This window comes from Magnolia sinica, chromosome 11 (assembly GCF_029962835.1).
Source record: "Magnolia sinica isolate HGM2019 chromosome 11, MsV1, whole genome shotgun sequence".
Lineage (NCBI taxonomy): Eukaryota > Viridiplantae > Streptophyta > Magnoliopsida > Magnoliales > Magnoliaceae > Magnolia > Magnolia sinica.
This window is the reverse complement of record NC_080583.1, coordinates 56566-177439: the sequence shown is the minus strand read 5'-3', so window position 1 is coordinate 177439 and position 120874 is coordinate 56566. Positions and strand designations below refer to the sequence as shown.

The 120874-nt window shown below is 39.5% G+C and overlaps 2 protein-coding genes across 4 annotated transcripts; both read right to left on the bottom strand.

Annotated features, from left to right (window-relative positions):
* Nucleotides 1–1466: 1466 nt before the first annotated feature.
* On the bottom strand, nt 1467–49347 carry LOC131218487 (uncharacterized). Of its 2 annotated transcripts, none has more exons than XM_058213040.1 (18): nt 49191–49347; nt 48858–49085; nt 42324–42462; nt 41934–42085; nt 33449–33532; nt 33274–33336; nt 21331–21462; nt 21021–21227; nt 16057–16176; nt 14927–14976; nt 9600–9762; nt 9332–9469; nt 5642–5764; nt 5419–5517; nt 4402–4491; nt 4124–4208; nt 2131–2261; nt 1467–1934 (listed from the first exon to the last, which is right to left on the bottom strand). In XM_058213040.1, the coding sequence occupies exons 2-18, from the start codon at nt 48981–48983 to the stop codon at nt 1782–1784; spliced, it is 2055 nt and encodes a 684-aa protein (XP_058069023.1). In that variant the 5' UTR covers nt 48984–49085; nt 49191–49347; the 3' UTR covers nt 1467–1781. The 2 variants fall into 2 exon arrangements, with proteins under 2 accessions (XP_058069023.1, XP_058069024.1); XM_058213041.1 differs by having other exon boundaries at nt 48858–48983; nt 49191–49328.
* An 11020-nt stretch (nt 49348–60367) lies between these two features.
* Nucleotides 60368–107506, bottom strand: LOC131218486 (probable LRR receptor-like serine/threonine-protein kinase At2g16250). Of its 2 annotated transcripts, XM_058213038.1 has the most exons (4): nt 104873–107505; nt 76984–77112; nt 71300–71322; nt 60368–61459 (listed from the first exon to the last, which is right to left on the bottom strand). In XM_058213038.1, exons 1-4 carry the CDS (start codon nt 106855–106857, stop codon nt 60858–60860), a joined length of 2739 nt encoding a protein of 912 aa, XP_058069021.1. In that variant the 5' UTR covers nt 106858–107505; the 3' UTR covers nt 60368–60857. The 2 variants fall into 2 exon arrangements, with proteins under 2 accessions (XP_058069021.1, XP_058069022.1); XM_058213039.1 differs by lacking the exon at nt 76984–77112 and having other exon boundaries at nt 104873–107506.
* Nucleotides 107507–120874: the final 13368 nt, after the last annotated feature.

The following is a 120874-nucleotide window of genomic DNA, read 5'->3' as shown; positions in this document are numbered from 1 at the left end:
TTATTCCTCATCCAAAGCAATAGGTCAGTAGATGACGAAAAACAAGATTTCTAAAATTAGCCAATCTTGGGTCACTTCCCATTTATCTTTTTTTATTGAGAACCAACCAATCAATTTAGGATCAAAATATTCCCTCTGAATCACAGGTTCTCTACCAATTACACGGCTAAATTCCTAATAAGCACTTCATACAACCCTGTCCAATAACCAATTAATTCCTTTAAAAAAATAAAAATAAAAATAAAAATTCATTAATGCCGCAGCTATCCAAGGTAAAACCTAGCGAGCAAGTGGGACTTCTTGAGTGGTGTACCAGTTGCGTCTCACTGTGATCCCGTGTGGTGACAGGGCACGCATAATTCAATGGCATTCATTGTGCACGACCCACCCTATAGATTCCATGGCACAGAAATTGCACGACCCACCCTATAGATTCTATATGTAAGAATATTGCGATATCAAATGTGAAATGCAGCCACCAGCTCGTCACACCCACCTGATGATTTGAAGACGATGAAACCAACATGATGAGCTGGTTGGATCTCATAGAGGACTGCTGCCGCAGGGCACACCTGATAAACAGTCCAGATCTTGCACACAAGCAGGGAAATAAGCTTGGTGTGGCACTACACTTGGGGCCAGGTAAGTCCCTCCTTTAAACATAGACGGGGAAATTGATTGGTTTGCCATGACACTAAGAAATTACGCACACTAGCGTATATGGCACAAGTAATGCACATCAAGAGCGTTTTGCAGTTTCGTTCTTGCCAGACGGGAGGGATGACAAGATGTACTTGATACTCTGGCAATGTGATGGTTGATATTGAAGCACTTAAAATTGCACACATGTAATACACTAGCTCAATCAAACCATACCCACGTTAGGTAGGCAGGCTTCCAGAACTCAGATTGATTTAGCTCAATCAAACCATCCGATTTGCCTAAACTGACATTAGATAGGCTAGCTTCCAAAATTCAGATCGATCTGGCATTTGTAACTGATTAATAAGCATTTATTTTGGCCCATTGAATTTCACTAGGTGTCCATTAAATATCCAACAATCGACCAGCTAGAAAATGAAATCTATATATTTCCGTTCAAGATCCATCTTAATCTAAGGCCACAGTTTGTATGGGTTAATTTGTACTCGTCAAATATCTACCATGCATAAAATTTCCATGCCTGTGCATAAACCATCTTCTCTGTTAGCAAAGAGCACATTGCTTTAGGTAAGTGATCCAACATGTGACTCACTAATAAAGGTGGGGCTTAAGCTGGCTCATATCAGATGGGGCCTTGCCCTGCACCAACGAGCTCGCAAGCACACTGGGAAATGGAACACACTCCACCCCAATGGAAGAAAAAGAAGGCACAGTAGTTGTTTGAGTCCAATGCAGGCATTCCAAAGCCTCCATTCTTCTGAAGCAACATTAGATGAAAGGAAAATGCGAGCACCCAAAAAACGAAAAGAAAAAGGAAATACTCATCTTTTTTCTGGAAAATACTAATTTACATAGCAATATTGGGAAAGATACATGGCCAGTGTCTAGAAGATGATTCGTACCGAGTTGCACCATCAATACAGCACGAGAACGACTCCATGCATAAAGAGGGCATCACCTGTACTACTAGTTACATGATATATTTCTCGGCAACGTGTTCACCTACTGATAGCAGTGACGCCAGCTATATTGAAATCAGCTGAGGAATAAGTTATGCTCTTTTGTGTGCTTTTTTCTGGTGCTGGTTCCTCACAAGCTCCTCCAGACACTGTAGAAAATCACTTTCGGCGCCCTGAAATTGGATGCTGTTGTTTCATGTGGGCTTTGCTATCATTTCGGATCCTATCAGCATACATGGGCAGGGACACAATTTCGTGAATTTCATTCAGCAAAATGTCCCCTGTGATGTTGTCCTTGATGCTTCGCATTACCTGTTCTCGAGAAGCAGCTTCATCAATGTAGAATCTTTTCTTCCCATTTTTCATGCTATTTATTTAATGTCGATAACTATCAATTTTTATTTTTTATTTCTTTTGAATGGTAACTCAGTGTCAGCATATAAACAAACTATACATGCCTGTGTTCCTGTCATGGGAGAACAAAAACCTCACGAAGAGAAGACATTACCTTCAGGTAGGTGTTGAATTCATTGGGGGTTGCTTTATCCGTCCTGACTCGCATGCATATCCAGTACTGCTGTTCTTGATCCCAAGAGCACTCAATGATCTTCCCTGAATATACTGAGTAGTCTGATACATCTGCAAGTTTAGGCCCATAATTTTTTGAAAGGATGAGATCTTGGGTTACCATAATAATGGCAACGATAGCAATGATGCTGCAAGAGATGGAAGAATGTAGTTTTCACCAGAGGTTTAAAGAACGAACTCTCTTTAATGACATTTCATATAAAACAATGGCCATGAAGATGGAACCAGAAGCCGACTATCATATGAGATCTTGATCTTTTCAGTTTTGCAACATTTACAATTTTTGGCTGCCGGCAAAGTACCAAGATATTACTTGTCCTTCCACCGAAATAAACACCCAAAGCCAATCATTTATTCCAAATAATTCAAATTTAGAGAAGAGTGGATGTCACAGGGTTTATGTACTTAACAGTGCATTCATTTATCATATATAATCACACGATATAATGCTTTCTGCCCACAGAAACTCCAAGCAAGAAAAATGAGCTAGGATTAGGGTAAACGAACATCAAGTTTCCACATCCATACTCTATCAATCTTCTAACGATAAATGTGAATATCCAAACAAATATTTGGGCACATCAGTGACAATTCCAACAGGGCAGTAATTGCTGCTCTAGCAGCATACTGATCAGTGATTCCAAAACAACATCATAACCAAACTTACGAAAAAATAATAATAATAATAATAATTTAAGCACAATACAAGCTTGCATTTATGGACCACATGCAATGAAGAAGAAGAAAAATGCAGATAAGGGAAATAAAAAATAAAATGAATGCATCACAGAAATGAAAGATAAGGGAACAAGACCAGAGGAGTTGTTCACTATTGTCCTTTGCTATCGGCAACATGCCATTGTATAGGCCATCTCATGTTTGGAAATCGGTGGCTTCATTAAAGAGAAATGTGTGGGAAGGGGTGCACTTCCTTTTGGGTAATGGTTCGAAGATAAGGTCTTGGGAGGATATTCGAGTAGGCGAGCTAAACTTGTGTGAGGCACTTCCCCGTCTAGCAAGGCTTTTGATAGAGGGGAATATCTTGGTTGCGAGTCGCTTCAGTATACAAGGGGAGGAGATTATTTGGGCCCCGCTGTGTAGAAGAAATTTAGATGATGCCATGGTCGAGGATATGGTCTCCTTGTTGAAGCTTCTATACAAAGTGCATCCTGTGCTATCAGAGTTGGATTTGTTGTTCTAGCCCTCAGAGAATTCCAGTAAATTCTCAGTTAAATAATTAAATCCTTCTTCAAGATGCTTAGTGGCGAAGGATCTAATGCCAGGGTCATTCAGTCTACTCATGTCTGGTGTTATGGTGCTCCTCTGAAAGTTGCTGCTTTTGCTTGGCTTATGGGTTGCAACAAGGTGTTAACGGTCAATAATCTTCGCAAGCGGAAGATGATCCTTCCAAACATTTGATTAATGTGTTAGTGTTATCACAATGAGGAATCGGTGGACCATCTATTTATTCATTGCTCATTCGTGACAAGGACGTGGGAATGTTTCTTCACTATTCGGAGTGGCATGCGTTTGGCTGAGGTCCATTGGTCAATTCTTCTTGATGCGGCATGGAGGAGGCTCAGGAAAAATAGGGAAAAAAGTTTGGCAATTATCTTTAGTGGCGGGAATCTAGTTCCTATGTCTAGAAAGGAACAATCATTGCTTCAGAAATCGAGAGGAGCAGGTATTGGAGGTTTTTGATAGGGCTAAAAGGCATGTAATGGACTGAGCGGTTGCGTCAAAAGTGCTTGCCCATTTTCCTCTCAGTCGGCATCAGTTATAAATTTCCTTTTTGTGTTTCTTTTGTTTTTTCTTGTATTCATTGGCTGCGGCCTGCTGCAACAAAATTTCACCATTCAAAAACAAAAAATTTAATGTCAGCCAAGATACGAAAAACAAAACAGTTTATCCACCTTTAAAGAAAACTCGGTTCCCCTCCATTAGCCTCCTTTTTCCTCTTTCAAAAAGATAGAGCAACTGACAATTATCATCTCCCACCTGCCAACAAGTGGATCTCTTATATTAGTTGCATGAATAGTTGTCTGGAATATCGAGTCTAGAAACCCAAAAAGTCAACAAGTGAACATGTTTATAGAAAACCCCCAGTCAGTAATATACGGACATTTTTATAGAGAACATAAAATAACAAAAACAACATCGATGAACAACTATAGAAAGTCAATAGAAAAACCTCAAACAGGAAATCAACTGAGTTCATTTCTGGATATTTCCACTTCAGAAGGCCTTCATGGGTGCGGGGAACATATGGATCATCCCAGCCCTGGAAGAAGAGAACTATCAATACAATCTAATGATAGTACACTGTTATTGATCTTCATCCTAAAATCTAATAATGCATTAACTGTACGTTGTTACCTGGTAAGAAGATAGGATCTATGTGATGCATATTCATGTTTTAAGCTTACAGGACTACAAATTTTTTTTTTTTTTTTTAAATAATAATAATAATAAAATTTGTTCAAGAAGGAGATGGATATACAAAGATCCATGAAGGCAATGGATAGGGGTCATTGACACAAACGAGAATCCATGAAACCCGCTTAGCAAGAGAGTCGGTCATACAATTAGCCTCACTAGGAACATGACAAAAACATATTTATGAAGAAAGCACAGTCTAAGGTCATTTACAATAAAGCTGAGACCCCAAGAAACTGTACATTTTCCAAAGGCCAAAAGCTATAGCATTACACAGGTTCCCCTCAACCAAGAAACACCCATCCAACTGATCAGAAAATTCCACACCAGTCTTAATCACCAAAAGTTCCATTCAATTAGAATTTTCCAAACCAACTGGGCCAGAAAATGAGTATTTAAACAAACCATATGGCACCGGGATTGCCCTTGGAACTACCATCAACATTGAGCTTTAACCATCCTGTAGGAGGCATGCAATCTACAGTCTTTTGGAGGGCATTCAAAATTCATCAACAACTGCGGTCTTTATTGACAAAGGAGATCAGCCATGGAGATCCCCTTGAGCACTCCACTGGAGATTATTTATAAACTACAATAGTAAAACATCAAAGGACTGTGTGTACCGTGCACATATTCATTCCCATCTACTTGAAGCAGGGAGATGTAAATGGATTTGTTAACCACCAAAATGGCTTGCCAAAAAAAAATAGGAGCTCATTGTTTCAAAAGGAAGAAATTAAGATGTTCATGGTTTCTTTTAAAACAATAATACCTGAAAAATAAGACCATCTGCTTCATGTGGAAGTTTTGGAATGAATTCCTTTAGAAGCTTCGTAACAGTAGATAGCAACCAGAAATCCTTCCTCCTAACCTGATCAACTCTAAGAAATTAATTTAAAAAACACAATTCTCAAGAAGAAAAAAAGAATCTGATTCCAGTTGGCAACAGATAGGCTAGCACAGCAGAACACATCTATGATTCTCATTCTACCTACCCGGAAAGGTTCCATGTCATATCTGTAATGTGGATTTTTACTTTGAAAAATATTTGAACGTTCATAATTTCGAGGTTCGATCACTTCTTTCTCAAGTAGTTTCCATCTTTCGTAGAAGGGAAGCTGCATCAATATTCAATCATCAAACCTCATGATCTGTATGTAATACACAACATAACATTAAGGTAATAAATAATCAAGACAAACATCTCCTAGAAGGTCACCTTCAAAATGCATGTGAGTTTGGCATAAAAGGAACATTTTATCATCCAACTGGAGCTGGGGCTCAATATTAGAGAAAAAAAGAATGAGAAACAGAAAAAGCATGCTATCGAACAGGGGAATGACAAATAAATGCATCTTTGGCAAGATAAAAGATGCAGAGGAACTCCCAAAGATATCCACTTGTAGCTCTATACATTACCCTGGGCACGCCAAGTTTGCAATATTGCTTTTACTTAAATTTATTTGCTCTGATAATCCTAGGGTCAATTCTTTGCTTGAGCTATGTAACAAGTGCTCGAACAATTAAGGATACAGGATCTAAAAAACTGCAATAATGATCGATTTTCTCTGCCACCACTAGAATCTGAATCAGCGATAAGAATTAGAAAGAAAAAGCTCATGAAGAAATCTTCGCTGTACAGTTCCATTGCCAAGAGAAGTTATTATCTGCAGAGTGTTTCCGAGATAGAGATGCCCTAAAACGGGAATATAAATCATTCTTAAATCTTGATGTCCTAGCAACATCATTTAGATTGCTGCCTTCTAAAACTCCTAAACCAAAATCTGGCCAAAGTTTACCTGCTGCCTTGTAATTATTCAACATTTGCAAGTGCAAAAAGTCAAACTGGTAGTGGTGGGGAAGAAAGCTAGAACCATCATTTAGATTTCTACCTTACTAAAACTCCTAAACCAAAGTCTAGCAAAAGTTTTCCTGCTGCATAGCAATTACTCAACATTTGCAAGTGCAAAAAGTCAAAACTCATATTGGTGGGGAAAGTATTTGATCTGAAACTAGCTTTCGAATCTCGACTGGCACAGCTGCTGGTCGAATGTCGAATGTCAAACAGGAACCATGGTATTTTACTAAGATAAGGAGTTTCACAGTCAGGGAACAACAAAATATTGACAACAAACAAAAGTTGAATAACCCTTGTACCCAACCTTTTCACTCTAAAATATTTAGACACCACTGTTGCAGACATGAATGAAAAACAGCACATGCTGTGGAAGAAATCCAAATAAGAGAATGAAAAAGGAAATATAATGAGGCCTTCAACTGGATAAATAAATAAACCACCTCATGTATCAACTTCAAAAAGACGAGAATTACATTGAAAATGATCTCTTCTTCCTACAACTTATAGGCAAAAGTCAAAAGTAACCATAATCTCTAATTTAGGATCTCAACTGTTGAATGATAGATTCAGGCCATTGATATTAAAACAGTAGAGGGAACTAATGGAGGATGAGAAAGAAATGAGGGTGAAATCATCTCTTGAGCACAAGAACCGCCTCAAGGAAAAAGAAATTAAATGGAGACCACATTCAAGAACACATGACTTAAGGAGGGCAACAAAAGCGTGAATTTTTTTCATAGCATTGTTAGCACCTGAGCTAGGAATAATATAAATTACAATGTCTTAGTACAGATGGTAAAAGGATAAGAGGATAAAAGCCAAGTATGCAACTCAATTGTTCAGTTTTACAAAAATCTGCTAACCGGGCAAAAGGTGGTAGGGGCCGCGGCTGGACAACCTGGTGTTTAGTCAAATTTCTGATGAGGAAGCCGAATTGCTTGAGACTTGAGAGGCTGTTTAGCAGGAGGAAGTTAAAGCAATGGTGGAGTCTTTGGGGAAGGTAAGGCCCGGGATGGCTTCCCTATGGTTTTTTTTTTCAGGTTTTTTGGTAAGTAGATTGTTGTGGGTAGAAGATTTTGGATAGTGCACTTATAGCCCATGAATGCATCGATTCTTGGCACAAGGAAAAGAAGGGTATGTTTGCAAGTTGGATATTGAGAAGACTTATGGCCATGCTGATTGGGACTTCTTGCATACTAGGGCAGTTGGGTTGTGGGCAAAAGTGGACATGATGGATCTAAGAGTACATTCGATTGGTTAAATTCTCCATTTCGGTCAATGGGTCTCCTAAAGGCTTCTTCAAGGAATCAAGAGACATTCGACAGGGAGACCCTCTCTCCTCATTGTTGTTCGTGGTGGTTGTGGAAGCACTCAATAAAAGCTGGGCCTTATTCATGGGTTTAGGGGTGGAGAACGCAGCTCTTCAGATTTCTCATATTCAGTTCGCCAAGGACAACATCCCTTTTTGCAATGTAGATGTAGATATAATGGATAATTTGAGAGAAACTGTGATGTTTTGAAGTAGTTTCGGGATTGAAGGTTAATATTATTTAGAGCAAACTTATTAGGTGTTCGCGTGTCCAAGGAAAAGGTGTTGTGATTGGCGGAGGTTTTTAGGTGTGGCATGGGGTCTTTACCCTCATCATAACTCAGTCTCCCTCTTTGCATTGGTAAACCAACAAAGCACTTGTGGGATAAGGTAATTGAAAGGGTAGAAAGGAAGTTGACAAGATGGCGGAGTCGGTATCTTCGTTGGGTGGCCGACTAACACTAATAAAAGCAGCTCAGTAAAATTCGTCATTGTACTTCATGTCCCATTTTAGGTGTCCAAATCTCTTTTGGATCAGGTTGGAGAGGTTGAGATGGTATTTCTTGGGACAAAGCATTGAAGAGAAGCAAAAATATCACTCATTGAAATGGGAAGAGGTTTTCAAACCATATGGAAGATAACGGATTTGGAAAAGATGATCCTTGCATTGTTGGGAAAATGCTTGTGGATGCTCGAATCAGAAGAGGGGAGCTTGTGGAGAGAGTTTATTGTAAGCAAGTACGGGTGTCAGGAAGGAAGATGGTGGGTAAAGAAATCTTTATTATACTGGGCTTTAGGGGGTAGAAGGCAGTTTCTTGCTTGGCAATTAAGTTTAGGGAGGGGATTTGTTTTCCTCTTGGTGATGGGAAGAGGACGTGTGGCCTGGTGGTGGGAAGAGGTATGCCTCCTCCAACTGGAAACCTTTCTTTTAATTCTCTCAACACATCCTATTTCCAGGGAATCAGTTTCATTTTTTAAACAGCTCAGGAAACAAGTTTGTTCAATCTAAGAAACAATTTTCTTGTTTCTACTAAATGTATTCTAGAATCTTTTCTAGTCACTGTTGCATGTTCTAGGAAGCATGCTTCCCATACAAGTTTTCCCCATAACTATGGTTCCACATTAATTGTTTTGCCCTGTGTGAGTTTCCGCGTGTGCATTAAAGGACCCTGAATTCATCATGTAGACTAGCTAGCAACAACATGAAAAAGCCTGAGTGCTACAAGATGCCCCACGGGAACAAAATCCCTTGACAATCTATTAAATTTGTAGATCTTTAAGAGAAACGCATTTCAACAAGGTTATCTTTGCAAAATTCTTATCTTCTATATGTTAAACAACTAAAAGTCTATCCTAGTTCTAGGAACATAGAACAGAAGAGCCAAAGATCCTTTTCTGCTCATAACTACAAGGATACATCTTTCATTTTGAAAAAAATAAACCCCATGTCAGAAAAATGTAGATTAACTGTAACAAAAGCAACATATAACTTCAATTTACATTTTTTGTATATCTAACCTCTATGATAGACTGCGCATTAAGTGCCATTAGATCATAAATCAGGTATCTTCTCTCCTGCTTCTGTGTAGTAGGTAGGGTGTCGATTACCATCTCACCATCAAGTAATGTTAAATTATGTGTCCTCTCATTTAGACCCTTAAAAACAAAAACACTAGGTCAGCTTATGAGTAGCGCTTGAAGAAAACAAGTCTCAATTTACGACGCTAGGAGGAGGAGGAGGAGGAGATAAGTAACTACCAAAATTCCGCCATGGATGCATACAAACCTCACTTGAATGCTTCATAGGAAACCGCAATTGAACCCTTCGAAAACAAAAATTTCTGTCAATAAGATAACACCCATCCCATGTGATAAGCATCATGTATCGTGTTCCATCAGCTTTCCATGTAGCATAGTAATACCGCTGTCTCAGGAGTTGCAGATTTTCCCTGCATTATGCATTATTACAAAGAAACATGAGAACCAAATTCGAAGTAGATTATTCATCCCGCAATGCCAATTCCACCTTTAATGAGGCAAAAATATGATGAATTACTACTGAAAAAAAAAACACAAATCAATTTTTTTTTATCAACACAGAGACACGGAATCATGCACCAATGTAATACAATATCATAACAAGTCATCATCAGTCACAGACTCACAATGCTAGGCCAAATTGAAATCTTTGTAATAAACAAAAAAGCTTGGTTCCTGATTGAAGATACACTTATAAAAGCTTAGGGACTCCCAAAAAAATTGTCTATTTTTTTCTAATCAAATTAAATAATTTTTTTAAAAAGGAAACCAGATTATACAATGACTAATAATAAAATGCAAAATCCAAATTCTGGAATTTCGGTTGTTAGGCCAAAAGAAAAACATTTCAGTAGCAATTCCATGTGGCACATCACAAAGTGCATTTAAGATCAGGGTGTCAACTAGTTTTCTTTTCTTTTCTTTGTTGAATGATCGAAGTTTATTTAAAAGCAAAGAAACTAGAGAGAGAAATAAAGTCTCAACAGACGAAAGACAAAGGGAGATGAGGAGGAGTCAGCAGCCATTGTTGTCACCCATTGAAACCCTACAAATCCTTGATTCCACATAAATACAAATTGCCAGGGTGTAGACCCCTTTGGCCCAGGCTGTTGCATTCCTAGGAAAATAAAGCAAGACCTTTTCTACCTGTTTAGAAATGTAATAGGAAGTCCTTTTATTATGATCCTTCCATCCTACCCACAGATTCACTAGCTGCCCTTATTTCCATAACGGACTCTTCCTCCTACCCCTGAACTCTGTGTCCCGCGCATCATGAAAACCCCAATAAAACCTGGCATCACTCCAGACGAAAAAGGTAAAAAATCTCTGCCAGAGGGACAAATGTATCAGAAAATCAGTTTGCTTTCATGACTGGGAGGTCTACTGCTGAAGCTATTTTGCTACATAGACAATTGATGGAGAAACATAGGAGAGGAGGATCTTCGCATGGTCTTTATTGACTTAAAGAAAGCATCATGAAAACCCCAATAAAACCTGGCATCACTGCAGACGAAAAAGGTTAAAAATCTCTGCCAGTGAGACAAATGTATTAGAAAATCAGTTTGCTTTCATGACTGGGAGGTCTACTGCTGACGCTATTTTGATACATAGACAATTGATGGAGAAATATAGGAGAGGAGGATCTCCACATGGTCTTTATTGACTTAAAGAAAGCATAGATAGGGTCCCTAGATGACAGTTTTGATTGATGAGAGGGAGGGTGTAAACATAGAGAGATTTATGGAGGGATGCTTTAGAATCTAAATGATTCGAAATTGGTCGGACTAAAACAAAGCATATGGCATGCAATTTTAGTAATAATAAGAGTGAAAATGAGGAATCAGCGCATCTTTCAGTGACCCAAATAATTGATATGATGTGCCCCACTGTCAATGGCCAATGCACAAAAAAAAATTCCTTGATGGAAAAATCCGAACAATTCGAAAGGTGGTATAACCATGGTGTATCGTAAAGGCAGTTACGTAAAGGTAACGGTGACAACTGTTAACATTACGGGGTCGTAAAGGTTGTAACGGCCGTTACAGATAAAATGACCCCTAAAGGCCGTTACAAACCCCGTAACAGCCCGTTACACCCCCCGTAAAGATTGTAATGGCCCCATAACAGCTCATTATGGGGCCGATACAAGTTTTTCAGGATTTTTTTAATAGAGAGAGAGAGAGAGAGAGACCGTAACAACCGTTACAGGGGGCCGTAATGACCATTACAATCTGTATCGTGAAGGTAATGATGGTTACGGCCACCATTACCATTACAGAATACCTTGGGTGTAATTGATAGATGAAAAGACGGCGAAAATAAAAATAAAAATACAACAATGGCTGACACTCAACAAAAAAGTCTGACCAATCCATAGCTAGGATTTCCCAACCTGGGGATTTTTTGTGCATGAGCCATCCAAGTTAAGGCCAATCATTGAAACATGAGACCCACTTTTACAAACTGAAAACCTGAGTGTACTGTATAAATTATCAGCCAGAGCGTTATATAATTTATTATTATTTTTTTGAAAAGTGACGAAGGTATATTAGAAAAATGATCGAAGTACAAAAAAAAGAGGGAAGCTCCCGCTGAGGTAGCGGGAGAAACAACCTCCAAAACAAAACACAAAACAAGCTAAGAAATAGGATAAAACAGGCCCCAGTCGGCTAGGAAATACTGGACTCTCAAAATGATAGAATTCGGGGATTTAGAGGATCCTAGAAAACATCTCCCATTTCTTTCTTCCCATATTGACCACCAAACAGCCAACAGACCCATCCTCCAAGAAATCATGTTCTGTTTTCCCAATTTTGGGCCTAGCCAAGCTTTGATTACGCTGTCGGTAGAGGAAGGGAAGCACCACGCAATGTTGAAGGAGCTGAAAAGAGCGGACCACACTTGACCAAAGAACAGGCAGTGAACGAATAGATGATCTACCGATTCCTCATCAGCCATGCAGCAAAGGCAAATGTTTGTTATATACATGCCCCTCTTCCTTAAATTCTCAACGGTTAAGACTTTCTTCTTTCCGACTAACCAGTCGAAGACCGATATCTTTGGAGGCACTTTGAACTTCCAGATTTTACCGAATATGTGGTTGTCCTTCTCTGGAGAGGATGCGGCTATGGATTGATAGAGAGATTTGACTGTGAATGATTTAGAACTGTCGTGTCTCCATAAGATCTTATCTTTTTGAGTTTTGTCAAGATGGAGGCTGGAAATACAATTGAGGAGACCCGCAAATTCTTCAATCTCCCAATCTTGTAAATTTCTTCTGCAGTTGATGTTCAAAGAACCATTATCCCCATGACTATAATAACAATCAGCCATCATGATAGATCGATTTGGCACAAGATGGAAAATATTAGGGAACTCATCCATCAGGGTGGAGTCCCCCAACCAAATGTCTTCCCAAAAACGAGTTTTGTTTCCATTACCAATGGCGATGCTGATCCCTTTGAGAACCTCCCTTTTGGAGGACAGGATGCCCCTCCAAATGACCGAGGCTTTGTAAACCGAAGATTCTTTGGTCCACCATCCACCCTCTAATTTCCTGTATTTGCTTTTAATAAGGGAGTTCCATAACGAATCATCTTCCGTACCCAACCTCCAAGTCCATTTTCCAAGAAGAGCCGAATTCATGATTTTTAAATCTTTCACCCCTGCGCCCCCTTCATCGATGTGCTTATAGACTTCCTTCCATTCGATCAAATGGATTTTCTTTTCCTCTTTACCATGCCACAGGAAATTTCTTCCAAGTCTTTCCAAAGTTTTCAAAACTGATGCTGGGCATTTATAAACATATATGAAGTATAGCGGAAGGCTAGATAGGGCTGAGTTTATCAACGTGAGCCGACCTCCCAAAGATTCTTCAGTTTACAAGGCCTTGGTAGCGAGATACTTCCCGAACCTTTCTATCACCTTGTCCTAAGAACTTTTTGGAATCTTTCCGATACATAAAGGGAGGCCAACGAAAGTAGAGGGCAGCTTACCTTTAGGGCATTGAAACAATTCAGCAAAACTGTCTATTTCTGCTTCTTCCATATTTGATCCCCAAGATCTTTGACTTAGCTAGGTTGACTTTTAGGCCCGAGACTGCCTCAAAACAAAGGATGATTGAGCAGCTACTATTAAGAATAGGAAAGGAGATAACGGATCGCCTTGTCGTAAACCTCTAGAACCTCTGAAAAAGCCTTTGGGGGGAGCCGTTGAGGAGGACTGAGTAGTGCGCTGACCGAACACATTCCCCTAGACAACTAATCCACTTGATACCAAGGCCCATGCACCCCAACATGTAATTGAGGAAAGACCAGCTGACGTGATCATAAGCTTTTTCGATATCGAGTTTGAACAGGAGACCCTTTGTGCCAAATCTGTGATGCGAATCCAAGCACTCAGCTGCGATAAGGGCGCTGTTAATAATCTGTCTACCAGGGATGAAAGCGCTTTGATTGTCGGATATTATCTTGCCTAAAACTCCTTTTAGCCGATTAGCAAGAACTTTCACTAAAATTTTGTAACGGGGCGCCTATGAGACTAATTGTTCTGAAATCAAATAAGGAGTTCACTCCTGGGGATTTGGGGATGAGAGCTATAAAAGAAGCCCCCAAATCACTAGAAATACAGCCACTATTTTGAAATTCAGTGATAAAATCCATCACATTCAGAGCATTGTATAAATTATAATGGCTCTTTCAAAATTGATTGATTTTAGAATATAAATACTCAAATGCTAGGGTTTAAGGTTTTCAAATCTAATCATATAACAAAGCAACATGGGAAATTTTCTTTAACCAGACTTTCGATCCATCTATGTCGAAGTGCGTGAACATATGAAAGGATTATAACATACTCAATAGCTTATATCAGACATAGTGATTTTCTCTCCGTATATCTCAACCATGACAAATTCAAAATAGAATGACATTTAAAAGAGGAATGTATTCAATGGAACAAGCTTCATATATTGATGTTTTTTTTTTTTTGGTCCCCACCTCTTATTAAGGCAAGACTATTCACTGCGGATGCACATAATCACCCGCAAACCATGTGCATTGAGTAAATCACGGGGAGGGGAATCGAACTCGTGTCTGTGGGGAGCAAACTTATTGCGTTAGCCATTTGCCCAAACCCCAGCCGGGTACATAGATTGATGATGTTTATCATCCAGCTTGAATCACATGTTTCACAGTTGTGCTATTATGTCATAATTTTATCCTTGTATACCAAATGTATTAGTAATATTTGTCAAGTCAGATATTCTGTAGGCTATTCCAAGTTTTAACATCAAATCCAGACATGTATAGAAATTCAAACACAAGCGGCAACAGCATATCTCAAAAGGCATGTCTAACTTCTTTTTTTTCTTTCTTTCTTTTTTTGGATAAATCTCAAAAGATGTGTATCATTGAACTCCTCGTAACCGCTTGATGTAATTGAACAATGTGAGAGGCAATCCCAATGAAGCAGAGATGGAACAGATCTTCTGTTCACGCACTTTTTTGTTTTATTAATAGGTAAAAAATATCTCCCTATGCTCATTGGTGAATGAGGGATGCGAGTAGTATAGACCTGTTTAGAGAAACTGGGTGTGATCCTGGAAAGACTGAGTATCCTTTCGCCTGTAAACCAAGGGATAAAAAATTACAAGTTAGATCTAATGAACATAGAATGTAATATCACATAGTATTTAAACAATAAGCATTTGTCCCACAAAAGAGTAAAACAAATAATCAAGAATCGTCTATTTAGAAATTAGAATGCACCAAGTCTAAAATGATTTGGATATAGCAACGATGACGCAATGAGACAATGACACTAAAGTTAGAAGTCAAGTCAAAGTTTCGTAATAACATGAAACTTAATAAAGAATCACAGGATTCTTTCTAATAGGAAAATCCATGAAGTATAGAGTTGCTACTGCACATTATATTTAAATGAATCATCATCATCTGAGCCTTGTCCAACTAATTGGGGTGGGCTACATGAACTCTGTTCCACCAATCCACTCTATCAAGGACCATATCCTCAGTCAAACCTAGGTCACTAAATCTTTTCTTACTACCTCCATCCATGTCCTTTTGGGCCTTCCACTTTTTCCCTTTTAGAGCCTTCAACTTGAATCAACTCCCTCCCAAACGTGCAGTTCTTAGTCTCCATTTCACATGGCCAAACTATCCAAGCCTACTTTCCCTCATCTTATTACCTATTAGTGCGACTCCAAAGTTTTATCGAACACATTCATCTCTAACTCCTCATCTTGCCACTCATCCATCTCAACATCCTCATGCTAGCTACACTCACCCTGTGAATATGTTGTTCCTTGTCTTCCAACATTGTCCCATAAAGCATGGCTGGTCATATAGGTATCCTATAAAATCTACCCTTCAGTTTGATTGGTATATGGGGATAACATAAAACTCCAAAGGCACATCTCCAATTCATCCACCCAGCTAATTCTATGAGCAACATACTTTTCAATCCCTCTGTTGATGATTATTGAACCAAGATATTCAAAATGGTCATTTTGGGGTACTTCTACATCAGCAATCTTAACTAATTCCCTGTTCTCATTCCTATTGTTACTTAAAATTGCATTCCACATACCCTAGTTTAGTCCAACTAATTTAAACGAATAACAAATTTGGAAAAGAGCACAATTCACTTCTCAAAGAAAAATTCTAAGTTGTCGAAGGGCGCACTCCTATTGGCATTTTAAGTGAATGATAGCAGAATTTTCGCATGGCATCTTGCTGATCATAAGGTATTGCATCACCCAAAACATCGTCGTTCGTCATCGCCTCATTTTCCATTTGCTCCTCCTGTCAACATCAAATACTTAGATAAGCTCCCAAAAGAATAAATTATCATACTTTATCAATGGCCTAACGAATAGCCAAGTTCTAAAGTCAACAGTTGATAAAGGCAGACAGTGATATTAATAAGCAATTAGGACGAAACAAGAATGTCAACAATGAGCATTCAAGACAAAAGAAGAATCTCAATACAGAGCATTGATCCTAAAAATTTTACAAGTATCATTCAGAAAGAAAGACCAAGATACAAGCGGCTGTAATTTCTGCAACATGGGTCCGGCTCCATGGCTCACTAATAGACACTCTGTTTCAACATTGAGATTGAGGGATCAAATGCCCATGTCATGTGTTTTTGTCTTCCTTTTCTTTTCTTTTTTTTTGAGGAGGGGGGGCTTCAACAACATGGAAGTAGGACCACAGCCAGAATTATCATTATCTAACACACAAAGATATCCAATCCAACTGGGAAGGTGAAATTTTCATCCTTGGACTTTTACATGTGGCAGTGTATAATGATCCGAGCCATTCATTCATTGAGGAAAACCATGAATAGGTTTAGAAAGTTTAACAGGTAAACCCTAACCATACAAAAATCGCAATCAGTTAGAAGTCCTATGTGACAATTTTTCGCATAGTGAGGATTGTCCGATCTTTGTGATTTTGGTCTACAGGCAAGGTATTCAATAAAAATTATGGGCTGTAATGGTCGATTTTTTTTGAGAAAAAAAATGTGAAAAAATACAAGAAAAATCAGCAAAATGAGAGACTCCAAATATGTATTCTTTTATGGTTTTGAACAAGTTCAAGATGGTGTAATGAGCCATTTTTTGGTAAGAATTTTATCCTGGACTGCCTGATAATATTAACCTGAGAGGCCTAACTTCAAAACTCAAGTATTTAATATTCTAAATTCAAATTAGATTTGAGGAAAAAATAGAAGTTAAATTCGGATGAATAGTGTTGGCACAATTAGAGCAAACGAATGCCCCGAAAATGCCCTGAAATTCATACAATATGTGGAACTCATCCCACCATTCATATCCCTATCCATTTGACATCATTTCCCTCGAGTCTGAAGAAAAGTTAAAATTAAATTCAGGTGAATAGTGTTAAGCCAATTTGGAACCATTACAATGCCCGCAAAACAGGCTGAAATTCATTGAATCCATGGATTCATACCACTAATGTATACCCCTAAGCATTTGACATCCTTGAAGAAATTTGACATTTTTTTAACATCATTATTCATCCCAAAAGTAGCTCGAAATTACCAACAATACCAAAAAACAAAAAAACAAAAAAAACAAAAAAGAAAAGAAAAAAAAGAGAGAGATGAAAAAAACTGATTTAATCCATGCATGTATAGATCTACACTCCATACATGTACTTTAACAATTTACACTCAAAATATTTACAAAAAAAAATAATAATAATTGGAAAAAAAAAAATTAAAAAGACAAATTTGAAAAATTATACAAACACAGCCAAATCAAATACAAATCTAGCAAGATTTGGTCCATTTCATAATATAATGTTGAATTAATACATTTGTAGCAAGGAAATTTTTTTAAACCTATTTTTCCAACTTTCTCCAAATTTGGCCTTGATCTTCTATTCGTTAAAGATGGTTGAAATCTCTCTTTTTTTTCAAAGGTACTGATATTTTCATTGAAAGAAAAGGCACCAAGATGGCAGTAAGAACAAAGAAAAGATACGAAACAAAAATTACACCCCCATCATAGAGGAAATATCACAATTTGTTGAGTCTTTTACATAAGAAGCTCATTCTGCAAACAAGATCTTAGCCTTTTTTGTCGTTTCAATTGTCGGGGATTTTGAGTTTTGAAAGCATCTGTTGCATCTATTGTTTATCTCTTTAAGTGTCTGAAGTCTATCTTGGAAAGGTTGGAGAGACTGAGATGAGACTTTCTATGGTAAGGAGCTGAGGTAAAACAAAAGTTTCATTTCCTCAACTAGGAAGAGATGTGTGTAAATCATATGAGGAATGGGGTGCAGGTGTGAGGAAGTTGGAGCACATGAATTTTGTATTGCTAGGCAAGTAGTTATGGAGGTTCAACACAAAAGAGAGTAGATGACTCATCCATGCAGGGCGTCAATGTTGTGAAAGGAGGTTGCTAGATAGTATTGGGTTCGATTTGGAGGGGGATCAGGTTTTGGGACTACAAATGGATCAGAGATAGAGCGCTAGGTGCCGAGTTCCTGACGCTAGCTAGATTTTGTTTGGAGGTCAATCTCCCCATTTTTCGTTGCTACTCGCATTCCAGTGATAAAGTGGTTTGGTCTCCCCCATGTTGGAGGAACTCGTCAAATGAGGAAGCCAACAAGTATATTTGGCTTTTGGCATTGCTTCATCATCATCGCCCTCCTTTGGAAGAGAGACGGGTTGGTGTGGAAAAAAGTGTTGGGTCAGTTTTCAGTTTTGTCCTACTATTGGTTAATTCAAGAGTTTCGTTTTAGGGAGCGTTGTAGTCACACCTCTCAAGTTTGGTATTATGGTGAAACCCCTAAGGTACCTTTGCTTGCTTGGTGGGTAGGAACAGGGTGCTCACTATTGATAATCTTCAAAAGAAGATGATGATCCCCAATATTTACATGACGTGTATGCAAGATGCGGAGTCAATTGACCATATTTTTATCCATTGCTCTTTTCCTAACAAGATGTGGGTGAAGTTCCTTGAAGCTTTTGTAACATCGTGGATGATGTTGGGGTCTATTGAAGGTTTTCTTCTAGCATGGCATGGAGGCGAGGTCCGGAAAAAGGGGAGGGCGACTTGGAGGGTAGCCCTTCAGGCAAGAATTTGAGCTTCGTGGGAGAGGAATCAATGGTGCTTCCGAAATAGGAGCAAGTCAGTAGAGGATGTCTTTAGAAGGACTAAGTTTTATGCATTGGGTTGGGCTTTCTATATTAAGACCCTTGACGAGCTTACTTTTTCTTCTTTGGTTTACTCCTTGCAATTGTATTATTCTTTAGAGCTCCTCTTTGGCTTTTTATTCTAATAAAATTTCATTATCTTTCTTTATTTTAAAATAAAATAAAATAAAATAAAATAAAAATCATCATCTAAGCCTTATCCCAACTAATTAGGTTCAACTACAAGAATCTTGTTTCGCCATTCCACTCTATCGAGGACCATATCCTCAATCAAACCATAGGTCATCAAGTCTTTTCTTACTACCTTCCCCACATCCTTTCAGGCCTTCCCCTTGCCCTTTTATAGCCTTCAATTTGCACCAACTCACTCCTAACCAATGTAGTTCTTGGTCTCCGTTGCATATGCCCCAAACCATCCAAGCCTCATTAATATTCTATTAAATGGTAGGATTATATTAGGTTTTTTTGCTTAGGCAACAGTTTTTTTTAAAAAGACAATTAGGTAATATTATTTATATACATGTATAGGAAATGATTCAACAGTAACGTTACCATCATAACTGCGGGGGTGATTTTTTTTTTTGGGGGTCCCCACTATGATTTATGTATAACATCCACTCCAACCATCAGATGTGCCCTCCCTTATTTGGCTATGGCCCAAAAATCAGAACCATTCATGACTCAGGTGGGCCACACACGACAAGGACTAATTGATGGAGGCGGCCCACCTTTGATTTTGTGGAGGATCCCCCATGTTGTGTTTATACCATTCAATCTGCTCACCTGAAACATCTACCCAGAAGAGGGTATCCTGCAAAAATCAGTTAGTTTTGACATTCCAGTAGGCCCTTGTCATGTGGCCCACCCGACTTTTGGATTGGACTGATTTTTGGGCCTATGACTAAACAAGGGAGGGCACATCTGGTGGATAGGTTGGATTTCATCAACACATCACAGTGGGGCAGATAAAGGTCGTTACCAGTGTGATTATATAGTTATAATGTTATCATGGAATCATTTCTGCAAACGCACAAATGTTAAGATTCCGTTATGAATGATTGGCAGATAGTGGATAAAAAGTCTTTGTTTTACCTAACCTTATGCTGGATTCGTTTTGAGGGTGCAATGCTCACAATGTTGGCGTAATTCAACCAAAAGTTCCAGATTTTACTGTAAACTTGAAACTAGTGTTCGAAATATCGGTATCCCGTTACGTATAGCATCCTTGGGATACATATATTATCGGTTATCGCACGGGATATATCGTTTGTATCAGGTAATTTATCGCACTTTTTCGGAAACATGGAGAAACATTAGGAAAATGGTTGAATTTTTCAATGAAACTTAAGGGCTTGTTAAAAAGGACCTTAATACACACTTTTAACTCATACCATATCAAAAAAGAAGTGCACATAATAGGTTCCTTTTGTATAGGGTCCCAAGTTGTGTGTTGTTTCACTGAACTAATGCAACTATATTCAAATTGAACGCATAACATTTAGAGTATATGTAATGATCATTACATCAAACACTCCTAAATACCTTCAGGTGGGCCAAAACAGTGTGTTGAATCACAATCATCATCTTGTTTATGAAGGAACAGTACTTACACAACTTCTGCCAACAGTCTTATCATGCACTCCATAGAATCTAAACAGACCCTAAGGTGTTCATTTGAATAATTTCTGATGATTAATTTGCATACAAGGTATGATCAAGCACACCTTTCATCAGCACCTATCCTTGGATAACAGTGAAATAACCACCACTATATATTTGGTGAATGAGGCTTGTATTTATCTAAGCATAACCTATTCGTTTGTGCCTAATAAGCAACAAGACTCTTGAAATCTAACCTCAAAAAGCATATCAAGTATCTTGAAGCCAAGACTTGTAAAATTAGGAACCAGAGACAAAATGTTATAAAAGAAGTGATTTTACACTAGATAATACCTACATGCAAAGGAGCTGCCATGCCACCATCATCATCATCATCTTGCCCAGCTTCACCATTGAGATCAAGATCAGAAGACCTTTTCCACTCTGGAGTTGAAGGGCAAGTGATTGTTTCGGGCCTTTTTTCATGATAGAACCTGTACAATGCATCAATGTAATCCTCTTTGTATATTCCTGGAGGCCGTGCATTAGCAAACACTTGCAATGCCTACAATACAGACAACCAGATGCAGAGTTTCAACATTTTCAGAGTTGGTGAATTTAGACAAAGAAGTTACTTAAGGCTAGGATAGAGAAAGCACAATGCATACCTCAGTGACAGAAAAGGGTTGCGAACGCATAAGATAATGAATTATCATAAAACCTGTACGGTTATGCCCATGTGTACAATGCACAAGGACGTGCTTCTTTGACTGCTTATGGCGGGAGAAGAATTGCAAGAGCTGAAATGAAAATGGTAAATGTAACACATGTTGGATAAAAGTAGGCACCTTCAGCAACAAGAATCAGATTCTCGCATAGTGTACATAACAAGGCTTCCCAAAAAAAAATAAAAATGAATGATTGGATTGAATGTATTAAACTAAAATTCTTTCAAAAGAACATATTGCCAAAAGGATGAAATTCAATAAAGATTCAGATCAAAACAATAACAGAAAATTGACCAAAATATTTGACAAAAGATTCAAGGAAACTTTAACCTGAATTTGCAGCTCCATTATTACAAAGATATTGTCTAATCAACTGTCAGCTAAAACATCATCATCATCACAGCCTTGTCCCAGCTATTTGCCATGGGCAATTTAAAACCAAGTGACAAATCCAAAAGCATAACAAGTGATTCACCAGCAATTACAAATTAGGTATATAGAAGAATTTAAGTAGAAAGGACGAAATGGCTATTTTCAGCCTGATTGGGTTGTTCTCTATGCATATGGTAAATTGTTATAAGTTAGAACCATGCATGAGGAAGAGTTTGTTGTCTCTAGATATTTAGGAAGAGACCAAACCACCGAAGAAGAGCAACACGAGGACTGTTTGGAATGCAGAATTAGGTGGGATTAGGTGGTATGGAATTGCATTGGTCCAATGTAAATTCCATCCAGCATTTCGAAATGATAGGAAGGATTGGAATAATCGGGTGTCATATCATTCATTCCCAGGAGAAGCTACAGCATACATTCCGGTGGATTTCAAAATCCACTACATCTGTAGGCCCCACGTTGATGCATGCGTTTTATCCACTCTGTCCATCCAGTTGCACCATTTACACATGACAGTCAAGTTGTGACCGGCATCGGTTGTGAAATCTGATTCGTCAATTACAATTCCATGGTCCCCCAAACGCAGGGTTCACTTAATATAGTGTTATTTCCATGGGAAGAGTTTGATCCCAAACGTGGGATTGGACAATCAAAATACCATGGTATTTCCAGACATATAATCATTGTGTAATGATGGTGTTAATTCCACCTAATGCAATTCAATCATTTAACCCCACATTCCAACCAGGCCCTTAGCTGTTCAATTGCATTCACCGAATACACAATTTCAATATGGGTACTCAAGACATTTTTCATTAGCTTCGCAATGAACCATAGCACCCAATCCATTTTTTGTTACTAAGCATTCACATCTCAACATTGTGAAGCTCCTACTTCCTGATCCACAGGATGATAGGAATATTTCACAAGCTCATGGATAGCAATTAACGGCCAATGAAACAAATAGCATCCTATTCACCACACAAGAGAAAGTAGATGAATAGAAGAGAAAATATAGACAGTAATTACATGGTAAGACCTTCATAGTAGCAGAAAGTCTTCAACAGGGGTTATTAAAGGAAGCCAAATCACACTTACACAAAGCTCAGAGCAGATGAAGAAGGGCCAGCCATCTGGTGGCCAAAGACCCAACAATTACAGAGGAAAGAAGGTCCTCAGATTCCACCAATGAGCAAACAGCAGTTTGACTTTGCAAACAACAGTAGAGATCTAGGCGGAAATACTATTAAAAACACCCATTTCTTTCCTTCCGAAAGACCCCTAAAATCGCCATGAGGCATGATGTCCAGGCCCGACCTCTTTATTAATCAGGATTCAAATTCAGGCCCATACCCAACCCACGGGTCTCTATACAAGCCTTAGCCCATCCCATGTCAGGCAGAGACCTCAAACCCGACAGATCACCCTGGCCTATTGCCAACCGTATGCCTTGGAGTGTGTCATTTGCTTTTGACAAAGTGATCTTGATTGATGAGATAGAGAGTCAAGCAGTGATTTATTGGACATCTAGCACAACCAAGAATGGTATATGGAGTGCAACTTCAGTAGAAATACTCATAAATGGGGGGCTTTCATTATATTGGTTTTATCATTCAAAACATGAAGAGATTCAAGATGTTTCCAATAGATTTGGAGGTGGGTGGATGAATTGAAGGTGTAACTCTAGAGTTTTGGCAATCATCATATAGTTGCGAGAAGCATGAAGTGAAGCGGCAACAAATTTGGGTGCGGGACCGGAGAAGCTTCTCTTTCAAAATGTAAACAAGTATAAATAGGTAGGAAGAGGATGCGGGAGCGAGATCCTGAAGCGGGGATTTGAAGAGGGAGCGGCAGCTAAGGATCGTCACATGTTGATAATACTCGTGGAAAATAAAATTTGAAGACAACTACTACACTAGCAATGTTAAATGGGACCAAGTGTTGGGTAATTAAAAGGAAACACAAAGTAGAGATGAAAATTGTTATGAGGATATTGAGATGGATGTATGGGAAAGAAAGATATGAATTAGGAATAAGTTCATTTGAAGCAATCTAAGAATACTCCTAACAGGAGATATAAACGACTGAGAGCTGATCTAGATGGTTAGACCATTTGCTACAAAGCATGGAGATGGCCCTAGCGGGGAAGGGAACATTGATTAAGGTTGAAGGGCCTGAAAGGAGGATAAGGCAAAGACCTAATGGATGTGGATGAAGTTAGTGAAACAAGATACAAAGGCTTCTCACATACAGAAGGTAGGGCCCAGTGTTTTAAATAGCGATAGCGTGATGCGTAGCGCTCAGCCCTCTATAGCGTATAGCGTAAATACGTAGCATGTAACGTAAGCTACATGATACTTCTATTTTTTTAATTTCAAAATAGGACAAATATAATAAATAGTGAATATATATATATATACACACACACACGGAAACGCTCACCTGCGAACCAGTTCGTACGTACTACATACGAACTTTTTTGAGAACCCATCATACGTGATGTGGATTTAAAATCTGAACCGTTCATGTGAAGCAGCACCTCGTGAAACCCTCCGGAACTAAGTCTTACCTTGATCTAAAACTTTGATGGGCCATGAAAAATGAAAACAGTTTCCTCCCTTGATTTTCATTTCTCTTTTCTATGGCCCACCAGAATTTTATATCAGGGTGAAAATTCATCACATGAGGTTTCATGGGATTCCGCATCACATGGACCGTTCAGATTAGACACCCATGACACGTGTGCAAAGGTGCGCACGTGCGTAGGGGAGCATGACTCTATATATATATATATATATATATATGCCTAAAAGATGATTCATTTTATCAATTATAAGCATGTTCAAAAAAGTTATTAGTTATCATTTATCAAAAGTCAATCCACATATATAAGCCAAATAAAATAATTATCACATCAACAACTTTCTACGCAAACCACTTTAATTAATAATGTCTAATTGAAACCACAAGTAACAATTATGAAAAGAAATAAAAATCCCATAGGTTAAAAGTATCAAGTACAATACAAGTGTCACATTCCTTAACATTAGAAATAAAGAAAACGTGAAAAAAATAATTAAAAATAAAATAAAATAGTAAAAAAATACATTGTACCTTACGCTATAGCCGCTACGCGGGATTTACGCTATTTGAGACGCTACGTAGTGCTACGGCCACGCTACGCTACGGGCGCTATTTTAAACACTCGTAGGGCCTTAGGAAATTTGGCAGAATGGGATTTGTAAAGCCAACCACCAATAGTTGGGAGAAATGTATATGACAAATTGATGATGACAATGGTGATTTATATGGTAGAACCCCAAGTTACCATGACTATGAGAAAATTTATTGGTTGTGACAACAAATGGTCCATATACTAAAACATCTCGAAGAAAAGGATATACCCAAACAACTCCAACAACTGACTACAAATGGTCCATATACTAAAACACTTCAAACATGTGGTCTACCTGAAAATTGGACCAACATGATTTTTAATATGGTCATCATTACGGTGGGAGCCACGTTTTACACCATTGGCACATGCTCTGATTATAAAGGTGTGTGTGAAGCGTGGGGATCAAGCGAAACTTTAGGCAAATGGATAAAGCTGAAGAAATGTGGAATTCACTCTTATACCTTCCAGCTATACACTAGTTCTTTTTGTGTTAGTTAGTCATGATGCTCATCTGACATGCGTCTCCTGTGGGGCACACTTGTATGGCTGGTCATATAACTTCAACCATGTATCCTGTGACTCCTAATGTGGAAGGGGCAGTTGAAATATCTTGCTGAACTGATGATATCTGAACATCAGCATGCTTACTTAAATGCAAAAGCATTGAAAATAAAAGTTAACCGTTCCTTTTTTTTGAAGGATTAACTGTGCCTGTTAAACTAATACACACACACACACACACACACACACACACACACACACACACACACACACCCATGGTCACATCAGCATCGTAATTATTGACTCGTGGCCATCCACAAGAGTAGTCCTAGAAATGAATGATTCTAATCGTCCAACCATCTGTGCATGTCAGACCCATCCAAACATAACAGTGACCTTGGCTACAACTTGGGCATTGCACATTAAAAGAGGACGTATTATCTACAAGGTGTGCAAGCCCTATACACACCCCTCACTGAATACAATTAATTGCATGCTGTAAAGGCGTCAACTGACAAGTGCCAGGAACATCTGAACAGTTCATAAAGTGGGACCATCATGAAGATTACTATATAAAAAGACCAGGTTGGTGCAATGATCAGGAGGGACATGTACATTGACAATTCAACTCAAACTGTATAGAGAGGTCCACTTGATGAGTGGCCTGCCTAAACTTTTTCCTACATATCATCCTTGGCCAACACATGCACCGTTTAGATGTCCCACGTGCTTGACAGGAATGTAAAGGTGTCTGGGGAAAACCTCACCTCACAATGCTCCAACCAAGAGTTCTTTTTTTTATCTTCTTTTTTTTCTTTTGACAATGCCACATACATGAGTTGGTACACTGCTCCGGTTTTAAATTTCTACATGTGGGGCCCATGGTTCAATGATCCAAACAATTGATACATTAATTCCCAAATCCCAATCTTGTCAGCCCATGAACCAAAAGTATCCAACATAGGAAACATAAGCCTTCAATTGCTGCTAGAAAATAGACAAGGAAAACAAAGCAGGTCCACATTCAACGTAAGATGACAAAAGAAATCACATGACTGCATCCTTCCAATCTGGGGGGTGGGGGCCGTCATATCAACAGATTGGATTACTGAAGCATGGGCCCCCCACTTGTTCAACATAAAACTTTACAAACCTAAAACTCAAGCATATTGTACAAACTCTTGGCTCAAGCATTGCATAACACCTCATGAGGGAGTCGGTATGTCGCTCTCTTGTTAGTAAAGAAATGCTGAGGTGATTTGCACAAGGAAAGAAATGGAGAATTGCAGCACATGACAACATCGGAAACCTATGCGATATCTAGGCCAGTAGTAGTGAAGACCAATCGCCCACAACTAACGGTTGGTTAAGTTCACCAACGACCCATTTTATAAGCGTTTTCCCAAGGAAAAAGGGGAAACAAGATATTCTGAAGGTCAGGCAGAAAAAGTAGAAAAGAGGGGTGGTACCATTATTCCAATTCCATTTAAGTACTGCTAATTAGGTGGGCCTAATGTAAGTATTCCCAGATCAGGCAAATTCAAAATTTGGTGATCCACAATTTGTGCAGAAAATCGATTGCAAGAAAGAAAATCAGCAAAAATCTATGTTTGACAAGTACATCTGTGGCACGCGAAAAGCAGACTAGCCTGGATTTTGGTTTTGGGCACATTCATTTTGAACCCACCTGGTACATGACCCTTGACCTTGCACATGCGTGCCATGTTCAGACATGTGATGCAATTCACCTCTTCAATCTCCCCTTGCATACAAATCAGTCTGGCATTTTTCTCAGTTTGAATGGATAGTGACAAAATTCTCAAAAGAAATACAAATATATACAGAGGGAAAAGGAAGTTTGCCAGGTGTATTTCCTGAAGCGTTTTTAATGAGGCAATACACTTGCCAATTGAATGCATTATAAGACTTGAGCAGGATATCCAAAATGAGCGTAGTCGAGTAAATTTACCTAACTACAATGAACATCAGCAAAAAAATAAAAAAGAACCAACTTGCTCTTTTTCTCTCTTTTTTGTCTCGTGCACATGTCCGGTTAAGCATTGATTTCATTGTATTCTTTTAAACAAAGTCATCTCATTGATTATCACACAGTTATTAGTCTAGCGTTAAATGCAGGGCAGCAATTAAAGTAGTGTTGGTTGTCGCCTTGTCGGTAACATATGTATACTACTTGTTATGGGAAAATCTAAGCCGAACCGATAAGGGCCGACTCAGGCAAACCAACGAGTAGAGCCTCAGAAGAATAGTGCTACATCAGTGCCGATCATGCTTCCGGACTACGGTTCCAAAACTAGGGTTATGAAAGAAGAGAGGCAGCCTAGATCAGACGACTGGAGCTCTCATCCGAAGAACTACGGCCCTAGATCGGAGTCTCAAACCCTATCTTCGGCCTGGAGGCCAGAGACCGAGACGGGCATGCCTAGCGGGTTCCGACCATGGGTTCCGACCATGGACTCGGAGAGCCATACGTTGAGTCTGAGGTCCGAACGAGGTTAATCTCGTCATGGGCTTGGAGAACCGAGTTCGAGGAATCGAGTGGCGGGAATGGCCCGGATAGGAACGTGGCCGAAGACCACGTTCAGAGATACAGCCCAATAAGGCATATGGGAGAGTAATCCAGTGCACGATCCAAGGGTAGCGGCCAACATCTGCGCACGCGTAACGCCCGCTTGATGGAATAGATCGTGCCGATATTAACGGCCACGACTTCTTCGATCCACAGGTATCAATACCAAAGAAACCCATTACAACATGATGGGGACATCATGCCCCCCCCCAACACGTAAGCCTGAAGGAGAGCCCCACCGTCGATCTGAATCGATGACGACGTCCAGGGAGAGCCTCCTACCTAGAAGACAGTTTTGATTCAAAAAAGTGAGCCCGTTAGTCAAGAAAAGCCCATCATGGGATCTCATAATCGTGGCCCACTAGTCAGATTGATTTCATATTTAAGTTTTGCTTATTAATGTTATTTACAACATCATGGACGCTTTAGATTTCTTTGATTAGTTTTTATTTTGGTTTACTTCATCGCCGAGTAATAGGTTGTGCACATGGCGCTAGTTTTGTAGTATAGAGTTTTCTTATAAATAGGCACCCCTTGTAGCTTTTTTTGAATGGATTGAAGTTAATAAAAAATTCCTGCTTTATTTTTCTGCTCTCTTCTTGAGTTATGGAAGAATTCAAAAGTGGGTGTGAAGCCCTCCCTTTTCGAAGGGCTAACTACCGTGGTGCGAAGCCACATCGATCCCAATTCACCCCCATCTTCCATCATCTTTTTTTTCCATCTTCCCCCACCATCCGTACTTCGAATTTGTCCTTTTGTTGCATCAGATTTCTTCATTACAGCAGGTTTCTAGATTTCGGCCTGCAGGCGAGCTGAAACTTTGGCGGAGCACCACGCATAAACCGTACATCGGATCGAGCTGAGATTTGGGGGTTTTAGAGTCCATCCCTGGCCGACCAGAGCCAAGGTGGCCTTTTTCTAAATAGTGGGCCCCACACACGTGCGGCCGGGATCACACGCACGTCCGTCTGGGCCATTGTTACTGTCCACATGCGGGATCATCTTTTGGCTCAGGTTTTTATCCTCTCATAGCCGTTTTTCATGAATCTTAACCCTAAATTACATGATCCCTAATTGATTTGCCCCTTTTTATCATCTTAAGGTTCCTTGAATTGAAATTAGGGAATCCCTTGGATTATGGACTGATTTTTATGCATGAGTAGTTGATTTTATTTCCCTTTGACATCGTTTGGTTTATAATTTTTATTGGTCCAGTCCTAGCCTGTGTCGGCTTGGACCCGCATAGATTCCCCTTTTTAATTGAATGTTTGGATTTTCATGTGGGACGTGGAATTTGTGTGATTGGTTCTGAATTGGTAGGATCTAAGCCTGAAATCTTGCATATCATATTTAATTTTCCATGTCCTGCATCAAATTTGGTATCAGAGCCTAGGGTTCTTGTAGGGGAATTCATTACATGTTTAGGGTTTGGTTGTTTATATCCATTATGCATCAATTCTCGTCATATATGGTTGTTTAGAGGTCCATAAACCCTAACATAAGCTGTTGAAATTTTCTGTTATCCCCTTATTTGAATTATTTTAGAAATTAACTTAGTTTTCTATTTCTAGTTTTAGAAACTTTCCTTTTCTGTTTTTTAGAAACTAATTTTTTAAAACAGTCTTAATCTGTTTTTAGAAACTAATTTCTTTTCCTTTTTCTTTTTTAGAAACTAGTTTACTTTCCTTTTTCTTTTTTAGAAACTAACTTACTTTCTATTTTTAGAAACTTTCCTTTTTCTTTTTCTTTACAAACTAGGTTGTTTTTTTTTTTTAAAGAAACTTTTTAATTTGTTTTTTTTTTAGAAGCTTTCCTAATTTGTCTCTTTAGAAACTTTCCTAATTTGTTTTTAGAAACTTTCCTTTTTCGTTTTTAGAAACTAGGTTACTTTTCTTTAGAAACTTTCCTAATTTGTTTTTAATAGAAACTTTCCTAATTTGTTTTTCTTAGAAACTTTCCTTTTTCGTTTTTAGAAACTAAGTTGCTTTTTTTTAGAAACTTTCCTAACTTGTTTTAAAAACTTTCCTTTTTCGTTTTTAGAAACTAGGTTGTTTCTTTTAATTTTATTTTTTTTATTTTTTAAAATTTCTTATATTTTGACAACTATATTGTTGAATTATGGTTGGCACCCTACACTAAATATGAAACAATTGCAAGAGTCACTAAATAAGCTGTCCCAAAAGTTGGAGTTTATGATTAAGCGCTTGGAAATGGACCAATACTTAGAACAACTTGATGTGCGCATTACCCGACTAAAGACCATCGCCAGGACAAACTGCACCATTGGGGTAAATGTCCCATCTCAAGCAAGTGGCCAAGTGGATAGACCAATGAATGGAGTTGGTGAAGGAATCAATTATGGGTGTGCACCCGTGCACCCACCCCATGAGAGACATCAAGACCACTATTTTGAGGGGTACGACTTGTGCGACCTTGTGGCTGGAGAGAGTGCACCAGACGCTAGTGTAGAGTTACCCACTGAGGCCATTCCGATAATGGATGAGTTACGTGATGTCTTTCCTAATGATTTACCAAATGAGTCTCCCCCTAGGAGGGATATAGAGCACACCAGAACATGGGACACCGTAATACCTACAGCCGAGTTTGCGTTTAATAGTTCTGTCGATAGGTCCACACGTCTCAGTCTTTATGAAGTCGTTACTGTTTATAAACCTGGGAAACCTATTGATCTTGTCTCTATGTCACTGTCCCATAGGGTGTCAGAGCCTACGGAGTCTTTTGCGCATCACATTCATTCATGGCATCAAGAAATCAGGCAGAAGATCACTACTAGTAATGAACATTACAAATTTTTTACAAACCAACATAAACGTTTAAAAGAATTCAATATTGGGGACTCTGTGATAGTCTGTATCTGGCCCGAACAGTACCCTCCGGGGGCCGTTCGTAAGTTACACTCGCGTAGCGCTGGACTCTTCAAAATTATAAAACGAAACGATCTCAATGCGTATGAGGTAGATCTTCCACCTTCTATGGGAATTAGTTCCACATTCAACATGAAGGATCTAGTTACTTTTCAGGGGACCACTAATACTTTCTCCGGCCCTTCGCCTACCCGTCCTCATTCCCCATATTTACCCCTTAAACCATGGCTCCTTCCCGACCCATTTTCCCAGCCTCTACCTCCCATACCCACTCTTCCTGACTGTTCTTCCCAGCCTCTACCTCCCATACCTACTCTTCTCGACCCATTTTCCCAGCCTCTACGTCTCATACTTACCCGTCCCGACCCATTTTTTCAGCCTCTACCTCCCATACCTACCCGTCCCGACCCATCTTCCCAGCCTCTACCTCCCATACCTATCCTTCCCGACCTATTTTCTCAGCCTCTACCTCCCATACCTAACCTTCACACACCCAAAAAGGAAATAGAGGATATCCTGGACCATCAAATAGTTTCAACGTCGGACGGCGGGTTTCAGGAGTACCTGGTTAAATGGAAGTCACGCTCAGCTTCAGACAGCATGTGGCTCACTGAGGAGGAGCTTTAGAGACTTGATCTTGACATCCTGGAGCGGTTTAAGAGTTTTATTTCGCCAGTGGCAAAATCTTCGCAGCCGGGGAGAATTGATGGGGACATCACGCTCACACGCGCACTCATGCCGCCCCCTACACACGTACGCCTTAAAGAGGGCCCCACCGTCGATCTGAATCGATGACGACGTCCAGGGAGGGCCTCCTACCTAGAAGACGAAGTTTTGATTCAAAAGAGTGGGCCCGTTAGTCAAGAAAAGCTCATCATGGGATCTCATAATCGTGGCCCACTAGTCAGATTGATTTTATATTTAGGTTTTGCTTATTAATGTTATTTAGAACATCATGGACGCTTTAGATTTCTATGAATAGTTTTTATTTTGGTTTACTTCATCGCCAAGTAATAGGTTGTGCACAGGCGCTAGTTTTGTGGTATAGGGTTTTCTTATAAATAGGCACCCCTTGTAGTTTTTTTGAATGGATTGAAGATTAATAAAAATTTTGCATTTTCCTACTCTCTGAGTTGTGAAGCCTAATTGGGTGCGAAGCCCTCCATTCATTGAAGGATTAACTACTGTGGTACGAAGCCACATCTATCCCGATTCACCCCCATCCATCGCCATCTCTACTACCCATTTTCTACCATCCCTTCTTCTCATCTCACCCCATCATTTACACTTCGAATCAATCATCTATTGCAGCAATTCTCCTCCCCACAGTAGAATTTCAGAATCTGGCCCTACAGGAGGGCTGAAACTTCGGCGGAGCACCACGCACAAGCCGTAGCTCGGATCGACCCAAAACTTCGGGGTTTTGGAGCATCCCCCTAGCCGACCAGGGCCAAGGAGAGCTTTTCCGCAAACGACGCCCCATCACACGTGCGGCCGGGTACCTGCGCACGTGCGAGCACCCTATGCCCGCTATCCATACGCGGGATCGTCTTTTGACTCAGGTTTTTATCCTCTTTTATCCTCTCATAGCTGTTTTTTCATGAATCCTAACCCTAAATTACGTTTTTCCTAAGTTATTTGCTAATTTTCTCACCCTATGGTTCCTTGATTTGAAATTTCTGAATCCCTTGGATTATGGACTGATTACTATGCATGTGTGGACGATTATTTCTTATCTTTGAGTATCGTTTGGTTCATAATTTTTATTGATCCAGCCCTATCATGTGTAGGCCTGGACCTGCATAGATTCCCCTTAATTAAATGTTTGGACTTTCATGTGGGATATGGAATTTGTGTAATTGTTTCTAAACTAACGTGATCTTAAGCTTGAAATCTCGCATATCATATTTAATTTTCATGTCCTGCATCACAACAGGTACGCAATATTAGGCACTCTAAACCCCCAGCTGCACTACATAGACCCAATTTCCTAGCCTGACTTAGGCATCGGAGGGTCCCCTGCACTAGCCAGGGTCTCCTTTGTCTTACTCTTGTGCAGGTTCTCAGGGCGCGGAGCTAGCCATTAGGGCATGGTTGGAGTCGCCATATTTTTGCATCAACACTGCCTAAGCTGGAAAAATAGCACGGTTACAGGCTAAAAATACTTAGACAATGGTGTGAAGAGAACTAGAGAAGGTGCGACAGTGCCAAAATTGGAATGAGTGTGTGTGTGTGTGCGCGCTCGCGCGTGTGTGTGTGGTAAATATCATCAGGATCAGCATATAATGCAAGACTGGAAGATAAACGCCAATGAATGCCTTTGTGCAAAATAACTTTACCTCATAAACAAAAGTGTTGACAGACTCATTATCTGGTACCGAATCTCGTCCCTTGCATGGGATCTAGAACAAAAGAAGAAATCAGACACTGAAGTTGAAAGAGTTCAACAGCGATCCAGCTTTCTTTGTGAACGCATAATCAGGATGAAGAACAATAAAGCCATCAACGTCTCACCTTAACATGTTTAATACCTTGTTTCTTCCAATCTGACGGTGGATAATAGCGAGAAGTATTTGTCAGATCAATTACCAAACCAAGCTGAAAAAAGAGAACGAACAAAACTAAAGGTAAGTAAAAAACTAAAGATGTCCGCTCTTGTAATAACATTAAATGCCATATGCATACATATAATAGATACGTGAACTATTGAATCTATATACCCATTTCTGTACAACTCATGATAATGTCTTGGTATTTCCATGGTAAGGTATACAACCCTAATCATCAAGCATACACAAGTCAATTATAATGTAACCTCGTTATGCTGTAATTCATTCAACATATCTCAACAGCTGAATAAAATAACCAATTAAATGTGGTTGGAAGTAGCATCATAGAGTTGACCATCCTTCTCAAAAAAAAAATTTGCACCTCCATTTGCATACCATTGTTTAAAGTTCGAACTAGTTGTAAGAGAGATCAAGTAGCTCATGTATGAGCATTCACTATTTCATGTCATTGATTTCTTTCTACTTTTTTGGTCAACCACAAAAACATTTTTGATAAAACGACGATCTTAATGAGGAAAAACTCATAAAGGAGCGGCAGTTTACAAGGTTCATTGGACATAATCAAAATGACCTGTGCCAAATTTTGCTTACTAGTTTGTACATTACTCTCGTTACATGTCAGAATTCCACCACTCTGCTTGATCAACTAGTACTTGGGGACTCCTTGCAGAGAGCCACAATGAAACTTGCACGAACAGATTTTAATGACCTCTAAAGAACCAAGGCCTCTGCATCACATTCAACTTGCCTAACGATCATGTGGAGATCAATAGATGAGGACCACTTCATCATTTTAAGCATAATGAAGCCCAACCGTCCCTGACTGTATTTCGTTGGAATTCAATTTCAGCTAGCTATGAGAGGTCTGGCTAGCTGCTCAACCATCTATCATTCTAATGTAAGGGGAATAGTTCCCGTATAAATCCATCCAAACCACTTCTCCAATTAAAACATAGTTACATTTTTTTACACAATAGCTATTTTCAGTGCACTGATGGCGAGAGAATGACTGAAGGTGAAAACGGTGAAAGGGATAAAGGGAAGAAACCAGTTGCAATATTGGGGGTTAATGAGGGGAAAACGGTTGTAGAAGAAGCTCAAGATGGATGGAAGTTCATATCCAGCAGGAGGAAGGAGAAACACGGTATCGGCAGTAGGGATTCGAGAAGGTTACCAGAATATCCGACGCTATTCGTTGAGAGTTTTCTGGCTGGATGGTTACCAGTTAATTTTGAGAGAGAATACGCTCGCGCAAGGAAAGTCATGGAGGTGGTCATCCCTCGTGAACGGAATTCATCTAGCCCTCGAGGATTTGTGTTTGGTTGAATGTTCTCGGAAGAGAAGTCTAGAGGTCAGAGAAGATGTTGGATGGCAAACAGTTTGGAGGGATGAAATTGCGAGTTCGGAAAGCAAGGTATGAGCTGGACATTAAAAATAGGGAAGAGGAAAATCGAAAGGAGAAGAGAACGAAGGAGGCTCGAAATAGGAAAGATAAGGGACGGGAGAGTTTCTCCAAAGCTAGAAGGAACTTATAAGGTGCAATATGGAAGAGGAAAGAGCAGATCTTTTAAAAAGGTGGTAGAAAACAGTTTGAAACAGTGCACGAAGCAAGATTCAAGAGTTAGGGGAGTCTCAGAAATCAGTAGAGGCTAAATGGGTATGGAGGAAGACTACAGAGGATGGGCCAGAAGCGCATATAAACGAGAAGGTTCTTGCAGGATCAATGGAATCTTTTAAACAAAGTTTAGTAGCATCAGCTCAATCAGGGGTCTTGGAAGATGAAATGACGGAATGGTTGGCCTCCTATTGCAGTGAAATTGAGAAAGAAGATAATGTGGTAAAGAGATTCAAAGAAAGTCTGTTTCTGATCTCTCTCGCTCGTAGAGATTCATGGAAGCAGTACTTTTGGCTTGCACAAAACATAGATAAGGCATGATAACGAGCATCCAGTGACGGGAAGAATGGTCTACTTTTGGTTGGGAGGAGAAATGGTTCCAATTCTGGGACGTTCCGATGGAAGTTTGGATCAATGAAATATTCTGTGAGCTTGGAGAATGCATTGGCTCCATAATCTCCATTGACCCTCAAAACCAAGATAGTGAGGAGCTACGTCACGCCAGAATTCGAATTAGAAAACAAAAGCTTATCTCAGTTCCAGGAACAGTTAAAATCAAAGTAGGGGAAGTAAAAATAGAGATGAAAGTGGTGGAAGAAGTGATCTCTCAGGAGACAGAAACTGATGATGACGTCGCATGCTCGCTAATGGCGGACGAAGGGTGTTGCAATGAAGGTAAACAGATGGGGTGCTCTTGAGTAGTACTGGAAGGAGATGTTCAGACATGTCTGGTGCCTATTGGCCAGGAGAAAGGTTCGTCAGCTGAGTTGAGAGAAAATGAGACACGTGTCAACAGGAGCTGTAATATGTTGGACTCGTCAGATGCATTACATGCAGTGTTCGAGTTGTCGGTATCGCTACAAGTTTCGCTGGCCAGAGATAAAGATATAATATCTTTATCGCCGATAATATCGCCGATAACCAGAAATGCAAGGAAAAAGAGGGAAACATGGGGAAAACGATGAAATTTTTAAGTGAAACTTCAAGACAAGCCTAAATACACATATTTACATATTTAGGAATAAAAAATTGCGAAAAGAATACATTACATAATACATTTTCATTTAATGGGACCCAAAAAGCATGCGATGCCATAAAAAATCAGTTTAATAGCAACCAAAATGAGTTTATATATTACAAATGCAGCTGGCATACAGTAATTAAGACACATAAAAGTAAATGAACTCAAAGATGCCAAATCAAGGATGGATTGGATTATCCAATCAGTGTGGTTTTTGCATGATAGAGATGTACATGTGGCAAAATCTATCATAATCTTAACCGTGTTTTCGCTTCATCAAGATCTGTGTGACCTAATCAAGAGGTTGGATGGGAAAAAAAAAAAAACCATTACAATGGCCCTATGAAGTTTTTAATGGTGGACATTTAATCACCACTGTTTCCCTTAGTGTGGTCCACCTGAGATGCAGATCTATCTCATTTTGGACTCATGCCTTAAAATTATCTATCAAAATAAATGGACAACATTTTTTTTTTTTTTTACGGATAATTGAGGATTATATTAAAATAAAGAAGAAAAAAAAAGAAAAGAAAGGACCCTGCTAAGATAGCAAGGAACCTAACAACCAAGAAACAACAGATTGTCCTTAGTTAGCCCTTTAACATTACACGCCCATTCAAAAATAAGATTCTTAGCCCTAAGCCAAACATTATTGACCGAAGACGATATGCCATTAAAGCATCGATTATTCCTCTCCTCCCAAACTGACCACCAAATTGCAAGGATCACCATCCTCCAGACGCTACGTCTAGCGTTACTCATTCTAACCCCATGCCAAGAGAACAATTGAGAATGGGCCGAGATCGGGTTACACCAGCAAAATAAACGGACAACATTGATAAAATATATATTATTATGATAGCCCCACAGAACATGGACCCATCAATCCACGGATCCAAACTAGTCACACGTGCGCACCATATAAATCAGTACGCTTATCGTACTGAGTCAACTGTGTGGGGCCCATAAGTTTTGGAGCAAGCTAATATTTATGTTTTCCCTTCATCCATGTCTATTAGACCTTGTGAACAAATTGGATGGAAAATAAACATCATGATGGGGCCCAGGAAAGCTTCAACGGTGGATATCATTCCCACCACAACTTCATGTGGTGTGGACCACTTGAGCCTCGTATTTGGCTACATTTTGGGCTTATTCCCTAGAATAACATATCAAAATGGATGGACGGTGTAGATAAAACAAATATATCATGGTGGGCCATACAAAGCCCTGACATGACCATCCATCTCTAGGCTCCCGATCTGCGCCAAGGCCGATTTCCCCGGAAGCAAAGTTAGCGTGGCAACTTTTTGAGAACTCATCATATGTGATGTGAGTCCAAAATCTGAACGGTCTAAGTGATGCAGCACTCCATGAAACCTCTATGGTTCAACTTTTGCTTTCATCTAAGACTTCAGTGGGCCATTATAAAAGAAAACATTTTTCTCCCTTGATTTGCATCTTTCTTTTCTATGGCCCACCAAGTTTTAGATCAAGGTAAAATTTGGCCCCGGGAGTTTCATGGGATGCCGCATCACATGAACCATTCAGATTGGAGGCCTATTACACGTGTGAAAAGATGCCTACGTGCTTTGTGTAGCCGTGCCCGATAAAAACAGGACGTGGATTAGCTACAACAGGTTGAGTAGCGAGAGTCGCTACTGAAGTGACGTCACCAAGTTATGTGGGTCCTATCATGATGTATGTGTTTTATCCACACCGTCCATCCATTTGGAGAGAACATTTTAGGGCATGATCCAAAGAATTAGGCAGATCTAAAACTATAATGGACCCCACCACCGGAAACAATGGAGTGAGTTACACCCACCGTTGAAACCTTCCTAAGGCCCACTGTGATGTTTATTTGAGATCCAATCTGTTCATAAGTTAACACAAACATTAAATAAGGTAAAACATAAATATCAGCTTCATTGAAGACTTTTGTGGCCATTAGAAATTTTTAATGGTGGGCGTCACTCTATCCACTTTTTTCTGTGGTGGGGTCCACTCAAGCTTTGGATCTAAATCATTCTTTGGCTCATGACCTAAAATGGTCTCTTAAAATGGTGTGGATACAAAACATACATCATGGTGGGACCCACAGAACTTGGTGACGTCACTTCGGTAGCGAGTCTGGCTACTAACCCGTCAACAGCGCATCCGCGCCCGATAAAAAAGGGCTCCGAACGGACCGAACCCATGTTTTTATCGAAGAGACCCTAAAACCCTGATTTCTTCCCCAAATCTCTAGATTTCTCAGGATTTTTTATTTCTTTTTTCGCATTTCCTTCCTAAATCAATTCCGTTTTTAAGTAAGAAGAAAGAAAAAAAGGGTATCGAGATTTTCTTACAGTAACCTAGGAATGGTGAGCTTCGATTCAAATGGCCCACCAAATGCAGCTTCGAATCAGGGCAATCTATTCTACAGGTGCGGAAATCCACCCTACCGAAAGTTTCCCTCTCTCTCTCTCTCTCTCTCTCTCTCTCTCTCTCTCTCTCTCTCTCTCTCTCTCTCTTTTCCGATTTTTTTAGAATATTTCTTCCAACGTGTTTCGTATCGTTGGACTGCGACAATATTGCGAACATTGCTGACAACTGGACTTTTCGAAAAAATCGATAAAATCGCCGAAAATCAGCGATATTAGGAAGAGAAATGAAAAAAGAGAGTTTCAATGTTGCAACTCTAGCGATACCAAAATTATCGGCGATAATTCGATAATATCGCTGATAATTTAAACACTAATTACATGTAGAGGTAAGGGAAGGCAAAGCGGGAGAAACTCTCATTTCGACACGTGGCGAAAAGCAGACCTCAACATTTATTATGGCAGAAAGCTCTTTCCAACACAGAGAGGAAACACGAAGCTTCTATCCTTCTCAAAAGTCACTTGCGGAGGAAATACATTGTGCAGCAACAATTCAGTCCCCAGCACATGTGCCACCTTACTTGAACAGCAGCCCGTGTGAGACCCATTTCTTAACAGAGTTTGACTTTCACAATCAGTTCGCTATCTCAACTACTATACTTTGCAAAAATGGAGGTGAAAGCTCAAGAGAGGTTATCAAATCTCTAGAGGAGGAAGCGGATCATCCAGAAGAGATCGAACAGCATCAAACGACTTCATTGGGAGACACAATTGTCAGATCTCGGCATGAAGAAAGGGGCGTCTTCATATCAGGTGAGCTTATCAGTCACCAATCGCAAGAGATGGTGATTCCAGAAGATTCGCAGGAGACGCCAGCACTGGAAGATGCCAATCTGGGGGTATATGAGCACTTGATGGAGGATCGATAGCACGGGACATCAATCTAGCTTCTATCAATGACGGAGATAAAACTAATTCGGGAGACTCAGCACAGTTGTTGGAAGCACAGGTGGTGGCCCCATTAGCAGTCAATTACCACATGGTTAATGAGCATAACAAGGAACTTGTTTCAAACGTTGCAGATTAGGTGCTTGACAATATTTCTATCAGGCAAGCACATAACAGAAAGATCTCTATGGCTCAGGGGATGAAGCGGATCAAAGTGGTCATGGTAGAAATTGCTCGATTAGTGGGTGTCACTTTTGGGGACAGGCCAGAGGGCTACGTAGCTTTGTTTGAGTTCATGGAAGAAAGAGGTAGACAATTAAACCCCCAGGAACCACAGGAACAATTTCATACTAAAGGCAGAGTGATGATTTGTGTTCAAACTGAAGATAATTGCGAGGCCGTGGGGTTTGAAGTGCAGTAGAGGGCAAAATTTGCTCAGCAGGTTTTCAATGAAGATCTTGAGCTAGAATGTGAGGGGATTAGGGTGTCCACAAAAAACAAGCTCTCAAGTGATATATGCAATAGATACAAAGTTCAAATAGCAGCATTTCATGAGACTATTGGAAGAGTCGGTTTTCAATGTCAGTGCTTCTTAAAGAACTTTCATCTGATTTTCAGTGGATATTTTCCGTGACTTATGGGCCAAATAGACTGAGTTTAAGAATAGAATTTTGGGCTGAGTTAGATGTATGTCGAAATAGATGACCTTTGAAATGGTGTGTGGAAGGGGGTTTTAATGTGGTGAGATTCTCCTATGAAAAAACAAATGGGGAAGGGTATCTAGGAGTAGCCTTTTGGATTGGATTGCAAAAAATGAAATAATTGATTTACCGATGGGGGAAGTCGAATTTACTTGGCCGAATGGTCAAGCCAAGCCAAAAGAGTTGAGATTAGATCTCTTTCTTCCGTCTCCAAAACAGGTGAAAATTTTTCCATTAATGCATCAAAGGGGTTTGTGTAGAGACCAATATTTGATCATTGCCCACTAATGTTGGAGCTGGAGAAGAAGGATTGGGGTCCCCGGCCTTTCAGATTCAAGCTTACTTGGCTTGAGATAGAAGGTTTTGCAGATAAGGTAGTTGAGTGGTGGACATCATTTTCAATTAGAGGGGGTGCAGATTTCGCTCTATTCCAAAAATTGAAATTGCTAAAAGGAAAAATCAATGTATGTGGAAAGAGGTTTTGGGGGGTTGTGAAGAGGAGACGGCAAGGTTATTGGATGAAATCCAATATCTAGACATCAAATTGAAAAAGTATTGCTGGTAGAGGAAAGTGCAAGACGAGAACTATTAGGTACAAAGTATATTGCTAGACTATAGAGGACAAAATTAAATGGAGACAGAGATCAAGGGCCCTATGGTTGAAAACATGCGATAAAAATACAAAATTCTTTCATTCTATGGCAAGTGTGAGGGCAAGAGTTAACAGAATTAAATCATTAATGGTGGACGGGAATAGAGTGGAAGGGAAATCAAAGGTGTGAGATGCCATTGTAAATTCTACAAGAATCTTCTACCAAGAGAGGAATGGAAGTGTCCTTTGCTAGATAATCTCTGTTTTGATCCCTTTTCTCTAGCTAGGGCGGCGGCACCAGAGGGAGGAGATTTGTGTAGACCTTTTCCTTGCCACAGTCCAGCCCTCCCTGGACCCTGTTAAAGCACAACTTCTGGCAAGCGAGAAGACACCAACGTTGTCTAAAGTGTTCGCACGTATGCTAACAATATTGCCTTGGTCTCCAATATGGGCAGCAATACTAGTGGTGGTTGACTACCATGGGGAGTGTACTGGTAACAGAGGACGTGGAAAGATTTCCTCCAGTGATAGCTCGTGTTCTTTTCCAGGACAATCGTGTTACTACACATACTGCAAGAAAAGTAACCATAATGTGGATAGTTGTTGGGAGTTGATTCATAGCAATGGGGGGTCAACTTCTCATCAAGCACATTCCACATCATACCAAGAAAAGGGGAAGACCAGTGCTACTACCTCTTTTAATCGGAGTGATACTGTGCAGTCCATCGTTCAGGCCAAACTGGAAAAATTGTAAAGCAAGAACATAGGTGGCGACTCAAGTGCGACCTCGTCTACATCCCTAGCCAGCTCAGGTAATGCCCTTGTCGCATCAATTGGTACTTTTCCATGAATCATCAATTTAGAAGCCACGGACCACATGACAGGTAATCGCACACTATTCTCCACCCTCGATTAGTCTCTTTCTTGTTCGCCTATCTGGTTCCTTGTCAGACGTTTGTGGAAAAGAGAAAGTGTCTTAGTGATAACATAACCCTTCCTTCTGTTTTATTTGCTCCCAAATTTCCCTCTAGTTTGCTTTCAATCAGCCAGATTACAAAGAAAATGAATTACTCTATAACATTTTAATATGGACAGTCATAATTATGACACCAAAAGCTACTGTAATAAGTATGTAGACTAGATTATTTACATGAGCAAAACTTCCAACATTCTACAGTATACTTACTTCCCTTCCCAACACTCTTTGTTGATGAATCACTTGTTTCAAAGAATATCTTTTACCAGGCACGACAGAATCGTTGAAATACTCGCCCAACGGAACTTTAGAAGGGATTATGTTAGCAATGGTATGACCATATGAAGGACAATCCAACCAACCTGTATACACAGAGCAATGCAAGGATTATAAGAAGCTGAAGAAAATGATAATGGTTGGATGGCCAAAATTACGATTCTAAATCCAAAGATGATCTTCATCATTAACCATTAATTAATAAAGAATTCCCATTAAAAAGAAAAGGAAAAAAAAAAAAAAAAACAGAGGAAGAATTGAAAGGAGAGATAGTATGGCCCAAATGCTCACAATTTTAGAAGTTGGGCAACTACTCTAACCTACCAGGAGGCAGCTTGGTTCTCTCATATGATCTAGGGTTCCTCAGCTGAACCACTAAATCATTCTTGTGTGGTTGGACGGTCACCTTTGACCCTTCATCTGGGTATTCTCTTTTCAAGCGTCGACGCCTTTCTTCACGCTCCTACAACAGTTATCACTTGAAATCAGCAGTCCAAGAAACAAAAAGAAAAAAGAAAAAAAGATGCATCTCATAGAAAGTTCAATTCAAGGACTACTGAGCTAACAAAATGAAGTATTGGTTGCCTTAATCATTTTCTTCAGGTAGAGGATTTAATGAACAGTACAGAATGGAAGCAACAAATCCTTTACAACAGGCTTATGTTTTAGACAATGACAAGCATAAAACAAGAGTAAGCAGTTGATAATGGTACATAGTAGAAAATTCATCGTTGAAGTTGTTCCCACCATAAGAACTTCTAAAATGAGGGCATTTAAGCGTAACATAATGATAGCAGTACAATGGAATTTGTGGAAAGATTTTGTGCGCACTGTTTGCACCAAGAATCAGTGCGCACCTATGGAATATGCAGAAAGCTTGTGTATGCACAACAGTGCACTGAGTGGCGTGTACCTATTTATGAGCATCCTAAATTTTGCTCCTTTTTTTTTTTGAGAAATTACAGTCTGTTTTTTTTACATGCCCACACCACACGCACACCCACATGGGTACTCAATCCCTTGATCTCAGCATTGAAACAGAGTCTGTCTACCATTGAATGCTCAGTGAGATTATAGTTGCATGAAGCATGAAGCAAAGTGGAAACATATTTGAGTCTGGAGCAGAGAAGCAACTATTTTAAAATGTTGACGAGAAGAATAGCTTGGAAACAGAAGCGTGACCCTAAAGTGTAATCTAAAGCAGGAGCGCACCTATTTAGAAGAATCATGCAACTAATGCTGATATTCATACTAAACCCCTGATTTGCATTTTGAAATGCTTGTGAGATTCATACCAACCACCCTGCACGTTTCTGTGGTACTGTACATGTGGTATGTACTGTATGCGTGTGTGGTCCCCCTTCCTCCCTCCTTTCCCAGCATTAAATATATCTGTTATGTTCGTGTTTGTGTCGGAAGATAATAAAATAGAGTAAATTGCATAGCAAATTACCATGCATTTGACCTCTATAGGGCCCACCATGATGTGTGCATCAGATCCACCCCATCCATGAGTCCTTCAATATCATGCCATCATGGCAAAATGAGTTTGTTCGGAAACCCTGGGCCACACCATACGGAATAGTGGGGTGGGGTCACTCAACCAATTAGAAGTCCTGTGTTTTGTAGGGCCCACCATCATGGTTTGCCATAAAGGCCATTACGTGAAGGTAACAGTGGCAACCGTTACACGTTACGGGGTCGTAATGGCCGTAACAGCCGTTATGGAAAAAAAATAACCCGTAATTAGTGTTAACGGTACGTTACATCCCCTATAAAGGCCATAATAGCCCCCGTAATGGTCTATTATGGGACATATATAGGTTTTTCATACTTTTAAATCAACATTATGGGGCAGGTTTTTCGGGAATTTTTTCAATAAATAAAAAAAATAAAAAAGAGAGACTATAACGGCCGTTATGGGGACGTAACAGCCATTATGCCCCGTATCATAAAGGTAACGGTGGTGGCCGTTACAGCCACCGTTACCATTACGGAACACCTTGCCCACCATGTTGTGTAAAAGGCATTCAATTCACTCATTAGATGCTCAAGCCAAGACAAAGGGACACCAAAAATCAGGTCATTCCATAACTCAAGCGGGCCACACCAAGTAAATATATAGGGAATAGTGGGGTGGGGTCACTCAACCAATTAGAAGTCCTGTGTTTTGTAGAGCCCACCATGTTGTGTAAAAGGCATTCAATTCACTCATTAGATGCTCAACCCAAGACGAAGGGACACCAAAAATCAGGTTATTCCATAACTCAAGCAGGCCACACCAAGTAAATACATAAGGTTTTAGGCATGATTTTTCACTGTCCTTTGGTGTGGCCCATCCAAGCATTGTATTCAAAAAACAGTTATGTATCGGTGGTATCCACCAATATGTAAAGGTTACGATTGCCCCTGTTACGTGATATGGGGATGAATTAGTACGTTATAAAAAAAAAGGGCCATATCGACCAATATCAACACCGTTATGGGGCAAATACGGCCATAAAGGGTCCATTTTGTTTATTAAAAAATAATAATAATAAATAATAATAAAATAAAATTTCTTTGGTTTTTCCATCTCTTTCTTCATTTCAACCATAAAGTTAGAAACTAATTTTAAACTAGATCTAAGCCTATTTCAAGGATCAAAACACCTTTTTTAAAAGATAATAAATTTATTAAAAAGAAGCAAAAAACAAAACTTCAACGAAAAGGAAGTAATGTGGAAAAGAGAAAGAAAACAGACCTAGGGAGCGCAGAAGCTAAGAGACTCCCAACTATACAAGAGTTGACCCATCGACAACAAAACCCCAACAACACAAAAAAGGAGACTTGGGGAGCCCAATCCCTAAACATAACAAGGACCCAGGAGAAGACTCCAGTCGCAGCAACCGAACAAATCCTAAAGTAGCGGTTGTTTCTTTCCAACCAGATCACCCACAACACGACGAGGAATACTACCTTCCATTTTCTTCTACCCATCAGTCCTTCAGGGTCAGTGGGCCACTCACGCATAAGAGCATCCATGGACTTAGGCATGACCCACACGAACCTTGAGAACCTCAAGATGCTCCACCAAATATCTAAAAAGAATAGGCAATGGATGAAGAGATGATCAACTGTTTCATCGGAGAGAAGACATGGGAGGCAAACGCTAGGAATGCACATTCCGAGTTTCTGAAGGTTGTCAACAGTGAGGACTCTGTTTCTTTCCACCAACCAACCAAAAGCCGCTACTTTGGGGGGGACCCCGTACTACCACAAAGGCGTCGTATGTGAGGGCAAGATGGAGGAGCCAGCTGCAACGGATTTATAGAACGATAGCACAGAAAAAGCTCAAGTCGCAAAGTTTCTCCATTGTAATGAGTCTTCGACAACAGCGGCAAGTTGAAAATGATGCAATCGAGAAAGGAGGATCATAAGATCCTCGGATTCTGAGGGGGGGGGGGGGGGAGGAGCCAGATACCTCCCCCCTCCCCTAGATAAAAGAAACAATCCTTCACTAGGACATCCTTATCAACAAAGATCGCAAAGAGAGCAGGGAAAGACTCAGCTAGAATTTGATTGCCACACCAAAGGTGGGGCCAAATTTTAGTTCTGAATTCATTCCCCGGGGAGTGGGATATTCTTTCAAAGACCAAAGGAACACTTTTCACGATTCATTTCCAAATAAAGGAGGCTATCTCGTCCACCAACCTTGAGGTGAAGAACCATACTTAGCAGAAATAATTTGATGCCAAAGACTATCATTTTTCATTCCAAATCTCCAGACCCATTTACCTAGGAGGGCTTCACTAACCAAGGAAAGATCTCGTACACACACACACACACACACACACACACACACATCCTCCACTTCGAACTACAATGCAAGGGAGCATCATGCAAGCAAGTTGGGTGGTCCCTACCGAGACATGCTGATGGCATCCACTTTGACCATAAATGTGTCACCCCATGTTAGGTCTAGGCCCTGAAATTAGGTTGATCCATGATTCAAGTGGGCCACACAATAAAGAACACTAAACAGGGGAATGGCCCACCTGCTATAGAAAATGGCATTTTTTTGGCATGCGCTTTCACCCATGGTGACGAAACAGCTAAATGGTCCACTTCTACATACACAACATGGTGGCTTCTTAATAAATAAAAGGTGGGTGTCCCCCTCCCAACTATTTCCCTTGGTGTAGCCCACTTGAATTGCAAATGGGGTTGACTTTTGGGCGTGGTGCCTAGCATGGAGTGACGCATCTAATGGGTGGATTGGATGTCATTAGCACATCACGATGGTGGCCACTCCAATTTGGTCGCGTAATGCTCCTCTACACTACAATTTGTAGGGGAGCATGTCCATGGATGCATGTATGTATGGGGTGACACATCTAATGGGCGGCGTGGATGTCATTAGCACATCATGGTGGTGACCACCCTAGTCTGCTCGCACAATGCACCTCTGCGCTACAATTTGCAAGGCAGCATATGTATGTATGTGAAATGCTCTAGTGCTCTTAAAGCACTATAAATTATAGTGATATTAGTTGCATTGGAACAATTAGACAGTCCAATCCATTGATCTAGACTATTCATTAAATCCAACCCTTTTTTTAAAGGTAATGGAAATTTTATTAAGAACAGCCAATGCAAGGAAGGCACAAGGAATTACATTTAAGAAAGCAAAAACTTTACAAGCGTGCACCAATTTGAAGATGGATGCCCAACCCTCTACCCCAATCTTGATTCCCCTCACAACCATACTAACCAAACTACAGAAATTGCAAAAGCAATGATTGCTCCTTTCCCCCAAACAGCCCAAAGAGAAGCCATAAGAACTGACCACCACATGACCTTGCCTTCTCTCCCCACTCCCCCATGCCAAGTCTGCAGGAAGTCTTCTAAGGACTCCATTATCACCCACGGTGTACCGAATAAAGTAAGGAAGGTAGCCCACGCCTCCTTGGCAAAGGCACAATGAATGAAAAGGTGGTTACTAGTTAATTGATTCATCATCTTCCAACCCACACGGGCAACCATGCAAACATCTCATCAATCTGACAGGTAACAAACATTGATAAATGGCCTCTAATATGAACAATCAAGATTGTTTACACACAAAAAAAGGTCCAATCAACAATTTGATCAATCTATTTGTTAGGTGCCATCATGGATTGCTTATGATTCTAGAGAATCTATTTTGTTAGGAAATTGTAAGAATCCCATCTATGGGTTGGAAACGGTATGGCTAGAGAAAGTGCGAAATCAGTGAGGAATTGGATCAACTGATCATTTCAATTTTTGCATGTTGGTTCGTAAATGTGTTCTGAGTTGACAGAGTTTAAATCGACCTATTGGACTGCCTAAGCGAATGGATGCAACTAGGAGCACGATCCTTACCCGAGGTACCAAAAACCTCACCATCATTGGCAAGGACTGTGCACCTATGCTATCCCTTATCAGGATTATCCAATTATCATGAGACTGATTCCATGCAGCAAAAATCTGAAAAAGCACTTGAAGGTTGAGACTTGAGATAAAGGATTAAGCTAGTGACCTTGAACTCAATGCTTTCCACGACTAGTTAAGGTCGATGAAAATTTATTTCCAATGGTTCCAGATGTCAGAAAACATTTAGTTGCACTTCACGGAACTTTAGGGGTAACCCCATAACTGTTGGTTCTTGGTTTAAACAAATCTATCTGCAAGTGGTGGCCTTCTTCTCGGTTTAAACAAATCTATTTGCAAGTGGTGGCCTTCTACATGTATCTAATTGGGAATTAACAAATGCAAGGATGTAGCGGAGGTTCCGACCTGTGGAGTGGACTATGAGCCCATTTCATTTCAACAATTCCTATTGCAAAATGATAATGTAACCATTGAAGAGTACATACAAAGGTGCTGAGATTTGATGCTTTCAAAGTTTAACAGTGTGGATGTGACCTATTAAAAAAAAGGAGCGAAAGAAGAACGGCATAAGAAATGTGCATGTGTGTGTGGTCTTTCTTTTTTTTTTTTTTACACACACTCACACCCACAAACACCACATGGGTATTCGAACCCATGACCTCAGTGTGTGTGTGGTCACCAAACACAATAATTCCTAAATGAAGGTGAATCAACTGCTGTTTTGGAGGAGCTCAACGCCTCACACTGGCATACAACGCCTCACACTGGCATACCACATGTTGAGAATAGCCCACAGCCTCCTATGATCACTCTTAGCAACAAGTAATAGAACTCACAAAATAATGGTCCTAAGGCGAACACAGAGGCAGGAGAGATGTCCTGGCAATTCTCTTATTACAAATGTGGAGGCAGGGCCATCTTGCAGTTGTGTTCCTGTCTTAGTCTAAGAGCATATCAACCGCTGTGAGGAGACCATTAAGGATGAAGAGGTAGAAGAGGAGTCAAATGAGGAAGTGACATACAGGACCTCTTGATCGTGACTTGAAATGGGTGTTTAAGGATTTCTTTATCGACACACCAAATCCAAACCACTCCCATGGATAGCAAGAAGGAAGATTCATTGTACGCCAATGTCAATTAGGAGATAGACAATGAAAAGTATCCTCTCAAAAATAAAATAAAATAAGTTAGGAGAATGAAAATGCAAAACATCATCTGTTTAGTTCAGAAAAGGAAAAAGGTGCACCAATACACAATGCAAAAAATAATAATAATAACTTGGACTCCTTGCCAGCAAATTTCTTATAGGAAATTCATTATATGAGGTGTGCATATAGTTTGAAATCCAAATGAGGAAGTGAAAAGGTGCCCAAACATTACTGCTGATTTTATTTTTTTCCTTTTTCTTTTCCGAAAGCAATCAAACAATATTATAATTAGAAAAGAGAGGGAAGAGAGGAATACTCTGCGCAAGGTTTCGACGGCCGTCTCGATGTGTTCTTCTTCTTCCCATGTAGTTTCTTCTTCGACATGTTCTTTGAAAATCTCTTCTTCATCTTCTTCAGGCAAGGGCGATGCATTTAAGTCCATCTAAACGATCATAAACATCCACTGAGCCGCATTCCCCAAAGCTTTTTTTTTTTAGGGTTTTACTTCATTTACAGAGATTGCTTTCACAGAAAACCAATTCAACTGTACATAGATTGCGAGGGAAGATGAGCCACTTCCACAAAAGAAATTAAGGAAATAAGAACATGAAAAACATGAAAAAGAAGAAGGAAAAATAAAAAAAATTACCTTAACATGTAGAATGACTTCCGTTGAATTGGACACAAAAATATAAATAAAAATAAAAATAAAGAAAAGAAAACCCTAGACGAGAGCCACCTCGACCAGCCAATGGTGTTAGACTAGCACTATTCTCACTTTCTCCCGGTTAAACCCGACCCTGGGAAAGAGAAATGTTCCAACTTCCCATACAACCTTGCATGTGAACTAACTTTCATACGCGCTACGTTTTTTTTTCCTTCCAACATGTTTCTTGTTAGATCATCCAATCTCCACATAAGGTGGACCGCGCCATGATGATTGCCTGAAGAATAATTAAAAACAAGCCCCTTATTGTGTCGACAACAACTGAACATTGTTTCGATACACCCGCTATCCATTAATTTTGATGGTGTGTAGGCCACCTGATGACCGATGAGTGATTGAATCAACTTGATTTTCGCCCTCAATCATACTTATGGTGTGGCCCACCTTTTTCATGGCCCAGATGTTCCATAAGACTGACGTAAGAGTAAATGCATCTTACATGAAAGTTCACATGTAATCTTAGCATGCAAACATTTTTCATTTTCTAAGGAGAGGCCTCATCGTGTACGGCTCGTTAATTGAGTTGGCGGAGACGTGCGTGCGTAGGTCATCCCGGTTTCGATTCCTTGGTGCGTGTTTTCATTTCCTGTGGTCTGGCTGCCTCGGACGTGAAATTGGTGGAAAGGGAAATTTTTTTTTTCTTTTTGTTATTTAAATATCGGGGATGTGTTTAAATGATTAAGAAATCAAAGCCTTGAAGATGGACGGCGGCACTGTTAGTTCATGTAGAGAAATAAAGATAGATTTGCCCCAAAAAAGATCTAATAAGGTGTAACTCACTTGTGCTTGAAATACAACATCTCTCTACGGTGATAAACACCTTATATCAGGTGCACACTTGATCGAAACACTTGAACTAAGTAAAAGCTGTTAACAACTTAACCATAAAAGAAAGAGGAAAAAATAAAAGCATGAAATATTGAAAAGAGAAAAAACTAAACAAACTTGCCAAGCAAGCCAACACACCATACCACCAGCACCACCCAGCTCATCACCTTTTGGCTATAAGTTTGTTTTCTGTCTCACGTAGTATGTGTGGGCATGCCATAATCGATAAAACAGTTCAATTCAAACCAATCAACTTTGATCCAAAGTGCTGGAATAAGCAAATACATCATGTTTCTCTTCTTTTTTTCTTTTTTTTTGGGTTAACTTGTTAGTATACCCACTATCAATTTACACTTCACTGTTAGCCACCCGCACTAGGGAATCGATGCCAAGACCTCAGTGTTAAAACGAGGTATCTTTCACTCAATCTACCACTTGAGCTTTGGACCAGGGTGTAAGCAAATACATCACGTATGAAAGTATATAACCAGAATCTAAAGTGATCGGTTGCATGCTCAACCACTTGAAAAATTTTGCAATGATTAGATGATAAATAGAGAGTGAGGTTCCTCTTTTGAAGATGTCTTGCACTTTGCCTTCCATAATAAATGACTTTTCATAATACCAGTGGAATCAAACAAAATGAAAATTAACAATCAGTCATTAGTAGCGATTGCAAAAATGTCTCTTAAAAGAACTGCATGATATTAGATAAAGGATAAATCCAACATATGAGCGTTGATTTGGATTACAACTAAAAGTTATAGCTAAGAATTACCACTACTAGATTATCGCTACTCCTATGATCAGTTGAGATAAAAGATAGATTTGTTTTGATTTAATTGTGTGTTAGATTTGTAGATGATTCTTGCTCCGTGAATTTCCCATACTATTTATAGAGTTTTGTTACAGCTTATTCTTTCATATGCTTATTTCATTACTCCAGTGGTTATAGTATTCGAAGGGCTTCTCTTTAGATCATTCTCTTGTTATGTTTCCATTTGCGATTGTTCATCTTCCATCAACTAGGTTTTGTGTCTCTAGGTCACCTACCATATGTTGGACTGCTCGACCGTATTTTTCTCTCTGCTCGTTAAATTTTAGATAATTCGACCGCGTTATTTTGTCAACCATCTAATGATGTGTAGCACTAGATTTATGCTAATTATAATTCTATAAAAGACTCTCCAAGTATCTTAAAAAAATTTTTATCCATCTCATATCTCTCGTGCAGTGCCACAAGTCGCCTTCCTATTGGTTTTTTACAAAATGACCAGAAATAGGGTATAACATTTCCCCCCCCCCCCCCCCGGTCGCTTCACCTTTAGGAAAAAGGTGTTATCGACATTGTATCATTGCCCAATGCAATTAATGCAATCGGTCGTTGGTCCACTTGTCTCCTCATTGATCTTACGTGACTGAGGCTGAACCAAAAGATATTCTTTGTCGCTTCCTTATACGTTGTCCATATGACACATTATCTAAAATCATATTGTATGAGGAGTCATGATTACCATCTCATTAATGTGCACATATCTCAACTGATATATAAACACAACTCTAAGTTGGTGTTTACCTCTCTTCACCATTTGCTTTTTTTCTCTCGTGTCGAAACTCTCTCTCCAGTTGTCTGTCGATTGTCATGGATGCATCTTCATTCACTTCCATTTTAGTTTTGCACCTAAAATCGTTTATTAAATATTTTGGTGTTCTTTCTTCAAGAGTGGTCAATGACCTTCTTTTTAATACTCCTATCTAATTGAATAAGGCTTTGTTGATACTCGGTCCAGCCTTTCGTCATGCGGTTACTCACGAACAACTTCATGAGATTGAGCCATGTTTCTCAAAGTGCCCTGATGAATTTTTGCTTATTCAATCCAATCATTTCATGGATCCTTCCAATGATTTTAAATCTCCGAGATCATGGGCAAAATTGATGAACGGTTGGGAAAAATGGTACACTCGTATTGAAGCACAACATGGTGACATATGGAAAAGGGCTATAATTTATGGATGTATCAAACTTTCCTTGCACGAATATCCATGCTATACTTTTCTCACTACAGTTTCAACTTTTTAGAGTTGATCGGCTAATACATTCCATTTTCTATGCGGCTCATGAGTCTGACCATCATGTAAAGGCTACCCCCAGTTAGAAAATGGCTGAACAATTATAATTTATAGTGATTATTGTTGGCTAATTCCTCACACTATATGGTAAAATAACATTTATTTTTTTATGGTCAATTAACCAGTATCACCTGGAAATAGGGTAGAGTTTAGTCGATAATTCCTCGACAATGGATATTGTTGGTCGATCTAAATAGGATAAGACTTGTGAATTTAGTTATGATAAGGTCTATGATAAACTAGAATAATAGTTCGGTTGAGAATTTGGTTTGTTACTCTCTAAACCATTTAAACAATTTGATTACGATCTCAATATTGTTGTGCAACAACTAGCTATGATTTAGGACCAACCTGATATTGCTCCTCATGATAAGGTTGATTATTGGGCAAATATTGCTCCCCAAGTATCCATTGATTCCTGGCCTTAGGAATTAAGTTCATATTCTCACGTTTAGGGCACTTGAAATCTATTGGCGATGGTAAATTTCACACGTCTTGTACAGGAACTTGTTTAGGATGTCTGAAATCTATAGGTGGTGGTGAATTTCATATGTCCTGCACTGAAACAGGGACATAAATAGGTGGCTTATTTCGCCATAAAGGAAACATTAATGGCATTGGTTGGATTGTTGGTACAAGTACCAAATTTCCAACAGAACTGTATCAACCTGTTACTGAGGTGCAATGAGTGTTCTTTTGGCAAATAAAGCCACCAACTGATTCATGCTCTTGGTATGACCAACCATCAATCTATTAAATGCTTCAGTCTGAGCCCATGACTACTCAGCCTGAACTTGCAACATTTTTGCAATGCGTTAAATTCCTCTTTGCACATCAACTATCTCGGCTAACATAATCTCATGATGTTCAACTTGAAATGTTGATGGTGTATTCGGTTTTGGTAGAATAAGTGCCAAACTAGGTGGTTGACTTACTTACTCGAGCACCTGTTGAACTAGCAACTCTTCCTCTTAAGCAAGAGGCTCATTGACCATAACATCATTAGTGGCGGCTGTTGAAGTATTACAACCACCTCTTCGACTCATGATTTTAAGAAATTATTGCACCAATAAGTATACTTCATAATTGAGTCCCACCAGGCGTGCTAAAATCTTTCTTTTTATACGGCCGGTGCAAAATGAATATTAATGACATTCAAGTAGTTTTTTTTAGTCCCACAGGGTGTGATAAAATTATTGGTGTTCGATTTGTTTTTTGTCATGTGTAGCGTGTGCGAGTGTACCATAATCAATAAAGCGACTTGATCCAAACTGATCAACTTTGACCCCAAGCGCCGAAATAACCAAATACGTCCAATATGAATGTATATGATCAGAATCTGAGAAGATCGGTCGCCTACTTAGGCACTTGCAGAATTTTGTAATGATCAGGCGATAATTAGATGATGTGGTTCTTCCTCCGAAGATGGGTTGTGCTTTGCCTTCCACAAGAAAATGACTTTTTAGAATACTAGCGCAATCAAACAAAAGGAAAAACTCACAATCGGTCACTAGGAGCAACTGCAAGAATGCATCTCTTGAAAGAATTCAGTAATATTGGATAAATGACGAATCTAACGTATGAGCGTAGATTTAGATTATAACTTAAAACTATTGTTAAGAATTACCGCTACTGGATTATCGCTACTCACAGGATAAGCTGAGATAAAAGATAGATTTGTTTTGATTTGATTGTGTGCTGGATTTGTAGATGATTAATAGATTTGTTTTGATTTTATTGTGTGTTGGATTTGTAAATGATTCTTATTTTGTGGATTTCCTCTACTATTTATTAAGTTTTGTTGCAGCTTATTATTTTAGATGCTTATTTCATTACTCCAGTTGTTACAATAGTTGAAGTGCCTCTCTCTAGATCCTTCTCTTGTTATGTTTCCTTTTCATGACTGTTCATCTTCTGTCGCTCAGGTTTTGTCTCTTGATTGTCTATCATATGTTGGACTACTCGACTATGTTTTTCTCTCCCCTCGTTAAATTTTAGATAACTCGGTTGCATTACTTCGTCGACCATCTAATGACGTGTAGCACTGGATTTATGCCAGATATAATTTTGTAAAAAAACGCTCAAAGTATCTTGAATATATTTTCATCCATCTACCATCTCTCGTGCAGTGCCACATATCGTCTTTTTATTGAATTTTTTCAGAATAGCTAAAAATAGGGTACAACATGACACACGTGCAAAGATGTTCTCAAAGACTTTCACAATTTATATTACGAATATCTAGACCAAGTTATTAAATAAAGACTTTTCTAGTCATTTTCTTATCCAATATAGGACAAGCAACACTCGTAAACAAAGAAGTTAAAAAGATAAAACTACACAAGTCTTTTTTATATTTTTAAATCGATGAACTTTTATTATTATATATTTTTCTCTTGGCCATTGGAATATCTGCCTAACAATCACAGTGAATAGATATAACAGATACATGTTTATACATGTTTTAGCCACAAAGGTATATCTGTTAACAAATTTCTAAGGCATTCAACTTCTAATCCTGCATTTTCTAGGGTGACAAACTCGGATTCCATAGTCTACCGAGCAATGCAAGCCTGTTTAGTAGACTTCCAAGATATTGCACCTCTTCCAATGGTGAAAACATATGTACTTGTGGCTTTTGTTTCATGTAAATCAGTGATCCAATTGACATCACTGCATCCTTCTAACACAGGAAGATAACTTGTATAACAAATTCCATATGTAACCGAAACTTTCAAGCATTTTAATATTCTATTCAATGCATTCTAATAATCATATCTACAATTGTATATCTACTTAATCTATCTAATGCAAATGCAATATTAGGTCTAGTACGGTTGATTAGATACATTAGGCTACTAATTACTTGAGAATATTTAAGACGAGATACCCTACTTCATATATTATTCTTGAGATGTATAATATTATCATAATGTGTATTAACAAGTAAAATGTCAAAGTGATCAAATCTTTTTAATATTTTATCCACGTAATGAGATTGAGACAGAATAATGCTATCATATTTTCTGATTACTTGAATACATAATATCATACTTGTTTCTACTAAATCTTTCATATTAAAGTTAGAAGACATGATTTTCTTAGTCGAATTGACTAACTTAACATTAGTTTCAAAGATATATCATATATATATATATATATATAATCATATAATAATACCAATATTACTAGAAAATTTGCAATATATACATTTATTTATATTATTTACTAGATATCCATTTGACTTTAAAACATTGTGAAATTTTTCATTCCATTACTTAAGAGCTTGTTTTAAACTGTACAAGGACTTGATTACCTACATAGTTTGTTTTCTTTTCTTGGAATTATATAACCTTCATGTTGCTCCATGTAGATTTTTTTCTTTTTATTTCTCAAGTTAGAAACACTGTTTTAACATCCATTTGATGTACTGCAAGCCTGTACATAGATTTTATTGCAACTAATACCTTGATCGTTATAATTATACTTACATGTAAATGGGTATCATAGTAATCATATCATTTTTTTTGTTTGAAGCATCTTACGACTAATCTACCTTTAAACTTCTCTATATACTCATCTGGTTTAAGTTTTGTTTTTGTTTTTTTGTTTTTTTTTTTTTTTTAAAATACTCACCTACACTCACTTACACTCTATAAACATATCTCTAACACTCACTTTTTTATAATTATATAACATTTATGCTGCTCCATATAGATTTCTTCTTTTTAACTTTCAAGTTAGAAATAATATTTTAACATCCATTTGATGTACTACTAGCCTATACATATATATTATTGCAACAAATACCCTGATCGTTATAATTATGGTTACAAGTGAATAAGAATCAAAGTAATCATATCATTTTTTTTGTTTGAGGCCTTTTATGACTAATGTATCTTTAAACTTATTTATGTATTCATATGGTTTAACTTTTTTTTAACACTCACACCCTATAAGCTTGTTCCAAGGAGGAAGGTATATGAGTTTCCAAGTGTTGTTTGATATAATCGATTCTAATTCATCATTTATAACTTCTCTCTAAAAAGAAGTATCAGGAGAGCTAATGACTTTTGAATAGGTCTTAGGATCATCTTCTACCAAGAAAGTGAAAAACTCATCTTCTAAGTTGGTTTTCTTTCGAGCTCTCGTGCTCCTTTTAGATTCTAGTTCTATTTCACTATTTACATATATGCTTCTACTAATTGAAGTAACATTAGACCCACTAATTTCTTTTATTTTCACGAATCTAATCTTTATAGGAAAGACATTTTTTTAGAAATTATGTATCTCTAGCTTTTATAATAATGTTTGAATCTACAAGATTATTCTTTGATTTCAAAACCAGGAACCTATATGTTGCATTGTTTTATGTATATCTTATAAACACACAATCACTTGTCTTATGACCTAGTTTCATTTTATTGATTTTAAGTAACCCTACTTTAGCTAGACCCCCACACTTTAAAGTGTTGATAACTAGGGGTGTAATTTTTCAACAATTCATATGGTGTTTTACTGGTTTTCTTATGAGCTATCATAATTTATATATAACACATAGGTAGTATGGTTTCTCCCCACATATTAAAAGGTAAATCAAAATGATTTAATATAGCATTAATTATTTCTTTCAATGTTCTATTCTTGCGTTCAACTATTTCATTTTGTTCTGATGTATAAGGAACGATAGTTTCATGTACTACTTCATTCTTTTCACAGAGTTTTCTAAACTGGAAAGAATTATGCTCTCATCCTCATCTTATCCAAGTCTTCTAATGTTCCTGCTAAGTTGGTTTTCAACTTCTGCTTTATACTTTATGAGAACTCTAAAGCTTCATTTTTATTCTTCAGAATTCTTCAGAAGGTATATCTAAAACAATCGTCTACGGATGTTATATAGTTCCTTTTGCCTCCTCTAAACATATGATTTATAAAATCACCTAAGTAACTATGTATTAATTCTAATAACTTAGAACTTCTACTAATAAATTTAAATAATTTTCTAACAAACTTAGATTCTATACAAGTTTCACATTTTTTGAAATTATCGACTAATATGTCAGGCAGTAATCCTATTCGTTACATTCTTTTCAAAGATTCTACGTTCATGTGTCCTAATCTACTATGACATAATGAAAGATATTTAACAAGATAAGCAGAACTAAATGACATCTTATTATTATCATAAGAAATGTTTACAACGAACAAACCATCACTGTAGTAACCCTGCTCAACGAAGGTTCCATTCTTGGTCACTATAAGCTTATTAGAATCAAATACTAGTTTAACATCAGTCTTTTTGATGAGCTAACCAGAGACTAAGTTGCGACAAATGTCAGACACATGCAACAAATTCTTTAGCATTAAAGTCTTTCCCGATGTGAGCTTTAAAATAACATTTCCTTTTTCAACAACTGGAGATGATCGAGCATTTCCCATGAACACTTGTTTACTCATCTCATTTCGCGTAATAAGAGGTAAACATACATCGATCCTTACATACATGCCGAGTTGTCATGGTGTCTAATATCTATTCCATATTGTTTACTAGGAATACTTCGGACACTACAACGATAACCATGTTCGGATTTTCTTCAGCCTCAACGAGATTGACTTGAGATTTTGTACTCTTTTTCTTAAGCCTACATTTATTTTCAGATTGTCCAGGCTTCTTATAGTAGTTACAGGGCCAATTTTTTTGAATTGGCCGTTTATTTTCTTTTCGAGCCTACACTTATATTTAGGTTTTCTACAATTGTAACAATTCCCTTTCTTTTTACCATTTTTCTACTTGACTTGTTTCCATTAGATTAGCCTTTGATACAAACTCGTTTACATTTTCACTTTGGTCTCAGTTTTTGTGTACGGTTATATTTTCCAAAGAAATGTTATTTTTTTTAGATTTCATTTTATTTTTGTATTCTTTCCAAGAAGGAAGTATATTTTCAATTAGCTCACCTAACAAAAAAACTTCGTTCATTTTCATTCCCTCAATTATTAGTTCATGTATCAGATTTTGATAATCATGAATCTGGTTCGTATTAGGTTTATCGTTTATCATTTCATAATGAAGGAAGTTTGTAATAACATGCTTCTTATATCCTATATCTTCAAGGGCACATTTCTTTTCTAGTGCAGTCCAAATGTTCTTATCAAATTCATTAAAAACATAGATGTCCAAATGCAATGTTTACAGTTATTGGCATATCTAAATTCATTTTCGTTGGCTGAAACAACTATAAATGAATCAGAAAGAATGTAAAAAAACATTTAATTTTTCTAGTGAGAAATTGATTTTCTGTTTCCATCTTTTGAAATTCTATCCAGCGAACAATTCGATTTTGGACAGTTCAGTCGTATGGTTGACTATGATGTTGGCCATGTAATATAATAGAGTTCTACTTGTAACTCGGCTTTCAACCAGTTAGAAAAATAGTAGAACATTGGTTATAGAAAGGAAAAGAATAAGAAAAGTTTTCTGTTTCCAAATATCAAATAAGATGTCTATTGTTTCTAACAACTAAAGATTTAGTTTTAAGTTTGTTGGAAATAATGTGTTGAAAATAGTATATAATATTGGAAAAAAATAAAATTAAATAATAAAATAAAGTAAGAAAAGATGACTTATTTGTTTGAGTCGAGGCGTGATTGGGTCACTCGGCTAGAAACTAAATCTGCCGTCCTTGGACCGTGTCCCAAGTGCAATATGAATCTTGGACAATTGGCCTCCAGGATACAACGACTATTATCCGGTCCCAACGATGCATTCACTGTACACGGGCTCAAACTAGTGTGCATAACTTAACCAAAATGATTTGACTCTGCTGCAAACTCAATTGGCAAAACAACATTGAAGCAAAGACAGATTTTAAAGAAACAGAGAAAGAAATCGTTGGTTTGAATGAATTATTTGAAAAATGAGTAGATCTATATATAGACCATGATTATTAAAACACTGTTTCAAATGGGTTAGGTCTGTTGGGTTTGAACCCAATTGATGCGACTACCCAAATAGATGCATACTTGATTTGAAATTCGCACAAAACCAACATGTGTGAATATACACGCAGAGTACAGAACAAAACCGTTAGTGCAAGTGCATTCCCAATCCTCAAATAAACCTAGACCTGGCACAACGCATGCGCATTGTAAAGAGATGGTCCAACCTTAATGGCTATTCCTCTTTGACGGTTCGAGCCTTATACAAACCACATATCTTATATACATTAGATTATTATTTTTCCAACGTGGGACAAGAGAGCTACACTAAAAACAAAAATACTTCAAAAAAAGAAACATAGAGGAAATTTTCTTAATTTTGAAACAAAATATTTTAAATTCCTTTTTAAAATACAACAACCTATAATCCACCTGTTACACTTCTCCATATCCGGCTTTAATCCTAGGCTGATAAACTATTCGCACCGTAACCTAACCCACATCACATTTTGTCATTGAAAATTGTGGAGATTTCAAAGGGTAAAACGTGAAACAAAAATTCAGGCACTGCTGTAGGTGATCACTCTTTTCTACAATGAATGCATCTGGGTAACTTAAAACAGTGGTCGGGTAGAATTCAGTTTCTTCCCAAGAAGAAGAAACAGAAGCAGCAGCTGCCACCATATAAGAGTCTGAGACAGCACACTCATTCCCACTGGCAAAACCAGGTAGAGTGGAGCGTGCACACATGGACATCAATCAACTTGGGCATGGATCAATCAGCTGCACACTTCCAAACAGTGCAATTTCAGGCCACAACTTATCCCGGTGGTGGTCCAGAAATTGAACTCTTCAGACTTGCCGCCAAAGTGCACCGAGTCAATGGTTTATAAGATCAGTGCCATTTACTACATGGTACTAAATGCACTGTGGATTCTTCTCCTCTTGCCTAAAATAAAGTGCTGTGCCTATTTAAAAGTGATTTAAACACCATTAATCACAGTTTCTAGTCCCAGTTAGGACATTGGATTCCAAATCCCATAACCTGACTAATCTCAGTAATAAGACCTTTTTCCTTTATTTTGCCATTCTGCATGATTTCCCAGGGAACCGCCATGGAAAAAAAATTGTTTCTTAGTAAAAACCAGTGTGTGTGTGTGTGTGTGTGTGTGAGAGAGAGAGAGAGAGAGAGAGAGAGAGAGTGACCAAAACATTTTAATTTTGATGTGACAAACACTGCAATTTACATTACACATGACCCACAAGGATCAATTACAGAAATTAAAAGGAAGAAAAAAGAAGAAGAAGAAAGAATTGCAGCCTGTTGTTCTCTAAAAAAACAACCTGCAAACAATAAGAATCCAGTGGCATCACACATTCCCCGCATGACTCCCTGCCTTGCCTTGGAAACCTCTCAAATTACTCTCAAGTCAGTTGGCACATGGGTACCATCTCCAAATATCATCACAACAGTTGGAAAATTCCACGAATTTCTTTCCCAGACACAGAGAAGACAGGGAGGATGAGAATGGTTCAAATGGGATCATTGCTTATCAGGCTCCAGACCCCCTGCATTTTTTCCCCGTCGCCCACTTTTCCTATTTTTTTTAGGGGGGGGAAATCATTGGCAAGCAGCAGGCACTCAAATGGGGAGCCCACCATGCTTTATTACTAAAAGAATCACAAACACATCTAATCGTCGTCTGGTCTCTCGACATCTTCTGTAACAGATGGTTCGGGGAAGATCTCCTTGGAGAGCCTCTTGTGGGAAGATGACACCTCACCACCACCTTGCCCACTACCCTGAGAACCCACTGTTCCTGACTGTTTTAAACTACTCCCCTCCCTGTTGGGACCTGGGATGGCCACAATGTCGGATGAACTATGGCGCCAACTGCCAAAGATGGCTGCATTCCAAGACCCTCTGGATGAGGTTGTCCTCAGTCTTGCCGAGTTGGAAGTCTCCTCCCTCACCACCTTCAGCGGGTTCTCCAATGCTTTGAGGATGTATCTTGTGAGTGGACGTTTAGAAGGTTTCGGGTTCAGGCATGACTTTGCCACAACGGCCATTGCCCAGACCTCCTCTAACAGATCTTCGTCCACAATGAGAGAGGGGTCCACAATCTTTGTCACCAATTCCCTCTCATATACATTTATGTAAGGCAGCACATATTCCAACCATTCATTCGTGCTGGCATCGTTGGACCCGCTGATTCCCAGCTTACCTGTTACCAGCTCGAGCAACACCTTTCCCAAGCAGTAAACATCGTATGCACAAGTTGCTGATGGTGAGCCTGGCCATGTCCAAACACAAAAAGAGAATAGCGTCAGAGGTCTTTTGTCATTATTAGGAAACATGGCAGGTTAAATGGCAGCAAGGTACCCAACTTAGGCAACTGTCTGCCTGGCCCATACGCAGGACTGTTGTGATCTCTAACCAGAGATGCTCCTAACATAATGGACATTACATTATCTAATTCCATGTAAAAGGATCAAGATTGACTAATATCAGTTTTCTGATTTCTGAGTTAAGGCTGGGCAGTTCAATGAAAAATTAGCATCAAACAATAAAAAAGAAGTGGTTAAAATGATTCATCAGTTAAAGAATGAGATAAATATAATAGGTGGATGAAAGAATGGAAGATGAATAAAGGTGGTATAAGTTAAGGTCAACGGAGAACTCAGAAGAAGGAAAGGGACAGTACCATAAACTTCTAATTCTTCTTCTTTCTTCCCCCTTTTGCTATTTTGGATGGAGTTCTGCCTGGTAGCCATTGCACCTGTAGCTAGCATTTTGCACATACTAGTGCCAGGCCCAGGTAAAAGAAGAGGGTTGATGTCAGGTAGGCAGGCAGACATCAAACTTTTGCCGAGCTACCATGAATGTGGGTTCAAATTATGCGAAACAGGACAAATAGAGCCGATCCCAAACAGCTGGGATAAGGTTTTGATGATGATGATGATTTGGTAATTTGGATGGAGAAGGTTGCTATTTAAGAAAGAAGGATCATTGAAAACTACTAAAAGATATCCCTAATCAAAGAACATACAAGAAAAAAAATCAAGTAGAAACAAAGAGTTGACCTTGGCCTTTTGCCACTCATAAACTATACCTAGATACTTGTAAACATCAACATATCATGTCAAATACAAGACCACCAGTACCACTGCTGGATGCTTTTAGCATACATACTAACTGGCACTCTAATGTATTCCATTTGCATTTGAAATCCTGACAATTCTCTTGAATTCTAGTACTGACCCCAAGCATCTGGTACAAGGCCATGATAGATATAGATATTGATGAAATTGTCATGTAAAAGATCTATCACTATTATGACAATTTCAAGATCAAATTCCTGATGAGAGAGTTGATCATCTCACCACAAATCTTGTTCCCGAGACCACTGAATCAAACCACTTTGCAATCTTATTCAGCAATCTTTTGAAGAGGATGAAAAGGATTTGTTTGCCACCACAAAACCCAAGGAAGATCAGTGCAGTGTTTTCTAAATGAATACCAGAAACTCTGATCTCATACTAAGGAATGATTCTCTTAGAAAGTTTTCTCTAAACTTGCATTTTAAGAGTTTCTCGCTTATCTTTCAAAAAATAGAGTTCCCTGCTTTCTATGGTGAAGGGTTTGTGCATTTTGCTGCATTATCAAGTACCAAGAATATTATGCAGGAGTGTAAGTAGGGCATTCATCATCTACTGCCAAAGAAGCCAAAAGCGAAATGAATTTATGACATGAGAGGGTGACAAATTTTCAGAGGCATCTTCAACTCGAGTCTTCTCTCACCTGGGTAAGATTCTTTTATGTGATCCAAACATCAGAAATGATCATCAGAAGCAAGAAATAACATGCGGATCTTTATCTAATTAGACTGATCCAGAGATCATGACTGTCAAAGAAGCCTCAAAATCCAAAAACATGATGTCCAAATCATCTTTGGACAGCAATACCCACAAAATAATGAAATTGAAATTTCAGCAATAATAAACTTGTCTAAGAGACGAAGAATGTGAAAATATGAGAGCTTGGAGACCTAGAAGTCTCAACAATAGGGGTGGCAATGGTTGGGTTCAGCCAGGTCAAGGTCAGCCCAAGCCCGACCCATTTACTAAACGGGTCAAGAATTCTGGCCTGTACCTGACCACGACCCATTACCTTGTGGCCCGACCTGACAGACTTAAAATCCACCAAACCCAAGCCCAGCCCGACCCTACCTGATTCATTTAATTGTAATCGGCTTAACAGACCCAATGCAACCCAGCACAATTACACATGGGTTTACGAATGGAATATGGGGCTAAAGGTATGCCAGTCACCAGCATGATCCAATTAGTGAATACATACCAACAAACTTTTTTCTGTGAGTCATGAATCAAGCTTTTATCAGGAAATGGCTATGGAGTTTTGGCTTGGAAAATAACAGTTTTTCGAAGCAAGTCATTTCCTGCAAATATGGGTTTCTCTGAGGGCGGTTCACCTCCCATCTTTGCAGCATAGCACCTCTGGTATTTGGAAGGCTGTGGTAAATGGTCAAGAAGATTTTTCTATTACGATAGTCTTTGAAGTGGGATGGAGCTCGAACTAGATTTTAGGAAGATGTGCGGAATGGAAGCTCTTCAGTCAAGACTTCCCCAGGCTATATAATGTTTCTTTCTGATTGATGGGCCATAATTTAGCATTGCTTTAACCCGATTGTAGGAGGAATGGTCTGGTCTCCGCTTTTCCACAGGAATTTGAGGGAACATATGATGGAACTGATGTCCAAAATTGGGGAGCTTCTCCCCATCCCCCTCAAGCACAGAGAGATGGCATTGGAGCATTTCTTCATCAGGGATGTTTTCAGTCATCTATGCTGTTGGGCATAGAGATGACTGTCGTCAACCCTCATCCCAATTAACTAGGAGTTGGCTACATGAATCCTGTTCTACCATTCCACTCTATCAAGGGCAATAACTTCAGTTAGACCATAGGTCAGCAACTTTTTCTTACTACCTCCAACCACGTCCTTTTGGGCTTTCCCCTTCTCCTTTCAGAGCCTTCAACTCACTCTATTGCACAAGGTCAAAGCATCTAACCATCTAAGTCTACTTTGCCTCATCTTATTACATATTGGGCTACTCCTAAGTTCCCTCGAATGCATTCATTTCTAGTTCTATCAGGCCTACAGGTATTGTAATTATTTCTCATCAGTGATGTTTTCAATCAAATTATCTAGGAAGTTCAACCACACTTGACCTGCTTCCCAAAGAATTTGATTTGGTGCCATCCTGGTCCTCCCAAAGCAGTGGCCATTCGATGGCTTGTGAAGAAAAGAAAATCCTGGCAGTAAATAATCTGAGGAAAAGAAGAATGGTCGGGAATACTTGCATCCTATGTCTATAAGACGTGGAATCAGCAGTTCATCTCTTCATTCATTGTGAGATGACTTTAAACTTTTGGGGAGATTTCTTCTATTTATTCAGGTTGCCATGGGTGATGGCCAGTTCAGTTAGCAATTTTCATTATGCAAGAAGCAGGGAAGTATTTGTAAGAAGAAGAATGCTCTTTAGTGCTTCTCCTATCTAGCCGGCTTATGGTCCTTGTGGAGAAAACTGATTAATAACCATATTTTCAACAATAGATTTAAGACCGGTGAAGTGGATTTTGCTAGTAGAAAGGGTAAAGGAATAATTTGGGTCGCGGGGCTCAACTTATCGAAGATTGGATTTAGAAGACATAATTTGATAAGGACATCAGAGCACCATTCAGGGTCTACTAGAGAAGGATGAGATCATCACCAGTTTCCCTCTGGATAGATGACCACTGCGTGGGCCTGAGTGGACCATTTTGAAGACCCCACATGCATTTGATGCATCTTCGAAGACCCTACACTAAGAAGATGCATGTGGGATGCATTCTTGAGGAGTTTGGACCGTTGGATTGAGTGCACGCATCGATTGTACCATTGGATCGCACACAATGGGCCTCTGGACCACTCTTGATCGTGGACCACCCCATTGGCCACGAATAGTTTAGGATAGTTTAGATTTATTTATGTTGAGTGATTTTTGTCATTTATTTTATTATTTTTGGACTATTTTATGTTTTACTTGAGATATGAATTTTTTATGAGAATTCTTTCCTTAGAGAGGTTTTTTGTAAAAGTCTATTTTTGATACTATACCGTTGGATCGCGCACAATGGGCCTCTGGACCATTCTTGATCGTGGACCACCCTATTGGCCACGGATAGTTTAGGATAGTTTAGATTTATTTGTGTTGAGTGGTTTTTGTCATTTATTTTATTATTTTTGGACTATTTTATGTTTTACTTGAGATATGATTTTTTTATGAGAATTCTTTCCTTAAAGATGTTTTTTTTGTAAAAGTCTCTTTTTGATACTATAAAAGTGGGGGGGGGGGGGGGGGGACCCCAAATGCCTTTATTTTGAGAAAAAAAAAAAAAAAACATTTTGTTTTTCTCTTCTTCATGTGATTTGAAGAATATTCCATGTTATTTGGAGCTTGGGTGTGGTGTAATTCCATTCCCCATTCAACGGAGGTACGAGGCTTCTCATCTATCGTTTTCCTCATCTCTTCCTTTATATCCAAAAGAGGTATTTTTTCAAAACTTCATCTTTTTTTCTTCCTTTCACATCCAAATAATCTTTTTCTTCAACTTTTCATCATCCAACTTTAACCCCAATCGAACCCAACCATTGAAGACCCCAAAACCCTACCCAACGACCCACACGTGTGACTGTACGGCCACACGTGCGAGCCCTTAGGATGATCGTATGAACAACCCCTCAATCCATTGATTTTCCCTTGCTTCCTCGTCAAAACCTCTTGATTCCCCATCCCTAAACCCACCCTAAACCCTAGATCCTCAATTTTCTATTATCCTAAATTAAAAAAAACCCTAATTCCAAAATCCTCAAACGCTAGAATCCAAATTTCTCTAATTAACCTAAAACCCCGAACCTCCAACCACTTAAATCCATAATTCCCCTCAAGTAATACCCATGCCCCCAAATCCCCTAGCCAGTTAAATCGTGTAAACCATAATTTTACCTTTTTCCCCAAATTCCTCAAACCCTGGGTTAGCCTACATTCTAATCGAGCAAACCCTAGGTAGTAATAGTCATTCCCTTTTGAAATAGAGTCATTCCTATGGTAATTGGGTGTTCTTACATCCATTGGATCCTAATTTCTAGTATTCAATGATCATGCATAGCGTTGATTATGGCCTAGACTATTCATAGTTTCATTTTGGATTCTTGAGATATTTGATGATTTTGGTGTGATTTGTGATTTTGATTATTTAATTTAATTTTTTAATTGATCGCACTTCACCGTTTATCCACATGCATGCGTCCTGCATCAAATTTGGTATTAGAGCCCATAGGTTTAGCATAGGTTATTTGTGTCACACCTAGGTTAGAGTCATATGTAGGTTAGAACTTTACAACTAGGGTCGTTAGCACATCCAATGCATATAAAGTTCGGGATCATATTGTTGAATTTTCAGTTATTGTTTTCAGATTATAGTATTGCTGAATTTTCAGATTGGTAATCTCCAATTGTCCTATCGCTGAAATTTCCAGAGTAGTATTTTCAGATTGATAGCTTGCTGATTTTTCAGAATAGTGTCTTCATTGTGTCCAATTCAGTGTCTAGGTTGGTCATTGTCTTTGTCATAACATCACCCTAGGATCTAGGTTTCCCCTTGAGAGTTTACCTTGTGTATGCCCACTTGTTCTGGACATGGTTTTGGCCTACATCCCACCATGAATTTAGAGTAGATTGTCGAGAACCTCAATGCCATCAACAACTGTCTGACGAACATTCACGCTCATAATAGGACCACCGCTACTCAATTGATTGTGACCAATGTGCGTGTCATCCAACTTGAAGCCTCCCTTCAGGCGAACCCCGACACTGGGGAAAATTCTAATCTCAAGTCGAGGATCAAGTTGAAGGATGAGGAAACGGTCATGGCCAAGGGGTTGGCTATGGTAGAATGCATGTGCAACCACATCGTGAGGAACATCATGACCGCCATGACCTGGATGCACATATCATGAAGAGCGTAAAAGTGGATGCCCCTAGTTTTGATGGTCGCCTAAATCCCAAGGCATTCCTTGACTGGATGGCGGATATGGACCACTATTTTGAGTGGTATGATATGTCTGATGCCCGTCATGTAAGGTTTGCCAAGAAGAAGTTGGTGGGCTAGGCTGAACTTTTTTGGATCAACACAGAACGTAAAATTGAGAGTTCTGGAGATGCCCCAATTGCGCACTAGACAGAGATGAAAGAAATTCTAAAAGAAAAATATCTCCCTCTCTTACCATCACAACTCACAAGGTCTTGAATAAGTGACAATTCCTTCGCCAGGAGCAGTGCCTGTGTCGGATTACATCGCTACATTCGAGGAATATATGATGCGAAGTGATATTGAGGACCCGATGATTACACTCCCCCGTTTTAGAATAGGCCTCTGAATCGACATTCAGTGAGAACTCTTCTCTCGCGATGTCGGCACCCCGGAACAAATGTACTAAGTGGCGCAAGACCTCGAGCATTACCTCAAGCCGCAATTTGAGAGACGAATCGACTATTCGACTCTCGAAATTCAAATGTTAAGATTACTACCCAAGGAGCTTCATCTAACTTTGGGAGTTAATCCAAGCCCCTTACCGGTTCTCAATTCAGCCCTAGGGATGTTAACGGTAAAGGGTTGGCTAGTACTAGTGCGCGGCCCAAAGAGTGTGTGCGATGCTACAAGTGGCACGGGTATGGCCGCTTCGCTCAACAGTGCCCCGCCAGAGAGCGAGGCAAGGCACTTGTAATTGGAGAGATGGATGAGAATGAGCAGCGTGAATTTGAAGAAAAAGAAGTCTATGAACCTGAGGCGAGTCCTAGTGATGACAAAGTTGAAGAGCCTGAGACCATGCCATTTGCAGTTGTTAGACACACCTTGGTCCAGATTGTAGAAAGTGATGATCGGCGCATGAATTCAAATTTTCACACTTATGCCAGGTGTGGTGGCAATAACTGCAACGTGGTCATTGATAGTGGCAGTTGCACCAATGTGGTCTCTACTAGAACCATGGGTCACTTAGGTTTTGCTAGTCATTCCTCACCCTCGGCCCTATCGAGTCTCATGGGTTGATGCGTCTTTGATTCCGGTTTCTCAACGTTGTCCCATTCCCATCTAGTTTGGTTCACATACGGACACGCTATGGTGTGATGTGATGTTTGGCCACAACATCTTGGGTAGGCCCTGGTTGTATGACAGGGACGCAAAACTATTCAGCTGCTCGAATATGTGTTCATTTATGTATGAAGGCAAAAGGATTCTCTTAAAGCCTCTCTCGCCCAAAAGCACCCCAGAAAAGGAGGACGTCAAGAAATGTGATCCTGAAGATGTGAAAAAAAATCTAATTCGAGTCTATCCCTATAAGAATGCCAAAGAGTCTGACAGGGAGACTAAAGCTGATTTGACGGTGTACGCTCACGTGGCAATTGAGGTCACACCTAAGGTTAGTATGGAGATGTAACCTGAACTTACACCCGAGGATAGTGTAGAGTTACCACCTGAGGTAAGTCCAGTATCGGGGGAGTCTAGTGATGTTGTCCCAGAGGACATACTGGATGAGCTTACACCCGTGCGAGACATTCACCCATTGACTTTACCAAACCTTACTCACGATCAAATGAGTCTCAAGGAGGAAATGAATCTGGAAAGATAAGTAGATGACCCCTATAGATGTCATACCCATGTCAATGTCCCATAGGTCCTTAGAGTCAGCATATGAGTTTGCACGTCACATACCTGATTTGCATAGTGACATCAAGAAGCGAATTAATTTAAGTAATGAAAAGTACAAGGCACTTGCTTTCTTGATTCTCATAGCAGATTTCAAGAATTCTAAGTACGAGACTGTTATGGTTCGTATGAGGCCCGAACAGTTTCCATAGGGAGTTGTTAAGAAATTGCAAGCACGTAGTGCATGACCATACAAAATACTGAAGAAATTGGTTCCTAATGCGTATGTAGTAGACCTTTCACCTACCATAGGAACCTTCAATGTGGAAGATCTAGTACGATATCAGGATTTTGCTACTTCACCATCTGATCCATTTTCAGACCCTCACATAAACCATGACCTAGTCCCTAACCCGTGGCCATTATCTGACCCCTCTTTTCAACCTCTACCACCCATACCATCCATACTTACGGGAAGAGAGGAAATAGATGATATTTTAAATGAAGAAGCGGTTTCCACTAGACATGGCGGATATCAAAAGTAATTGGTCAAGTGGAAGGACAAGCCAGTGTCAGACTGCACGCGGATCACAAAGACAGAGCTTCTACGACTCGACCCCGATATCCTAGAACGTTATCGGAGTTTTATTTCGCCAGAGACAAATCTTTCTTAGCCGGGGAGAGTTCATGAGGACATCAGAGCACCATTCAAGGTCTACTAGAGAAGGAGATCATCACTAGCTTCCCTTTGGATGGATGACCACTACTTGGGCCCGAGTGGGCCGAGTTGACCGTTTTGAAGCCCCCACATGCATTTGATGCATCTTCGAAGATCATACACTAGGAAGATGCATGTGGGTTGCATTCTTGAGGAGTCTGGACTGTTGGAGTGAGTGCACACATCGATCGGATCGTAAGATCGTGCACGATGGGCCTTTGGACCACCTCATTGGCCACGAATAGTTTAGGATAGTTTAGATTTATTTGTTTTGAGTGGTTTTTATCATTTATTTTATTATTTTTAGACTATTTTATGTTTTACTTGAGATGAAATTTTTTTAAGAGAATTCTTCTTCTAGGGAGGTTTTTGTAAAAGTCTCTTTCTGAGACTATAAAAGAGAAGGGGGGGCAGCCTTAATGCTTTTATTTTGAAATTTAAAAAATAAAAGGAAAAGAAAAAGAGTGTATTATCTTCTTCATGTGATTTGAATAATATTCCATGTGATTTGGAGCTTTGGTGTTGTGTGATTCCATTCCCCATTCAATGAAGGTGAGGGGCTTCCCATCTATCATCTTCCTTCTCTCTTCCTTTCTATCCAAAAGAGGTATTTTCTCAAAACTTCATCTTACTTCTTCCCTTCCCATCCAAATCAACTTTTTCTTCAACTTTTCATCATCTACCTTCAACTCCAACAAAACCCAACCATTGAGGACCCCAAAACCCTACCCAACGACCGACAAATGTGACCGTATGAACAACCCCTCGATCCCTTGATTCCCCATCCCTAACCCTACCTAAAACCCTAGATCCCCAATTTTCTATTTTTTCCAATTCCTAAAAACCCTATTTCCAAAATCCCCAATCCCTAGAATCCCAATTTTCCTAATTAACCTAAAACCCCAAACCTCCAACCACTTAAATCCCCTCAAGTAATACCCATGCCCCAAAATCCCCTAGCCAATTAAATTGTCTAAACCCCAATTTTACCATTTCCTCCAAATTCATCGAACCCTAGGTTAACCTGCATTCTAATCAAGCAAACCCTAGATAATAATAATCCTTCCCTTTTGAAATAGACTTATTCCTATGCTAATTGGGTGTTCTTACATCCATTAGATCCTAATTTCTAGAATTCAATGATCATGCATGGTGTAGTTTCTTGATTGTGGCCTAGACTATTCATAGTTTCATGTTGGATTCTTGAGATACTTGATGATTTTGGAGTGATTTGTGATTTTGATTATTTAATTTAATTTGTTGATTCATCTCACTTCACCGTTTATCCACATGCACGCGTCCTGCATCATAATTGGTGTTGGTAGGTCAGAGGGAAGGTTCTCTCTCCCTTCTCTCTATACTTATTCTCTTTTTGTTTCAATAACAGAGGATCTCATTTCTGTTTAAAAAAAAAATGTTCATGGCAATGTGAGCAAGTTCATTGCATGCCAATCTCTTTCTGGAAAGTAAAAAAGAAAGGAAAAAAAAAGAAGAAGAAACAAGTATTGGCATTGTGCTTGCATCAAAACCAAACCAATTAACTAATTGGAGTACTGGTTGCAGTGTTTTGCTTTGCACATTGATATAAAAATGAAAAGGAAGGGAAAGTATTTCCTAGAAAGGTTTTGTATAGTATACAACACTCACCAGAAAGACCATGTTCTGAGGTCCTGCACATCATCAACAAGAGGAAAATGTTGTTAGAATAGTGAATTATACCAATACTCTAGACTTGACCAGAACAATATAAACCACCATTGTTAAAAATATTGGCAGATGCATCTGAGTTTCTTGGTAGGCTAATACATTACTGATACATTGAAAAATTAGACAACGCATTATGTAATAGTCTCTATGTATCTGTCCCGTCACATGGTCAATACAACAAGACCACACAATACAAATATAAAGTCACTCATCTAAACAATCATCAGAACAATTTCATCTTCTACCTGATGAGCATAGACATTCATAAAGTAAGCCAGAAGCCAAAACTTGAAAATGAATTAATAGCATTTCAGCAAAACCAGAAGCCAGAAATTCTACATTGTGATACAGCATACCCGTCATATAGCATGGATGATGCGTGCAACCTCCTTTTGTGTTTTACATGAAACAAATGAAAAAAACAGTCCTACATGGAATAATAAACAGTGTAGGAGCATAAACATTCATGCCACATCATTGTTCTTAGGTGGATGTCCAAATAATATTAAAACTAGATATGCCATGGTCATGACAAACAATATTGCAACTTTTAAGTACAACACCAATTGGGATAAAAGTCAAACACAGAAAATTTGAGCTGAAAGGCTGCTATACACTTGTGTTTCATTGAAAATTTGTTAGATGCATTTTCTAATCATCTGAGATTCCGCAATGGGTGTTGTGACGTGTTTAACTCTGCGATGTTCAGTTCAAAAAGGGTAACCAGTAAGCACTGGGTAACAGCCTTCATGCGTAGGGGCATCAATGGGTCAGGTGGGCCAAACAGGTACTCGTGCTTGGTCGACATGGGCCAGGTATGGGTGTAGTTAAATGGGCGTGGGCACAGGTTTGGGTAAAAAATAATAATTTCAGAGCACCATTAATAATTAGGCTAAATGTGAGCATACCCCTGACATACCTGAACCCCACTCAAACCCATCTATACACATGCAGTGGTAAACCTTAACCAGGATGCACGTGGATGCCTGAAAAGATAAAAGCCTAATTCAGTGTTGGTTCAAGGTAAAGCCAGTCATCAAATGGGTCTTACCATGAATGAATCCTAGCCTAAGTTCACTTTTATCCGCTTAGTAGTTGGCCCAGATGTGCACAGTGAATGTACATCATTGGTCACCTTTTTTTCTTAAAGTCAAGTTCTCTCATACACGTGGTCAGTGCTGGCCTATTTTTGGGATAGGTTATGTTAATTCCCACTTGATGAATGGTTAGTACGCTATTTTTTCTTAAGGAAAAACTGTAGTATTTTTCTCTTCTATAAAATCTAACATTTTTAGTAAATGGTGAGTTTTTTTTGTTTTTTGGTTTTTGAAAATCTCAAATCATAAACTGGTATCTAATACCCTTATGGGTATCCAACACCCCAATGGGTATGGTTATGGGAGCCCATTTCAGGATGCTTATGGGTATCCATACGGGTCAGTAGCCATTGGCAGGTATTGGTATGAGTGGATCCTTACTCTTGCTCCGGTGGTAGACTCTCAGGAGTTTCAACACCCGGTCAAGTGTTCGAGTATCCATTGGTGGTGAAATCCCACTACGGCGTGAGTGTGGGGGTGTGTAAAAAAAAAGAAAAAGTATTGGTATGAGTAGCCCTACACCCGGCCTGAACGCAACCCATTGACACCCATATTCACACCAGATTTTTCAATTAAACTTAGGGATTCAACCTGAAACTCAGCCAAATCAAGTTGCAGCCGAATCAAATTGACAAGTTTTTTAGTCAAGCAACCAAGAAACCTGCTCACACATCTGACTCAGTCAAGATTCAATGGGAATTATGTAATCAGCTGACCAGCTCAGTCGACTCGACACTACTTGTGGAAACCTGAACAAAGTCATTCCGTACAATGGAAAAAATGGGTCAACTGGTAAGAGAACTGTTTTGTGGATAGAAGTTACTAAGGCTATTGAGACTTGAACCTATGACGTCCACCATGGAAACAAGCATCAAAACCACCACACCAGCAGCTACTTTGCTTATTCAAAGTAATTTATTTATTTTTCCTTTTATAATGATGATGATGTATTAATGAAAGACAAAAGTGAAGCAAAATATAAGGTTCAAGAGAGGGATGATGAGAGGGCATGCCTCCTCAAAGAGCAAAGAACCAAAACAAAAATGAGGGCAGGCCCCTTGAAAGGCAAACTAGATCATGAACCAAGAAGCTACAATCCCTTATGATGATATGGAAAAGCCAAACTAGATCAAGGGTCCCTTAAAAGATCCATGGACCTATTGGTGAAATTCTTGGACAGTCTAGCCCATTCGATTACCATCCTTTTGGCCATATGAAAAGCCACTTCTGGGAAGCATGAATTGTCAAAAAAAAAAGAAAAAAAGAAAAAAAAAAACCCTACATTTCCTCTCCTTTGACAATGTTCCAGCATGATTGAGAAAAGGTCATAGAGAGAATCCTTAAAAAAAAGCCCATAGGGAAACCATCAAGACCTAGTTCTTCCTTGGAGTATAGTTGCTCATAAAACTAATCAATCTAAATTGAATAATTTAAATATCTCAAACATTTACAAATATTTAAAACGTTTTATTTCATTATGAAATACTGAGTCAAGTGAAATCTCAGTTGAGTCTTTGAGTCGACCCAACTAGGCTGGGCTTAAGTCAAGTTGAGTCGAGTTTTGGGGGTTGTTAAAGGAAAGACCCGAACCAAGATGCATTGCCCCCACCGATGATTCTATTGAACTAAATTGAGATCCTAGTTTGATTGGCAATTTAGGCCCTGTTGGCGTTGATGATCCTTTCAGAGTGATTTGGTAGAAAGGTGGAAGGTCTACAGTTTTATCTCAAGTACTTCACTAGTGACTGCCTTGTAGTTGAGGCCCTTGGGAGATCCTTCCAATCAACCTTACAAACCCATAACAACCTTACTTGCAGGTTCCTTCTAAATAGGTGCCACTCCTGTTTCGGACTCTTGCTCTTGTTCCTTCTTTCTACCTATTTATACTTACATTTTGAAAGAGATGCTTCCCTGCTTCCGCACCCCAATTTGTTTCCACTTCGCTTCATGCTTTATGCAACTATATTACAACCTACCGCCATTAGAGTTATATAAAGGTAGTGGCTATGAAACAGGAATACGAGAAAACAAGAAAAAAGTCCGGCCCATGGGAATATAATGCCTTCTTATATCACCGGAAAACGGTGTTATAATCCACAAGCTAAGTCATTATATTAAAAGAAAAGAAAAGAAAAGAAAAGTTTGTGTAAATAATGGTCATTACTCCTTTATGAGGAATTGTAGTCCTGATGCATAAGAGGGTGGATGGTTTCCTCACGTTCCCATGTGGTTCAAGCGGGGCTCAAGATTCATTGATCTGGAATCTAGATTTTGGACTCACTCCAGGTGGGAGATGACTACAAAACTTTCCAGATTGGAGGATCCTGGCCATCCAATCTTTGGCCTTCTCATGGACCATTGCTATATTTTTTTAAGCACCTTTTTTGGATCACTGTTCAAAGGTTTAAGAACCTCTAATCTGGGTTGTTTCCTTTCCTGACAAATCCTCCGTTTGCAGTACAGATGATAAGATTGATGCTCTAGATGACAGATTTATGGTCGCATTTGTAATAATGGTGCAAAAAAACACTATTTACATTCGGATACTAAGCAGTTTATATAGTTCCTCTTCCATTGTATAATGGCTAACATAACACAGTGCCTGTTCCGATTACAGTGGTGTCATGGACTCATGATGATTTTTCTTTCTTTTTTTTTTTTTGAGAAGTGACGATATATTATATAAAAAGCAAATAACAGTACAGCACAAAGAAAGGCAAGACCCCCTGAGCTAGCGAGCCGAAACACCTAAGAAAGCAAAGAAAAAAACTGATTACAGCTACTGGATGACAACACTAGAGAAGCCCATTCCACAACCAGAAAATGAACCCTTCTTAGCAGATAACCCAAATCATGGGATTCCCCTCTGAAGCACCTCCCATTACGTTCTTCCCAAACTGTCCACCATACTGCCACTAAGGACTCATGATGTTTTTGAAAACCTTGTTTCCAGTGCATTAGCAGGCAATTCTATTCTAAGAAAGCTGTTGGGCTATTGCCATGGTATGGTTCTGCCTTTACAAACAATCATGAATTTCCTTTCAATGATTGAGATGGGATTTTTTCCCTCTCTACATATATGAGAAGGTTAGTAGACACCCTGTACCACAAGCAGTATTCATTGAAAACCTTTGCATATTGGGCAATCTCCACCCTTAATGTTGTTTCTTGTCTCATTAATCAAGTTGGTAATTATCAAGAAAAGAAAAGAGTAGATACAAAAATCAGTCGGACCTGAATCTAACAGATGACGGTCTTAAGAGAATGGGTAAGCTAATTCAATTTATGAGCCTTGTTGGCCCTGCAACAAGGTCTTCATATTAGGGATTTTCCACATTCCAGGGTGCAAAACAGATCAAACGCTGTCCTACAATGTACTTTGTAGGTCTCTGCCATTGGATATAGGCAATAAGCCATTTTTCCATGGGTGATACTGGCATTTTTATTTTCAGCCATACTATAGACATTCTCTGTGCTCTAGATCCAAATTCTCGGAAACCAGACATGATCAAGTTTATACACTAGATTCAACCTTGTTCTGCCAGGTGTTCACCCTTTTAACAAAAAAGAATAGGAGGAAGCCTAGGAGGAGATCCCTAAGCTAGCATATAAAAGATGTACAACCTAGTTTCCAAACTTCAACCGCTAACAAATCTGAACATCCCTGTAACAATAACATTTAGGAATAGAAATGACAACGAGATTGAACAAAGTAAGAAGATGCATGACCATATATGATGAGCTAGACCCTTTCCTTTAAAAATATTTGAGAAAATTGTGAGAGGTCTCTGAGTGCTAAAAAATGATCTCAAGAATGGGTTAACTGTCTAAAGTTCAGTGAGGGAGGGAGGGAGAGAGGGAAAGAGAGGTGTGTTAAACAATGATCTCAAGAATGGGGTAACTCTCTAAAGTTCTCTCATTTGGAAAACTAAACTAGCATGGATGTAATGGTGTTAAAAATAACAACTGCTGACCATCTTAGTTCCTATTTTGAATATCTATGATTTGCAACAAAATGCTTAAATATTCAAAGCAAACATCTCCAAGCAACCTTACAGGCAGATGATAGGATGAGAAACATTGAGCAACCATGGATAGCAAATAGATGGATGAACTTTGAGATACCCCATAGTCAATATAGAAAAGAAATGTAGAACGCCAATAACATGCACATTTTCAAAACCATAATGGAATAAATAATAGCGAACATGTTGATTTTTTTTATTTTTTTTTGAAAGATGAGAATTTATTAGAAAGGAAAAAGGCTACAAAGAGGAGGGGAAAACTCCCACAAAAACGAAAAGCTATATACAAAAAAGAGAAAGAAAAGGAAAAGAGAGAAAGAGAGGACACGGAAACCTAGGCAGAAGCTAAAAGGAAGAAAAAGAAGAAACAAAAAACCAGACTCACGCCTGAAGAAACAAAGAAGAAAAAGACAACACGCTGAAAATAATAGACTTTTCTGGTTCTTGGCAAGTGCACAGTATGAACCCATTGGCAGAATAAAAATACAAATAGAAAACTTACTGTGCAAACCGCAGCAACCTGGTGATGACATTTTGGTGAGTATCCCCTTCTTGATGGCAAACCTCACTCAAGCTTCCAAGCCGCACTTCAAATTTATCATCAAGAAGAATACTGCTTGCTTGAACATCTCTTCAACCAAAGAAAACAAAATCTTATTAAGCACTTTCATTTGTCATCTGGGATACATAGTTGTCAATTTCATTCGTGACCAAAATATTTAGAAAAGTGTTATAATTTATGGGCTACATTGGAATAAATGGTGTGCATATTCCATTGATGGGAATGAGAAGAATATATAGAAGAGGTGGATCATAATAGAGATACATGTATCCATCCATATAGCTATATATAGTATGTATAGTAAGCTGTTACATGTATCCGTCCATATAGCTATATATAGTCTGTATAGCTGTTACATGTATCCGTCCATATAGCTATATATAGCTACATGTAACGCAAGCTCAAAGTAGCATGGAGAACATTTATTCAAAGACGGAAAATAACAACAACAACAATCCACGAGCATGAGGCGACAGCTAGGAAGTTGCAATCATTTCCAAGCATATGGTGCACCACAGAACAACTAAATATACGTGCACTACACTTTCGATGACTTTTGGAATGTGAACCATTGGTACTTCCAACAATCGGTGAAAGATCTGGCAGCACTTCTAATGGTTGGGATTCTAACCATTGCTCTTCCAATGGATACACACTTTTAGTAGCTAGGATTTCAACCATTGCTCTTCTGGTGTCTTTGGAATTTTTCGACAACAAATTGGTAGAGGCACTAGTTGTAACAAAGAAAACAAAACATGGGATTGAGTAGAAGAGATGGCAGAAGCAAATGACAGCGGTAGCGAGAGTGCACACAAAAAAGTTAATAAAGCAATGTCCCTTTCCCTTTCCCTTCATAAATGGCTTTGATGTTCCTACGAATGGATGGTGCCAGCCAGGAAGACAACAAAGACAATGTAGAGGTACTGATAAGCAGAAGCCCGGAAAAAAAAAGCCAGGAATGGTCGGTGCCAAAATAGGCAAATGGTCAACAACAACAGTAGTTTGTGCCTAGACATACATCCATGAAGATGCTCTCATTGAGCACAAAAACAAAGCGAAAGCAAAGGCTACAAATGCACAGATCTAGTTCATAGCAAATGGCTGCAAGATCCAATGAGGAAGACAATCATAGAGACCGCCCTCACAAAGGCTTCCGGCACAAACGGGGGGCTGATTCGAGAAATGGGTATGATCAGTAACAGGTTTCCAGAGGGCTGTGAGTCACATGGGCAATTCCAATGATAGTGGGTTTGACACCAACAGCTGCAAGTGGTGGTATCCATTGTTGGGATCAATGGTTGATCTAGCAATGGCGCAAGAGCAAAGGATTGTAGTAGTAAAGGGAATCACTGAAGATGGGTGCCGGCTTGTGAGGGTGGGCGATGACTTTGGGGCAAGAATCACACGAAAAGTAGTGACACACCAAATTTGAGCGGAGGGGCAGTGACGGCTACAAGAAATGAATGGTGGGTCTGGCATGCGCAAGAGAAACCGAAGTGGTGGGTTTTGACGATGACCAGTGGGAAGACGATGATGATCTGGAAAACAAAGATACAAAAGGGACTGAGGTCACAGTGTTCTTGGACAGATCATGGATTTTGGCAAAGAAGAGGGTTCTGGCAAGAAGGCAGCCGGAAACAATGGTAAAAGGGCTACTGATCAGAGGAGATACTCAGATTCGGCAATGGCGGATCTGATGGAAGAGACGAAGACAGAGTTTGGGTGCTACCAGTCACCAGAACCAAAGAGGGTGGCGGTTGTCAAAGACAGATGAGAAAACAGAGATGACAGGATCGAAGCAGGATGGTTAGAGAGGGGCAACATGATGCGTGACCAAAGGCATTGAGTGATGTGTTTGAGACACCGGATCTGAACAAGGGATGGTTTTAGATGGAGAGCGACGTTTGCATGTGTTGGATGTTGATATCAGTAGCAGAGGTGGTGAAGACACTGACTGCAGTGGGGGTAGTAACGAAAGAAGGGTGGCAGCGAGTTGCAGTGACAGAGGGTGGTTAGTTACAGGATGCTGGATCTGGTGTTGTCAGAGACAAGTTCTAGGAACAGGTTGAGGTGATAGATTTTGGTGACGAATTGCAGCGACAAGCTGTAATGACGTGGAAACAGGAATCAATGGCTAGGATTTTTGTTGATGGTGGATAGAGGACTGACGAACACCTCTAATACCATGTTATAATTTACGGGCTACATTTTGGTAAATGGTGTGTATATTCCATCGATGAGAATGACAAGAATATAGAAAAAAGAAAAAAGAAAAAAGGTGGGAGATCTATAGACATCTATAGAGATCTATAGATATCTTAATAGATATACATGTACCTATCCATATAGCTATGTATAGTATGTACAATTGCATATGTACAGTTGCACATACATATCTTACACTCTAACATGCACCAATACAGGTACAAGTATAGAATGTCATGGTCCATGTTCCAGTTTGTTCCTATGTGTCAACCCATTTCTGGCCAGAATTGTTCTGGCACTTTGCCTCAGTAAGAAGGAAAACTGTTATTAGGATTGAAGGGATATGAGGATAAGGGGAAGGCCTAAAAGGACTTGGATCAAGATGGTGAGAAGATATATGAAGGTTAGTGCCCTTATCGAGGATAGAGCCTTAGATAAGAATGTATGGCAAAATAGGATCTTAAAACTAAACCTGATAGCAAGAACAAAGATATGACGATGATAATGTAGGGTATTTTTAGTTGAAACCCCTTCCAATTGAATGTGAGGGCTTAAACATGTGGACCCTCCATCTCTTCCAAAAACGAGGATTCCTTAAATAATAATAATTTAAAAAAAAACCTTTTAAAGAAATTTTTGTGCATTATCCAAGATGGAATTGAGCACCAAAAATGTTCCATTTCATTAGGAAAAATGAAAATCCAACCGAATGGTATAGAAAACTATGTTGAAATCTTTTCTAGCCAATAGTGTAAAAAGATATCTCCTTTTGTATTAGGATCATCATTCTCACAACTTTTCTTTTCTTTCATTCTCATAAATTTTCACTTCTTTCTTTTCTAATGACTAACACACAATATTAAAAGGAAAAACCCGAAAAAGTAAAAGATGGACAGGAACTGTCCCAAGTATAAACACTCTCTACTTAAGAACATGTTCACTACACAATTGCCTAAGTCATTGGATTCTATCAAAGGCATGGTGAAAGTGCATGTGACGCAGGACAGCCCCAATTATGATGCATGCTCATGGAGATAATTAAACAGCGGAAATAAAAGGAATAAATGATCTAAAATTCTAACAGTAATCATCATAACTGAGAAAATCATAAAGGAAACATGCAATGGAGCGGGCCATCACTACAACCATGGATTATGGAATTCAATTACTACTTAGGTTGGATCCGGCGAGGGATGAGACCTCCCAATCTTGCATGGTCATACCCAATCAATCAATGAAGATCACTAGTCCGAAGAACCAAGAAGTTTCTCGGATTAGGGATTTGAGAATTTGGGAATTTAGGGTTTAGATCGGTTTTCAAGATTTTGATCGAAGAAGGATTAGCCAAAACTGGAAAATAGAAGGAAGAAAATTATTACCTTCAAGAAGTTAGAGGGGCACAAGAAGAAATTAGAAGAAGAAGATCAAGGGGAGAGAAGAAGCACCATTAGAGAGAAGAGAGGAAGGAGGCAACCAAAGGGTTTGCTTTTCATTACTCAATAGTTAAAATTTGAGTTTAGGGCTTTAGCCCACTTAAATAAGCAAATAAAGATATAAAATTACTAAAATACCTCTAGGATAAGCAAATAAAGACATAAAATTACTAAAAGACCCCTAACTAAGTCAAAAACGCGCAAATAACATAAGTATAGGAAAGTTTGGGCGCTCGGTCTTCTTTCTTCAATCTTCCTTCACATGTGTCTTCCCTAAGTAGGGTCTTCTATATGTCCAATCACATGTGAAAGGTCTTCAGCTCCTCAATAGTCGCCTATCCACAAGGACGGCACTTGTGTCCACATCAATTCCCCTCGAGTGAGAAAAACTCAACTCCGACGAGTTGAAACTTTTATAGCACTCGAGTAGATCTGGATCAATACCCTGCAATGCGTCGTCTGACAGCCACGTAGATTCAGACGATGGTTTGTTCTTCCACTTGACAAGATACCTTTGGAAACCCCCATCTCTCGTGGATACTATCTCATCATCCAAGATTTCCTCAATTGCTTCTTTATGGGTAATGGGTGGAGGAGGGGGTGGAAGGGGTTGGGTAGCAAACTCAGAAAAAGGCAATGAAAGGGACGATGTATCAACAATGAGAGTATGGGCATGGACTAGATCTTCCACATTAAAAGTTGGATTAATGCTTATTTCAGGTGGAAGGTCAACCCGATACGCGTTGGACCCAACCTTTTGTAATATCTTGAATGGTCCAGCACTACGCACTTGTAATTTCTTTGCAGATCCTTGAGAGAATCGCTCTGGCCTTATTCGCACCATTACAGTCTCCTTCTTGAAATTCTTGCACTCTACGATGAGAATCAGCTGAACTTTATAATCATCATTACTCTTATTTAACCGCTGTCTAATATGTGTATGCAAATCATGAATATGGCGTGCGAATGCATCGGCTGACTCAGAAGACCTTTGGGTAACAGACATAGGTAAGAGATCTATGGGCATTCTAGGTTTATAACCACTTACAATTTCAAAAGGACTCAACCCTGTAAATCTATTAACTGACCCATTATAAGCAAGTTCAGCAGTTGGTAAAATTAGGTCCCAAGTTTTAACATGTTCACCCACTAGACAACGTAGAAGATTTCCAAGGCTACGGTTTACCACTTCAGTTTGACCATCTGTTTGTGGGTGGTAAGCAGTAGAAAATTGCAAACGAGTTCCCATAATGTGCCACAGTGTCTTCCAAAAATAGCTAGTAAATCGAACATCACGATCAGACACTATGGTTTTAGGTAACCCATGGAGACGCATCACACTATCAAAAAAGAGACGAGCAACATGAGACGCATCTGACGTCTTCGAACATGGGAGGAAATGGGTCATTTTAGAAAAACGGTCCACAATGACAAAAACAGAATCGTGCTTTTTTATAGTCTTGGGAAGCCCGAGCACGAAGTCCATACTAATAACCTGCCACGGAGCATGTGGCACTGCCAATGGCGTATACAGCTCGGTATTTTGCTTTCTTTGCTTTGCTAGCTGACACGTTCAACACTGCCCTAAAACTTTGGCTACGTCTCGCTTGAGGCTTGGCCAATAGAAATGATCTTCCACGAGGGCAATGGTCTTGTCACGACCAAAATGGCCAGCTATCCCTCCTAAATGAAGCTCCGAGATGAGGAATTCATGAAGGGACATACGAGGAATACAAAGTCTGTCTCCCTTGAAAAGAAAGCCATCTTTAAGAACATATTCACCCATAATATGCTGGTCACTAGAGAGCGACGCGTAAGTACCCTCAAAATCAGGACATATGGGGTATTCATCTTTCAGTTGCTCAAATCCGATTACCTCTACACTCAAGGAGTTGAGCAACGCCACTCTCCTACTAAGGGCATCCGCTGGTTTGTTTTCAACCCCGGCCTTGTGTTTCAAAACAAACGAATATTCCTGAAGAAATGCTACCCACCTGGCATGCCTTGGGTTGAGTTTCTTCTGAGAATGCAAATATCTCAAAGCCTCATGGTCAGAAAACAAAACGAATTCTTGCGGTAGGAGGTAGTGTCGCCAATGTCTCAGGGATTGCACTACCGCATAAAATTCTTTGTCGTAAGTGGAGTATTTTTGTTTTGTCTCATTCAGTTTCTCACTAAAATAGGCCACTGGGTGTCCTTCTTGACTCAACACTCCACCTATACTGACACCAGACGCATTGCACGCTACTACAAAGATTTTAGAAAAGTCAGGTAGACGCATGACAGGAGCTTCCACCATCTTGCCCTTAATTTCTTTAAAAGCCTTGACGGCGGCTTTAGACCACACGAACTCTCCCTTTTTCATGCACTCGGTAATGGGAGCCATGATCGTGCTAAAACCCCTAATGAACCGACGATAAAAAGTTGTTAGGCCGTGAAAACTTCGCACCTCATGAATGTTCCTTGGTTCTGGCCACTCAACTATGGCCCTGACTTTTTCAGGGTCTGCGCGCATCCCATCAGATGACACTATAAATCCTAAGAACACAACTTAGCTAGACATGAATGCACATTTCTTAAGATTAGCGTACAACTTTTCCTTCCTAAGGACACTACAGACCTTCTTTAAATGTTCAAGGTGTGATTCCTTAGTGGTACTATAAATAAGAATATCATCAAAGTACACCACTAGGAATTTTTCCATGAACGGCCTCAAAGCTTGTGTCATCACCCGCATGAAAGTACTGGGTGCGTTAGTCAAGCCGAAGGGCATGACCAACCACTCATACAGCCCATCTTTCGTCTTAAACGCCGTCTTCCACTCATCTCCTGGGCGTATACGGATTTGGTGATATCTACTCTTGAGGTCTATCTTAGAGAATATAGTGGACCTGGCCATCATGTCAAGCATATCATCAAGTCTAGGTATAGGGAACCTATACTTGACCGTAATTTTGTTTATGGCACGGCTGTCCACACACATGCGCCACGTGCCGTCTCTCTTTGGCGTCAACAATGCAGGCACGGCACACGGGCTCATACTCTCTTGGATGAAACCCTTTTGCAGAAGCTCATCAACTTGCTTCCTCAACTCTGCATGCGTTGCAGGGTTCATCCTGTAGTGAGGAAGGTTCGGTAGAGTAGACCCTGGGACAAGATCAATGGCATGTTGTATGTCCCTCATAGGTGGCAACTCATTCGATAAGTCTTTAGGAAATACATTACTGTATTCCTTGACTGAAATCACCTCACGGGGCAACTCTGATGGAACCTCAGGTGTAATTTCTCTAGCTACAAGGGCATACACCATAGAATCCTCCTTAGCCTCTTTTTCAAACTCTCTTGCGCTGATTATATGTAAAGACTTAGGTTTGGATTTCCCCACTTCTCTAGGCTCACTTGCCTTCTCATCCTTCTTCTTCCCTAGTGTATTCTCAGGTGGCATGGGATTAAGTTTGATCTTTTTACCATTATACATAAAAGTACACGAATTCGAACGGCCAAAGATCGTGACATCATTATCAAATAGCCACGGTCTACCTAGGATAACATGTCCCACATCCATAGGTAAAACATCACACCACAGGAACTCTTTGTATGACCCAAACTCGATGGGGACTAGACATTGTTGGGTGACAGGTAAGGATGTCTTGTCAACCCAAGAAACTTTATACGGGTCTGGATGAGGTGTGGATTTCAGTTTTAAGTGATCTAAGGTGCTAGTAGAAATCACATTCTGACAACTTCCACTGTCCACTATCACCTTACAATTCTTTTCACCACACTTGGCAATAGTGTAGAAGATAGTGCTTCGACGCCAGTCAGCACTACTTCTAGACTGAGCTAACACACGCCTGACTACTGCAAGCGTTGCTTCTCCATCCACTTCTTCTTCATCAGTAAGTCTTCCTTCAGGGTGATACTCTTCAACTTCATAATCACCCTGGTCATCTCCACCCTCGTGGGGCTCGCCTATAACTAAGGCTCTCCCACGGCTCTTCGTAGGACACTGATTAGACATGTGGCTAAGGTTGCCACACTCATAGCACCTCACTTGGCTCATGTTACTAGGACCGGCACCAAGAACCCCTTTGCCCTTGTCCTCCCTAGGCCTAGACGGAATGGTCGCCTGTGCCCTAGGTTGACTACCAATATTAGGTCTAGTTCCTTGGGAACTAGATCTAGCACTGAAGTCTCGGGACTCAAAACGACGAACGACATGAGCCTTCAGATATTGCTCTAACTCCTGCACGACTTGATATGTTTTATCTAAGTCCGTTAAGGGCCGAGTAATAAGCTCGCGCTGAAGATCCGCACAAAGGCTCGTCTTGAAACGCGAGAGCGTTACTAGAGGGTCTTCTCGGATATCACATCGCATCACATACTCTTCAAATTTAGCGATGTAGTCAGCGGCAGGCATTGACCCTTGGCGTAAGGATTGCCATTAGTCAAGGAGCTTCTGACGGTATGAGAGAGGAAGGTACTTCTCCTTCAACTTCTCTTTCATCTCATACCAATGTGTGATAGGGGCTCTACCAACTCTCTCTATCCTACGCTCGGTGTTGGTCCAGAAGAGCTTGGCTTGACCCACAAGCTTCATCTTAGCAAACAGCATTTGACGGTTTTTCGACATGCCATACCACTCACAGTAGTGGTCCATGTCAGCAACCCAGTCAAGGAACGCCTTGGGATCCAAGCACCCATCAAAACTCGGGGCCTCAACTCTCACACTCTTCATCGCACGCTCATCTGGATCATAGCGGTCTTGATGACTACATGTGGCTCGTGCCTCTCGCATCACACCACGACCGTTACCACGATCTCTATCCTCACTACCACCACGTGTAGCAGCGCGTTCTTCAATGATTCCTTCCACTTGGGAGTGCGCATCTTCCCCTACAGCGGGGTTTTCCTTTTGGGACGCCTCTAGTTGCTCCACCTTAGTCATGGTAGTGGTAATTTGGTTCTCCAGGCGGGCAAACTCACGCCTTTGACCCGCTTCTAGGGCGGTTATCTTTTGTATCAATTGAGCAAGTTGCTCAAATAACTGCTCATTATTCATAGTAGGTTGAAGTCCGAAACCTCTACCTCTTCTCGTGGGCATACAATGAAGACTTGAACCAAATTCTACCTAACTAGACTACTAGGTGTTATGATTCTCAAGATGAATGCGATGAATGCAAAACTACTATGAACTGACACAATTAAGTTGAAACAGGAAACAACCTCAAATCTAGAAATTTTTCCAGATTAGGAACTTTCTAAAATTGAAAACTTTCTAAATCTGGAACTTTCCTAAGTTAAACCTAAAAATCAAAACCCTAATTTGATAACTCGATCTAGACAAAAACCATGCAAGCCTAGGCTTTGATACCAAATTTGATGCAGGACAGCCCTAATTATGATGCATGCTCATGGAGATAATTAAACAGCGGAAACAAAAGGAATAAATGATCTAAAATTCTAACAGTAATCATCATAACTGAGAAAATCATAAAGGAAACATGCAATGGAGCGGGCCATCACTACAACCATGGATTATGGAATTCAATTACTACTTAGGTTGGATCCGGCGAGGGATGAGACCTCCCAATCTTGCATGGTCACACCCAATCGATCAATGAAGATCACTAGTCCGAAGAACCAAGAAGTTTCTCGGATTAGGGATTTGAGAATTTGGGGATTTAGGGTTTAGATCGATTCTCAAGATTTTGATCGAAGAAGGATTAGCCAAAACTGGAAAATAGAAGGAAGAAAATTATTACCTTCAAGAAGTTGGAGGGGCTCAAGAAGAAATTAGAAGAAGAAGATCAAGGGGAGAGAAGAAGCACCATTAGAGAGAAGAGAGGAAGGAGGCAACCAAAGGGTTTGCTTTTCATTACTCAATAGTTAAAATTCGAGTTTAGGGCTTTAGCCCACTTAAATAAGCAAATAAAGATATAAAATTACTAAAATACCTCTAGGATAAGCAAATAAAGACATAAAATTACTAAAAGACCCCTAATTAAGTCAAAAATGCGCAAATAACATAAGTATGGGAAAGTTTGGGCGCTCGATCTTCTTTCTTCAATCTTCCTTCATATGTGTCTTCCTTAAGTGGGGTCTTCTATATGTCTAATCACATGTGAAAGGTCTTCAGCTCCTCAATAGTCGCCTATCCACAAGGACGGCACTTGTGGTTGGCGCTTTCTTCGTTGGTACACCTTGAATGCGCTTGTGTCCGCATCAACATGCTTATGTTGCTCATTTGCGATGTCCCTAACATTACACAACATAAACCCATGCAACATATTTTTATGAAAGACAAGGACAACATTTAATGACATGAACATATTAGAATTTTATTTTATTTTTTTTAAAAAAAAGGAGCCACCGCTAGAACCACAGTTCTGAAAGGGGTTGGCCTGGAGGTGAGAGAAAAGTGCCTCAAGGCAAGGTGGTAAGAAAATGCCCCTAACAGCTTGAAGCTCAAGCCTCCTATCGTAGAGGCACCCGCCTTGCTAGAGACAAGAGGAACAATTTTTATTTTTAAAAAAAACTTCTTTTGTTCTTTTTGTTTGTTTTGGACATTTTTTCCCTCATTTGGTTCCGTTGTTTTCTTCCTTTAGAGCCTATTTGGATAGAGTGCAAACTAGGAAAAAGCAAAGCAAAGCAACCATGTGACATACGCAGGAGGTAAACTGACATTAGCATGCAAGGGGAAGCAAACCCTTTGCACCTGTTTGTTTTGTAAAAGAGAAATCTTGAAAATTGCTTTTCCTTTTTTGAGAGAAACATCAATTTATTAAAGAAACAAGCCAAGCACGCAAAAGAAAACAAGATAACTAAAAAAATAAAGAAAAGATTTACAAATTTGACTTCTTTAACAAAAGAAGCCCATCCCACCATATTCCACCAAATCTCCCTAATGACCTCTTCGACAAAAGAACTTCTATTTTGAAAAACCCTCCTACTATGATGTCCCCAACTGATGCGGACATCAGTGGTGCATCCTTTAGAGTGTACCAGAGGAGGAGGCGTCACCAACAAAGTATCGAAGCAAAGGAGTTGATGTAGATGGATGCCAAGTCCATCAGACCCATTTTATGAGGCACTACGAGTGCAAGAGCAGCGTGACCGCACCCTGACCATAGGCCCATGGGGAGGGTTTCACACCCTGTCGCGCGGGTAATTTAGTTGTAGGCATCTTTTTGTTCTTTTCCTTGTTTTCAAGGGCTTTAATGCACTTTTTGTTTTTTTCTATGGCTTATATATACACTGTGAGAAATCCTATTTTATTATTGAATAAATGAGAATTCGTATGCTTTCTTCCTCCTTTACCAAAGAGATTACGGTTTTCGGATTGACCCTTGGGTGTTGGGGATTCCAACCCGGTTTCAGGTTTTCCTTTTTTCCATATCTTCAAGGTATAGGAAAAGGTAAGAATCAGTCGTCTTCTTTTCTTTGATGCCCTAGAATCTGTACTTTCTTTCATCTCGAACCCATCTCTTCTTCACCTCTTTCGTTCTTCTCTGGATATTCCATTTTAGTTTGAATGAAAAAGAGGGATGGCTAGTCAGGAGAATCGGATCCAAACTTGACTGTAGACTGGCTTATGCTAGATCTGGAATATCCTCGTATCTTTAGGTCCTCCCTTTTTACTGTTTACATGATTTTATGCTAAGGGGCATGATCCTGACAGAATGATTTCATCTATATGTTGAGATTTGCTTAATCCCCCCAATTGAAAACAATTAGTTGATTAATTTTATTATTTGAATCCCTTCAACCTAATTATACATGCATCTAGGGTTAGGCCATCACATGTCCCTGCATCACCAAAATGAGCATCCTCCAAAGCAATTTGCCTACTTTTCTAATTACCCCTTGATGTCAGGCCCACATCAGCTCCACGGCCGATCTTGGCAATCACCAAATCAATATGGAACAATCCCAGAAAATGCTCCCAAACCTTAGGAGCAAAAGAACAATAAATAAAAAGGTGGCCATTGATTCCGCTAATTCCATAAACATAAGGCAAATGTTGGGCAAAATAAGAGATGTTCTTTGCAAGTTATCGCATTCACTTATTGCCCACTAACCACCCAAACGTCGCCACCCAAGGAGCACCATAAAACCAACAATAATACCAGAAGGACTGGTTACAAGGCGTATCATTGCATCAGACAATAAACGGATATAATCGAGAACCGAACCAAGCTGTGGACATGCCAGGTCAAAGAGTTTGTTTCCTAAATCGTGGGAATTCTATCCATTGAAAGGCCAACAGGCTCTGCCATCTCCACAATCTCATCATATAACAAATTTTTCCTGCAAAGAGGAGACCACACCACTGAACCGCCACAAGACAAATAGCAATCCTTTTCCAATATATCTTTATCTGAAGCAATACGGGCTAATCCAAGAAAGGATAGAATGAGAGCCTGGTCTCCACACCAAACATCAGTTCAAAAACGAATCTGACTTCCATTCCCCAAAGAAAAGGAAGTTCCTTCATGCAACAAATGTTCAATTGAGGATATCGCCTTCCATAATCCAGAAGCTCGACGTAAGGAGAAAACGTTTCACCCTCCATCCATTCCAGTCATAACTTCTCTTCGTGCATCTTCACAAATGAGAATTTCTGTTTTCATTGTCATGAATTTCTATATCAAATGGTGTCTTTACTGTGGTAAGCAGACTTTAAATGTCTTAGAAAAATAGAACTTACTTCAACTCCTTGTAGTGGAGGAACTGTGTGCATAGCTTTGAGCCGTGTGTGGGGGGGGGGGGGGTGTGGTGTGGAGGTGGGAGGGGTTCTTTGATGTAAACATAGATTTTAAATTCTCTCATTTCCTAACCACATGCACACTTCATGTAGAATCCTGTATGCATCTAATGCATTTAAGCTATTATTGGAGCCGAATTGAGATAATAAGTTATTGGCAGGGATGCCTAGTATGTTTAGAGCATTTTCGAGAGCTAAACTTGGCAAAAAGCTCAGCTTTGGGAATTTAGAGAAAGAAGTTGAAGATAGGGGTGACAATCATGGTTTGCAAATCATTTTTTCCATATCAAATCATTCACCAGTGATACGGGGTTGTATTGCCTCATATTGCCCCTGTATCAGGCTGATACAGCCATATCATTCATGGACAATACGTACTGGTATCGGATGATATGTCAAGCCTTGGTGGCAATGGGCCAGGCTACGGAGCAGGGGAACGCCCTGGCCCAGCTTTGACCCTAATCAGGCCAAAAAAGGCCTTGGTCCTGTAAGGAAAAGACTGAAACAATCAAGGTTTGCAACAGTCCAACTCCAGTGTACGATATTTTTTATTATTATTTATTATTTATTTTTTATGGTATCCCCCCTTCCATAACAAGTTCCATTGTACAAATGGCTTTGATCATTGAAACGAGACTCAAGATCCCAAAGTGCCTTTAAAGTACACATGCAAATTGAATGGGAACTTGTATTTGTATAATGGTGGTGGGCTTGATGATTGGACCGAGCCAATGGGTCAGTTGGGGCCATTCATCATTAGCCCAGGACCGGGCCTAGATTTCAAGCTTGACCTTGACCCTCCTGGGCCAAGTTTAGAGGTCCAAGCCCTGGTCCTACAGGGCCAGTCTGGGCCGTCCAGCCCATTGCTACCCCTAGTCAAAGATGAAGTAAAAGGAAGTGAATACCTTCCTTTGTTCTATCAAGCATTAAAAGATCCTGTCTTACTAATAAAAGAAGTTAATTCCTTCCATCAGTAAGATGATCTCCCATCATCTTTCCCCTCATGTTGTTTTGCAGTTCTTTTCTTTCTTTCTAATAAACTCTTGTTAATGTCCAAAAACAAAGATTGATGTATATTTGCACAAGGTGTGAACAAAAGAGGCAATAGCTTCGAAAGCGAGAATTGGGAATAGTTTGTTTCAAAATGTTAGTATAGCCAACTAGGAAGCAGGAACAGGAGTCTGAAGCATGATACGAAGCACAAGCAGCTTCTTCCTTTTCCTCTTCCTCTTCTTCTTCACAAGGTGTGAACGAAAGAGGCAATAGCTTTGAGAGCAAGAATTGGGTATAGTTTGTTTCAAAATGTTAGTATAGCCAACTAGGAAGCAGGAACAGGAGTCTGAAGCATGATACGAAGCACAAGCAGCTTCCTCCTCCTCCTCTCTTCTTCATGGCACAACCAGTTGACATTGATGGATTGGAGAGGGCATTGCAACCAGTTACAGCTATCAGAGGTTAAGAGATCGGAACTGCAGGAATTTCTCCAACTCATTACGAGTCTGAAATTAATGTTGAGGTTTCCATTGCATCCGTTTAGTCATTATTGTACTTGGCAATTTGTATCAGTAGAATCCACTTCTCTCAAAAAAAAAAAAAACACGAGTAGAATCCACTTCTATACAAATCAATAAAGTGAAATTCATAAATGACAGTATGCACCTCTCATGCCTCATGCATGATACGTTTCATTGTTTAAACTTTATTTTTTCATTTCTTTTTTACTCTTTTCCATTCTTTCCTTCTTTTTTTTTTTTCCATTTCACCTCTCTATTTCTAAATATTTACACCTTGACTTTGAGGCTTACAACTCACATCATCGCCTCCAGTATTGCCAGCAGGCCCAGCACTTTTTAATACTTCAGTTAGAGCTTCTTCTTCTTCCTCTTCTTTTTTTGAAAGTTAACAGCAATTTTATTAAAGAAGCACCAAAAGGCGGCAAAGAATACAAAAGTGCAAAAAACCAAACACCCCACCTAGCAAAGAACCAGCTCTCTCATCACTTTTACAGCAATCCCACTCCCTTACAAATCCCCAAGCCCTGTCTACAACCCACTCAACACTATGGCTAGAATTACAGAAACATCTTCCGTTTCTTTCTTCCCATACCGCCAAGAAGCCATCTTATCCTCTCCAATTTGCATGCCATGCCACGCCACAAGCAAATCACCAACAGATCTTGGCATGACCCAAAATATATTGTATCTGGAGAGGGCAGCGTTTGACACCTTAGATGCAAACAGGCACTGGATGAAGAGTTGATTAACTGATTCTGAGTCAGCCCCACACAGCAAGCAAACATTGGGTAAAATCATCCCCCTTTCTGGAGATAATCCACCATTAAAATCTACTCTCCTAACAAGCCAACAGAAAGCAGCAACTTTTGGCGGAGCTGCATAGGCCCAAACATGCTTAGAGCATATTCTGCAGGTACTAAAATGCAACAGAAACACTGAAGCAACTGTCAATAGTTTCTCTTCAACAGTGAAGATAACGCAACCAGTTCTCAAGAATTTCGGCTTGAAAAACAAAGAAACTTTTGTTTTCTGCCAGCAAATTGATATTCCGACAAGTGTCTGAATTTCAAAATTCTCAGATGATTAACAATCACCACATTAGCATCCTCAGACGATTAACATCACCAAGTTAGTTAAAAAATTCATTAATACATTATATCATCTTTTCTTCTCCTCGAACGATGTGTGAACCAGTCCCAATCCCAGGTAAGCAGTAGGGTTGATTTCAGGTCAGTAGATAGAGTTGACTTCAGGTAAGGAGTAGGGCATAGAACTTTTGCAAAGCAATGATGAAGATTCTTGTTTCAAGTACAATTGGCAAAGTCATATTTGTTAAGCTGATCCCAAAAGCTTGGAAAAGTCTATGATGATGATGGTGGCAACTCAGGATTTGTAATTTTTATCCATAGGCACATCCTTTACAGGCCTTGTGACTACATGGTGCACAATCTTGAAGGATCATGGTTGCTGCCACCCTTGTACTTGATCATGCTTCACTCAGACCTTCAACCCTGACTCCAGGAATTCCTTCTTTGTTTTAGCCACGAATTAAATTTATTTTTGTTGGCAGCCACAAGTGTTTCTAACATTTACAAAGTGCACTGTGTTTTCTCCCTTGTCCCACTGCCATTCCGCCACATTGTATCAATTCCCATATCTTGTCAGCAACTCCCAATATGGGCACATTGTATCATATCGAATTCAATAATTCCCATAGCAGCCCTTTGCGCCAATTAATAACCAACACCTAATCATAACTCCCAACATGTGCACGCAAGCAAGGGTCTACAAGGTACAAGAGAAATGCCATATGTAAAACTCCAAAAAGCCTAAGATCAAGATCAAGAGGCTACATTTTTTGACAAAATACGGAAGCCTTAAAATGGCGTCACCTCATACTGAGACAAGATATGCATTTGACGTGGATATGAAGGTCACAAAGCGTTCAGCTCCATACATCTCAAGATGTCGTACATTGGCTAGGAATCAGAAATTTAGGCACATTCACAGATACACTTGAGGTCTAAGATCAACAGCTATGGATCTCCTAAAGTAGCCTACATCATCACAAATCCTCATCAACTACAAGTAGCACATGTGCTTGCGCAAGGAGCAAACTCCCTCTTAAGTTGAAAATTTCAATGTCTTTCACAGTGATTGATGAGGACATTCGAGCACTGGTCTGAGTATACCAAAGGAGGAGATCTTTGGCCCCAATTCCAGCATCTCTATGGTTAGAAGATCATTATATGGGGCCCGGATCGAGGACGTAGCCGCATTGGAAGACCCCACATGCATGTTTATGCATATTTGAAGACCCTACACTGGGAAGATGCATGTGGGCTGCATATAAGAGCTTATTGAACACATCTAGACCGTTGGATTGAGTAGACGCTTTCATCGGACCATTGGATTTCGCGCGTTGGATCATTTGGACCGTTGGCCCTTCTTGATCATTGGTCCATCTTGGCTGTGGACATCATGGGACATTAGTTTGGTTGTTTTCTTAGTTATTTTATTTATTTTGTGGGTTGTTTTATGTTTTAGTTGATTTATGGAGTATTTTGGACATTTTTTAGCCATAGGAGTATTTTTGTATTTATAAAAAAAATAAAAAAAAACACCCCAAAAGACTAAAAATGGAATTCCCTAGCATTATTATGCATTGAAATAGAATTTTCTTTCTTGCTTTGAGCAAAGAAAAACCTCATGTGATTGGAGATGGTGTGAAGCCATGGAGTAATTCCAACTTATCTCTCTCTTATTCTCTTCCTTCAAGGTATTCCCTTCTCTTTTCTCTTCTTTTATTTCACAAATTAATCCCTATGCTAGATGAAAGTTCTACCTTCCATAGGTCCTAATTGATTAATATCTTCTGAGATCTCATTACGGGGTTATTGTTTGGTCCAAACTCGGGCATATTTAATACTAGAATTCTTTAAATCTGAGATAGATTAGTTTTATTTTGTGCTTTGATTTCTCTAATTAATCCGCTTTTTGATTTTATTGCTTCATCTTTAGCTTAGACCATCCGTCTTGCATCAAAATTTGGTATCAGAGCCTAGGATTTAGCATAGGATTCTCATGTTGCGTTTAAGGTAGATTTTCATATTGTTGTGTCTAGGATTAGTAGCATTTCCATTCTAATTACATTGCACCTAGAGTCTTTAGTTCTTAGGATCCCCATTAGATCCCCAGTTTATACCCACTTGTATTGGGCGTGGTTTTGGTCTATATTCCACAACGAGTTTGGAATAGCTTACCTGAGGCTATCAATGCCATAAGAAACCGTCTTGCGGCCCTTGAGGCCCAAGGTAGGACCACCAATAGTCAATTGGTCGCGACTAATACTCGCATTACCCAATTGGAAGCTTCACTCCAGGCAAACTCTGACAATGGGGAAGATGACCAATCTCAAGTAGGAGGTGAAGTTGGAAGAAACCAAGTTGGAGGGTGTGGAAGAGGCCATGGACGAGGTGTTGGATGTGGTGGGGTGTGTACCTAGCCACCCCTTGGAGAGTATCAAGATCACCATGATCCTAACGAGCGAGTAATGAAAAGCATGAAAGTTGAGACTCCGAGTTACAATGGTCGCTTATACCCCAAGGTCTTCTTTGATTGGCTTACGGACATGAATCATTATTTTGAGTGGTACAATATGTCTGATCGCCTTTGGGTGAGGTTCACCAAGATGAAGTTGGTGAGCCAAGCCAAGTTGTTTTGGACGAATGTTGATCAGAAGATGGAGAGGTTTAGAGATGACCCGATCTCACTGTGGGCCGAGATGAAAGATATCTTAAAGGAAAAGCACATTGCTCTCTCCTACCACCAGAAGCTTTTGGATTATTGGCAATCCCTTTATCAGGGGTCAATGCTCGTGGCTGATTGCATCGCCAAACTTAGTGAATATATGATGCGTTGTAAAATCGAGGATGACCCATTAGTGACCCTTTCTCATTTCATAATGGGCCTCCGATCCAAGCTTCGGTGTGAGTTCATTCCCTGCGGCGTCAACACCCTAGAGCATGCCTACCAAGTGGTGCAAGAACTTGGGCGGTATTTGAAACTGCAATTTGTGAGGCGATTTGACTCTCGCGAATCTAATGTCAAGGCCACTCCCCAAGGAGCTAAGCCTAATTTTGGCAGTCAATCCAAAACCCTACTAGTACTCAATCCATTAATAGGGATGTTAAGAGCAACGGCTTAGGTAGTACCAGTTTGAAGGGAGGTGAGCATATGTGGTGTTACAATTGCCAAGGATATGGTCATTTCGCATACTAATGCCCTACGAAAGAGTGAGATAAGGCCTTAGCAATTAGTGAGTTTGATGAGGATGCAAATGATCAGGGCAGTGGCGAAGAAGAAGAATATCAGCCCGAAATTGATGCTAGTGACGACGAAGTTGAAGGAGTTGAGACCGTGCCACTTACAGTTATCAGATGCGCATTAGCCCAGGCTAAAGAGAGTGATGATTGGCGCAAGAATTCAATTTTCCACATGTCAAGTGTGGTGACAAAAACTGCAAGATGATAATTGATAGTAGCAATTGCACCAATGTAGTCTCCACTAACACCGTATCTCGTTTAGGTTTGAAAACTGTTCCTCACCCTCAGTCCTATCGGGTTTCATGGGTTGATGCGTCATTAATACCGATTTCTCAATGGTGTCTTATTCCCATTTAGTTTGCTTCCTACAAAGACACGTTGTGGTGTGATGTTTTGCCTATGGACGTAAGTCACATCATTTTGGACACACCTTGGTTGTATGACCGTGATGTGACACTATTCGGCCGTTCGAATACGTGTTCATTTATTCATGAAGGTAAGAGGATAAAGCTAAATCCTCTTCTACCCGAAAGCACCCCGGAGAAGGAAGACGTCAAGAAGTGTAACCCAAAAGATGTGAGGAAGTCCCAGCCTAAGTCTCTCCACATAACGCCAAAGAGTTTGAAAGAAAGACTAAATGTGATTCAATGGTGTATGCCCTAATGGAAAGAGGTTACGCCCGAGGTTAGTGTAGAGTTTGAAAGGGATGAGCTTCTTAATATGGATTTCATGCTTGGGCTACCCAAGACAATCAGAAAGCAAGATTCCATCTTTGTGGTGGTAGACCACTTTTTGAAAATGGTCCATTTTCTCCCATGTTCCAAAACGCCTAATGCCTCCAACATTGCCAGGCTTTTCTTTGGAGAGGTGGTTCACTTGCATGGTTTGCCAAAGACCATTGTGTCTGATAGAGATGTAAGATTGCGAATTATTTTCGGAAGACACTTTGGCATATGATGGGTACGGGACTTTAGTTTTCGTCGACATACCATCCCTAAACTGACGGTCAAACAGAAGTGGTTAATCGTAGCTTAGGAAACTTGTTACAATGTCTTGTGGCCAACCATATTAGGACCCGGGATTCAACTTTACCAGTCGCAGAGTTTGCATATAATAGTTCAGTCAATAGCAAGGTGTCCCATATCGGTATCGGTTGGCGTAACGGTGCCCTCCGAAACCGATACGGATACGGGAGCGTAACGGCCCGTAACGGCGCAAATTTTTTTTTTTGCCAAAAAAATATGAAAAAATATGGATTAAATCCAAAATATTCTAAGCATTCCAAATATGCATTCATTTATAAATTGGAACATGTTTATGTTGGTGTAACGGTCCACTCTTTGGTGAGAAGATGTATCAGACTGTCTAATTAATTTTTTAACCAGGTAACTTGAATATGACTACAAAATTCATATATTTAATTTTTTAAATATGTAATTTATATACTTAACATCTTGATATCATTTCTCCCAATAGTTCTTTAAAAAAATGAAATTAAATTCAGGTAGATGGCGTTGCCAATTTGGGGCTGACTTGGAGGACCAATTTATTCTCCAAATCAGCCTTAAATTCATGCCATTTATTGTCATTATCCCACTTATAAATTGGTGGACATTTATTGGATAGTGAATCATTAAAAAAAAAAAAAAATCAAAAGGCCCTATTTTAAAAAATAAAAGTTCACAAATTAACAATTAAAACTATTCAAATAATTTGATTTTGGCATTGTGAGTTAGCAATTGCAGTCCATAATTTAATTGTCAAATTTCAAGTTAATATATGTCTCGTGTACAATTTTTTAAGGCTTGAATTAGGAGGGACTCGGATGTAAAGTGCAGCACACGTGTCAAAGTTTTTTGGGCCTCACCCGTGATGAATGTGTTATATCTACACCATCCATCCATTTTGCCAAATAATTTTAGAGCATGAGCCCAAAAATGAGGGACATCTAAAGCTCGGGTGGATTGCACCGTAAGAAACAATAATAATTAAACATTCACCGTTAAAAATTTATTGGGGGCTAGAAAAGTTTTAAATCAAGCTGACATGTGTGTTTTCCCTTCATCCACGTCAATATGACCCAATTAATAGGTTAGATTGAAAATAAACATTACAGTGGACTTTAGGAAATTTTTAATGGTGAGCATTCTATAACCACTATTTCCTATGGTGTGGTCCACCTGAGATTTGGATATTACTAATTTTTTGAATCCTGACTTAAAATGACGTGGCAAAATGGATGGACGATATGGATAAAATATATATATTATGGTAGGGCCCACTCGGGTCTGATCTGATTGGATGGAAAATAAACGTTACCGTGCGCCCTACAAATTATTTAACCGTGAAAATCATGATCCCTGCTGCTATTTTTGATGTGGTCCAGATGATCTCTGGATATAATTCATTTTTTCGCGGGTGCTCTAAAATGATCTCTGAAAATAGGTGAACGGTGTAGATGTAATAAATACATCACTGTGGAGCCCATATAACTTTGATCTCCTTTGAACCGTTCATACAACTCGGAGCTCAAGGAGTGTCAGCGCTCGTCTTTGCATGACACGTACCTACAGCAGTCAGCTGCTGCAAATAAAATAAAAAAAATGGAGAGAGAGGGAAACGAAAAGAAAAAAAGAGGGAAAGAAAGAAAAGAAAAAAAGAGGGAAAGGGGGAAAGAAGAGATTGAGAGAGCGAGAGAGAGAGTGAGAGAGAGAGGAAGAAGAAGAAGAAGAAGAAGAAGAAGAAGAGGAAGAAGAAGAAAAGAAAGGAAAAAAAGGTAAGGTTTTTTTTTTTTTCAGGGCCCGTAACAGCTGTTACGAGTCTGTAACGGCCGTTATGGCCCGTAACGGCCGTTACAATCACAGAAATCCATAACGGCCGTTTCGACCCCGTATCGCGTAACGGGTCCCACCGTTACCGTTACGCATCGGCCGTTACGGCCGATACGTAACCGATTTGGGATACCTTGGTCAATAGGTCGATAGGCATGAGTCCTTTTGAGGTAGTGCATGGTTACAAGCCTAGGCCCTAGGAAGCCTATAGATTTCATTCCCATGTCAATCTCCATCAAAGTCCGCAAATGCATTTGCACGGCATATTCATGATTTGCATGCTGAAATCAAGAAATGGATTAATGTGAGCAATGAAAAGTACAAAATATATGTTGACTCTCATCGCAGGTTTAAGGAATTTCAAGTAGGGGAATATGTGATGGTTTGTATAAGGCTAGAACAGTTTCCGCAAGGGACAGTGAGGAAATTACAAACGCTTAATGCAAGACCTTATAAAACATTGAAAAGATTGGGAGCTAATGCATATATTATAGATCTTTCACCTGATATGGGCATTAGTTCTACATTCAATGTGGAAGATCTTGTGTCTTTTAACGGTCCAGCATCTCCACCCACTAGCCTTTCTCCCGACCCACACAATGACCCAGATCTCGATCCTTTCCACAACCCATGGCTCTTGCCAAATCAGTCTTCCTAGCCTTTGCCTCATTTATCATCCATATCTACCAAAATAGAAGAGATAGGAGGTATCTTGGATGAACAAGTGGTTTCTACCAGACATGGAGGTTACCAAAAATATCTTATTAAGTGGAAGAATAGGCCAAAGTCAGACAGTACATGGATTACAAAGACCAATTTTTAGAGGCTAGATCTCCTAAAGCATTATCCTAGTTTCATTTCACCAGAGACAAACTCTTCTCAGCCAAGGGGAGTTGATGAGGACATCCCAGCACCAATCAAAGTATACCAGGGGAGGAGATCTTTGGCCCCAATTCCAGCATCTCTATGGTTAGAATATCATTATATGGGGCCCAGATCGACGACTTAGCCGCGTTGGAAGACCCCACATGCATGTTTATGCATCTTTGAAGACCCCACACTGGAAAGATGTATGTGGGATACATATAGGGGCCTATTGAACACATCTAGACCGTTGGATTGAGCGGATGCTTTCATCGGACCATTGGATTTCGCACGTTGGACCATCTAGCCCATAGGCCCATCTTAATCATTGTTCCATCTTAGTCGTGGACATCATGGGGCATAAGTTTAGTTGTTTTCTTAGTTATTTTATTTATTTTGTGGGTTGTTTTATGTTTTAGTTGATTTAGGGGGGGTATTTTGGACATTTTATAGCCATAGAGGTTTTTTTTTTTTTTTTTAAAAAAAAAAAAACATCGAAAGACTAAAAAGGGGTGGGTGTGTGAATGCCCTAGCATTATTATGCATTGAAATAAAATTTTCTTTCTTGCTTTGAGCAAAGAAAAACCTCCTATGATTGGAGATGGTGTGAAGCCATGGAGTGATTCCAACTTTTCTCTCTTATTCTCTCATTCAAGATATTCTCTTTCACTTTTCTCTTCTTCTATCTCTCTATTTCTTTCTTTTCCTTTTGTTTGCACCCAAATTCCATCCCCATCATCTCAAAACCATCTAAACCTATACCGTACCCAAACCGTACAACCGTACGAACCAAAACCCCCTTGTCCATACAATCGTACTGACATAATCGTACAGCCAGCCCAGTTCCCCATTATTTCCATCTTTTGGCCCTTGATCCTTCGAACCCTAAATCCTAAATCCCCAATCCCTAAATCCTAAATCTCTAAACCCTAAACCCTAATTCCCAAATCCTAGTCTCCCTAATCTAAAACCCTAATTCCAAAATCCTAGTTTCCCTAATTCAAATTCCCTAGTTCCCAAATTTAACCCTAACCTACCAAAACCCTAACAAGCACAGGTGATCCCCTTTAAATTAAGATTAATCCCAATGCTAGATGGAAGTTCTACCTTCCATAGGTCCTAATTGATTAATATATTCTAGGATCTCATTACAAGATTATTGTATGGTTCGAACTCGAGCATATTTAATACTTGAATTCTTTAAATATGTGATAGGTTAGTTTTATTTCGTGCTTTGATTTCTCTAATTAATCCGTTATTTGATTTTATTGCTTCATCTTAGCTTAGACCATCCATCCTGCCTCAGTGATGCTCAACCAAGGTACCTCTGAGGCAGATGTTCAGGAAATTATGACCATAAGGCAACCTTATGGAGAAATATGCGAAATAAGTAGTCAAGAACTGCATTCAAGAGCCGGACAGGAGTGCACATGGGTAGCAATGGAAACCATGACATCTACATAGCCCCCAAAAATGGAAGTCGATGAAATACTCACATAAATTGAAGCTAAACACAACAAAATTGTGATGTCCATTGAAACCCAATCAATCTAAAGTATGACAAAACAAAGGCCCATCACAATTGAGAAAAAGAATGTTGAATCACTCTATCATAAATCACAGTCAAGAATGCGGATGCACAAATCTCAACCTACACATTCTACAAGATAGCCTCAAAGATACATACTCAAGTAGTCATGACCCTAAAACTACCTTTAGGACAAAACATAGAATTATTTTCCCAGCACAACTAAAATAGTGTTCAAGATCAAGAATAGGAACACATGGATCCTAGCTAGGGGTGTACATCGAGTCGAACAGAGTCGAGTTGGCCTCAGCTCGACTCGGCTCGGCCACTGGCTGACCTCAGCTCGAACTCGGCTCGGCTCAGCTCGGTTCGGTCAGTAGCTCGGGCCGAGTTCGAGCCAAGATCGAGCCGAGTTCGCCATTGAGGCATTTCCACAAACACCTGGACTGCACCTTCAAAATCCCTCTGTATGTGAAACAGAAGCAATGGTTTTATAGGTATTTTATCAAACACCTTCTAAGCAACATAAAAACCAAGAAAAACCAAGAAAAAAGGGTATTTATTTCATGTACATACCTTTCTTGCCACCAGCCACACTTTGTTAAGCCATTTTATCAAACGCTTGGTGAGCTACATCAATGGCAAAGTAACTGAGTCACCGAACTGGTTCGATCCGAGTTCGATTCGAGCTGGATTCGATCCCAGTCGAGTCGAGCTAGGGCCTGCTCGAACTCAGCTTGAACTCATTTTCGAGCTCAAAAAATCAGCTCGACTCTGCTCAAACTCAGCTTCGAACCGAGTCGAATTGAGCTTTTTCGAGTCGAGTCGAGCGAGCTAACCGAGCTAGCTTAGTTCGTGTACACCCCTAATCCTAGCCAGTGTTCGAAATATCGATACTATCGGCCGATAATATCGGTATCGCAGTCCAACGATACGAAACCCTCAGAAAGATCTTAAAATTTTGAAAAAAATTACACAACATTTTGTATCGATTAATATATTGATAAATATAGCATAATATCACCAAATATCGTTTGATATTATGAGATATCAACAATATTACAACTCGGGGATGTTGGGATAGCATCATTATCCAAAAAAAACAAAAAAAAAAAAAAAACTTTCAACAGGTAGATTCGGTACCGGTAGAGGAGATTGCTCTGATCGGAAGTTGTATTTGTAGGGCCATTCGAATCAAAGCAACAAAATCTCTGATTTGGGAAAGATTCGGGCGAAATCCGTCGAAATTCAGAGAAATCACGAAATCCGGAGAAATCCTCGGTGAAATTCAGAGAAATCCTCGATGAAATCTGAAGAAATCCTCGGCCAAATCATAGATTTGGGGGAGATTTCAGGGTTCTGGAACGTCAGAGCCCTCTCTCCTTCGAAAAATAAGGAAGGGCCCCTAGCCCTTATTGCAGGAATCAGATGGGTTGGTGTATCGCACACAACTGACTTGAATGGTGTGTTGACGTCGCCAAGTTCTGTGGGTCCCATCATGAGGTATATGTTATATCCAAACGGTTCGTCCATTTGGCGAGCTCGTCGTGTAGCTTGAATCAAAATATAAGACAGATCCAAAGATCAAGTGGACCACATTGAAATAGGTAGTGGGAGATTGAATGTCTACCATTGAAACCGTTTTGAGGGTCACAGAAGTTTTGGATAAATATGATATTTGTTTCTCCTCTTCATCCAGGTCTGTGTGACCTCATGAACAGATTGGATGGAAAATAAACATTATGGTGGGCCCTACAAATGGTTTTACAATGAGAATCATTATCCCACTTCTATTTGTGGTGTGGTCCACTTGAGCTTTGGATATGACTCATTTTTGGGCTCATATCTAAAATAATCTCTCCAAATGGATGAATAGTGTGGATATAATAAATACATTATTTTGGAGCCTATGTAACTTTGATATCCTTTGTACAACTGGAGCTCGACCAGTGTCAACGCTCATCTTCGCACCACACATACCCACACCAGCCAAGTCACTGGCGTGTGGTACACCAGCCAATCCATACCGTCCATTCATTTTCAAGGGTAATCTTAAGGCATGAGCCCAAAAAGGAGACATATGTAAGGCTCAAGTGTACCACACCACATAAATCGTGGTGGCAATGATGTCCATCATTGAAGCTCCTTAAGGCCCACCATGATGTTTATTTGCCATCCAATCCATTCATAAGGTTTGACAAACCTGGATGGGAAAACACAAATATTAGCTTGATCCAAAAAAAATTTGTAGCTCCACAAAAATTTAATGGTGGTCATTCAACAACCAGTATTTTGTGTGTTGTGGTCCACCTCAAATTTGGATCTACCTTATTTTTTGGAATTGATGGTGTTGATACACCATCTTATGTCAAGGTAACCCATGGTCATGGTCCCATTCAAGTTGTTGGTTGCTTGGATACCTCGATGTATGTATTGCATATCAATTGTCGTCCATCTACTTGGCCTGCTTATTTTATGGCATGGTCCCAAAAATGAAATAGATATAAGTTTCAAGCAAATCGCACTATAAGAAACAGTGGTCATTGATCCCCCACCATTGAAAACTTTCTAAGGTCTATTGTTACCATCCAACCTGTTGATAAGTTCACACGGACTTGGATGAAAGGAAAAAACAACTATCAACTTGATCCAAAAAAAATTGTGGCCCACAAAAATTTTATTGAACAATCACCACTATTTTGTGTGGAGTGGTCCACGTCTACCTAAATTTTGTATCCGTCTCATTTTTTAGGCCAATCCCTAAAATCAGGTTGCAAAATAAATGGACGATACGGATGTGTCATGCATGCATCGAGGTGGGCCCTATTGTTTTCAACGGTAGCATTAATTGATCAAAGCCTTTTGCGGCTCCAAGAAATTTTCGATGGTAGCATCAATTTCAACTGTTTTAACTTGCATAGTCCACATAAGTTTGAATGAAGTAAAAAAAAAAACAATTATCAGCTTGATCCAAAACTTTTGTGGCCCACTAATGGTCGATCACCATTGTTTCTTATGGTATGGTCCCCCTGATTATTGGATTTGCTTCATTTTTTGGATAATGTCCTAAAATGATATGGAAAAATGGATGGACGGGGTAGATATTGAATACAAACATCATTGATAGGTATGTTTTCTAATTTCTACTACATCTTTTGCTTTTGAATGCATTAGTTATGTTTTCATACATATCTTTATACATTTATAAATGTTATGCATCATATTTGAATATAGTTTACCTTAGTTCAATCAGATAATGCATAACTTAGAACCCTATACAAAAGAAATTTATTATGTGCACTTATTTTTTGAGATTTTATGATTTAAAAGTATGCATTAAGGTCTTTTTAAATAATTCTTGAAGTTTCATAAAAAAATTTAACCATTTTGCCGATGTTTCCCCATGTTTCCCAAAGAGTGCGATAAATTACGTGATACAAACGATATATCTCATGCGATAACCGATACGTATCTGTATCCCAAGGTTGCGATACCGATATTTCGAACACTGATCCTAGCAATGGAAAACATGACATCTAAATGGCCCCCAAAAATGGAGGTTGATGCAATCAGTCACATATAAAATTGAAGCTAAAAGCAACAACATTGAGATGTCCATTAAAACCCAATCAATCTAAAGTAGGACAAAACAAAGGCCCATCACAATTGAGGAAAAGAATGCTGAATCACTCTCTATCATAACTCACGGTCAAGAATGCGGATGCACAGATCTCAACCTACACATTCTACAAGGTAGGCCCAAAGATACACGCTCAAGTAGTCATGACCCTAAAACTACCTTTAGGACAAAACATAGAATTATTTTTCCAGCCCAACCAAAATAGTGTTCAAGGTCAAGGATAGGAACACACAGATCTTAGCTACCATTTATACGTGGTGCCATCCCAACTGTTGATATGATCATTAAAGCAATAACAAAGAATAGTCGCAAAAGGGCACAAGGAAAGCTAGCCCAGTGTTTCCAAATAAGTCTGATTATCAATTAGGAGGACGTTAGACTCAGCACCGCAGAAAGCATGCCTTGCCAAAATTTTCTTCATGCCCTACTTTTTACAATGTGTGTGTGTGTGTGTGTGTGTGTGTGTATTCCAGAAGTCTGACAACACAGTTGGTGAGAATTGTTGCACCCTTAGGTGAATGAAAACCACCACCAACCCATGCATTACCAGGTGAGTTAGCAACCTCTTCATTAACAATCCTACTTAAGTTTGCATGCGAAAATATTTTCAAGATGAATATGAACGAACAAAGTCTCACAAATGAAATTCGACAAGAAGCACACAGATTGTATTATGACAGTTACCAGAAAAAGAAAATGAGGAGAGGGAGGTCATGAAATACCTGTGAACGAGGGGTGGAGCACATTCATGATGTAGATATGTTAGAGCCTCGGCTGCTCCTATTGCTATTTTTAGCCTAGTTATCCAATCAAGAGACTGCAGGCCATCATCTTCCTGACTGGTTTTCTTGTACAAGGCATTTGATAGGTCACCATTTGGCATGTATTTGTAAACAAGGAGCTTCTCATTTTCATGCTCCAAACAGTGCCCCAATAATGGGACCAATCTGGTATGAGAAGCCTTGCTGAACATATCTAATTCTACCATAAAAGCATCCTTCTTGAATGTACGCATGTCGATTCTCTTAACAACAACTGGAATCCCGCCATCCAAGATTCCTCGATAGAGATCCCCTGAATGCCCATGCTTGATAAGATTCACATCCCCAAAATTCACCGTTGCTCGAAGCAGCTGCTCGTAGGTAAAGGCTTCTCCGAGGCTGGAAAAGTTAATGGAGATCCCCAAGGGTGCCAGACCACCTCCTGAGGTAATGGTGTCTGCACTGACTTCTCTCTGATCGGTGGTTGTGCCTCTTCCACGCTGGCACATGCACAGCACTACAATCAACACCAAGAGGGCAATAAAACCAAGACCCCCAAAGACACCTGCCAGTATGAATTTCAAGTGTCGGTTGTTCTTATGGCCGGGGGTGGATGGAGTGGGGGGTTGGGTCGTGTTTGGGCCTCCAAAGCCATCAAAATTCAAGCCTCTTGCAGCATAGAATGATGTGCAGTCAATCAAGCTCCTCTGATTAGATGAATTCTGCAGGCAGTTGACGTTATAAGAAGCATTCAAACCATTCCAGTCAGGAACCCTGCCTTCAAAATAATTATTGGACAGATCAATAAAACTGAAACTCCAAAGCTGGGGAGGCAGAGAGCCATAGAACAGGTTGTGCGAAAGATTGAAGGAGGCTGTGGCGATGGTGCTAGCATTTGCATTCGAGGTAAGGTTTGGAAGGGTGCCTGTCAAGTTGTTGTAGGAGACATCAAGTAACTGGAGCGAAGCAAGACTGGAGAAGAAATTCCCTGGTAATGTACCAGTGAGTGCATTGTTCCCAAGCGCCATTCTCTGCAAATTCCTCAGTGCTCCCAAATCGGTGGGCAACTCCCCCATCAGGGAATTGAAGCTGAGGTCAAGTTCAATCAAGAGAGAGAGGTTGCCGATCTGGGTGGGAATTGAACCAGTGAGGCTGTTGTTGGAGAGCACGAGGGACCGTAGGTTGGAGAGGGCCCCAATGGAGGAAGGGATGGGGCCAGAGAGGAAGTTGACGGAGAGGTTGAGGAGTACGAGAGAGCTGAGGTACGAAAGGGTTGAAGGGACAGGTCCAACAAGGGAATTCTGGGAGAGATCCAAGACGGAGAGGTTGGAGAGCTGACCAAGGGAATCGGGGATATTGCCGGTGAGGGCATTGCCGGAGAGATAGAGATGGGTGAGGCTGGGCAAGGTTCCAAGGGAGGAAGGGATGGAAGAAGAAATGGAGGAGGATCGGAGATCAAGGACACGGAGGGATGGGAGGGACTGACTGCCAAACCAGGAGGGGATGGGACCAGGGAGGGGGAAGCGGGTGGAATTGAAGGAGTCAAGGAAGGTAAGGTTGGAGAGGGCGTCAACAGAGAAGTCGGGGTTGAGGCGGCCAAGGCGGGTACGGCGGAGGCTAGAGAGGTTGATGGCAACGACACGACCGTCAGCTCGGCAGCTGATGCCAATCCAGGAGGAGCAAGGATTGGTCTTTCTAGGCCAGTCTCTGCTCCTAAGGCCTAAGGAGGAACGAAGGGAATAAAGGGCAGAGAGTTCGATAGAAGAAGAGATTACAGGAGGCTGCTGCTGCTGCTGCTGAGCAAATGAGGACTGAAGAAGAAGAAGAAGAAAGAAGAAGAAGAGGGAAAGGGAAAGGGAAAAGGTAGTGAGTGAGCGAGAAAGAGAAACCTTGTGGAGACGAGCTGCCATTGTCATTATCATAGGAATCATCATCATCATCATCATAATAATAATAATAATAATCTTCTTCTCCGTCTCCTCCTCTTTCTTGAATTTGTCTCCTCAGACCATTCCATTGCAGAATCTCGTTCTACCTATCTATCATTCAAACTCTTTACTCCAACGACTCTTGTTTTTTTTCATCTCTACTTTCTCGTCGAGCAGCAGCAGCAGCAGCAGATCTGTTCTTGATTCGCCCTCTCTCGCTCTCTCGCTCTATCTATGCTTTGATTTCTTTTTCTTTTTCTTTTCTTTTTTCTTCTTCTGACAATAGAGAAGAAATAAAAATAAATAAATAAATAAAGAAGTAAATAAGAGAGAGGGGGAGAAGGGAGACTTTTCTTCTTTATGGCATCACAGGCAGCTAATCTTCTTCTTCAACCCATCCAAAAATAAATAAATAAAGAAAAAAAATAGAAGAAGAAAGTATTGGCTCATTTAAACGCTCGCATTAATGCCAAAAGCCAATCCCAACCGATCACTCTCCTTCGCCGGAGCTGCATTCCGATACTTTTGCTGCCTGCTGACAGGAGAGCGCAACCGGTGCCGGTATACCTCAGGTTTGACCTCCGGTTATCCCGCCAGCCAGCTATACCTAATCCTTCTTACCTTATTAAACTCTACAACACGATTTTCTTTCCTTTCCACCCGCCTCCTTTTCTTTTACCCTACTCATGTGGACACATGCCCTCGGGACACTATGAATAAGTTCTGGTGCTCCTGCTTGCAATTTAACACTAACATACACAACGACCTATTGACGCATGTTGCTCGTTACGCTTCAACACACGTTTCACGGGCTACCATGCAAGAATCTCACCATTTCTAACAAGGGAAAATGTACCGTGAAGTCCTACCTCGTGGAGCTTCCCACGAGCTCTGTGGTTTCCACCGCGATTTTTGTCGGATATCCGACCCCATCAATCAGAGCCGGCTCAAAAGCTGGGCTCGGATTAATTTGAAAAAGTTTAAGCTTTAATTAGTTCAAAAAGAAGTTCAAATCAAACAAAGTCCCCTAGTCGTTTAAAAATACAAACAAAAACTGAGGTAGCACCGCCTTCGCTCTGCTTGATTCAACTTGGTCTGTTTCAGCTTGATTCTGCTCGTTGACCGTATGTACACTATTCCCTGTGGTATAATCCACTTAAGCTTTGATATGATTCAATTCCGAGATCATGTCCAAAAATGATATGTAAATATGGATGGACCGCGTGGATAATACATATACATGATGAAGTGTACAATACATAATACATATACATGAATGTACATTGTTTCCTATAGTTTGATCCACTTTTAGATGTAATCCAATTTTTTATTATGTCCTAGCAGGATATGTAAAAATGAATGGACCACATGGATAATACATATACATAATGGTGGGCTCACAAAATTTACTCAGTGTGCTAAATCGACATTCGAATTAGCTAGTGACCTCAGCACCCACCATGTAGCTGGTGTCAAAGCTCTGCTGGCCCCACCATGATGTATGTGTTTTAGCTAGCCATCTATCAAAAATTTCAGCTCATTTTTCAGTATGAGACCAAAATTAATAAAGATCCAAAGCTCCCATAGACCACAACACATGATCCAAACTTGTTGGGGGACATAAGTTTTGGATCAATATTATTTTCTTATGGTGGGGCCCACCTCAATCTATGTGATGCATATTTATGCTGCTCTATCCATTTTTTTTCTAGCTTATTTTAGTATTGTTACTTTTGTATTGGTCTTTTTTAATGTTTTTTCGTAATATTATCTTTGTATTAAAAAAATTAATATAATGTATATTATTTATTTAACAAAAAAAAAGAAAAAAGAGCTGACCATGTTCAAACTTGAGTCAGTTTAGCTCGCCTTGGCTTAGCTCAAATATTTGGACTAAACCAAACTCAGCTCGAATTCGTATAATATGAACCAAACCAAAGTAAGCTTAAATTCCTATAATATGAACCAAACCAAGCTCAAACGGTAGGGATAGGGTCAATATTCAACTTATGCAAAGCCCAAACACAGGATGTCATGTAAATAAGTCAAGCCAAACTTAGGTCAAACTCAATTCAACTTGGCTCATGTACAACTCTAGCCACATACTAAAAATTGGGCCAACTAATGACTTTAGTGGGCCACACATAAATGATAGTTGAGAGTAAATGCCCACCCATTGAAACATTTATGATTGTTTATAAGGCCTATTGAGATGTGGTTGAGACATCTAGCCCATTCATTGTATGTGTCCGGCATGGATGACCTATCACACTAAGTTTCAGCCGTATCAACAACTCCTGTATACCCCTCCAAATGATTTTAAATCTTTTAGGCATAATTTTACATGATTTCAAATAACATGGCTGAGTATAGCTGATTTTTGGGATATCCCATGCCTTAGAGGCAACTCACCAAATGCACGACCTCATGGTACCTCACGGTACTATTTCTTTTCTAACAAGTATTAACCATTTAATCAATAGCTTTTGATATGGGCAGTAAAAAATTGTTGGAATGAAAATTAGGATGCCTATGTTTCTCAAGTATTACCTTTTCCACGTCAACCGTGGCCATTTCATCCATGGCTTCGCTAGAAAATAAATCCAAATCAAGGATGACTAAACCACTATATTAATGCGATTTTTTCATAAATACCCATTAGCTGTGGTATGAACTTAACAGATGTTTTCCGATTTTGATGCAATCAGACTCCTGAAGGGAACCAGTGCACTCATCCCTTACTCTGACATCAGCCACTTAGCTGCGACCTTCAAACTAGTGATGTAGATGGGTAGGAACCACCTTGACCTACGTGTTGTACATCAATGCTGTCTATTTAGTTTTCCAACTCATTTTAGGTCATTGGCTGAAAAATGAAAGCATTTTTACTTCTCAGTTGGATCACACCACAAGAAACAGTGGTAGTTAACTATTGAAAACTTTTTGTGATTTACAAAAGTTTTGGACCAAACTAATATTTGTGTTTTCCCTTCATACCCTAGTAACAGGTTGGATAAAGTAGACATCACGGTGGACATTAGGATGTTTTTAATAATAGGCATTCAATGACTATTGTTTTCCCTGATATGCTCCACCTGAGATTTAGACAGGGCCCGAGCTGATAAATAGGCAGACGGTATCGATGTCCAATTTATGCATTGAGGTTTCCTAACTGGGTTCCACGGTTTTGGGACGCAGCGTACTCGTTTCCCATTTCTGCTGAGGGAATTCCATGTGGGTGTATAATCGTACTCCAGTCCAATCCACATCTTCTTCCTTTTTTATAAAAATAACATCTTCTCATATCGCGAGATACACGCGACTGTCAACGATAGGGGTTGAAAGAAGGGGCAATGCGGTGAATTCCTAATAATCCGATGTCTATCTTGAGACCTGAAAGATTGTCTTCTCTGTTACATAGTCAACATCTCTCTTTGGTCAAACCCACTCCCCTTTGCTTCCTTACCCTTGCTTAAAAACAGCGGTGAATCCGTCACCCTACACGTGTCTTTCAGTCTACGTCAATCACCAATTCGTCCAAATAATCATATCCTGAAATTTGCAATTATTGTCCAACGATCCTCACCGTTAAATGCTTTACAATCAGATTCAATGTACACGTGATGGTGTATACAAACAAACAATTGACTTGATCGGACGATCCTAACAAAAATCAGTGCGTTGCAACCGCAACTAGGAACAGATCACCCGTTTTCGATATAAGAGCTGCTCAAAATGGATGGACGGTGTGGATGTAAGGCACATACATCACAGTGGGTCCCACAGATAGGGATCCACCAACCTCGGTAGATATGGGAATCCACCGAAACCACGCCCCTCTCTCAGAAAGAAAACAGACCGTCTAGTGATCGGGTGGGCGATTTTGTTTCGTACAATTGTATCCAATTAACGAGCGTCTACACGTGGATAGCCTGATAGGGGGTTCGAACGTGTGCACGTGTGAGTGACGTGTACTTATCATTTTTCTAGTCCATGGGCTGTAGCCTGTAGCTTACGTGTACCAACTTCGAATGTGGGTCCATCGTATACTCACTGGCGTCGAGCTTCCCAAACGGTGCATTATACAGCAGGGCCATATACACGGACACTTGCAGGCGACCTATCTTACTTTCCCCTTTAATCTGGCGGTGGATCTAGACTATTCCTCTGGTGGGCCCCACTGTTGATGATCCAAATTAAAAAAGAATAATAATTAAAAAAGAAAAGAGAAAAAAAAACTATAAATGACCTGATATATTCATAGACAGTATTTACTTATCCTCCAAACCGAATTTTAACGGTCAACAAATTTTTTTTTATATTTTTTCTGTCATTCCGAAAGCCATGCAGATGGATATGGTCATCTGATCCGTTTATTTTCAATTCACGAATGCAGAGAACCAGATGATGGTAGCAATCCACAATATCTCCATCCATATCTAATGTATAAGATGGCCTGCGTTGGGAATTTCATGTGTGGTACAGAAAGTAGCTAATGATTTTCCGAAACAAAAAATCCTTCACAGTGGGTCAACTCCATCAGCCCTAGGGAAATGCAATCAAAATAATAATAATAATTCCAAGGTCCCACACAAACCCTTTTTATCTTTTACCATTATTAACGGGATCCACACTTGTGGGTCCCATTATTTGGAAAGTTTAATTTTAGAGAATTATCAAATAACTCAAGCCATCTAACGATGAGGGAGAGGGATAGAGGCACTGCAGAGGAATGTACTCGAATTCGCAATCCAAATCCTAAATCCTTGCATCTCTTGTATGGGGGCATTGGCTACTACCCTAATCAGACAGCTAGAGACAAACAATCATTTTAAGTCATGAGCCTAAAAAATATGCAGATCTAAGACTTAAGTAAAACCACACCGTAAAAAGCAGTGGAGATTGAAAGCTTGCAATTGAAAACTCCTCTCAGGGAACATAAGTTTTGGATCAAGCTGATATTTATAGTTTTCGTAGTATAACCTCATGAGTAGGTTGTATGGCAAATAAATATCACAGTGGGTCATAGGAAGCTTTCAATGTAATCCCCTCCTTCCTGTTGTGTGGTCCACCTAAGTCTCTCCTTTTGGACTCACGCCGTAGACTGATCTGTCAAAATGAATAAATTACAGTGGGTCACCTATCCCTGTCCGCATCTTTGTATCTCTACAGGGCTGATGTTGCTGCATCCACACTTGTGACCGCAGTTGCTAATCCTAACCATACAACTAATTAATCATACATTGTTAAAAGGAGACCGTATGTTATAGAATTTTATCCAATCAATCAAGTGGTATGTTCGATAATACGAATGTGTTTGTTGATTCGTACCTATTATATAGAAGGTTGAATGGACAATCATAAGACAGTGTGGCAAAGGACGACAAAAGGAGCACAACTAGATGGTGGAATTTGAAGAACATCAATACAACATGTTAAGTGGCAACGGATGGCTGTTTAATGGTCAGAACACCAATCTCTGATGTGGCCAAAGCATCATGAGAGCATCAATCTAAACCGGTGACCCATTTGTACGACGGAGCAACACCTAAACTGTTAGAGCGTTTTATTCGCATCACGCAATTTCGAAAGATTAACGATCGATATTTAGAAACGACGATCGAAGACTTCTAGCGTGCTTTCGGGATATCAAACGGTCTCCGAATCAGGCGATTCTTTTTTCATTTGAAATCTTGTCAAGTTATCTTTCCAACGAGCTAAATATCGTCCAAATCCTACTTTTAATGAAAGAATTATGAGGGTCTTACTGAAAACAGAGGATGTCAAAAAATTTCTATACCATTTACTCTCACACCACTTTTGAGGCCCAAGCAGTTTCGAAATACGACAATTCCAGTGGGGATTGGAAGAGCACTGATTAAATTTTCTAATGAATCTAAAATAAACCCAATTCGACATATAATGATGGAGTTATGAGCATTTTATTCGCATTATACGATTTCGAAAGATTAACGATCGAGATTGAAAAACGACGATCGAAGACTACTAGCGTCCTTATGGGATATTAAATGGTTTCCAAATCAGGCGATTCTTTTTTCATTTGAAAGCTTGTCAAATTAACTTTCCAGCAAGCTAAAAATCGTCCAAATCCGACCTCTAATGAGAGAGTTATGAGGGTTTTTGTGGGAATATGGGATGTCAGAAAAATTTTGGACCATTTACTCTCACCCAACTTTTAAAGGCCCAACCAGTCTCAGAATGCGACAATTCAAGTGGAGATTCGAAGAGCATTGACTCACATTTCCAATGAATCTAAAATCGACCCAATCCGACATATAACAAGGGAGTTATGAGCATTTTATTCACATTACACAATTTCAAAATATTAACGATCGAGATTGACCTCCATGTAAAGATTAACGATCGAGATTGAAAAATAACGATCGAAGGCTTCTACCATAATTTTGGGATATCAAACAGTCTTTGAATTAGGCAATTTTATTTTCATTTTAAAGCTTGTCAAGTTACCTTTTCAACGAACTAAAAATCGTGCAAATCCGACCTCTAATGAGAGATTTATGAGGGTTTTCATGGGAACAAGTGATGTTGGAAAAATTGTGCCATTTACACTTACCCCACTTTTAGAGGCCCAAACGGTCTTGGAATGCGACAATTCCAGTGAGGATTTAAAGAGTACTAACTCACTTTTCCAATGAGCCTAAAATCGACCCAATCTGACATATAACGAGGGAGTTTTAGGCATTTTATTTACGTCACGCTATTTTGAAATATTAACGATCGAGATTTGAAAATGACGATCGAAGGATTCTACTGCGCTTTTGGGATATCAAACGGTCTCCGAATAAGGGACTCTATTTTCATTTTAAAGCTTGTCAAGCAACCTTTCCAATGAGTAAAAAATCGTCCAAATCCAACCTTGAATGAGGGAGTTATTAGGGTTTTCTAGACCATTTAATCTTACCCCACTTTTCGAGGCCCAAATGGTCTCGGAATGCGACGATTCCAGTTAGAATTGGAAGAGCACTAACTCACCTTTCTAATGAACCTAAAATAAACCCAATCCGACATATAACGACGGAGTTATGAGTATTTTATTCGCATTACATGATTTCAAAAGATTAATAATCGAGATTGAGAAACAACGATTGAAGACTACTAGCATGCTTATGGGATATTAAACGGTATCCGAATTAGGCGATTCTTTTTTTCATTTGAAAGCTTGTCAAGTTATCTTTCCAATGAGCTAAAAATTGTCTAAATCTAACCTCTAATGAGGGAGTTATGAGGGTTTTTGTGGGAATATGGGATGTCAGAAATTTTTTAGACCATTAATCTCACCTAACTTTCGGAGGCCCAACCGGTCTTGGAATGCGACGATTCAAGTGGGGATTTAAAGAGCATTGACTCACTTTTCCAATGAATCTAAAATCGACGTAATCCAGCATATAACAAGAGAGTTATGAGTGTTTTATTCACATCATGCAATTTCAAAATATTAATGATCGCAATTGAGAAACAACGATCGAAGACTTCTAGCGTGCTTTTGGGATAGCAAACGGTCTTCGAATCAAGTAATTCTTTTTCATTTGAAAGATTGTCAAGTTACCTATCCAACGAGCTAAAAATCGTCCAAAATTTGACTTCTAATGAGAGAGTTATGAGGGTTTTTGTGGGAATAGGGAATGTCAGAAAATTTTTGTATCATTACTCTCACCCAACTTTTGGAGGCCCAAACGGTCTCGAAATGCGACGATTCCAGTGGGGATTGGAAGAGCACTGACTCACATTTCCAATAAACCTAAAATTGACCCAATTTGAAATATAATGAGGGAGTTATTAGTATTTTATTCACATCATAGGATTTTAAAAGATTAACGATCGCGATTGAAAAATGACGATCGAAGATTTCTAACGTGCTTTTGGGATATCAAACGGTCTCCAAATTAGGCGATTCTTTTTTCATTTGAAAATTTGTCAAGTTAGCTTTCTAACGAGCTAAAAATATCCAAATCTAACCTCTAATAAGGGAGTTATGAAAGATTTTTATGGGAACAAGGGATGTCAGAAAAATTCTAAACCATTTACTCTCACCGCACTTTTAGAAGACCAAACTATCTCGTAATGCGACGATTCCAGTGGAGATTGGAAGAGCATTGACTCACCTTTACAATGAATCTAAAATCGACCCATTCTGATATATAACGAGGGAGTTATGAGTGTTTTATTCGCATCACGTGATTTCAAAAGATTAACGATCGAGATTTAGAAATGAAGATTGAATACTTCTACCATGCTTTTAGGATATTAAACAGTCTCTGAATTATGCGATTCTTTTTTCATTCGAAATCTTGTCAAGTTAGCTTTCCAACGAGCTACAAATCGTTCAAATCCGACCTCTAATGTGGGAATTATAAGGGTTTTAGTGGGAATAGGGTATGTCAAAATTTTTTTAGACCATTTACTCACCCTACTATTGGAGGTCCAAACGGTCTCGGAATACAATGATTCCTGTGCGGATTGGAAGAGCACTGACTCAGCTTTCTAATGAATCTAAAATTGACCTAATTCGACATATAATGAGGGAGTTATGAGTGTTTTATTCACATCACGCGATTTCTAAATATTATTAATCGAGATTGAGAAACAATGATCGAATATTTCTAGCGTACTTTTGGGATATCAAACGGTCTCCGAATCAGGCGATTATGATTTCATTTAAAATCTTGTCAAGTTACCTTTCCAACAAGTTAAAAATTGTCCAAATCTGACCTCTAATGAGGGAGTTACGAGGGTTTTCGTGGGAACATGGGATGTCAAAAAAATTCTAAACCATTTACTCTCACCCCACTTTTGTAGGCCAAAACGGTCTGGGAATGCAATGATTCTAGTGAGGTTTCGAAGAGCACTGACTCATCTTTCTAATGAACCTAAAATTGACCTAATTCGACATATAACGAGGGAGTTACGAGCATTTTATTCGCATCACGTGATTTCAAAAGATTAACGATCGAAATCGAGAAACGATGATCGAAGATTTCTAACATGCTTTTGGGATATCAAACAGTCTTCAAATTAGATGATTATTTTTTCATTTGAAAGCTAATCAAGTTAGCTTTCCAATGATCTAAAAATCGTCCAAATCTGACCTTTAATGAGGGAGTTATGAGGGTTTTCGTGGGAGTATGGGATGTCAAAAAATTCTAGACCATTTACTCTCACTCCACTTTTGGAGGCCCAACCGATCTCAGAATACGACGATTTTAGTGGGGATTTAAAGAGAACTGAATAATCTTTCTAATAAATCTAAAATCTACACAATCTGACATATAACAAGTGAGTTATCAGCATTTTATTCGCATCACGTGATTTCGAAATATTAACAATCGAGATTGAGAAACGATGATCGAAGACTTCTAGTGTGCTTTTGGGATATCAAACGGTCTCCAAATCAGGCGATTCTTTTTTCATTTGAAATCTTGTCAAGTTATCTTTTTAATGACTTAACAATCGTCCAAATCTGACCTCTAATGAGGGAGTTATGAGGGTTTTCATGGGAATAATGGATGTCAAAAAAATTCTGAACCATTTACTCTCACCCCACTTTTGGAAACCCAAAGAGTCTCAGAATGCGACGATTCTAGTGGAGATTGGAAGAGCATTGAATCGCTTTTCCAATGAACCTTAACTCGACCCAATCCGACATATAATGAGGGAGTTAAGAGTATTTTATTCATATCACGAGATTGAGAAACGACGATCGAAGATTTCTAGCGTGGTTTTGGGATATCAAATGGTCTTCGAATCATGCGATTATTTTTTCATTTAAAAGCTTGTTAAGTTATCTTTTCAATGAGCTAAAAATCACATAAATCCAACCTCTAATGAGGGAGTTATGAGGATTGTCATGGGAACAGGGGATGATGAAAAAATTCTGGACCATTTACTCTCACCCCACTTTTCCAGGCCCAAACGGTATAAGAATGCGATGATTCCAGTGGGGATTAGAAGAGCACTGAATCACATTTCTAATGAACCTAAAATTGACCCAATTCGACATCTAACGAGGGAGTTATGAGTGTTTTATTTGCATCACGTGATTTCGAAAGATTAATGATTGAGATTGAGAAACGATGATCGAAGATTTCTAGCGTGCATTTGAGATGTCAAACGGTATCTGAATCAGGTGATTCTTTTTCATTCGAAAGCTAATCAAGTTACCTTTCCAAAGGACTAAAAATTGTCTAAATCCGACCTCTAATAAGGGAGTTATGAGGGTTTTTGTGGGAATAGGTGATGTCAAAAAAATTCTACACCATTACTCTCACCCCACTTTTGGAGGCCCAAACAGTCTTGGAATGCGACGATTTTAGTGGAGATTGGAAGACACTAACTCAACTTTCCAATGAACCTAAAATTGACCTAATCCGACATATAATGAAGGAGTTATGAGCGTTTTATTCGCATCATGTGATTTCAAAAGATTAACGATTGAGATTGAGAAACCACGATCGAAGACTACTAGTGTGCTTTTGGAATATCAAACGGTTTTCGAATCAAGTGTTCTCTTTTCATTTGAAAGCTTGTCAAGTTAGCTTTTCAGCGAGCTAAAAATCATCCAAATCCAACCTCTTATGAAGGAGTTATGAGGATTTTCGTGGGAACATGGGATGTCAGAAAATTTTTTAACCATTTACTCTCACCCCACTTTTGGAGGCCCAAACGGTCTCGGAATGCGGCGATTCCAGTGGGTATTGGAAGAGCACTGACGCTTCTTTCCAATGAACTTAAAATTAACCCAATCCGACATATAACGAGGGAGTTATGAGCATTTTATTAGCATCACGTGATTTCGAAAGTTTAACGATCGAGATTGAGAAAAGACGATCGAAGACTTTTAGTGTTCTTTTGGGATATTAAACGGTCTCCGAATCAGGCGATTCTTTATTCATTTGAAATCTTATCAAGTTACCTTTCCAACAAGATAAAAATCGTCCAAATCCGACCTTTAATGAGGCAGTGATGAGGATTTTCATAGAAATAGGGGATGTTGGAAATTTTCTAAACCATTTACTCTCACCTCACTTTTGCAGGCCCAAATGGTCTCGAAATGCGAGGATTCCAGTGGGGATTGGAAGAGCACTGACTCACCTTTCCTGTGAACTTAAAATCGACCCAATTCGACATATAACGAGGTAATTATGAGCGTTTTATTCGTATCACGCAATTTTGAAAGATTAACTATCAAGATTGAGAAACGATAATCGAAGACTACTAGCATGCTTTTAGGATATTAAACGGTCTCTGAATCTGTAATTATTTTTCATTTGAAAGCTTGTCAAGTTATCTTTCCAATGATCTACAAATCATTTAAATCCGACCTCTAATGAGGGAGTTATGACGATTTTCGTGGGAATAAGGGATGTAAGAAAAATTCTGGACCATTTACTATCACCACACTTTAAAGGCCCAAACGGTCTCGGAATACGATGATTCAATGGGAGATTTGAAGAGCATTGACTCACATTTCTAATGAACCTAAAATTGACTAAATCCGCCATATAATGAGGGAGTTATGAGCATTTTATTCGCATCACGCGATTTCGAAAGATTAACGATCGATATTGAGAAACAACGATTGAAGACTTCTAGCGTGTTTTTGGGATATTAAGCGGTCTCCGAACCAGGTGATTCTTTTTTATTTGAAATCTTGTCAAGTTAACATTCCAATGAGGTAAAAATCATCTAAATCTGACTTTTAATGATAGAGTTATGAGGGTTGTCGTGGGAACAGGGAATGTCAAAATTTTTTTGAACCATTTACTCTCACCCTACTTTTAGAGGCCCAAACAGTTTCGGAATGCGACGATTCGTGGTTATTGGAAGAGTATTGACTCACCTTTCCAATGAACCTAAAATTGACCCAATCCGACATATAACGAGGTAGTTATGAGCATTTTATTCTCATCATGTGATTTTGAAAGATTAACGATCGAGATTGAGAAATGACGATCAAAGATTTTTATGTTCTTTTCGGATATCAAACGGTCTCTGAATCAACCAATTCTCTTTTCATTTGAAAGCCTGTCAAGTTACCTTTACAACGAACTAAAAATTGTCCAAATCTGACCTTTAATGAGGGAGTTATGAGGGTTTTCGTGGGAGCAAGGAATGTCAAAAAAATTCTAAACCAATTACTCTCACCCCACTTTTTGAGGCCCAAATGGTCTCGAAATGCGACGATTCCAGTTGGGATTGGAAGAGACTCACTTTCCTAATGAACTTAAAATCGACTAATTTTGACATATAACGAGGGAGTTATGAACATTTTATTCTCATCACGTGATTTCAAAAGATTAACGATCGAGATTGAGAAATGATGATCGAATACTTATAGCATGCTTTTAGGATATTAAACGGTCTCTGAATCAGGCGATTCTTATTTCATTTGAAAGCTTGTCAAGTTGCCTTTCCAACAAGCTAAAAATTATCCAGATCCGACCTCTAATGAGGGAGATATGAGGGTTTTCGTGGAAACAGGGGATGTCAGAAAAATTCTGGACTATTTACTTTCACCCCACTTTTGGAGCCCCAAATGGTCTCAGAATGCGACGATTCAAATGGGGATTTGAAGAGCACTGACTCACTTTTCCAATGAATCTAAAATTGACCCAATCAGTTATATAATAAGGGAATTATGAGAGTTTTATTTGCATCACGTGATTTTGAAATATTAATGATCGAAATTGAAGACTTCTATCGTGATTTTGGGATACCAAACGATCTCGAATTACGCGATTATTTTTTCATTTGAAAGTTTGTTAAGTTACCTTTCCGATGAGCTAAATATCGTCTAAACCGACCTCTAATGAGGTAGTTATGAGGGTTTTTGTGCGAATAGTGGATGTAGTAAAATTTCTTGACCATTTACTCTCACACCACTTTTAGAGGCCCAAACGATCTCGGAATGTGACGATTCCAGTGGAGATTGGAAGAGCACTGAATCAAGTTTCTAATGAACCTAAAATCGACCCAATTCGACATATAACAAGGGAGTTATGCGTATTTTATTCACATCACAGGATTTTGGAGGATTAACGATCGAGATTGATAAACGATGATCGAAGACATCAAGCGTGCTTTTAGTATATTAAACAGTCTCCTATTCAAGTGATTCTTTTTTCATTTTAAAGCTTGTCAAGTCACCTTTCCCATGAGCTAAAAATTGTCTAAATCTATCCCTAATGACGGAGTTATGAGGGTTTTTATAGGAATAGGGGATGTCAGAAAAATTCTACACCATTTAATCTCATCCAACTTTTGGAGGGCCAAACGGTCTTGGAATGCGACGATTCCAGTAGGGATTGGAAGAGCACTGACTCACATTTCTAATGAACCTAAAATTGACCCAATTCAACATATAACGAGGGAGTTATGAGCATTTTATTTGAATCACATGATTTTAAAAGTTTAACAATCGAGATTAAGAAATGAAGATCGAAGATTACTAGCGTGCTTTTGGGATATCAAACGGTCTTCGAATCAGGCGATTCTTATTTCATTGGAAAGCTTGTTAAGTTAGCTTTTCAACAAGCTAAATATCATCCAAATCTAACCTCTAATGAAGGAGTTATGAGGATTTTCGTGGGAACATATGATGTCAAAAAAATTATAGAGCATTTACTCTCACCCTACTTTTAGAGGCCCAAGCGGTCTCGGAATGTGATGATTTGAGCGGGTATTGAAAGAGCACTGACTCACCTTTCCAATGAACCTAAAACCAACCCAATCTTACAATAACGAGGGAGTTATAAGCATTTTATTCGCATCACGTAATTTTGAAAGATTAACGATCAAGATTGAGAAACAACGATCGAAGAGTACTAGCATGCTTTTGGGATATCAAATGACCTCCGAATTAAGTGATTATTTTTTCATTTGAAAGCTTGTCAAGTTAGCTTTCCAACGGGCTAAAACTCATCCAAATCTGAACTCTAATGAGGGAGTTATGACGATTTTTGTGGGAATAGGGGATGTCCAATTTTTTTGACCATTT

What these genes read in the sequence shown, in the direction of transcription:
- LOC131218487 (XM_058213040.1), bottom strand. Translation starts at nt 48,983, where the DNA reads ATGGACTTAAATGCATCGCCCTTGCCTGAAGAAGATGAAGAAGAGATT. An exon ending in CACTTAAAATGCCAATAGGA is followed by an intron (nt 14,977 to 16,056) that starts GTGCGCCCTTCG and finishes CTTGGTTTACAG; the next exon opens with GCGAAAGGATACTCAGTCTT. An exon ending in ATGACATGGAACCTTTCCGG is followed by an intron (nt 5,518 to 5,641) that starts GTAGGTAGAATG and finishes AGAGTTGATCAG; the next exon opens with GTTAGGAGGAAGGATTTCTG.
- LOC131218486 (XM_058213038.1), bottom strand. Translation starts at nt 106,857, where the DNA reads ATGATGATGATGATGATGATTCCTATGATAATGACAATGGCAGCTCGT. An exon ending in AGGTTGCTGCGGTTTGCACA is followed by an intron (nt 71,323 to 76,983) that starts GTAAGTTTTCTA and finishes GATGATGTGCAG; the next exon opens with GACCTCAGAACATGGTCTTT. An exon ending in CTCAGAACATGGTCTTTCTG is followed by an intron (nt 61,460 to 71,299) that starts GTGAGTGTTGTA and finishes GGACATGGCCAG; the next exon opens with GCTCACCATCAGCAACTTGT.